General features: G+C 40.5%; 2 protein-coding genes across 6 annotated transcripts; one reads left to right on the forward strand and one right to left on the reverse strand.

The window, feature by feature from the left end:
* Window positions 1-52,584: 52,584 nt before the first annotated feature.
* Window positions 52,585-95,180, forward strand: st6gal2a (ST6 beta-galactosamide alpha-2,6-sialyltranferase 2a). Of its 5 annotated transcripts, XM_006788268.3 has the most exons (9): window positions 52,585-52,780; window positions 63,628-63,692; window positions 75,760-75,853; window positions 79,740-79,796; window positions 79,877-80,956; window positions 84,790-84,887; window positions 85,398-85,499; window positions 88,686-88,860; window positions 94,156-95,180. In XM_006788268.3, the coding sequence occupies exons 5-9, from the start codon at window positions 79,921-79,923 to the stop codon at window positions 94,401-94,403; spliced, it is 1,659 nt and encodes a 552-aa protein (XP_006788331.2). In that variant the 5' UTR covers window positions 52,585-52,780; window positions 63,628-63,692; window positions 75,760-75,853; window positions 79,740-79,796; window positions 79,877-79,920; the 3' UTR covers window positions 94,404-95,180. The 5 variants fall into 5 exon arrangements, with proteins under 5 accessions (XP_006788331.2, XP_006788332.2, XP_035762650.2 ...); XM_006788269.3 differs by lacking the exon at window positions 75,760-75,853; XM_035906757.2 differs by lacking the exon at window positions 63,628-63,692.
* On the reverse strand, window positions 92,032-117,836 carry tmtops2b (teleost multiple tissue opsin 2b). The gene is made up of 4 exons (XM_006788267.3): window positions 117,351-117,836; window positions 101,909-102,234; window positions 98,300-98,533; window positions 92,032-92,247 (listed from the first exon to the last, which is right to left on the reverse strand). Exons 1-4 carry the CDS (start codon window positions 117,715-117,717, stop codon window positions 92,032-92,034), a joined length of 1,143 nt encoding a protein of 380 aa, XP_006788330.2. The 5' UTR covers window positions 117,718-117,836.
* Between the last annotated feature and the right edge of the window lie 6,797 nt (window positions 117,837-124,633).

Below are 124,633 nucleotides of genomic sequence, written 5' to 3' on the forward strand. Positions count from 1 at the left end.
CTTGTTGCTGGTTGAGGTGGAGCAAATCCTGATTCTGAAACAAAACAATAATTTTCCATCTATTGCCCCAATCTGATGATTTTTTCCCCCAGTTAATCAGTTATTTGTTTGGCTTGTAACAATTCAGACAAAACAAACCAGAGCCTGAAGCAACACAATCAGCTTGTATTGTAAAGTCAACAATCGATCAAGCTAATAATAAAAATGAATGGGAAACATTTGTAGTTGTAAATATTTGGAGTATATGACAGGAAAAAGATCTTGAATTAATTAAATTTTATCTGTCATTTTGAGGCTGTATTAGTTTATGTCGACTAGTTTAATTCCTCAACAGGATTTCTGCAGGATGTGACATTTAACTGTAGTGGCTAAACGAGAGGGAGTCAAGTGGACTTGGGAAGCTGCAAGGAGTAGAGGTAATGAAGGTAGATGAGTTTAAATACCTGGGGTCACCATCCAAGGAAATGGTCAGTGCACAGGAGAGGTGAAGAAGAGCGTGCAGACAGGGTGGAGTGGGTGGAGATGAGTGTCAGGGATAATTTGTGAGAGAAGGATGGCAGCCAGAGTGAAAGGGAAGGTTCACAGGATGGTGGTATGATGTATAGATTGGAGATGGTGACGCTAACAAGAAAGACAGACGTTAAGCTTTTAACTGGGAGCGACTCTGATGGACAAGATTAGAAATGAGCACATCAGAGGGACACAGAGCATAGAGCAATTTGGAGACAAAATTAGAGAGGCAAGCCTGAGGTGGTTTGGACATATGAGGAAAAGTAGTGAAGGAGGACATGTAGAGGGTTGGTGTGACAGAGTAAGATGGAGGCAGATGATCCGCTTAAGAAAAAGGAGGAGGAAAAAAGAAACTGCAATTGGAGCAAATTCATCACAGGCTACAGTATTTAATTTATATAATTTATTTTTATACTAGTAATATAATATAGCTGCATGACATACATGCAGAATTAATTATATTAGGGAACTTTACTAAATGTATTTTAGTTACATGGCACCACTAGTTAGGGTACAGTGGGTAAGCTGCCGGCTGGTGAGAGCGAATTAAAGTATGATCCATAATACAGTCGAGTATCTCTATTTTTAGCAGCTTTGAATTAGCATCAATTCCCATTGGCTGTTGACCAGGTGTCACAGATTTGACCAAAGAGGCAAATCGACGAGCAAGTCCAGGTGTCAGCGCTGGTGCAGACATGTCTGTAATAATTGGAGGAATGGGAGCACCGAGCAGAGATTATAAAAGAAAGGGGAGAACTATTTCAGACCACCAACTACCAACATAATTTCTCTTTAAAGCAATTGTACTTTGACTTCCTGAAAAGTTGCAAAGGTTTCAACATCAGATAGCAGGTTGCTGTAGAGGATGGCCATTTTCCTTTGAAGGTTGCAAGCAAACCCCAGGAACACGTTTCAAAAAGACAGATGAAAGAAAAGCAGAATCTGAGATTGCGTTGAGTTACAATACGTAGTGGAAGAGAGACCTGACACTGTGGCTTTGACTCAGGAAAAATGCTTTAAAATACGCCACTAATGGAACAAGAACTTAAATATAAAAAAGGATTTTTTTTAGCATAGTGTGTTTGCCGAATCTCTTTGAAAGCAGAACAGGACCAGATCTCATTAAAAAAGAAAGAAACAATTTAATCAGAGCTAATGAAAGAATGAAGGGACTGTAAATTAACACTCATTAGTTAATAATCTGCTGAGCTTTAATTAATAGCATAAACTCATAATAGGCTGATCATTTCCAAATAGAGGAAGACTTACATTAACAGCTATGGAGTCGGCAATGATTCATGCATCAACTAATGCATTTTGTGCATTTTGAAGTGTTACATCAAAAAAACATGTTCTCCAAAGATGAGCAACACCAGCTGATTCCTCTGCTTGGACAGTGATCTTTTTGCTAAAATAATCCTTTGGTGTTCACTGCATCAAAGAATACTTTTACCTCATCGCAGACCTTAACTACCTTCATAATCTATGAACGTAAGGGTAGAGAATAGATGTAAAAGCCCTCAAGCAGAGCGTTTGGCACTGTCTGAAAGAATATCAGTGAGAAGCGGTTCCTCTCTTCTGCTGTCCCTCCTGCTGATCACATTTTCAGACTTATGATTCCTTTGCAGCGCAGGCAGATATCCATCAATCCAAGGACAAACTCAGAGCCGCGCTCTGTGTCTACATACTGCGTTGCAGGTGGAAAGGAGAGCGAGAAAATTAATGTTTGCCCTGAGGAATTACATTCTCCCCCTCTTACTTTACCTGCTGTTCGTTGACAGAAGAAAAGAGAAAAAAAAACAAAGTAATGAGCACAGCGCTGAATCGCTGAATGTACGATATTATCAGTTGCACAATCTGCAAGCGGCTGATTAACTACGACTGACTGCTCATTTTATGACAAAAACAACAAGAACTCGTCCACAAAAATGTGTGAAATGGTATATTTTTCTAATCTATCAGGGCACAGTTATGAGGAAGAAGCTCAGGTAGTTTTTTTCTCTCTGTGTAATAGAGCAAATTTTTGTGTTTGAGAGAGATTTCATGTTATCATGCATATAGTTATGGGAGACATTAGAGTCAGCCACATTCACCATCATCTGGGCATCACAAATGTTCATGAATTTCACTGTTGGAGCTCGGCCATTTTATCATATTCTAAATTACACACAGGGTGTCCTCTTGGTTGGGCAACAGTGACAGGGTTTCCTGCCAGATGTGGCCACCTAGGGTGTCCAGATCTCTCTTATCTTCGAGTTAATCTGGGGTTACTTGAAAACAGTGAAATAACCTAAATACTCAAAGCTGACTTCTCTCTGTAAACTGTGCAAAGCAACGTCACATATAATGTTTTACAGACATAATGTATAAAACATTTACACAAAACTGAATCTGGATGATGCATTTTATGTTCCACACTGATCTGTGTTTGTAATATTGTATTTGTGGGGGTAATTCAACCGTCACAGCTGCTTTTAACAGATGGCTTACTTGCAGAAACCACCAGGGCTGGTTGAAGGACTTCCTCATTGTGATTAAACCTCTTGATTTGGAGGTTTTTTGGACTTTCTAGTTGTCTTCCTCTTTTCCCTAGTGTTCCACTCTTTTGTGCAAAGTCTTCCTCAGTGATGTTATTCCTGTTTTATTTCTGTAACCTGTGTCTAGCGTGTTTGTTATTTATTAAATGTCCCTTGTCAATTCTGTGATTAGTTTCAGCTTGCCTCATTATGTTGTGTATTTATTGTCATTGTTGCTGTCTCCCCTTGCCCTTTGTCTAATGTCTCACTAACTGTGCTGAGCCTAGTGTTTTCCCCTGTGCTTTCTCATGGCTTATGGACTTTAGTTACCTGTTTCTGGATTTCTTCTTACTTGTTATTTTCTTGGAATAAACGCTCAGCATTACATTCAAACTTTGTCTACCACATCCTGCATTTGGGTTGTCAATATTTCAACACAACTCACACAGCATAATACATATTTTCTTTAGGGATTAATAAAGCATTCCGATTCAGCTGGTAGAGCTCATAGGAGGACAAAAGTGAGATGGCCACAGAGGTTCAAAGCCACAGGGAAGCTCTGCTAAAGGAAGACTTGCTCCTACTATAAATGAAAGTCATTCATCATTCTTTCACTGCAGATGGGTCTAAGTTATCAAACTTTCTTCTTTTCCTCCTTTTTCCATCTGTCATATCCATCTCACTGCATCCATCATTCCCAGTTACCGCCTGTCTCCGACTCCACATTTTAATGATAGCTCTCTATTGTTATTAGCACTCTTCAGTGTTGTTTTCTTGTCCATTAGAAGCACTCAGCTGGCAGCACTTCTTAGCAAAAGTTACTTAAGCTCCATTTTTTCTCCTTTTTTTAATCAAGTCATGAATTGCTTAATGACTATTATAATCAGAAATCAGTGAACAGCTTAACCAGCTCTGAAATGCTAACAACAAGATAATAAACATAGAATAATGTTAACATCCTGATGTTCAGAAGTTCCACCTCTCCTAATAGTTAGTACAGTAATGTACAGATGAAGATGATGGGAGTGTCATGTATTTAGTCATATTCCTAAGCACTAGAAATAAAAATTAAAGACTGACCCTAATGATGAGGTTCAGCCTTTATTATGCTGATACACTCTTTATATGCACTGTTAGAAAAAACATCTTAAAAAAACAGTAATATTCCAGCAGCTGGGGCGCCAAAATAATACCGTAAAATAACAGAAAATAACTTACTCATAAAAATATGGTTGTTTCCAGTAATAAAAATACAGTTTGTTGCCCTAATTTTACATGGGATTTTGCCTTTTTCAAGTGCTTTTAAACATTAAATTAGAAACAATTTAATGTGATTAAACAATGAAATTACCTATAAACAAGGTCAATGAATGCGGCAATATGAATAATAATACTTAAATGTACAGAAATATACAGTTAACTTAAATAATAATGGATTGCATTCATATCGCGCTTTTTGAGACCCTCAAAGCGCTTTACAGTTCCACTTTATAATTCCCCTCTGGCCATCACCAGTAGGTGGTAGGTGAAGTGTCTTGCCCAAGGACACAACAACCGAGACTGTCCGAGCCGGGGCTCGAACTGGCAACCTTCTGATTACAAGGCGAACTGCCAACTCTGGAGCCACGATCGCCCTAAATAATAATAATTATTATTTGATGTAAAAAAAAGTTTATAAGAATCATTTTATATATTTTTCCATAGCATTACATTTTAATTTAACAGTTCAATCTTTCAAATAACGGACAAATATTTGTGGAATTATGATGTATTTGTGAATGTATTTTAACAATCTAAATATGCATATGTGCAGACAGATACATTTAAAAAACAAGAAAATTATGTTTTATTACATTACAGTGATTTTACGTTAATTTACATTTGAAATGTGAAATCACAGTCTATTGATGTAAATTTAATGATATTCTAGAAGAACAGTACAAAACTGTAAAATACTTTTATATTGGGATTTTTTTTACAGTGTGCATGAATCTTGACTCGGTGTGCCGTGCATTTCTATGTTTTATTACAAATGCAAAGTCTCTGACTCGCTGTTGCATTCTTAATCATTTTGTGGGCTGGCCATCACTAACCACTCAATGAAAACAGCACTAGTATATTTTCCTCTGTATCTACAGTTCTGAGGAATGTGAGGAAAACAGCCTTTTCTTACAATGCACATTGGACATGGACTGATTTATAGAATGGGTAAAATTTGAATATATCTTTATCGCTTGCTGAATTTAAAAGCACAGGAATGAATGTTTTTTTTTGAGAAGTCACTTGATGTTTTAATGTTTTATGTTATGGGCATTTTTATATTGTACATTTGTTGTGGATTTATGTTTTTTGTTGTATTTGTAGCATTTCTGTGATGTTTTTACGGTTGCTACTTGAGCTAGGTATCTATTGTGCAAAAGAATGTGATCTCAGTGGGAATTCCTGATAAAATAAAGGTAATAAATAAATAACAGTATATCTTGAATTAATTCAGCAAAATTCTAACTTCATAGCAATGCATGTAATGAATCATGAAAAAGCACACATTGTTAGGGGATGCTGTGTGGCAGGCAGGATGAAGACCTAAATGCAGGACTAGTATCGCAACAGCATAAACGAAGAGAGGCAGCTCAGCTGTGTGCTTAGAAACACAAAACAAACACAAACTAAATACAAATCTCAGAAACTAGATACAACAAACTTACATTTGTGACAAGGAGTGACGAGGGACCCGAGGCACAAAATGAAACACAGCCATGTGGGATGACCCAACAACAAGCCAAGGCAGACAGAGGACTTAAATACATGGAGGATAAAGAGAGGATAGAAAACAGGAGGGAACATAGCTGGAAGTAATCAGACACAATGAGACAGGGAGGAAGCAAATCTGAATACACTGAACACAGGACAAGAAACTATCAAAATAAAACAAGAAACACATAGACAGAAACTCAGACTCTAGACATGAAAGCTTAACACAGTGACTGGGGAGACATATGAATAACCATGGAGACAGAACTTAACATGCACGGGAGACAAGAAAGGGTACACACACACACACAGGCATGAAAAGGATGAATTTTCTCTTAGTTGGCACACCAATACAACACAACACACCAACAACAACATCATCTCCCAACTTCACAATATTTTCTTTACATCTTACATCGTTTGCGTGTATCTTTGACCTCTCGGTCGTTTTACTCGCGCATGCATCACCGGGGAAGCAGAAAGCTGTCTACCACTTTTTGGTTTCCCATCTGCTCGGTGGCCCTATTCTCCATCAACCCCACCAAGAACATGAAACCAGAGGTATGTAACCCTTGTCTCTGGATCTCTACTGAGTCAGGAAGCCACAGAGGAAGTAAATTTACAGCTGTTTCCAAAAGGAAACTGTAAAGAGGAAGTTTGGAGAGGCAGAGATGCCACATATGAGTTTTCATATACAAACATAACATGAGTGGTGGAGACAGCAGATAACGGATGCTAAATGCATTCTAAATGCTATGTAAAACTTCAATGGTTAAATCATATTAGAGAAGAATCTCAGTTAGTACTTTTTGAAAGAAAATATCTTAACGTGACCCTTCATGATAAACAATATTTTTGTGCTACTTTATTAATAAGCACATTGCTCATAAGTTTAAAAAAAAGACACTGTAATAAGATCCAAACCTGATCTATTCTGTTTGGAAAGAAATGAACAATACATCTGCACAGCTGTGCAAACACTGTGTGACATGATCAGGCTACACTGATCCAGTTATATGAGTAATTTAAGCTGTGGATTTTTGTGCCGTGGCTTAATCTTACTCATAAATACCTTATTATACCAATAAAAGTTAATTGTTTTATTGGGATGTGTAGATTTGTATTTCAGGAGTTGTTTCTGTCATTTTGTGTTTCTCCTTAAACCTTCTTGTTATAAAGTGTAATTGTCATATGAAAATGTCTGACTGTACTTTGTAGTGGTTTTATGGGTGGACAGATGCAGAGTTGCACACTTTATCAATTAAAATTTTTATTGCTGTCACTTGATGGCTCTAAACTGTGCAAACCGTCTGCTGATCCGTGTCCGTCTGAACAGGAAGTCTCTGGCTTCTGTTATGAAAAACATTTTTCTCTCTCAGATCAAGCACATGATATTGTAGAGAAATGTAAATAAAAATTCTCAAGGTGGTTTATCTTTTAAATTAACCGTGAATGAGTGTATGTATACATGCGAAGGCAGAAAAAAACCATCTGGAGGGAGGGAGAAAGACCAAAAGTAAATGTTTTAGAGTTAAAACACACATGAAGGCAGAAGCGCACAGCGCTGTGGTTGGGTGGGGTCACTGCTGCAGATGAGCTGGACCTTAGGGTCATGTTTTTCACTATGCTATAATGCTTATTCAGCCTTCTCCCTGCGGTGTGTCTGTAGGAGTATCTGAAGCAGCAGCCAGGCCTTGAGGGAATGTTCATTTCATCCAGCTGCTCTTTCATGTGACTGAACTCCTCTCAGCAGCTAGACTCTCTGAATCCCCATAGAGTTTGACTTTTTTTCTCCAAGGTTAAAGAACACAGACATAAAACACAGCTGAGTATCTAGGCTGAGTGAGTTGAATGTATCAGCCCAGGGAAACCCTGGGGAGCACTTTGCAGTCCGAGCCAAGAGACAGAGTCCAACATGAGTGATCTGATATGGCGTCAGATTAAGTTTACGATTACTTTATCACAACCAGAGAACATCATATTATGGCTGGCTGTGTGGTCTGTATGTTTTCTAAATGCATACCTGAGAAGCAATCTGAGGAGGAGCTACCTTAAGTCTAGCGATGGTTTTATCTCCTCATAACAACTTCAGGGAGTAAGATCCCTTTGCAGCCTTTGCAGTGTCACAAAGTTCACAAACCACAAGCTTCTTTTTGTAGAAATAAGTGATGTAAACACTGATTTGGGGCAAGTGTGCTTTAAAAAAAACTTATTTTTTAATGATGTCTTTTTGCTTCGCAGAGTCTAAAGTTAAAGTGACACTGGGTTAAATGAGAACTCATCTGAACGATCGCTAAGACAGATCACAGATGGCACTGCACAGTGTTTCCTTCCTGCTAAAGTGTAGCACTCACTTAAATTCATCTTTCTTTAATGTTGCCCTCATGAAGTCCCATAGTGCTCCTCTTGTTTGTGTTAACTTTAAATGACTGATTATGTAAGTGGCTTTCTACTGTGTCCTCAAAAGCGATAAGAGGGTAAAAGCAGCACTGACCAGTCTGCTGCCCATTTGCTCTTGATCCCTTATTTTTCTAAAATTCATGCATGAATTACTTATAGTTCACTTTACACTGCAGCTGAGGTAATTATTTTCTTCAACCATATCTATCTATCTATCTAGCTATCTAGCTATCTAGCTAGCAAGCACAGGGCTGTTGTTTTGGTCCATATTGACAGGAGATCATCACACAGTTGCTTCAGATTTGTCAGCTCAACATTAAAAGTGTGCACCGTCCTGTTCCTCTACTGGCTTGAGATCTGGCTTGAGATGGACATGATCGACAGCAATACTCAGGTAGGGAAGTGTTTAAACGATCCTCAGTTCGTACCAAGAATCTCAAAGTTGGCTAAGGAAATACCGCCTATACTAGCCTGAACCACTGACATACGATGGAGCCATGCCTTCACGCTAAAATCTGACCGTACTATCAAAATGTTGCAGCAGAAATTGAGACTCATTAGACCAAAGAATATATTTCCAATCTTATGTAGTCCAATTTTGGTGAGCTTGCTCAAAATGCACCCTCAATTTCCTCTTCTTAGCTGCATGCCTTGGTTGTCACGAGTGTTTTGGTTTTCGTGAGTTGCTGTTGCCTTCCTATCAGCTCAAAGACACCTGGACATTCTCATCTGATCTCTGACATTAGCAGGGTATTTTCTCCCAGATAAATGCCACTCAGTGAATATTTTCTATTTTGTGGATCATTCCCTGTAAACCCTAGAAATGCTTGTGTGAAAAAAAATCTCAGTAGCTAAGCGATTTCTAAAGTGCTCAGATCAGCCCATCTGCCAGAAACAACCGTGCCACGTTTAAAGTCTGACCTTCAACCGGTCATCTTGACCATGTCTACATGTCTAATTGCATGGCGTTGCTGCCATGTAATCCACTGATATTTGTGATAATGAGGAGTTGAACAGCTGTACCTGATAAAGTGTAAATTAGTTCAAAAGAAATAAAAGAATAAAATAAAAAAAAAATCTAACTATAATGGTCTTAACTGAATATTGGACTGATTCTCCCGAAATGTTTTCTTTGGAAACCTGATTACTTCCACTGGAATTGTATGAAATTTGTTGTCTTTTAAAAGTGTTTAGCATAGAGTACCCTGTTTTGTTAAGACTGACCGTCAACTGGACTGCTGACTACTCATATTTATCAACCCTTTCTGTGATGTGCCTTAGATAGTATTACAGCCATCTTAGACTCATCTGTCATTGTCTTTTCGCTCCATCTCAGAAACCTCGCAGTGACAGAGAAGCCACTTCCTTTCTGAGCAATCCATTAATGTTTAAAGAAAACAGTAAATGTGGAGCATGCTGAATAAAAACAATATTCTGGGGAAATTCCAGAGAGGCACTTGGGTTCACTGCAGAAACTACACAGCAAAATAACCTTTGATCTGCAGGTAATGGCTTCAGCTCTTTTTCTGTCTTGTTCCTTCTTTGTTAAACCGTCGATATTTTTCATACAAGGACTGCAATGTGGAAAAAACAACAAATGCACAGATGTATATTATTGTATTTGCTTTAAATTGAGGGAACACCAATGTTCAGTCATGGGGTGAAAATAAAGTATTAAATGGTGCAATTATAATTTGATGTAATGTGCCAAATGCATCCAGAGAAAAACATGTCAAGAAAAAACAAAAACAAGTCAGCAGTAGTTGTTGTAAATATCTTCAAAAAAAAAAAGTGGAACTGCAACTTACATGTAAGCTAACACGACCTCTGTCTGTGATTTCACTTGTCTTTTCTTTACTTACTGCCAAAACACACCCCAGCTTTCTTCTTGCCGTCACCCTGCTACTAAAGTAGTCCAGCCAAGCATGAGATGGTTGTAAAAATGTTATCTCACACACGGGGTAACCTTTTAGGGGCATCATGCCAGGAAAACACTCCTACTGAAAGCCCTGAATAGATCAGTGGTGACCCATGCATGCCCCACCCGAACTGGTCGTCACACTTGGATGAATGCACAGAAAGAGCTTCTCATTCCAGGCTTATAATGGCCGCCGCAGGGCAGCCTGAAGCAGGAAGTCGCATAGATTCAAAAAGGAAAACGCAGCGTTCATTCTGATGATTCGTGATTTAGTGAATACACCTCCTGTCACTGCACATCTGAAATCAATCCTGAGAAGGATAATAACAATGTAGGAGGTTGCGAGTCCCTTGTGACACAATATTGGATTTTGTCAAGCTGTAAAGTCTAATAATTTGATAGAAAATTGTGAATTAAATTACCAGTTCCACAGACTTCTAAAGATAACACATTATAGTTTCTCATCGTCAACAAATTGTTGAAATTAGCTGAAAAAAACCCTGCTTTTTGTGTGCCTAGTATAGCTTATGTCCACTGTGACACACAACACAAATACAATTCCAGTCCCGGCCCCTTGATTTGTCTCTTAAAGAAAGCAATGGTAAGTCAGTTGCACAGGCGGTGAGGTCTCTTTGTTACCATGAACAGCGTAGTTTGTTTTGAATCCAGCATACACCCTCCAAAAGCACATAATTTCCACATAAAGATATTACACACCAGTTGCACTACTGACTTGTGGCTTGTTCAGAATTACTGTGAGATTTCCCAGCAGACATGACTGAAAAAGTGACATCATTTCCCCGTTCACAACTGGTTGTGGTAAAAACTGTACCGGAGACAGGAAGATGATGTTTTTTAGCTTCATTTTGTTGTACCTGTTAAAATGGATGATAGAAAATAGAGACATTTCAAGAGGAATGTCTAAGTGATGGACGTTCAAGAAAGACATTCAGCCGAGACTTGATGCTGAGGGAAGACATTCAGCTGGCAGTTATACTTCAATTCTGTGTTTCATGTGTTTGTTGTGAAGTGTGGAGTGAAGACCCAAACTTATGACTTGAAGGCAGAAAAAAAAACCTAGGTGGGGAGCAGAAGTCCAACAGTGCAAAAAGAAAACGTCAAAGAGAAAAAAAGCCAAAACTGCCGGGACCACACAAGGAGGGTAAAGAGGGAGCGAAACAGACACTAATACAGGGGACAGAGGAGACGGGACTATTTATACACACAGGCAGCTAGACACAGATCTAGACATTAACAACAATCAGACAGTAAGGAGGAAGTGAAACTAAACCCGGCACCAGAGACACGTAATTAGCAATAACAATAACTGAAAACAGGAAACACGGAAACGTGAATGAATTTAACAGAGGGGGTTCACACAGAGGAAGCACCGAGGGGACCAATCAAAGTCTATAAATACAAGCAATAAGCAGTCAAGACTAAAGGCTCAGGAAACTGAGGGAACCTACGCAATAAATAAAACTAATAATAAAAAAACAATAATCATAAAGTAACCAAGCACAGCAACTCAAAACTCCAGACAAATAAAAACCCAGGGATCATAATAGGATTGGCTCAGCACAGCAGCTCACAGTAAATTAAATTACCTTTATTGTCTTTATTGTATTAAACATTATAAAAGTGATATATTAGATATATTAATGTGTTTTAGTTCCATACCTACTTCAAAAGATAGCAGTTTATTGTTTATTACCATCAACAAATTGTCAAACTCCCCAACACCCCCATTGGTATGGTTTTTCAAACATTTCCAGATATTGTGCTACATATCAGCATTTTGCGTGGATTTTTGCTTCCTTGGTGACATATTTTGCAAAAGAATTTAACAGGTGAATTCAGGTAAATAATTTGGAAACTGTAAAAAATTAAAAACGCTCCTCATGCAAAGTAAAGTACCTATTCGTGATCAGTTTCTGAGAATCATCATCAGAGCCGAGCACTCCAGGTTCACTCAGACGTCTAGTAAGACTCCTGCTGCAATGTACTGCTGTCTTTGGTCTCGATATGTTAATTTATGTCATTTAAACCTTTGAATATAAAAAAAAATGATCACACACTGTCAGCTCTATCATTTACTTTATTACTGCTCTTGTGGAAAAGCCATAATGTTTAAAACATTAGACATCTCAGCACAGAAAACTAACTTGTCAGGCTAACCATTGTTCAGTACAATTCTGTGTTATAATACAATGGATTATTCATAGTCACTCAGGTATTCAGGCTACTTTCTCTTAATGTGCACACACTGTCAAACGATGAGCTGCCCTACATATTCATCCTTCACATTCAAACAACCCAGTAGCCATGTTCATGCAGACATATTAATGAAAACAGTATTATCTTTGCTCATAATTTCTTTATCTTTGCTCATAAATGCTTCTCCTGCTGCTTTTTTTGGCTCCTAACATATTACTGCTCGGTCTGCTTTGCCAGCCTAGCCTCCTCCTGTCCTAGTTTTTTGTTGTCATACCTCCCTGGATTGTCTTCTGTACATTTCATGCATTCCACTTCAGTGTCAGGAATCTGCTGAGTATTGTTTAGAGGGGTTGTTAGAGAGTCACTGTGCTCCCAGCTGAATCGTCTTTCTGCTGCACTTCACTACAAAGTTTGACAAAAAATTATAGCCTGAAACAATGCAAGTGTCTAATTTTTGCATGTGTTTTGAAAAACTTCATCTAATGAAAGACTCATGCTCTACCTCTCATAAATGACATTTATATGTGGATTGTTTCCCCCTGAAGATGCACTGTTGTGAGATAATTGGAAGGAGAAACAGAGACGTCAGGTGAGCGAGGTGCCTATTAGCGCGTACCTCCTTTTCAAAATGACAAATATTATCCTCCAGTGCTTTTATCAGGACTGAAGTATCCCAGTGTGCACTGAAAAAAATGAACATGAACATTTCCACAATAATTCAAGGTCACCAGAGTATGAATGTGGCTGACAGCCATGATCCTCTTGATTTCTTACGAAACGCTACCAGCAGGCCAAATTTCTTGACATATGCTGGTGGAATTGGCGCAGACATCCATGGCTGGCAGAGTGTACTCTAAAGTTGATGGGTTTTTTTTATAGTTATTGGATAGGTTTTTGTAAAAACTCAAAATATAGCCCTAACATATCAAAGATTCTTGTTAAGTGAAAGTTGTGTGATGCTAGTTAGCGGACATTAGCATGCTAAACCAAACCGTATTCAACATCATAAAACCGTGAAACCAACTTCCCCAACACTATAGTTGTACGCTTGCTCACACATACAACAACCATGCTTTTTGCAGGCATATATAAATAATGTGTTAGAAAAACTGCCACAGAAAGTTGGCGCTAATTAGAATGCAGCAAAGTAGACACTTAGCCGATGTAAATTGTGCCTTCACATGAGCTGAAAGGCATCTTGAGATCTCAACATGCAGTAAGGGTGACTAATGATAGCAGAAGTAGCATGAAATTTGGGAAGAAGCAATATGTCAGTTAATAGTGTTTTTTAATGTCTTTTAAATTTCACCTCCATTTAGCTTCTTCTTCATTGCTCATTATAGACACCACGAACATTTGTTTTTGCACATGGTTAGTTTAGTCTGAAATGGATGAAACAAAATGATATCTTTTGCACAGCAATCTTGCAAAGTTGCAGATTTCTCTAGTGATGAACAAAGTTTAAGCTGCGCTAGTATGGCCTTCTGGTATAAATAGATGTAATGGAGCTAAAATCTGATTTTACTTCATTTCTGCTCCTGGGCACCACAGCTAAATATACGACTGCCATCCAAACGTGTCCTATTACTGTCTTCCAATCTCTAATTCTGCTGTGCTAAATCAGTCCTTGTGTCTCTTATAGTCGCAGGGAGTCTTACTAATTACCATTTCAAACCTCCACTTTGGCTTCCATGTTCCCTCATTATATCTGATGGGGAGTCTGGCCTGTTTGGGAAAAAGGAAACAAGCCTTCAAAGCCTAAACAGAGCTCAAGTGAAATTACATAGTGCTGCTCAGAACCACACACCGATAAAGAAACAATAGTGGGTTTGGTGGTTAAAGAAAAAAAAAAAGCAGACAGGCAGACATGCACCATCTTGTTGTGTATATACTTCATAATGTTGCATATATGCAGTCAATGCAAAACAAATCGGCTCACAGCAAAATAATTACGACCACGCTCTCTAGTAAACCACAGAGGGAATGAATTATGTATAACTAACACTGACTACCAATCACGCCGCACATGTCTGCTGCCTACCTGTTGTGCTTTTTAGTGTAACAAGATGAACTCGCGCTGTGAAATTATTCAGGAGGCCAAGGCAATTTCATTTAGTCCTCTGCATCTTAATAGCATTTCACTAGTTTGGTTTGTCAAACAAATCCTGCTTGCCCAAAACTTCTTGATGGATTAGACAGGCTCTTTTCACTGAGGCTTGCAGCACGTTAGTCTACATAGGCTACCTGTATTATACTATAGCTAAACCTGTAAGAGGATTTGCATAATAGAGAAAAAACAAGGTGTTTACCTTGTCTACAAAAGAGAAGCACATCAGGAGAGTGAAATGTGTGCTAGAGGAAGTGACATCTTTACTGGTTAATTTGCATTTAGCAAGTCTACGGTGAGCTAGCATTTGAAAATGATTATATTGCATAAAAACGAGAATCTTCTTAGAACTGTGTGGGCTGTGGGAGTCCTGCTCTTCTTGTGAACTACTTACCAAGCCATATGGTGTCTCTGACCTGCAGGTGTTGAGCTGCAAACCTGCTGGAGTGAAATCACGCTGTCACTGCAGATAATTACACTTGGCTCAGCAGCAGTCTCCTCTGATGATGCTGTTGTTGTATTTTTCCTTAAGTGAATTGTTATTAGCTCTCCCTTAACAACCCGAGTAGAAAACCAGTGATAGTAACAATATGGGTTTCATGCACTGTGCAGCTAAAGAGGGAGGATATAGGGAAAATAAGTGAGAAATCTCATCCTACTCACCCAGTAATCCTTTAAAGAGGGCTTTACTGCCTCTCACTGCCAAACACTTTGATACATCCCTTTTGAAAATAACTGGGAAAGAGGCCGGAACAGAGTCATTTTAAAGGGATTTTGGAATAGAGATTTATGGTTATTTCACATCCATTTTCAGGATAAAAAACTTAAACTGATCTATATTAGAGGTAATGAAACTTGTTTGGGAAAATGAGATTGCTGAGCAACATCTAATGGCACTTCTTGAAAGTTTCTTTATGCCGTGTTACTCTTTCTTCACTGTGCTCGGTCACTTATAATCTGGACATAATCATCAATCTCTAGTGCTAATCTAAGTGCTCAGATTTGACTGTATTCAGATTTTTTTTTAGGTTTTAATACTTTGTCAATACTGCATTATGAGTAGAAATGTTGCACATTTCTTGTAGTGGAAGCATATATCTTTTAAATAAGACTATTAATACTTAAATGACTACTCACTAATACAGAAATATGATGCAGGCTTTACCATTATGGCTGATATTATTGGATTATTTTTGCCATTTTTATTAAAGTGGCCTTATTATGTTTTACATAAGTACAGGGCTTACAGGGCTTATTTCAAAAATTAATCTAAGTACCCCAGAAACTAAAAGGAAGCCTACAGGCTGAGAGTGATCTGTTGGGGTGATTGGATTGTCCTGTTAAAAAGACAAATCTTTGCCACAGTCCATGATCTAGAGTGATCTGGAACTGTGACTCTGTACATTGCTGTATTCATCTTTCCCTCAATCTTGAGTAGTCTGCCAGTTCCTGTTAGTGAAAACATCCCCAAGGCACAATGCTCCCACCAACATGCTTCACTGTAGAGATGGTATTGGCCAAATGATGAGCAGTGCCTGGTTCCCTTAAGACATGATGCTTGACATTTAACCTCCTAGGACCTGGACCTCGTGGTCCTTTAGGTGCCTTTTGGCAAACTTCAGTTGGGCCAAAATGTGCTTTTTACTGAGTCTGCTGCTCTACCACACAGGCCTGATTGGTGGAGTGCTGTAGATTGTGTTGGCCATCTGGAAGGTTCTCTCTCCACAGAGCAACATTGGAGCTGGAGTGACCATCAGGTTCTTTGTTACATGGCTGATTAAAATCTGAACCTTTTACCCTGATTGCCCAGATTGGTCAGGCGACAGGCTCTAAAGGAGTTTTGGTGGTTCCAAATTTCCTTCATTGACAGATGATAGAGGCTGCTGTGCTCATAGGAACCTTTAATGCTGTGCCTCTGTATTTTTCCTCTGTAAAGACAATTCCTTGGACTTCATGGCATGGTTTGTGCTCTGATATGCAGTTGTCAGAGCACAAACCATGCTGGTGCCTTTCCAAATCATGTCCAATCAACTGAATTTGCCAAAGGCGGACTCCAGTTTCAAGCAAACTTTTTCACTTTATAATTATGGGGTATACGTGGAATATGGACTAAGTGAAGTGCTGTGAATTGTTTCTGTAAATAGTCCTGTCCTTCCTCATGAATAATGGGTTTCCTTCTCGTGGTTCTGATTTGACTTGTGTCATTTTTCAATTTCACTTTGCTCATCTGTTTTTTGTGTTTTTGTTTTTGTTTGTTTGCTTTTCTTCAACAAGAAAAATCATTAAGGTCGGCCTCTCTACATACTTGCATTTAGGTTGTCTCAACATCCCTCCACTCCTAAATGCTTGGTTTCCAGTGGTTTTTTTCCCACTCCTTTGTCTTATTGATGTCAACTGGAGTGGAATTCCTTGAACGGTCAACTCCACAGCTGAGCACAGCACGCCCACTGCCCTGATCCCTCTGATGGGAATGTTTTTCCCACAGCCGTGCTCAAGTGTACTCTTCAGGTTTTTGGAAGGTCAATAAGAAATGTTTGTGTGGTTGTGAAGGAAAGTTCAATTCTAAAGTGCAAGACAACAGTACAAGTTTACCTCTGGCTAATACGGTGGGTTCTGTGTTGGGCTCGTAGCTGAAAACTAGCTTTACTTTCTTGTCTGGGTCAACTTTGCTAGCAAGAGACAGAGAGGGGCGTCGAAAGGCTGCTCCAACTGAACTTATTGTTTCGGAGGAAAACATGAACACAGTGTACAGTTGAGTCTTAATAGCTTACCTACAACTGGGCTCATCAGGCACTCTTCTTGGCTGCAGTGGTTATTATTATATTTACATGCTTCCAGCTCCCGTTTCTGGTCGGTGACATCTCGTACTTTTCCACTCTCCTTTTTCTCCCTCTCTTGCGCTCACAGACACATCACTGGTATGGCGGTCCATTCTCCCTGCAGCACTGCCCATGAAGCTACATTCTTTAGGGCTATGTCTCTAACACACTGCCTATTGCCTTCATATTAAATCATTTTTTGAATAATAATTTAAAAAAATCTTTCTTCACGTCATCATGCGGGCCGCAAGCAGAGGTGACATGGGCCGCGAGATTGAGACAAAAAGCCTCGTAATGCGTGTTTTGTTTGGGTTTCCACCGGCGTGGAGTTACCAAAAATAGAGAGAGCATAGCCGAACATAAACAGGAAAAGAACGCCACGCAAACCCTTTATTTCAACAAAGTAACTGTTTTCTGAATACCACCTTTTTAAACAGTAACGGTAATGGAATACAGTTACTCATATTTTGTATTTTAAATACGTAACGGAGGTACATTTATTCCATTACTCCCCAACACTGCATGCCACTTAAATGGACCGAATTGCTTATAACTATAGTTTTAGTTTTAGTTTAGCACATGCTGGAGAATAAGATCAGACCAGTTTTCTGAGCAATAGTTGTTGTTGCCTCCTTTCCCCCACCTCTATGTTTTCATTAGTTAGTGTTTAGCTGTAGTTACGTTGGTGGTGGTTATGTCTCTTTCTATTCTGCTTGGTTTTTTTTGTTGCTGTTTTTTAACTCAGTCTCATCAAATTTTCTAGTTAGTTAGTTTATCTTTTAACCGATAAAACAATTAATTATTCCTGATGATTCTGTTTAATAAATAAAAAAACAGAGAAAGCATTTTAAACAGTTGCTCTAAATATTTGTCACCTTCATTTGGTCTTGAAATCTCTTCTTTGGTGCAGTTTCTAAAGTTTCTGTATTTTGATCTAAAAGCATGGCAATGTGGTAGTTTTGGGTCTGGAAAATTGTGTCTTTGACCTCATCTGGACAGCTAGCATAACTCTTTAATAATTATATTATATATATTTTAGTAGTGCACAATAAAGGCTTTTTATGGTTAGTTTTGGTCAACAATCAGCACCTGGAAACAAAATATCCATCAATAATTCACCAGCCAGAAATGAGCGTTTGTAAAATGTGTTTATTTGCTGACTGTACTGTGAGTGAAAGATGATGAAATGTTTTTTTCTTTAACAATGAAATTTCTTTACTTTCAGCAGGATTCAAGTTAGACCTTCAAAGAGGTTGTGCGTTGTTCAGTGTTGCTTGAGTTTAATTTGTCAGGTTTTACAAAAAATATTTTATTAGCACATGTTTGTCTCAAAGCAGAGCTTTTAAAAGGGCACTCATTTAACAAATGATGCAAAGCTGTAGTTCATGACTAGGTGGGAATCTCCAAAAATGCCCTTTTTGTAGGAAATCTCACTGTTGTCTGGAAGGATCACAAATAAACAGCATAAACACACAACACAAGTCAAAAGTCTGGACATACTTACCCACTGTGTGTCCAAACTATATATATATATGTATATATATATGTATATATATATATATATATATATATATATATATATATATATATATATATATATATATATATATATATATTGTGGGGATAGGTTAATTGGATAATCCAAATTGCCATCAGGTGTGAATGTGTGAGTGAATGTGAGCGCGAATGGTTGTCTGTCCCTGTGTGTTGGCCCTGCGACAGACTGGCGACCTGTCCAGGGTGTACCCCGCCTCTCGCCCTATGACAGCTGGGATAGGCTCCAGCACTCCCCGCGACCCTGAAAAGGAGAAGCGGAAGCGAATGGATGGATGGATGGATATATATATATATATATATATATATATATATATATATATATATATATATATATATATATATATACATACACACACACACACAGTATATATACAGTCACTTTAAAAGGTACACGTGTGTCACTTGTTCTGGGTTGGACCCTTTATGTTTTCAGAAATATCTTAAGTCATCATAACAGAGATTCAATATTGGGGTTGCTGCTTACACAAAATTTTGACCCTACCATCTGGATGTTGCAGCAGTAGCTGAAGCTCATCAGGCCAAGCAATATTTTTCCACTCTTCTGTTGTCCAGTTTGGAAGCTTGTGTGAACTGTAGCCTCAGTTCCCCAGTGTGGTCTTCCACTGCTGTAGCCCATCTGTTTCAAGGTTCAGTATGCTGTGCATCCAGAGATACTCTTCTACAGTATTCTAAGCTTCTGCATATTTTGTTTGTGCTTATTTGAAATCATCAAGGCATTTTCCCTCAGAGAACTGCCGGTCACTGGATAGTTCCTTGTTCAACCCTAGAGATGGTTGTGTTGAAAAGTCTCACTGATAATCATTGGGAAATCCCAGTAGTTTTCATAAATACTCAACCTACCACACTCAAGTCCCTTACATCAGCTTCCTTCCTCATTTCGATGTTTGAGTTTGTGGTTGAGGTTGTCATGACATGAGCACTCTCCAGTAGCTGCTTTTAAGCTTTTCCTAATATCACACACTCCATTTCATGGAGATTGGCCTGTTCACATAAAACATACAGACTAACATACAACTTTGATTTATAAATGGAATTACAAGTATAAAAAAATCTGCACTGCAGTACAGTACCTGAGTACATGTACTTTTTTCTGGCTACATTCAACCACTCTGCACAGCTAGTAACTTTGGGTGTACTTAGTTATGTCACCACATATTAAAAGCATTTAACGTCATGCAAAAGCATAATGTAGGAGGAGAGATAAAAGGTTGCAGCGTTTGAATCTGAAAGCTTTGTTTTGTTTATTGTTTTCTGTGTGATCAAGCAACACTAAGTCGGTATGGAAACCAAATTTCACATGTTGGGCACTCAAATTCTTTTGTCTGTATGTACTGTACTGTGAGTGGGAAGGACTGGCAGTAAGAAAATATGATGTGGGCGTTTGTTCCTAAAAGTAGACTTGCTGAGTGCAGGGTGTGAAGGCAACCATTTGATTCCTACAGCTGGCTGACAGTGAATGCATCACTGTACACAAACACACACACAGATATATAACCAAATATATTGAATCCTTATATGTAGACTTTGTGTTATGCACCGAATACATTAACAAGTAGACATGCCAAAACCTTAGCATCCAGTTTGGAAGACAGCAGAGGGTGGAAGCTCACACAGCAGACCGGCCATCATACACAGACCTGTCCATCACATACTTGGTCGTCATGGAAACAACCTAGTTCCAAAGTAGCGCAAGGCGGGTGCTGCAACATAATGGAAGACCATACAGAGCAGTGCCTGCCAGAGGATGTGTCTCTTTAAAAGCGACCACCCTCATCCTTGTCTTTTCCAGTTAGACAGAATGGAACTGGGGGGAGCGAGAGAGAGAGTATGACACAGTATCTGCCTGTGCACCCAAAATATACACAACTAGAAAACAAGCTGATGGATGCTCAGCTGCAAAAACACTGTAGCTCTGTATGTGGCTGTTTGTTTTTTTCTTTTTTAATTACTGAAATTCGTACTTAGGCCAAAGGCACCTGACCGTTTCTCTGGAGAAGGCTTAGAAAGGATTACACAATCATTTCATGAAGCTCAAGAAGACTTATCGTATCAACAATATCTTAATAACAGCAGCAACAACAACAACATGTGATAATGACAATTACATCCAGTTTATGCGAGTCAAATAACAGATTCCATGCAGAGCCAGGAGAACCAGATGTAGGACAGGAGAAACAGTAAGAAAGTCATAGATAGAAATAGCGGCTGTTAAAAATGTTTAGGATGTCATGGGATGATGGTGGAGTTTGTGAGGAATCGCAGGGATGTGACATCAAAATCTAAAATCTCATCAGCAAAGAGATGAGTGTGAGCTCTCCCCTGTAAGACGTGCAAAAGGACGACTAATTGCTATTTCCAAATGTGTGAAGCCTGTGCAGGAAATACTGTGAGGAGGAAATAAATAGCAGAACACGGTCCTGAAGCCCCGGAGACACAAAGAGTATTAAAAGTGACAAAAGGTGAAGTGAAGCAGTCTGCTATTGCCTTATGCTTAGGCTGTGGGAGCAGGGCTGACGTCTCCAAGGAAGTGACAGGTACAGTGTGAAGAGATCTCAGAGAAGCCTCATGGGGTCCAACAGTACTGTGAAAACAGCAGTGCAAATGAATATAGCAGCAAGTGAGAGGAAGTGGGAAGATCCAAATACTTTGTGGATCCACTGCAATAAAAACATAGGTTTACAGGCAGAGTTGTTGCCATCACACTGGCGTGTTTAAATATCTGTGGAAAAGTCAAGCAACTTTGAAAATGACATTTAAATGTGTCCATATTTTCAGGCACCACCTGTAAGGATCTATACCAGTATGGAAACATGTGAACAACAGAAAACATCTGCTTAACTGAAGCGATCAATTAGAAAACATAAATCTTGCTAATTGCTTAATGTTTCATGACACACGGGGGGAAAACTTTACTGGCACTAGATTCTTTCTTCTGCTTGTCTCTTTTGTACTATTTCAGCTCAGCAGCACAGCTATAAAGACTGAAAATGAATTCTCGACGTGAGCAGTCTCTGGTAGCTGCTCCTAAGCTTTTTTTCATCACATGGTCCCTTTCAGCTGATGGAGTTTGGTCTGCTCACATGCAATTACAGATGCTTATACTGCTATTTTCAGACCACTTTAGGAACATGCACACAGGCCAGCTGTCTGCCAGACTCAACAGGCGTGTCAGGTTGTTCTCTCCTGTTTAGTCCTGATAACCTGTGCTGTACGAGGAAAGTTTGCAATAATTCCTGTGTTGTGGGAAGTGCTGTCCTTTCACGCAAACACCCTTTTTCTCTGAAAGCTTCTTTTTTTTCTTGGAGTCAAAATACACAACTTTACCAGGAAGTGCCAAAAAAGTGCTTTGTTTTTTAAAATGTAGACCTGTTTGCGTAAATGTGCTCTGAGGTGACAACAAAAAGTATTTTCACCCCTCGTGCTTTCTAAGGTTTTTACATACCTTTTACAATCCTTTTGTTACACTTACATGTTTCAGGTCATGAAACAAATTTTAATAATGGACAGCAGCAGGGGTGTAATTTCCAGGGGGGTTAGGGGGGTTATGGACACCCCACCCGCCCCGCTCAGACCCTACCAATACAACCCCTCATTTCAGGTATTACCAGCAAAATAGTGGCATGTTTAATCAACTGGGAATTTACCCAGATTTATTTATTTATTAAGACAGAGATCCTTGAACTCTCCCATGGATGCCATTTTTCCCCAGTCTGTTTCTTATTGTTGAATCATGAACTCTGACCTTAACTGAGTCAAGTGAGACCTCCACGTCTTTAAATGTTGTTCTGGGGTTTTTTGTGACCTCCTGATGAGTCATTGATTCACTGTTGGAGTAATTTTGGTAGGCCGCCCAATCCTGGGAAGGTTCACCACTGACCAGATTGATTCACAATCATGTGATCAGCCATTTAGGAAGCTGTTCGCACTTTGTCCTCTCAGCTATGGGGTGCTGAAAATGTGTGAAGTGTGTTACTGGGGCAAATGTGATGAAGAGAGCAGACTTCAATTGATGTGTCATACAGTACAAAACCAACTGCCAAGATGACTCTAAAGGCGCCTGGATATAAAGTATAATTATGAAAGCCTGTTGCGACTTATCATTACTTTGCAGCACTTTCTCAGTTGTGCAGTAAGACAGTGGCTTGAGGATATCCTCATACTCCAGTCCAGCATTTTGGAAATGTTCCTTAGTTTTAACTTGAAAACTCAGTTTGTTTTAGTGTGGCTGGGCAGAGACTGACCTTTTACTCATATGCTTCCTGACTGGGCTGAGTCAGTCTCTATCCAGCCTTCCCAGCATCTCCACGTCTTACATGACCCTTTTCCAGAAAAGCCCCACACTGCAGCAACTCCCAGTCTATTTTCTACAAACACCTCATATGAACACCTCATCTCATATTTTATGATTAAAGTCCCAACTTATGTTTGTCAGAGCAAATACATTACGTCTTCTATTTTTTGCCAGTGCTGTTTTGTTTTTTTGCAGCATGTGCATTCCCAGTGTACATGACTGGTTGCACGATATGCTCCAATCACCACCTTAAATGCCTCTCCTGGGCCAGTGGGATTAACATAATGGTTTGCTGGAGTCCCAAAGCCCTAGAAATGGCTTTGTAAGCCTTTCCAGGCTGATACATGTTAGTGACTCTTTCTCATCTGTTCTTGAGTTTCTTTAGATCATGGCATGAGGTGTTGCTTTTTGAGATCTTTTCACTTTGTCAGAAAGGTTCTGTTTAAGTGATTTCTTGATTAAGTAGGTCTAGCAGTAATCAGGCCTGAGTGTGGCAAGTGAAATTGAGCTAAGCTTTTGAAAATAAATGTGATTAATCACATCTAATTACTGTTTTAACCAGTGACAGGGAGGTAAGTACTTTTTTTACATAACACCAAGTAGGTTTGGATAGATATTTTTCTATCTAAAACACGGTTATACTTTAAGCATTGCATCCCAGCACCTCTCTGATTTGTTAAAATGTGTTATCTTAGTGTTATTTCTGCTCATGCTTTCACACAATAAACTATTGTAAGGTGAAGTAAAAGTGTGAAAATAGCCATTACCACAACTTTTATTGTGATGTAGTCACATAACTGAGAGGAACTACATAGTCACAACAAGCCACAAACCAATTTACACACAATAAAAAGACAAGAAGTAAATAGTATCAACTAATAAAATACAGTGTAGATGTAAATGTGAAGGTTACCTGAGAGACTTGTTGTTTTTCGTCCACTGATGATGAAAAAAAATGTTTTTACTATTTCAGTATCATAGAGCTGGTGTAGAGGACTATGTATACTGAAGGACACATTGGATGTCTGTCTTACTCCACAGATGGAGGTTATGAAGACATCAACGGTTTCTGTTACGATGAGGGTCTGTTTCTACATTTCCCCGTCTTGGGTTGTTGAGTTCATGCTGTAGATGTTGAGCACTGGAGAAAATGTGGAAAAAAACAGGTGGAACTGGTATTACAACACATCCATCATCTGCTAGTCTCCCTAATGCACATGTAATATTTAGGTGGAACAAAGTAGATGGGGGAATGAAGCAAGCTAAAGGAAGAAAAGAGGGGCAGAAAGCTACTTGCAAACCTCACCTTTGGTTTGAACTATTTCAAAAAAAAAAATGCAGTTTGTCTTTATTTGCTCCTGCATGTTTGTTAGTGGCAAGAGCTTTAGCACATAACTGTACTCCTACAGTGACATGCTAGGTTAATCTTCTGTGAAAATTTTCTGAAAATAGAAAATAAAAGGAGAATGCAATCATAAACTGCAGCAAATGACTTTTTTGGGGTAATTCAGCTATGCTTGGCTCCTCATGGATTTTTCAGCCCTAGGATTTTGCTTACTTCATTTTCCGAGACTATTGAATGTCTTTGTGGAGTTTGGGGCACTTTAAGTGGTTCCTGTGGACTCGTTTGACCGTTATCTCCCTCTGTTTTGTGATTCTTTGATTCACCATCTACAGTGCTCCTGCAGCTCAGCTTTCTTTTCTGTTTGTCTTGAGCAGTAGTTTTGGAAAGAGATCAAAAAAGGAGCTACTGTAAAATATCACTTGTGTTATTTTGCACTTGCTCTAGAAAGACCTGCCCTTGTTCACAAAGATCTTTCCAAGCTTTGTGTTCATGAAACTTAAATTTGTAAGCCCATTCCAGTAGCTTGTAATTATGACTCTTACACCAAGATAATGTCATTTTATAAATTCAGATTAAAATAAATAAAAGAATTTAGTAATTTACGGTTGTTTTTAAAGTAGTAAAATTTCTGGTGATCTTATAATCCCTCTTTCTCAAATAGGGCTTGTACCAGTCAAATGTTTGGTGGTGTTGGTGGTCTTCTGTAAAATGGATAGCCTTAATAGAGTTGGGCAGAAATAAAATAAAAAAATTAAAAGCAAATAAATAAAAATGCATTTGGGGGATGATCAAAGGGGGATAAAAAATATCTTCCCTTTATGGCCCAAATTTGTTTCTAGTTTTCTAAGCTAATTACACAAGAAAACAGCAAAAAAAAAAGTCTAAATTGATTCTCTGTGCAAATGCTGAACTATCAGCAAACTCGTCCCACTAACTAAATGCATTTTATGACTAGACTAATTACACAGAGTTCACTATTCCCCAAACGATGGAAGCAAATGAGAGAATTAATAATAAAAAACCCATCACATTACTTGTTGTCACTGCTGTCTGACAGTTTATTATTCAAAAGTTCTAAGAAGAAGTCTTTTGCTAAATAAATAATTCCATACTTGCGTTATGTAACACAAGTATTTAACTTTTACAGCCTCATATGCTGGAGAAACATTTGCTATACTGGCTGTGCGTCCACCTATAACTACACAACCTATTAAATGAGAGTTTCTACACGTTTCTTTCTATCTTTCTTGTCGCCATCAGATTAGAAATGGGAGTTATAAATTAGTTCCAGATTCCAGATTAGCTCCAACTGATTTTAAAATTGCCCCCTCCATCAGAAGCTGCAGTATTGTGCAAAAGTCTTGAGTCACCCCTCATGTATTTATGTCATTCTAGGAATATTTGAAATAGAATCAGTCATTAATTCATAATAATTTATTCATTCCAGTGTGGTTCCGTGATAGGATGCTACTTGTGCAACGAGTCCAGTAATGAAATTTCATCGTACCTAAATATTCCACTGATAGTGGTATTATAACAAAGTGGGAAAAGAGAGCTTCACAGAATGCATTTCCAATGGTGAGCAGCTATATCCAAGTCTTGCATCAGCAAGCATGATGCAAAATGTTGGATGCTGTGGTGTATCTGTAGGATTTAAGTGTGGGGTTGTTTGTCAGGAGTCGGGCTTAGCCCCTTTGCACAGTGAAAGGGATTCTTACTAAGACATTATGACAAATTTCATGCTCCCAACTATAGGAACAGCAAGAGCACCATAGGAACAGTTTGGAGATGGCCCATTCCTGTTCATCTGCAAGGTCCATAAAGACATAGATGAGCAAAGTTAGTGTGGAAGAGTTCGACTGGCCTGCACAGAGTCATGACCTCAACCAGATAGACCATGTTTAGGATGAATTAGACTCAGGACTGTGAGCCAGGCCTTTTTGTTCAACATCAGTGTCTGAGCTCACAGATGTGCTTCGAATGATCAAAAATGTCCATAAACACCCCTAAACCTGTGGAGTGTGCTGCATTAGTTGCAGTAATGCAGTAGCTATTCTGTGGTCGCAGGGAGTAAGGATTAAAAAAAGGAAGTCACTCCAGTGCATATGCGTGTGAAGGCAGATGAGCAAATACGTTTGGCAATATAGTTCACATGGAAACACAGAAAATTAGGCAAAACAGAGTTTGCACAATTCTAACAACCCTTAAAGTTAATATTTGGTGAGGTCATATATTAACTTTAAGGGTGTGTTTAAGGATGTTTGTTCTTCAACACATCCTGAACTCTCAAGTAAGCCGTCTTGTAATTTATTTAAGGAGTGTTCGGGAATAGTTCTCCAGGGATCTTCAAGGACATTCAAAGCTCTTCTTTGGATGTTGGCTGCTTTTTGTTCTGTTTCTGTCAAGATGATCCCACACGGCTTCAACAATTGCAATACCAGTTTTAATGTTGAAGTCCAATCACTATCAGTCCATTGTGTTTTTTTCTATCCATGTATGCTTTTACTGCATTGGCTGTGTGCTTGGGCTTGAAAAATGATGCCAATCAGAAATTCACCAGATGGTATTGCATGGTTAATCAAAATCTAATGTTCATAATTCCATCGAATTTGACAAGATTCCTCACACCACTGGCTGAAATGCAGAACCTTCGCCATGTTCTACAGATGGCTGTAGGCAGTCACTGTTGTAATTCTCTCCTGCATGACCTGTTCCACATATATTGATGAGAATCCAAAAAGCTCACATTTGGATTCATCACTCCATAAGACCTGTTGCCATTGATTTTTAGTCCAGGTTTTGTGTATATTGGCATATACGGCCATTTCTCCCAGTTTCCCTTCTTTAGGAATAGCTTCTTGACAGCCACACTCTCACTGAGACCATTTCTAATGAGGCTTCAGTGAACAGCAGATGGATCAACTGAGGCACAGATGCACCTTTTAGGACCTGTGTAAGGTGTTTGCTTGACTCATTACATGTTTCTTAAGGGGGTGACTTTCAGATACCATCCATGGTCTGTACATACATTATGGGAATCATCTTTTTGGTTCAAAAATGCTATTTTCTGCATGTCAAATAGTGTTGTCTTTGGCATTTTTCATAGATTCAACAAAAGAAATGAGAAAAAGTAGCCATAGAAACCATTTAAAATTGGTTCTTTGATAAGATGTAGACACAACACTGGTTAATCTCTTAAGTTAAGAGTTGTTTTCTGTATGAGTAATTCATAGGCCAGTGTTAGGTTGCTTCACAAACAAACAAAGAGAACATTCCTCGGAAAATGCTCAGGAACAAGGCCTATAGTGAAAACTGAACAAAAGACCAAAGCACGACTTTGATAGGCCTCGAGAAAGCCTGGAACACTATTGCTCAAGTCTGCCTCTTTGGAAACAACATAAAAAAGTGAAACTTTTCCACAGTATGCCTTGGCCTGATCAATTCATTTCATGAGTTCTGAAATGTTTTTCTAAAATTTCTGCAATACAGTGACATCAGACTCAGTGGATCTCTTGAACACCGGAGTAACAAACACAACTTTTTTTCTGCTGAGTCTACATAGTGGTCAGACCACAGACTGCATATAAAATATGGATGTACCCATATTGAGTTCACCCACCAGCTTGTGGACTCCTGCTTCAAAGCTTCAAGTCTGGCAATTTTCTCCACTTCGCTATATTTGTAACACTGAGTAGCATGAGGACCAATCAGGTAAGCATAGCCCTGGCAAGCTATTTTATTTGGAAAGGTGAAACTGTATTTCAAGAACTGCAGCTTTGGCATTCTGTTCTTATGAACAAAGATGATCAGAATTTAACAAGGGAATCAATACAGCCTTTCTCTACTGACTGTTAAGCAGCAAGACATCGACACGTTTTCCACTACTGCTGCTGTTTAGTGATCACTTTGTTGTGTGTGAGGCGTGAATATTATGAACCTGAATGTAAAGCATCCGTATGTCTCATCTTCATTCTGTCAACCTCTCATCAAACACTAACAGGCAGCAGTTCGTCGATTCAAGCGAGCACATAAAGGCTTTCATGATTTTGTGACGCACATAATTTCCAAATCAGTTGAGATATTTCGATCAGGAGAAACAGATGGCGTGAAATGACCAGGATATGGCAGGCTTGAAACACCCTAGCACATCAGTGTATCACCATGGAAACCGTCACGCTCTTGCAGGTTCCTAATGTCCACAATTAGTTGAAAGGGACCACAAAGTGGGTTAGATTAGAGAGATGGGCAGATGTTAAGATATGAATTTAGCAGTGGCAGGAAGCTTTGACTGCACTCTGATTCATCTTAATCACAGTTATGAGTCTCGGCGATGATTACGCAGGTAGCGAAGATAAGCCTGGTGCTGGTGGCAAATGCATGCACAGAGACGAAAGCTGAAGAGATGGCAGTGCTCACTCTACCCGACTTCATGCATTTATTTTAGTGTTTTAACCTAAAACATTAGATTGAAGAGATAATACCATGTCTTTGTTAGTCAGTTGATTGTCCTTTTAAACAGAATCAACAGTATAATGAATTAAAGGACTGTTTATCTAGTATTAGAATAAGCTTTGACTAACTAGATTGCAACTTACAATACTAACCTTGAAAAATCTTAGTAGCTCTTTTCCTTAATTTGGGGGTTTAGTGGTTATGTCAAAAGATCATCAGTTGTAACACATATGCTGCAAATGTGATTATAACCAGCATTAATCGACTGCAAACATATTCAGTGCATCACATTAGCTTTAGATAAGCATCTTGGAAAGAAGCTTTTTAAGTTTCATGAAGACTTTTCATGCCTTTTCATGCAAGGGTGGAAAGTCCCAGGTATTTAAACCTTAGTGGGGGTTTTGGTAAATATTTACCAAAACCCCCACTAAGGTTTAAATACCTGGGACTCTCCACCATTTGGTTTCAGACCTGAAGAACCCTCTTGGATGAGAGGTGAAAAGTCTCCACAAACCTAAACATGTACAGTTTCTGTATTTCCAAGCTCCTTAGACTATAATGACCTGGATGACTAGGAACCTATACAGACATTACATTTAAACTACTGCTCCACTACTAACAATCTGTTAAACTTGATCAGAATTTTATATTTAGTCAAAGTTTGCTAACTAGCACTAGTATTGCTTTGACAATCCAGAAGTACATCCAGTCTGTGGGCTACTTTTGCAGGGTGTTGATCATGGTGTAATGCTATGGAGGATATTTGTTTGAGATAATCTGATTTGTTTGAGATAATCTCAAATTATCTCAAACTGGTTTCTTGAACAGTGCACTCAAATGGTCTTCGCTGTGACCAGATCTCAGTTTAGTAGAGCACCTTTCCAATGCGGTGAAATGGGAAATTTGCATCATGGATGTACAGCCAGTATTTTGCATCAGCTGGTTACTCGCATCCCTCACTCATTCCTTTCTGGTTTGCCACTACAAAGACTGTGGTGTTATGAACTGTTGCTGACTGACACACACCTGGAGGAACATGATAAGCACCTGAGTCAGGTTTCCAACAAAGAGCTGCTTACTGGCTGTGGGACTTTTGAGATGACTGTAAGGCAAGGCAAGGCAATTTTATTTGTAAAGCACACTTTCAGCACAAGGCAATTCAAGGTGCTTTACATGATTAAAATAAAACACAAAAAATAAAACATAAAACACTATAAAAGTAAAATACAAGAAAACATTTACAAGAAAGCATTTACAATAAAACAATAAGACAATAATTTATATGAAAAAATTAAAACAAACAGGTAGAGAGCCATAATAGGATCAGTTACTCATAAGCAAGTCTAAATAAGTAAGTTTTAATATTAGACTTAAAAGAGTTCCGTGTCTCTGCAGCTTTGCATTCTCCCGATAGTGTGTTCCAGATGTGAGGAGCATAGAAACTAAAAGCTGCTTCTCCATGTTTAGTTCTGGTTCTAGGGACGGTCAATAAACGAGAGCTGGAGGACCTGACTGATCTAGATGGTTTGTACCATGATAGCAGATCCCTAATGTACTCTGGTGCTAACCCATTCAAAGATTTATAAACTAATAACAGCACTTTAAAGTCTCTTCTCTGAGCTACAGGGAGCCAGTGTAATGACTTTAGAACTGGAGTAATGTGCTCTATTTTCTTGGTTCTAGTGAGAACACGAGCAGCAGCGTTCTGAATCAGCTGCAGTTGTCTAATTGATTTTTTTTGGGTAAACCTGTGAAGATACTGTTACAGTAATCAAGGCGGCTAGAGATAAATGCATGGATGAATTTTTCTAGGTCTCCTTGTATCATCAGTTCTTTAATCCTAATGTTCCTCAGGTGATAGAAGGTTGACTTTGTTATAACCTTTATGTGGCCCTGGAGGTTCAGGTCTGAGTCCATTATTACACCTAAATTTCTGGCCTGATTGGTAGTTTCTAGTTGGACCAGTTTGAGCTGATTACTGATATTTAATCGATCTTTTTTGGCTCCAAAGATAAGTACTTCAGTTTTGTTGTTGTTCAGTTGAAGGAAATTATGAGACATCCAATTATTAATTTGCTCAATGCATTTATTAAGAGTTTGGATAGGTTCAATATCTCCTGGTGACATTGAGATATAAAGTAGTTAAAGTCGTCTGCATAATTGTGGTAGTTAATATTATTGGTGGTTATAATCTGGCTTAACGGGAGCATGTAAATGCTAAATAAAAGGGGCCCTAGGATGGAACCCTGGGGAATCCCGCATGTGATTTCTATATTTTGTGATGAAAATTGGCAAATTGACACATAGAAGTTCCTGTTCTTAAGGTAGGACTTGAACCAGTCAAGTGCTATACCAGAGAGTCTGGCCCAGCTCTCTAGACGTTCCACTAATATATCATGATCAACGGTGTCAAACGCCGCACTAAGGTCCAGTAGTACCAATACTGTGGACTTCCCACGGTCAGTATTTATACGGATGTCATTAAACACTTTGACAAGGGCTGTCTCGGTGCTGTGGTGCCTACAAAAACCAGACTGATAAATATCAAAGCGGTTGTTCATTGTGAGAAAGCTGTTTAACTGCTGGAAAACAGCTTTTTCAATAATTTTACAGATAAATGGAAGATTAGAGATTGGTCTGTAGTTTTGCATTAATGTGCTGTCTAGGTTCTTCTTCTTTAATATTGGTTTGATAACTGCTGTTTTTAAGGCTTTGGGAAAGACACCTGATAGGAGGGATGCTTTAACTATTTGGATCCGATCCTCCCTGATGGCTGGGAGGACCTTTTTAAGAAAACCTGTCGGTAATATATCCAAGCAGCTGGTGGCAGAACTTAGATTCTCAATAATTTTATCGAGGCTTGATTGATTTATTGTTTGAAAGTGAGTCATTTTCTCTGCATAAGTGCTAATTGGGCTTAACGTCCGTAATGGGGTTGAAACTAATGCGCCAATCGATCTTCTGATTTTCAAGATCTTTTCAATAAAGAAGCTGGCAAATTCATTGCAGGCCCTGGTGGAGCTTAGTTCAGGGGCTATTGCCACTGGAGGAGGAGTTAATCTCGCCACTGTAGCAAATAATGTCCTAGCATTATTGTTGTTTCTATGAATAATCTCACAGAAAAATGATTCCCTTGCATCCTTCAGGGCTAGTTGATACGTATTCAGCCTCTCTTTATATATCTCGCAGTGAACCTGGAGTTGTGTTTTCCGCCATTTTCTCTCAGCACGCCGGCACTCTCTTTTTTCATTACATACCAGTGGATCACTTCTCCACGGAGACTTGTTTTTACTAGAGACAGTTTTAACCTTGAATGGTGTAATCTTATCCATCATGTCTAAGATTTTGGATAGAAAATCATCTGTCAGTTTGTTTACTGAATGTGCGTTGGTGGATGTTGGTAATTCAAACAAGGTGGAAGTGTACATCAGTTTAAAATATTCAGCTGAGTTTTCTTTAAGGAAGCGTTTTTTAACAGTGATCTTACTCTGATTAGGTATATTGGCTAAGATGTTGCTATCAAATGAAATGCAGAAATGATCAGATAATGCAATATCAGTAACGGCAATGTTAGAGATATTTAGATCTTTGCTAATACATAGGTCCAGAGTGTGTCCTCGATTATGCGTTGGCTCACTAATGTGCTGGATTAGATCAAAGTTATGGAGGACATAATTTAATGCTTTTGTTCCGCTATCTTGAGGCTTGTCAGTATGAATGTTAAAATCTCCTACAATTGCTATCTGGTCATTGTCAAGACCAGAGGTGTCAAACTCTGGCCTGCAGGCCAAATTTGGTATTACACAGCTAATATATATATTGTTTAGTATTAAGCTTTGCTTGTTCCATATTCAGTTTTTCAGCAAAACTTGTTTGAGTCATTCTTAAATCTGGAGGAAGATTTTTTTTTTTTCAATAAATATTAATGTTAGCCCGCGACCTTGTTCCAGTTTTGAATTTTGGCCCACTGTGTATTTGAGTTTGACACCCCTGGTCTAGACATATTGCAGAGCAAAGGTCATTGAAATCATTAAAAAAGTTTGTATTAGATTTTGGTGGTCTATATATGTTTAGAAATAAAACTTTGTTTGGTTCATTTATTTCAGTAGCGAAATATTCAAAGGTGCTGAACTCACCTAGCGATACCTTTTTAAAGTTTAGTGATTGGTGAAAGATTACAGCAAGACCACCACCTCTTTTGTTTTTTCTGGTCTCACCAATGAAGTGATAATTAGTTGGGCAAGTCTCTATTAATACAGCTTGTTCTGAATTTCCATCTAACCAAGTTTCTGAAAGAAAGAGAACATGTATATCATGTGAAATGATGTAATCATTGATTAGGAGAGACTTCCCTGATAGAGATCTAATATTTAGTGCAGCTGCTTTAATATTTCTTTCAGTGATTGAGAGATTATTTTTGCACAGTATTATATTCAGATTCTGTACTGTTCAATTATAAGTACTTTTTGTGTGTAAGGATCTGTTGCCTATAATAACTGGTATTTTGCTTTCAGTATATGAATGAGAGTGACCGGACACATTTTTGTGGGAATGATGCAATCTGGTAACGGCGTCCGGTCGGTATCAGATATCAAACTCGGTTAGGTGGAGTGCAGAGCCATATTGTTTATAATTAGTAGGTGGGTGTGGTCCCACTTTTGGTGTCAGACAAATCCCTCTGTTTATTTGGGTTTGAAGGGGTTCGGGAAACGACTTAAATGGTGATATGATTACTGATGAGGATGATGATGATGAAGGTGTACAGGCATCAGCTGGTGAGTTTCTGCACAGAGTTGAACCTGCATATTTGGCTGGAGTCGCTGTAATCTCTGCTGGAAGTGAAGTTGTTGGGGGCTGGCATAGTAACTCAGCTGCTTGAGCTATGTCAACTGTTTCTGCGCAGTGTCGCTGAAACTGTGTTTCTTTCGAGAGTCGTCAGGTGCCGTTGTTTTTGGGTCGGCTGATACGTCTCTGGCAGGCTTATCACTGAAAGGTGCAAGAATGTCATGGTCTCTGTGTGATACAGCTGGTTGGCGTCTACTGTGTGTCTCAGCTGAACAGGGCGATGAGTTCATGTGAGACAACAAGTTCAGAAGATAAAGCCTCTGACCTTTCTTATTAATGTTACGTTCATTTCTTGTAAACAGGCGCTTCCTTCCACAAAAAATCTTAACATTATTTAGATATTGAATTGACTATTCAGCACAGACAGTTTTAACAAACCTGCTGAACGATTTCATCCTGCTATATTCTTCATCGTAGGGCGTTGCTGGAATCGGTCCAGATACGTGGAGTTGCACCTTGTGGTTGTCAAAGTTCTGAAGTAAATCCAAAAAGTCTTTCTTTAAAATTTCGGATTTTTTCAAAAGGATGTCAGCAGCTCCAGCATGAACAACAACTGTCATTTGTGGACAATTAAAGACACTAGTATTGATGCAAAGCTGTACAATGATCCGTCATGAATAATAGCAAGTGCTCTCCCTCGCTTGCTCTCCCCCGTCTAAGTGGGGGCCAAAGGTCTGATGAATGGGGAGTTCCTCCCGACAAACGTCCTCCACTCGGAGGGGTCCCACTCTGTGTTGATGGTATTGATCCGCCCGGTTGTTGCTTGCCGTAAGCCACCGGCAGAGTTTTATTGCTTTTGCTTTTGGCGTTCTCCTCAAGGCGTTGGACTTCAGTTCCATGTCGTGGATTCTTTGTAATAGTTTCTGAAAAGCCTCGTCCGAGCAGAGGGCCATCCTCTGATCCTTGATTCCGTGCGCGGCCTCCTCGCTGTCTCCCACGCACACCCACAAACGCCACAGCTAATTGTCAGTAGCGCCAGCAGCAGGGCCGGTGTTCTGGGAATCCATCCTACCTGACAAACCAGCCTACCCGTTGTTTCTGTGCATGCGCACAACACGAAATTAAGTGGCGAACCATCCTACCTTTGTGAATGTATGGGTATCGTTTAGGTTTTATCCGATACCGGTGCCAAACTGGTACTTTTGAAACGGTGCCGGTGCTTAGACGGTGCTCAAACCGGTGCTTAAAGAATGGAGAACACAAAATTGGTCCAAAAACCTCTCATGTTCAGCTGTTTTTTTGGAAAAAGATAACAATGTTAGCCTTTTCTGCAGCTATGGTGCATATATGGCATCACTCTTGGCTGGAAGCAGTGCTTAAACAATGGAAAAAACACAAACATTGTCCAAAAACCTCTCATGTTTAACTGTTTCCCACTTTTTCTATGGTCATTTTAGCCTTTTTGGCCAGGGTGAAGGGAGTATCTGCCATCAAACAAGAAGACAGCCGCATGTAACTATGATGATGTTTGCTAGTTCACCTTACATGCATTAATGTAATAACATGGTTAGCCTACTCAACGTAAATTACACACGAACAACATTAAGCTACTCACGCAGAGAAGAACGGCTGCTGCTACCATCATCATCCGTCATCATTTCTGCTACACTGGCAGGGCTAGGGGTCAGGACTCTCCTCTTCGGGTTTTTGGGGGATGTTGCTAACTCCAGGTCTGATAACAAGCACCACACCCGCAGTAGATGTGCTCGGTGTGAGGTCTCGCAGCAAGCTATCAAATACGGCGCATTTCTCAACTTTTAAAAAAACACAATGCGTCGCCAGGTGTTTCATCGGATTTGAGGTGTTACCTCCTTTGACGGTATCACAGTATCAGCTTAAAGCACTTGTTGCAGGCTGCTGAGTTTGCATATTTTGCTGTGAAGTACAGCCAGACTTTTGACCGCTCCGCCTTGGGTATCTTTAATCTGTAGCTCTGCTCTAAAACAGGGGTGTCAAACTCAAAAACACAGTGGGCCAAAATTCTAAACTGGAACAAAGTCGCGGGCTAACGTTAATATTTATTGAAATTTATTTATTCTTCCAGATATAATAATAAATCTTTTCTTATGGACTCAAACACGTTTTGCTGAAAAACTGAATATGGAACAAGCAAAGCTTAATACTAAACAATATATATATTAGCTATGTAATACCAGTAGGCCAGCTCTAACAGTAACTTGGTATGGCTTCGTGGGCCAAATGTAATTAGGCTGCGGGCCAAATTTGGCCCGCGGGCCAGAGTTTGACACCTATGCTCTAAAAGAACGTACGTACCTGGGCCCGCCTACTATCCTCGGAAACGTAAAATGATTGGCTAGAATCTAAAGTGTATCACAGCTCAGGAAAAAAAGCACCGAAATAAAGCACTGAAATGTGCGCTGCTTTTCAGTCTGGTTACTACCGTTTATGTCAGAACCAGTGCCATTATGGCACCGGATACCGGTACCCATCCCTACCTACAACCATACTTTAACAGCTAAATTTAGTGGAAAATTGTCCTACCTTTGTTAATCTGAGCTAGAAGCATACTTTAACAGCTAAAATTCAATGGCGAACCATCCTACCTTTGTGAATATGAGCCAGAAGCATACTTTAACGGCTAAAATTAAGTGGCAAATCATCCTACCTTTGTTAATAAGAGCTGGAAACATACTCTGATGGGTGAAATTAAGTGCCAAACCATGCTACCTTTGTGAATGTTACCTATAAGCATAATTTAACGGGTAAAATGAAGTGGCAAACCGTCCTGGCTTTAAGAATATAAGCTACAAGCATACTCTGATGGGCAACGTTAAGTGGCAAACCGTCAAACCTACTTAAATTTGTGCTGGAATTACTCTGTGACTGCAGAAATGTGTATAAACTCCTACTACTAGGACGTTTTGCCAAAGTAGGATGGTTTGTTAGAACACCGGCTCCGCGGCCGAAAACGGAGACCGCAGGCAGCTGGACCGATCAGAACTGGGGGCCGTCCCGGTCCCGACAGGCGAAAGGACGGAGGGTCCTGGCACTCGGAACCGGAGCGGCTAAACGTCGTAAGATTGTTACCTTTTGTTGTTACCTCTTAGCCTCAGCTGGCTTCGGCAGATGACAACCTGACAGCCTAAATCAGGGGTGTCAAACTCATTTTAGTTCAGGGGCCACATGGAGAAAAGTCTATTCTCAAGTGGGCCGGACTGGTAAAATCATTGTATATATAACTTAAAAACAACAACTTTAGATTGTTTTCAAGCTAGAGCCTGTGGACAGTATGTTCAAAATAGTACAGGCACAACATAGCTAATAATCATAAAACATCTCAAGTTATTTGAAAATTCTGAGGACAAAGAACACACAAACACACAGTGCCTCAGTGATTCACAGAAGTATATCACAGATCACAGAACTACATCAGGGTGTCTCATGCAGCACTTTCAGTGGGGTTGCATAGTTTATTTGACTCTTGATACCTGGCATCTTTTAGCTTTCACCAGTTCATCAATATCAGGCTTCACATCCTGAGTGACAGCTAACTTCAGGATGTGATTCAAGTGCCTGTGCGTGAGCCTTGAGTGCAGTTTTGTTTTATTTATGCTCATTACAGAGAAAACTTGCTCACAAAGATACGTGGTTCCGAACATGCACAACACTTTTGCAGCAAGGACTGTCAAGTTGGGGAAACCTGGCAAGAGATTCTGATAGAATGTGTTCAAGCCAGCTGCGGCAAATTTGCCCTTCAAATCCGAGTCACACTGCAAGTCTATTATTTCAAGTTGGATCCTGACGGGCAGATCAAACGGATCCACGGTGAACGGCGAGCAAAAAACTCTGAAGTCTTTCTCCAGTTCATCAAAAATCTGAAATTGTTGCTCAAACTCAAGTAACAGTCCCGTTATTTTATCTTTAAACCGCTTCATATCTGCCACACTTTGGATTGTGCACACATTTTTCAGACAGGGGAAGTGAGCTGCATCACCACCAGCGAGCTGCGTCTCCCACAACAACAGCTTCAACTTGAAAGAACGTATGCTGTCATAATACTGCGTGACAACTTTGTTGCATCCTTGAAGCTGTTTGTTCAAGTTATTCAGGTGCTCTGTAACATCCACCATAAATGCAAGGTCCTGCATCCATTCTGCGGAATGATATTCTAACACTGGTTTGCCCTTTTCTTCCATAATCTGTTCAATTTCTTCTCGTAAATCAAAGAAACGCCTCAGAACAGCACCTCGGCTCAACCATCTTACCTCAGTGTGGTATGGCAGGCCATAGATGTGGTCTTTCTCTCTGAGAAGACTGTCAAACTGACGGTGATTGAGGCTTCTGGATCGGATGAAATTAACAGTTTGGATGACCACCTTCATGACGTTATCCATTTTCAGTGACTTGCAACACAAAGCCTCCTGGTGCAAAATACAGTGAAAAGTCCAAAAATCACATCCTCCATTTGCAGATTGCACTTTATTTCTGAACTTTTTTACAACGCCTGCTTTCTTCCCGATCATTGAGGGTGCACCATCTGTAGCCAGGCTGACAGCGCGGGACCAGTCCACTCTGACCCTGTCCAGCGCGCCAACGAGTGCGGTGAAAATATCAGCTGCGGTCGTTGTATCTGTCATCTGTACCAACTCCACGAACTCCTCGGTGACGGTCAATGTGTCATCAACTCCGCGGATGAAAATTGCCAGTTGTGCAACATCTGTAATGTCCGTGCCTTCATCAATTGCAACTGAAAACACAATAAATTACTTTACTTTTTGCTTCAACTGGCTGTCCAAATCCGCTGAAAGATCAGCCTGTTTCTTGTCAGGTTGATATTTGCAAAGGCCTGGCGCTTTTCAGGGCACACAATCTCCGATGCCTTCATCATACATGTTTTTACAAATTCACCCTCACTAAATGGTTTTGAAGCTAGTGCAATTTCCTTAGCAATGAGGTAGCTAGCTTTCACTGCAGCATCACTGATGTCTCGGCTCTGAGTAAACACAGACTGCTGTTTCTTCAGACCCGCCAACAGTTCATTCACCTTCTCTCTTCTCCACTGTCCTTGAAAGTTGTCATATTTGTCGGCATGAAGACTCACATAGTGGCGACGGAGGTTATATTCTTTCAGCACTGCAACATGCTGGGAACACACCAAACATACAGCTTTCCCATTCACTTCCGTGAATAATCAGGAGGATGACCATTTTTCTTGGAACACTCTGCACTCTGCATCCACTTTTCTCTTTTTTGACAGAGACATATTGGGGCAATGAGGGTGCCAAAGCACATCAGGTTTAAATTTCGCGGGCAAAACAAAGTAGCTCACAATTGCTATTGCGCCATCCAATGGACACAATTGGAACAGCAGTTTCTTTATTGAAAAATTGCTGCTCATTTTTATACTTTACAAAATCATCTCACGGGCCGGATTAAACCCGTTTGTGGGCCTGATCCGGCCCGCAGGCCGTACGTTTGACACCCCTGGCCTAAATCCTCTGTGGAGACTTATGGAAGCGTCACACAGTTCAGCCGATCTGTAGGAGCCATTTCAGCACAGGGGTCTTAACATATTGCTCCGGGCCATAAACACACTTCCCACAACCCCCACACATTCTCCGTGTTTTGCAGACTCTGAGTACACCAGTAAGTTCATGTGAGTCATCTGCCTCCAAATAGCCTGTTATTGAGCCTCACTTTGAACAGAACCGCACATGTGCAATGCGGCTATTACCTTTGGCTGAAAATTGTGAAGACATTTTGCATATCTGTGTTCACTCCTGTGTACATAGCCATGTGTTTCTGATTCTTTGTGTACGTGTATTTGTCGTTGTTTGCAAGGAACATTTAACACCTTTTACACCACTTTATGTGTCCCTCCTCTATTTTACAAGAAGCCATCGCAGCACCCTTTCATTGTTAAGAGGATAGAGGAGCATAAACACCATCTACTACTGTGTTTACTTTCCAGTTAGTGTTACGGTTCACCGGCAGCTAGTTAGATTTCTTTGTGCTGTGATTTATTATTCATTGGCACATTTGGCCATGCAGCAATAATTGTAGCATGCAGCCGGAGCGCCTGCATCTGATGGGACACAAATGAATAAATAAATCTAGATGGTAGAGCCATTTGAACGTTTGACATTTACTGATGAGGCAATTAACAGAGCAGCACACAAAAGCACAACCTGCATTACACTAGCTCATCCCAGTGCTGCACAAGGGTGCCAAATACAAACTGTCTCTCTTTTTCTCACACACATACAACAGAAAATCATTCACACTTTGGCAAATATCTGTTAGACAGTTTCTCTGCTGAAGCCGAAGACCAATGAAGTGTTTAATCAAACAGTACAGAGTGGCAGCTTGTCAACAAAAGGCTACTCAAATGAGCCGCACTGTATCTAGCATATTTTGCCCTACCTTGTTTTAAGATAAGATAAGATAACCTTTATTAGTCCCACACGTGGGAAATTTGTTTTGTCACAGCAGGAAGTGGACAGTGCAAAAGTTATGAAGCAAAAATTAGAATACAATAAGATTAAATACAGTACACAACTGTACAGAATAGAATAAAATAAAATACTATATACAGTAGAATAAAATAGAATATAATATACAATAAGATAAAAATAGAATACAAATGCTTAACACAACTGAGTGAAAATACAACGATGCCAGAAAAGATTATTGCACATTGGTGTTATTGCACATTTGTGGATGTGTGTGTTTGATCAGGTAAAGTCTTTATTGTGGAGTCTGACAGCAGTAGGGAGGAAAGACCTGTGAAATCTCTCCATCCCACACCGTGGGTACCGCAGTCTCCCACTGAAGGAGCTGCTCGGTGCTGTCAGAGTGTCCTGCATGGGGTGGGAGATGTTGTCCAACAGGGATGACAGCTTAGCCGCCATTCTCCTGTCACTCACCACCTCCACTGGGTGTACCGCTCAGTTGCACACACAAAGCTACAATTCACAAATATATTAAAGCCTCATCCATCCATTCACTTGGGCTTATCCTTTTCAGGGTCGCTGGATCCTATCCCAGCCCTCATAGGGTGAGAGGTAGGATCCACCCTGGACAGGTCACCAGTCTGTTGCAGGGCTAACATATAGACACAGACAACCATTCGCACTCAAGGGGAATTTAGACTTTCCAATTGACCTATAGCCACACTAACCTCATATCTTTGGACTGTGGGAAGAAAGTACCCACGCAAACACTGGGAGAACATGCAAACTCCACACAGAAAGACTGATGGTGAAATTGAACTAAGGACCTTCTTGCTGTGAGGCAACAGTGCTAACCATCATGTTACCATAGTGCAATCTAAAAAAAAAACAACAACATACAAACAACCTGCTGTCACTTTCAAGACTGCTCTCTCAAGAAGAGAGAGTCAGTGAGTGCCTTAAAACAATATATTGTGGAGGTAGGGGTGGATAGATGGGTCAAGAGAATGTCAGTGTTTTGATCTCTTTTCTCTGAACTTTGTCATTTTGTCTTAAAGACCCACACCAATGACCTGTGCTGTTTATATAGATCTTTAGATGGGTTGATGCTAGCCCCCTTGAGTTAAGTTCAGTTTAGTTTAACTCAGTTTAGTTTTATTTATATAGCGCCAAATAACAACAACAGTCACCGCAAAGTGCTTTTTTTATAAAGACCCTACAGTAATACAATATTGTAAGGTCAATACAATACCAAATAGTTAACAATATTTACACAGTCACACAAAGCTTTGCTAAACAAATGTTTCAGAGCTACTGAATTCACCTTGTTTATTCAATTATCATGAAATTTCTCGTCTTTCAATTTAAAATGTTCTGATCACAATAAAATAAATCCCTAACTTAAACACCTCAAAGTCAATTCACGCCTCTAATAAGCCTCTAAGACCAGTGTGAGACGCCTTGTTTTGTCAGCTTCTGTCTAGGGTATAAAAAAGAGGTTTTAAAGGTTTGCTGCTGAAAATGTTTAGTTACATTTTTCTGGGTTTGGTGTAAAATCACATTACTCAGTAGGATTAGTTATTAAAAACATAAGATCCTGTAGCTACAAAATAAGCTGCTCTTCAAAATAAATGCTCATTTGTAAATCATATTAGGGTATTTTTAAGTATAATGCATATTAGGAAATTGAGGCTATGCACACACATTATTCCATATGTCTAACTAATAAATGTTCTGGCTGAAAAATAGTAGCTCAGCAGCGTAGTGGATTACATGTTTGCCTAACAAGTGAAATGTTCACAGTTTGGTCCCAGAACAAGACCCAATCTCTTTTGAGGTTGCAAGAGGAGCAATACAGTGGGGCAAAAAAGTATTTAGTCAGCCACCGATTGTGTAAGTTCCCCCACTTAAAATGATGACAGAGGTCAGTAATTTGCACCAGAGGTACACTTCAACTGTGAGAGACAGAATGTGAAAAAAAAATCCATGAATTCACATGGTAGGATTTGTAAAGAATTTATTCGTAAATCAGGGTGGAAAATAAGTATTTGGTCACCTCAAACAAGGAAAATCCCTGGCTCTCACAGACCTGTAACGTCTTCTGTAAGAAGCTTTTCTGTCCCCCACTCGTTACCTGTATGAATGGCACCTGTTTGACCTCATCATCTGTATAAAAGACACCTGTCCACAGCCTCAACCAGTCAGACTCCAAACTCCGCCATGGCCAAGACCAAAGAGCTTTCGAAGGACACCAGGAAAAGAATTGTAGACCTGCACCAGACTGGGAAGAGTGAATCTACAATAGGCAAGCAGCTTGGTGTGAAAAAATCAACTGTGGGAGCAATCATCAGAAAATGGAAGACATACAAGACCACTGATAATCTCCCTCGATCTGGGGCTCCACGCAAGATCTCATCCCGTGGGGTCAAAATGATCATGAGAACGGTGAGCAAAGATCCCAGAACCACACGGGGGGACCTGGTGAATGACCTGCAGAGAGCTGGGACCAAAGTAACAAAGGTCACCATCAGTAACACACTACAACGGCAGGGAATCAAATCCCGCAGTGCCAGACGTGTTCCGCTGCTGAAGCCAGTGCATGTCCAGGCCCGTCTGAAGTTTGCCAGAGAGCACATGGATGATACAGCAGAGGATTGGGAGAATGTCATGTGGTCAGATGAAACCAAAGTAGAACTTTTTGGTATAAACTCAACTCGTCGTGTTTGGAGGAAGAAGAATACTGAGTTGCATCCCAACAACACCATACCTACTGTGAAGCATGGGGGTGGAAACATCATGCTATGGGGCTGTTTTTCTGCCAAGGGGACAGGACGACTGATCCGTGTTAAGGACAGAATGAATGGGGCCAAGTATCGTGAGATTTTGAGCCAAAACCTCCTTCCATCAGTGAGAACTTTGAAGATGAAACGAGGCTGGGTCTTCCAACATGACAATGATCCACCCTGATTTACGAATAAATTCTTTACAAATCCTACCATGTGAATTCATGGATTTTTTTTTTCACATTCTGTCTCTGACAGTTGAAGTGTACCTCTGGCGCAAATTACTGACCTCTGTCATCATTTTAAGTGGGGGAACTTGCACAATCGGTGGCTGACCAAATACTTTTTTGCCCCACTGTATGTAGTGTGAACGATCTGTAATCAAACATGTAGAGAACTGTACATGCTGAAGCGACCCTTTCTGAATAAGGGGACAGGGGAAAGTATCTTTTTCTGGCAGATAAATGATGAGATCATGTGGTTTAAAACAACATTTAACCACAGCACAGCCACCATATTACCTTGCTGTTCTCTCAGTTAGAGAGCCCACTATCAAAGAAATTTGCAGTTTTTCTGCGTTCATGTGACGCTGCAAGAGTCCTGAGATCCTCTGAAACTCGATCACTGTGTGGTGATGCATGGTTCGGTTTTAAACTAGATTCTGTGGAACTGTTATGCAATGCCCTCCATCTGTTTATTGTTCAGTGAAGTCATTTCACTGATGTCAGAAACAACACTAAAAACACATCTAGCACCAGATTTGTATTAATTTGGTTTAATTGCATTCATGTTGGGAGTGTGACAGTGGGTGTTTTGTGAGTAATGTTTCAGACTCTATTTTTGTTCATCAGTAGAGTCTGGGGAAGTAGTCATTGTTTAAAGCAATAGCTCTTGCCAAAGAAGAAATAAAAGATTCCCTCAAAAGGATTAATGACTTGATTGTAAAACAACAGGCTTTATATGCGTATTTATACACGTATAAACTAACATACAGGAAGAAATGTAATGATTTTGTCTTTGATTCCTCCCCAGATACACCTAGCACTGAGTGAAATGGGAGAATCACTGTTTGAATTCAATTCAGTTCAATTCAGTTTTATCTATAAAGGGCAACAGTCAACTCAAGGTGGTTTATATCATATCGTAAACCGTATGATAATTAGTGTTGATCAAGTTACTTGAAGAAAGTAATCAGTAACTAATTACTGATTACTTCCCCCAAAAGTAATCCCATTACTTTACTGATTACTTATTTTCAAAAGTAATTTGTTACTTACTTACTTTTTAAAAAAGGATTTACAACCTGAATATGTTTTCAGCCCAATTCTATTTTTTCTGCATAATCCATCATATAAAATGTAATCAAATGAAAAAGTCTCTTTTTGAAACTAGTTTTATTAGTTTTAATCTTTTAACTTTACACATGAAACAAACATTAAATTATATGCAATATTCTCTGACTGGAAGAAATTTGTTTAACATTTAAACCTATTTTCTGCATATTCCAGCATATAAAATAAAATAGTTTTTTGTGTTTACACTCACTCTTTCAAATAAATGCACATAAAACACAGCAGAAAATAAATAAATTCAAAGACTCAGCGGTCCTGTTGCTATATTTTCACCTGTATAGCAGGAGTGGGGCAGGCGGAGGTTTGCCCTGGTGCAGGTGTGTCGTAGCGGTCAGTGGAAGGATTCCCGTGGTAGCATACTGTCGGTGCTTGCTTGGAAGTTTATGGGTTTTTTCACTGTAAAAAGAAGTTTTCTTCCCACGCAGTGAAGAGTGGACACTAATGTTTTTATCACTTTTTATGGAATCAAACTCAAAGTAAGGTCAGTATTTCCACTCTTTAAACGCTGCACGGTCATACTCTCTGCCACACTCCTTATATTATCCATTGTTGATCTGCACACAGCTGTTCCCACGAACGTCGCACTTGCTTACGTCATTGTCATGAGACACTCTCGCAAAAAAATCACAGTTTTAGTAACGCAGTATCGCAGCGTGCTTATGGGAAAGTAACAGTAATCAAATGACCTTCTTTGCAATAGTAATCCCTTACTTTACTCGTTACTTGAAAAAAGGTCATCGGATTACAGTAACGCCCATCTCTGATCAGAATCAGAATCAGAATCGTGTTTATTGGCCAAGTATATGTGCAGACACATACAGGGAATTTGGTTCCGGTAGATGGTGGCTCTCAAGCACAGCAATGTAAAACACACACACACACACACACACACACACACACACACGTCTATATACACACATTACACATACATACACAAAGCTGTGTAAACCAACTATAAATAACTAATCTAAACTTATATACATAAAATACAGAAATGAAATGAGGTGGAATGAATACTAGAGAATTTACATAAGGTGCAGTTGCAGTCTGGCATTGGGAGCAGTGTGACAGGTCAACTGTTAAGAAGGGAGATGGCGAGGGGAAAGAAACTGTTCCTATGATGGGTGGTCCTGGTCTGCAGGCTTCTGTACCGTCTGCCAGAGGGCAGCAGATCAAAAAGTCTGTGTCCAGGGTGTGAGGGGTCCTTGATGATTTTCCCGGCCCGTTTCCTGGTTCTTGAGAGGTACAGATCCTGGATGGAGGGCAGGGGGGCGCCGATGATCCTTTCTGCTGCCCGTACAGTCCGCTGCAGTCTGCTCCTGTCCTGTTTAGTGGCTGCTCCATACCAGACTGTGATGGAGGAGCACAGGACAGACTCAATGACTGCAGTGTAGAACTGGATCAGCAGTTCCTGTGGAAGACTGTACTTCCTCAGTTGTCTCAGGAAGTACATCCTCTGCTGGGTCTTTTTGAGGATGGAGTTAGTGTTGGTCTCCCACTTCAGGTCCTGGGAGATGGTGGTACCCAGGAACTTGAAGGTCTTCACAGTCGACACAGGGCTGTCTGATATGGTGAGGGGGAGCAGAGTTGAGGGATGTCTCCTGAAGTCCACTGTCATCTCTACAGTTTTAAAAGTGTTCAGCTCCAGATTGTGCTGACTGCACCAGAGTACCAGCCGCTCAACTTCCTGCCGGTATGCAGACTCATCACCATCCTGAATGAGGCCAATGACGGTGGTGTCATCTGCAAACTTTAGAAGTTTAACAGCCGAGTTCTTGGAGGTGCAGTCATTAGTGTAGAGGGAGAACAGTAGTGGAGAGAGGACACATCCTTGAGGGGCACCAATACTGAGGGACCGAGTTTCAGAGGTGATCTCCCCCAGCCTCACTTGTTGCTTTCTGTCTGTCAGGAAGCTGGTGATCCACTGACAGGTAGCTGGTGACACGCTGAGCTGGGAGAGTTTGGAGGAGAGAAGTTCAGGCACAATGGTGTTAAAAGCCGAACTAAAGTCCACAAACAGGACCCTGGCATAAGTTCCCGGGCGGTCGAGGTGTTGCAGGATGTAATGCAGCCCCATGTTCACTGCATCATCCACCGACCTGTTTGCCCGGTAGGCAAACTGCAGAGGGTCCAGCTGGTGGCCTGTAATGTCTTTCAGATGGGCTAACACCAGTCGTTCGAAGGATTTCATGACCACAGACGTCAAGGCGACAGGTCTGTAGTCATTCAGTCATGTGATGGTGGGTTTCTTGGGAACAGGGATGATGGTGGAGCGTTTGAAGCAGGAGGGAACTTCACACAGCTCCAGGGATCTGTTGAAGATGCGGGTAAAGATGGGAGCCAGCTGTTTCGCACAGGTTTTGAGGCAGGAGGGTGAGACACCGTCTGGTCCGGGAGCTTTCCTGGGCTTCTGTTTCTGGAATAGTCGGTTCACATCCTCAGTGTGTATTCTGAGTTTCAGGGAGGAGGAAAGGGGGGTGAGAGGTGTGGTGGAGGTCATTGAGTATGAATTGGAGAGGGTGGTGGTGGTCGTTGGGTCTGGATTGGGGAGGGTGGGGGTGGTTGTTGAGACTGGATTGGGGAGGGGGAGGGTGAAGGGGGGAGAGGTGGAAGGTGTGTTGGGGGTCAATGGCTCAAGCAATGTCCCTGGGGGGGGGAGGGTGGGGCGTGGGAGTCTGTCCATCTCAAACCTGCAGTAGAAAGTGTTTAACTCGTTGGCCAGGTCTTTGTTTGCTTCAATAGTGGGTGGGGGGCGTCTGTAGCTGGTGATTTCCTGCAGGCCCCTCCACACTGATGCTGGGTCGTTGGCTGAGAGCCGTTCTTCCAGCTCCTGGGAGTAGATCCTTTTAGCTGCTTTGATCTCCTTGGTCAGTGTGTTCCTGGCTTGCTTGTACGGGCCCTGTCACCACTTCTATAGGTGTCCTCCTTGGCCTTACGAAGATGTTGGAGTTTAGGAGTGAACCATGGTTTATTGTTGTTGTATGTGCAAAAGGTCTTTGTTGGCACACACACGTCTTCACAGAAACTGATGTATGATGTCACAGTGTCCGTGAGCTCATCTAGGTTCTCAGATGCAGCTTCAAAAACAGTCCAATCAGTGGAGTCAAAACAGTCCTGCAGTTCCTGCTTTGCTGCGTTAGTCCACTTCTTCACAGTTTTGACTACAGGCTTCGCACATTTGAGTTTTTGCCTATAAACTGGAATAAGATGGACCAGGCAGTGATCAGAATGTCCCAAAGCTGCCCGGGGCACAGAGCGATAGGCATCTTTTAGAGTGGTGTAGCAGTGATCCAGTATGATGTTGTCCCTGGTGGGGCAGTCTATATGCTGTCTGTATTTAGGGAGTTCGTAGTTTAGGTTTGCTCTGTTAAAATCCCCAAGAATAATTGTAAAGGAACCCGGGGATTTCCTCTCCAGGGTAGTAATCTGGTCAGCCAGCTCGCACAGTGCGTTGTTCGCGTTGGCCTGTGGAGGGATGTAAACTCCGACCAGCATGAAGGAAGAAAACTCCCGCGGTGAATAAAAAAGGTTTACAGTTGATGAAAAAACTTTCCAAGTTTGGGCTGCAGTGTTTCTGTAACACTGTGACATCAGTACACCAACCTTAATTAATGTAGAAGCAGACTCCACCACCCTTTGTTTTCCCTGAGAGCTCTGTTTCGCAGTCCGCCCGGTGAAGTTGGAAGCCCGGCAGATTTAAGACAGCGTCTGGGACTCGCTTGTAACACCCCTTTCAACACTTGGGATACAGATTTAAATGGTTACCTGTGTGTTGGGCCAATAGCTGAGGTTCGACTACTGGAGCAGAGTGGATGACTAATGAAACGCTCAGAGAACTTGGTTTGATCCTGTGGAATGCACTACACACAGGCACAGGACTTTGTTTTCAGACACCAGCTTTATTTTGTGTTGTACGTGATGACCGACCACAGTCTGACAGCTGTCGGACACAGCTGATCTCTCGGCCCCCTTCCGCTCCTCTCCCGTCTCACTATAAAGGGTAAGGAAAGCATCATCAGTCCAAAACGCCATCAGCTGTTTTCACTTGCGTTTCCAGCACCGCCCCGTTGAGCTCACTGCACCACCCCTCCCCTGCAGCCGCGCCCGGGACCACGCCTCCGCCACAGATCCGTTTGTATTCACAATTAAAGAATCTCAAATACATACAATGAAAACAATAACAGTACATGAAAGGAAAAATTGGGCCCAAGTCACGGAAAATAATAAACAAAACACACACAACCCCGGGGGATTTGACTCAGTCTCTCTCTCTCGTGTCAGCCGACACCCTTAAGTGTGAGTCCAGCAATGAGGATTCTCTTTGCAGGATGTGCAAATCTGTCCTACCACTTAAGTAGAGTTTGTACAGTTCATGGTTCATCCAAAGAATTTAGTTCTCTTCTTAAAACAATCATCTCAAGGATCTTGGAGGGGTGGCTCGCCATCTTTGGACTGGATCATCACTGAACTGTACTCCCAAGTAAAAAAAAACCTGAACAGTCAGAATAACATTCAAAAATCTATATTTAGTCATTTATACATATATCCTTTCTTACGTTTCGTTCATACATACTAACAAATTTGCATTTTACTTTCCAGTATACAGAAAGAACGACAGAATATTCCAAAACATAGACAATAATAACTTCTTACCAAAGTAACCAATAAAATGGGCTCTCCTGGAGCTTCAAAATGGCGATGGTGCAGCGTTGTAGCACAACTACAAAGAAACATAACCCCATTTTCTTTAAACTGTATTCATCTCACAATGAACACAATTAAGGATTGATATAGGAACATATCAACATCTACAGCATACATATAACTTACAATCTTTACATGCATCGTCATTAGAAGCTAACAAACTCTAACATACAGTTTAATCCTTACAATCACACATGTACAGCCACATGGCTAATAGCAATAGCCGCGATAGCCGCTAGCATGTCATCATTAGTTGCTTAAACTCACAATATTCTTGTTCACAACAAATTAACTCACCCAGAAGAATCCGAGCAGTAACAAACTCCTTTCTGGTTAACAAAAATTTCCAGATAGTTTATTTCCACCGTACAATCCGACTGAATAAAAGAAACCACGCTTACAACTTGGAAAAAACGGACTTTTCTTCCTCTCCCTCTTTCCTGATATCCGTAGCTGCTACGCAGTGAACGGCAGGAGGCGGTACTTCCCCCTGTATACTTCAAGGACCATCAGGACATTATAGACATCTTCTATTTTATTAATTCTCAACAAAATAATTTAACTTAATAAAACTTAACAGTGAACTCAAAATACTAACATCACTCATAACACACTAAAACCCTTAGTAACTCTCCAGGATTACACGCTCACTGAGCCAGGTTTCAGTGAAGCAGAGGGCAGCAGAGCGTGCAAAGTCCTTGTTAGTCCGGTTTAAGAGCAGTAATTTGTCGACTTTGTTTGGAAGAGAGCGGAGATTCGCGAGGTGAATGGAGGGGAGTGCCGTGCGGAATCCTCGCCGACGTAGTTTCACCAGCGCACCAGAGAGCGCAGTACCGAGGCAGTACCGAGGCAGCGGATGGCAGTACCGAGGCTGCCATCCGCGGCGCCATCTTGGATGGTTCTTATGATGGTTCTTATGGTGCTGATGATAATACATACAGAGAAAATCCCAACAATCATATGACATATGACTCCCTATGAGGAAGCACTTTGGTGACAGTGGAAAGAAAAACTCCCTTTCAACAGGAAGAAACCTCCAGCAGAACCAGCTGTGGTGAGAGGAAGAAGTTGGGACAAAGGACATGCTTTGTAAGAGAACCAGAGATTAATAACAAGTATGATTCGATGCAGAGAGGTCTATTAACACATAGTGGTTGAGAAAGGTGACTGAAGAAGAAATACTCAATGCATCATGGGAATCCCCCAGCGGCCCACACCTATTGCAGGGTGGATTCGGGGTCACATGATCCAGTCCTAACTTAAAAAATCTTAAAAGTAGAGAGAGTGTCTGTAAAAAGTCAGCACAACGAAAATAAACTACACCTAAACTTGGTTTATATCTGACCCAGATAGATAACTTCTTACCTAAAGTTCAGTTCACCTGACAGTTGGAACAGCGGCCGAGACCAGCGGCCATGACTCTCCTCCTGCCTCCCCTTTCTCTCATCCACCTGCTGGCCTCCACCACTTGCTAATTTTACTGAATCTGAGGAAGCACCGCCATAGCCACTACCAAACAACTGAGTTATTTTTACACAGTGACCAGCATCTGGCCAATCCACCACCTTTCATTGTTTATACCGTTACAAAGAAAAACAAAAAAGTCACCGGGCCACCAAGCAAATGCCCAGTATGCCCGATGGCCAGTCCAGCTATCAGTGTGTGTGTGTCAGCCATCAGTTAACGTGTCAACTGTGGCACGCGTGCCTAGGGTTGCCGACCCCTGGTCTAATTGAATCGAATTTGATGATCATATGACCATAAACTCAATTATCGCTTTATTAGGTGCATCTGTTCGATTGCTCTTTAACATAAATATCTAATTAGTCAATCATATGGCAGCCACATCCTACCCGAAGACAAAAACACACACTTCTTGGCCACATCAATAGGTATACCTGTTCATTTGCTGGTTACTGCAAATCACATGTGATCAAATCAATGCATTTAGGCATGTAGATATGGACTTTCTGAAATACAAGGTTCAAGCATCAGAATGGGGGAAGAAAAATGTAATTTAGGTTACTTTGAATGTGGCATGGTTGTTGTGACAGATGGGCTGCTCTATGTATTTCAGAAACTACTGATCTGCTGGGATTTTCCCACACAACCAGCTTTCGGCTTTAACAGAGAATGGTGTGAAAAAGAGAAAATGTCCAGAGAGGAGGAGGGCCAGAGGTCAGAGGAGAATGGCCAGGTTGCTTCAAGGTGATAGGAAGACAAGTTGGTGTGTTACAGCCAATGTATACAGAAGAGCATCTCTGAGCACAAAGCCAGCTGATCCTTGAAAGAGAAAATCACACCTGGTGCCATTCCCATCAGGTGAAAACAGGAAACTCAGGCTACCATTCACACAGGATCACCAAAATCTTTACAACAATTCAGACTGGTGGGGGTGTATTGATGTGGGAGATATTTTCTTTTCATGTTGGGCCCCATAGTACTGTCTGTAGGATAGTTCCAGCTGAGCATTGTTTAAATGCCACAGCCTACATGAAGAAAAAACATACGCACTTGCCAGCCACATCATTAGGCATACCTGTTCAACTGCAGATTAATGCAAATCACAAGGCATCAAATCACATGGGAACAAATCAGTGCACTTGGGCACACGGATATGGCCAAGAAGGCCAACTGAAGTTCAAACTGAACATCAGACTGCAGCTGCAAACTAATGTGTGTGCCACTCCTGTGGGTTAAGAAACTAAGACTACAAGTTGTACTGGCTCACAAACGTTTGATAACAGAAGACTGGATAAATATTGCCTTGTCTCAAAAGTCTAGATTTCTGCTGTGACATTCTGATGATAGGGGCAGAATTTGGCATCATATGACCTCAAAGCATGGGCCCATCTTGCCTTTTATCAGTGGTTTAGGCTGGTGGTGGTAGGGGACAACTACTTCTTTTCTTGCCGCTCTTTGGGCGCCATAGCACCAACTGACACCACAGCCACATTATTGCTGTTAACCATGCTCATCCTGTTGTGAGCACAGTCTACACATCTAATGATGTCAAACTGGTTTCTTGAACACGACATTGAGTTCTTTGTATTCATCTGGCTGACACAATCACCGGATCTCAATCCGGAGTTGAGAAAGTTGGGATGTGGTGGAATGGGAGATTGGCATCATGGATGTGCAGAAGAAGGTTGTGGCGATGAAGGTTTAACTCGTTGTGGCGAGTTAAACCTTCATCGGGCAATGAACTTGCAACATAACAATGAAAAGAACTTCATATTTTCCAGTAACAGTCTGTTGTTGAAATTTTGAATTTCCAAGTGTCAGTATGAAGGGCTAACCTGACTCCATAGGTTTGGAATCACTGTATCAATATTAGCCTTATTGCCTTATTGACATTTTGCACACCATGACCCCTCATCCAACTCACAGTCAAAATCAAACTTAATTTTAATATCAGTTTCCTTCCTTTATCCCTTCTTTCCTTCCTTCTGGCCAGCAAGCCTTATCCGTGGCGCACTAACAAAGGGGAAAAAAAAAAACCTCGCTGGCCCCGCCCCCTTTAAAAACGCAAAAAAAAAAAAAAAAAAAAAAGAGGAGGAGGGGGGGGGGGGGTGGTGGAAAAGGCCAGCAACAATGTGATAGACAACACAGCCGCTCTGCTCTCTCAGCGTAGTAGTGGATATCTTCACAGTGACCAGAGAGCAGAGGCGAGCCAAAGCGAGCCGCATGCTCGCTGTGCAACAAGGGGGACGGGAGCAAAATGAACCACCGGAAAGCCGCAGCAGCAGCATCCATTGAGGACCCGTAACAGTATTTGGGTAAGGCTTTGTTTGCTCTCCCTAGGATTTCGATACAGTTCTGCATTTTCTGATTACGAGCGCTTTGTGCACGAACGCGGAGCGGAACAAGGGGAGGATGTGTTCGCACGATGTTTGCTCAAAGCGCTGCAATATCGAGAATTGGAAGAAAAAAAAAACCTAAATAAATAGAAAAAACCTGCGGATGAGAATGTAGCCGACAGCGCTTTGTCTTCGTTACTTCTCCGGAGCAGCATAACCATCACAGGAAGCTCATTTTAACAGCGGCTCATTTTTATTAGTATCTGCGCTTCTGTGTTTGGTTAGATTGTTAAATAAAAACAGAGGCATTGTTGACACAGGCAGAGTTCACCGTTTCTGACGCGCTCCTATTACCCGGCGCTGTTTAGTGTTTTTCTTTTTTTCTGCTTCGCCCCACAATGGATTGATTTCATTCACAGCTCACTGTGAAGCCAGGCCCCCACTCCGCTCTACAACTTGGGAAGAACATGCGGAGGTTTCTCGCTGCCTTAGCGCTCAGTTATTGATGCACATGCTGGAGCAGCTCCACACAAAACAGCAAACCAAGGCCAACTAAGGAGCTCCAGGTTAAGACAACTGGAAGGAAAAATAATAATTTATTCAATTAAATTAAAAACAGTTGTATAGTATTACATTAATAGCGCTTATTTGACGCAAACAAAAATCAGTGTCACTTTAGTTAAGGTGGAAATAACCTGCTTTGTATACCAAAAGTTACATTTAGCAGTCATGATTTGGTGCTCACGTGCTCCTTATTGAAATGTCTTTTTCCTTTATAAACACCGCTGCTTCCCCTCAGTTCACTTCACTTCAATTCAGTTTTATTTATGTAGCGCCAAAACACAACAACAGTTGCTTCAAGGTTCGTTATTGTAAGGTAAAGAGCTTACAATAAAACAAAAAGAATTCCCATTAATCAGACAACCACCTATGAGGAAGCACTTGGGGAAAGTGGGGAGGAAGAACTCTCTTGTAACAGGAAGAAACCGCAGAACAGGCTCAGGGAGGGGGGAGACATCTGCCAAGACCGACCGGGGGTGATGGGAGGAAAAGAGGACAGAACACACACTGTTGAAGAGAGCCAGAGATGAATAATGACTAATGATTAAATGCAAGTGGTGTTTAAACACATTGTGACACAGTTATAGCCATTTGTTTTTAAAATTAGAAGCTAACCTATTCTACTTTACATAGCCATTCACTCACAGACTAACACCAGGTGATTGAAAGCAGTGAAAACAACAACAGGACCAACAACACACAGACACACACTGGTGTCAAGAGCAATTAGTGCGGAGGGTTTGGAACGTGATGCCTTTTGAAGTAGTGCGAGTTGTCTTTATATCAGCAACAGGAAATTTTATCACTGAGCTGTCGCCACTTTTAGCTGAATGTCACCGTAACACATTAAACCTGCCAAAGAAACGCACACAGCCTTCAAGAACCGCGGCGGAGTTTGGGAGTCGACTGAAACTCATTACAGTGAGAACACGCGCACACGCACAACCTCGCTGTTCTCCGTAGTCCGCCGGAATCAAAGGCACCGGTCTGTTCTTTTGTATTTTCCTTCTCTGTGCATCATAAACAGCTCAGGGAAGGAAATTCAAAGCTCCTCTCCAGGTTATAGTGACATTGCATCAGAAAAGTGTTATTACGTGTGCGCGTGTGTAGAGCTGCTGAATATTTATGTGCGCTGTGGTTTTCAAGGCTTCATGGAGTTTACAAGGACAAAAGTTGAATGTAATGGTCACTGTTTAAACTGTAGAGGTAAAGTTATTTTTGTTAAATTATTCATTTATATGTGATAAAATAAACCAGAGCAAAAACGCAGGATCGCTTTGTGTTCTACTTCTCAAACCATAGATGTTCTTACCCCCTCTCACAGTGCATTATAAATGTGCAAATGAATGCTTGATACACACAGATTTACACCCACGCTGTGTGAAAGCGTTGTGACTGTCACACAACTTCTGTATTACTGCTATTACACACAACTAGCTAATCGCATCCACGCGTTGGCTGGCACCTCTTTGTGTCTGCAGCTGGATGTTTATTGTCTCCAATGGGGCTCCCTCCCTCTGTGTGTGCAGACAAGGCAAAGGTGTTAAGGAGAGCTCCTTTCTTTGCACACACTAACACTAATACACCACATTTACTCCACCACAGCAAATACGTACACACAGAGTCTTTATTTCTTTATCGAACTGATAGATATTGACCAGCATGTAGTTCTTTGACACGCTGAGTGCAGCTCAAAGTCGTCATTGGAAAAATGTGTGTAAATACAAATCAGCAAGTCGCTGAAACTGCAACATTGTAAGAATGTGGGTCAGTATCGTGTGTTCACAATTCTCACAATCTCTTTCCTTTTCAACCTTTCTGGTCATGTGACCCAAAGTTGCATTCTGCCATGAAGGTAGTAAACATGTAAAATGGTAAGGGTGTAGAGGTTCTGTAAAACTAGTGAGAATTTACACTGCAAAGAAACACATTAGGTTGGAAGGAAGGTTTGGAGGTTAATTACACACACACACACACACACACATATGTAAAAGGGAGGGCGTGTTGTGTGAGTGTGTGCATTCATGAATATGGCTCTAAAAATACTAGGAGGTGAAAAAAATGCTAACAGATGAAATGCATAATTGAAGTCGGCTATGAACCAGTAACAGTGTTGGAGTCAAAGACTGACTGTTCTTATTAGCATCAGATGAGAGGACGTCTGAGAGGGGAAGTGATTCATACCAGCTTTAGTCTGGATTAGGCTGTAAAGAGATAGATAGATATGCAGCAGTCGATCTGTTCAGGAGCTGGGCTGTGAAGTGGATATTGCACCGCTGCAGCCTCGAAGGTGCTCGGAATAGTTGCATTGATTAAAGTATAAGATGGTACTGCTGATATTGAGGTTTTCAGAATGCTTTTTTCTTTTCAAAACCAGTTCATATTGATTTAATTTTTTAATTGCATTAAGCCTGCAGTAGCATGTTTTTCATCACCAGAGGGCAGTGCTATGAACAAAGTTCAACAGAGTCAGGTTTCTTTGCGTTAGCTGGCTCGACAACACCCAAAGCCTGAGTTGGAGGTAGTGGGCATCATGACAGTGTTTATCAGTTTTTTTCTGTCAAGTTGGGCTTTCTGCCTCAAGCTCTGCACACTCACATCAAAATGGGCATTTTTGTAGGTAATGTGACTCTTCTTCCACCAAAATATGATCCCTGTGTGTGCCACCTAGTCTAGCCAGAGACGTTATCAGATGGTGATAATAAATAGTGATTAAAATTCTCCAAAGAACAGAAAAAGTATCCGAGTAAAATGCAACACACTTGCAAGACAAAATTAATGCTGCAGAAAATTAATAATCTGGTGATTTAACGCGCAGAACGGTAAAATAAATATTTTAATTCAAGTTATGATGAGTGCACTTTCTGCGCTCAGGTTTTTTTCCAAGGTAACGGCTGCAGATTAGAAGCCCTGAAACTTTAAACTGGATTTATTGAACACTAAAGGTTTATTGTCCCAATAAATGAGATCGCTGAAAGCGGTTTAGTTTGTTGGCAGATTAACTCAAATTAATGTTACTGAGTAAACAGGTGTTTCACATATAAAACACATTTTCCCAGCAGAGATTTTAAAAGATTAGCACTTTAAACGTGCTGTAAATGATAGATTTAAATCAGATTTTAGATTTTAAACCAAAACTCTAAAACTGTCCTCAGGTTATATGCTTAACATATAACCTGTTACCATGGGGATTTAGGGTACTTTAAGCTCAAAGAAGCTCACTAAGCCATTAATCTCGCTGAGCAGCACATGCCCCAAGTGAAAACAAGTAACCCAAACTTTTTAACTTGACATGCCAGCCTTTGTATGTATCCTTAATTTGCACTTGTGTTTCTATCTAGCTGTTAGATTTATCACAGTTTTTCAACAATGAAAGGAAGAAGTTAAGTTAAGCAACTAGTAACTGTCAGAAAAGTTTCGAAACTTGTTTGCTTTCACAGAATCTTTTAATGTGGGCTCAAAAATTGCAGCACGTAAGAAATGTTAGGCTAATTTGTTTGTTTCATGTCTATGATAGAAAAAAACTATATGTCAGTGGAGTTTTAAAAAAACCAAATATCAGTATCCGTCCTAAAAACAAAATCCGGCATTGTTTGAGCTCTACTAGTGAATCTCTTGATGCATGCTTAATCATCCAGGTAAGTAAATGCTGAAAATTCTACGTCCAGATGAACAGAATCAACCTGGTGGATGTTTCAATGCTTTCATCTGTGTGTGTACTAGACTGTAAAACAACCTTTGTAAGACTCATGTCACACAACGTGAGATCAGATTGTGTGATTAAAGAACAGCGTAAAGCTGATGAATATGAGGGCAGAGACAAATCATCTGCTTGCGTCATCTGGTTTGTGCTGCTCTTATCTGTGGAAATTACAGTATCACATAAAAGTGCGCAAAACGTGTTTTGAAATATATATTTTTTCTTTTATGTTGCTTTCTGTTGCTTTTGCATGTGATGGTCCACTTATGGAGTCACCTCGAAGGGGAATCGGCATGATTTTATGTTTTTGGTTTGGTTTTTTTGGATGTTGGTGGGAGCGTGAGTCACACAGTCAGAACCTGGTTATAAATTAGTGAAGGTGTGAATTTCGCCACAGGGCAGCTGTCTTTGATTGGTGCGTTTGAGAGACAGCCACAGATTTTTGCCACCTTTCCCAAAGGTGTCCAAAATCAAACAGTGTAAAGAGGCCTTTAGTCTGTGATTGTGTCCATCTGCTGTGTGGTGTTCAATAGGTTTTCGAGGGTGACTTTTGAAAGCTTTTTTTTCTTCTTCTTCTTGTGAGTAAAAGCAACCACACAGTAATGTCACAGGCCGAAAAGCCCTGCAAAGCTGAGGGGAGCTGCAGAGTCAGGTAATAATTCTCCAAGTTTTGCTTTGAGTCGATACCCGAGCTCCTTTGTAATTGTTCCTAACATACTTGCAATTTTACTGTTGGCGATGGCTAGAGGTAGGGTTTCAATTTTATCCGCACCAGACTGTAAATGTTGAGATACAGTGCAAAGGAGTGGAGGGACTTGACGGGCAGGCCACTCCGGGAAGGTGGAGGTGTAATTTCAGATGCCCACTAACTGACCAGGCCAGCAGTTATCTGAGCTCAGGCTTCAAAAGCAGGAGAGCTGGAGTCATCAAGCCCAGCTGTGTCCCTCACTCCTGGCTGTAGTGCGTGAGGACTCGGAGGATGACCCCTCTGAACACAGCGGCGTCTTTGGTAATTAGCTGTCTTCACAGGATTGTAAAATTCCCGAGGAGGCGTTATTCAAACTTAGCTCATGTGCATCTCGATGTTCGATGCTGTAGTCCTTATGGTGTGTCTTCTTAAAAAGGGACACGGGATATTCGAGCAGCTTATTATGGCGTCACATTCTTATTTTTACTCTTAAGTCTCTAATCTCAGTTCATGAGGGGAGGCAAGTGTCCGGAGTTCAGACAGATTATAAAAAGGTTAGCTTTCTGTAAATGGTTCTTGAGCTGTCGATTAGTGGGTTTGGTCTCTGCACAGTTAAGTAAATAATATTTATTTATATAGAACTTTTTAAGCAAAGAATCTATTACAAAGTACTTTACAGGGAATTTAAAAATATATCGCACAAAAACAACATAATATGAAAGAACATCATCCAAATACCTGTCAAAAAAGATTAGTTTTCAGCTGTTTTTAAAAGAAAAACAGCGATCGTGGAGGCGCGGTGACGTGGGGAATGCTTACGCCCTTGCTCAGCATTCCTCTTCTCTGATTCTAAAATCCAGTGTTTCACGCTACCTGTCAGCATTGATTGTGGTCCCAACAGGCAGAAAGTCAACCAACAATTTTCGGTCCCCCTTTTCGGTCCCAAAACACAGTTGCACACTGCGTGCACTGTGCGTAAGCATTCTCCGTGACACAGCGCGTCCACATGTCGCCCTTAAAACTGTCGCTCTCCTTTTTTTTTTTTTTTTTTTTTTTTTTTTGCCTGTCCCATTTGGTTCTTTAGCCGTCAGAATTGTTGTCTGAAGACCAACAAGGATACCCAATGGATTTATTTTGCCAAATGGATCATCATGGCATTGCCGTATTGGTCCATTTGATCGACCTTTGTTTTTATTATTTATTTTATTTTATTTTCAGTTGTTACAGACGGGACAGACATGAGTGAGGGATAGGAAAGGGAGAAAGAAAGAGGAAGGAAAAGAAAAACAGAAGGGGAGAGGGACAGTGAGAAAGGGGGGAAAAAAAATATCTCCGGGATCACCTGTTGAGAGAAAAAGAATAGAAAACAAGCAAAAAAAACAAAAAAACAAAACAAAGCAACATACTATACACAACACCATCGCATTAATCTAGCTAAGTGTAAACAGCAGTAAATACTAAATATTGAATGTTGTTGTGCAGCACGCAGGACAGACAGCGCACAATGTGCTTTGAAGTAGCAGCCAAGAAAGGTGTTATTTAAGTCTACAAACAGTGAACACCTGTGTGCACACCTGTGTGGGTCGGCGCGCTTGTATTCAAATGGTTTCCCCATGTAATGGTCTGCAAGAGGATGTAGAGAGCCATAGCCCTGTCCCTCAGGGCATGAAGCAGGCATGGAGGAGATCCAGGCCCCAGACATCCAGAGGCCCCAGAGTGCAAGAGCCCAAGGAGGACCACCGGAGGGGCATCCGTGCCACCTTCATGGGAAGGGCTGAGGATACCCAGACGAGGGGTCACCCAGTAGCCACCGGGCAGAAACTAGAGGGGGCTGCACCGGCGTGCCCGCCGGCTCCGCCGGCAGCCAGCTGTGCCAGAGTGAACCGAGCCGCAGGCACAGAGGCCAGAGGCCCGAGGGCCCTCCGCGCCCCGGAAGAGGCCTGACTGAGCAGCAGGCGCCAGGCCCCGCCAAGTAGCCACCGGGAGTGAGCTGGCACATGACCTGAGCGCCCAGCCCCGGACACCAAGAACCAACAATGCACCGACCCCTGAGGGCATCAGTCACCGGCAGGGAGTGTGGTGAGGGGAGATAGGCCTCCACACTTGGAGGGCCTGGGAGTTCCCAGAGAGGTGGAGTCTAAGACCCGACCTGACATATAGACACAGACAAACAGGCACACACAGACACAGACATGCATTCCCACCCTCATGCACACATATACAAACACTCAGCACTCACCCAACGTAGGAATAAACGTAAATGGACATGTACACACAATCACACTCCCCAAACATACTCTATACCCCGGGTCCAGGTATCCTCGCCCCCAGAGGGGGAAACGGCACCCAGACCCAAGAGATGTTACCCTTCCCTCCGGGGTGGAGGCAAGCAGACCGCCCCAGGCTCCGCAGCAGCAGGGAGGCCAATCGGACAGCCAGCATCTCTTCCCAGCCCCCCCGCCTCGATGGCTAGCAGAGAACGGGGGTGTGTTAAGACCCCATACCCTCCTCCTCCCGCTCTAGTGTAGTGTTGCTGCGTGTTGCTCTAAAGTGTGTTTAAAACAAGGGAGAGCATGGTGCTGCTGCCAGAGAGCAGCAGGTGTTAGCACGGCCCCTCCCGAGAACCCTCAATGTCTACATGGATTTAAAATTGAGAGGTGGGCACCGGCGCCAGAGGTAGGTTTGAATACACAGACCGTCTACTGGACGCCGTTAACGTGCCCACCCTCAAGGCCCTATATATATATATATATGTGTGTGTGTGTGTTATGAGAGTGTAAGTAATGTGGATGTCTAAGTTGTGAGATAAAATTGAGGCACAGGTGGCCAGAAGAGGACAGAGGGGGGGGGGAATGTCTCCCCTGCACCCTGGTGACACACCCGCACCCCAAAGCCCTACCTGTGTGGGTGGGTGTGGTGGAGCGGGAAGAGGGAGGCAGCCGGGGATGGGGAGGAAAAGAAGGGAGGGGAGGGTGTCCCTCCCTAGGGCCAGCTCCCCCGCTGACCCCAATAGGCACCCCCGTCCTCTGGTATCCACCAAGGCAAGGGAGCCCAGGCCCATCCAGACCGGGGCCTACGGCAGCAGCACCGCCAAGCCCCACAGGACCCGGGGCAGCCCACCCCACCCCACCGCAGAGGAAACTGTACCCACCCCAACATTCAATCATCTCCCAGACTACACAAGACACAGACACCCAGGTTAAGTTTATTCTCCACCTCTCCTATGTCTCTCCCCCACCTGCAGAGTGGACTCCTGCAAAGATGGAACAACCTCCCTGCCAGTTGAAGAGCCCCCCGGTTAGGCCGATGCACAAGAGGCCCCCTGCGCCAGGGCTGAGCCCCCGTGCACCCACCCGCCCACAACCTCGGCGACACACCAACGAGGACCGAAGCCCCCAAGGCCCAGCCAGAGCCCCAGCACGGAGGCGAAGCACCCCCGAACCCCAAACCCCCACGCCCGCCCCGGATCCACTCAGGGGCAGCCAGGCCACCAGGCCAGTAACCTACGTCCGCCAGCACAGACCATCCTCCAGCCCCGCTGCACGCAGCCACGAGGAGAACACCCTCTGAGAGCGACCAGAGCCACTAACCAGGTTATGAACACAACCCCCGGGTTAAGCCCTCCAGGGATAACGTCTCTAGGGGTCCTCCAGGTGCCCTAAGCCCATCCCAACCTCCACATCAACCACAATAGCCAAGGCGGGACCAAACCACGACCCCCCAACCCCGCTAGGTGATGGAGCCGATCAAAGGAGCCCAGAGGGATTGATCTAATGTGGTGGCAGAGGCTATATCGAGACTAATGTGATCTATTAGATAGTTTCTATATTGGCTAGAATTAAGATTATTTTTATTTTTCCAGTTCATGAGGACCGTTTTCTTGGCGATGCATAGGGCAGTAAAAACCATGTGGACTGTATTAGTTTCTGTAGTGACATCATCCAAATTTCCCAACAAGCATACTAAAGGGGAGGTTGGAATTTTACATTTCAGACACTTTGATAAGTCTTCACATATCTCGTGCCAAAACTTCTGCACTGGTGGACAGAACCAAAGAGCGTGGATGTAATTGTCTGGTGTATTGCCTTGACAGTGTGAGCAGTTGTTGGCGGATGTAAAACTGTCGCTCTCCTGCAAAACTTTGGTTGGAACATCATCACCCAACCACTCTATAGTCCGAACTTTACACCCAGTGAGATAATCCATCCACAATACGAGGTTAGTCATTTATATACTGATGCATGGGCTGGGCTGTAGTTACATCGTAAGGTTTTAAAAACTGATCTTTAAAATGAACAGCGGTAATAAAAACCGAGAGAGGCCGACAGTGATCACTGACTGTTTTTAGGGGCTTTTTGAGATTAAATAGAACAAGATACAAAGCATGTTAAAAACACAAAAGCCTACGCCTACGCAGGGTAGTTTGGGCCCGGAAGCAAGATTTGTCATGTCATCACTTAAAGACTGGATCCCTTTTCTGTGTGTGGACCAGAGAAATATCGATACTGGCAGCAGTTTTCTGAGCCTGTTTGTCTCGTTTCCTAATCATCAGTAAGCATGCGAGGTGATGCGGTCTGGTATTACAAACATCGCCATGTACTTTCAGCCTACACAAGAAGGGCAACAGACAACGAAAGAGGTTTTAAGTGGACTTTCTCTACTTTTTTCCCCACGTCAAACGGCCGCCCGCTGTGGGCGTCAGCACTCCCGGCCGTATTTATGGGCCATAATGTGAGGTGTGGAACTGCATTTCCTTCATAGGACCTTGCCGCTGGCAGACTGTATTCAAGCGAGCACTATGCACCGTGAAAGCCTGTCATCAAGAAGCACTGCTCTGTGTGATTTATCAGAAGAGGATGTGGTTGGAAGGTCACAATGAGTCAACCCTTTCCAGCCATATAATTTCATCAGATTTGCCATTTTCTCCGGTGAAGAGAACTTTGTAAACTAAGCACTAGTTTCATTTCTCTTCCCCCCACTTTTTTGGAACCATGAATTGCCAAGTCCTCTAAGTATAGTGTCATTTTAGACTTTTTAAGTCTTCCACCTATTTAGACTCTAAACAGCTAGTGTGGTGGCTGATGAATAATAATTTTCTCTTGTCCAATGTCTGCTTTGAATAAGTCACAGGTTTGTTTTTTCCCATTGGCTGTGTCAGTAGCACTAGTCTCAAATAAAACACGTCCTCTCCTCTGGTAATTACAAGGTGCACAAACAGCTCTCCCAGCGTTCCGATAGAAAGGGGCTAATTGCCAGTGCAGTGACCTTGTCCACATATGTGTGTGTCCAGGTGTTGTCTCAGTATTATGGTTTCTTCTCTCCTTTCTGCAGAGTGAAGACTCTGTTGTTTCCTCTGTGCTAAAAATCAGTTGTGGGTTTTCTGTAACAGATGGACTGTGACAGGTGTGCTTGTGTCTGTGTGTGTGTTTTGTGTGTGAGAGACTTCCGCTCCCCTGCACCTCTTAGCCATTATTAGGTGTAGCTGCTTCTTCGAAGCAAGATTAATGAGTTTCTGAGCATGCCTTTGCAAAAATAGACATTTTTGCTCAAGTGATGTAATCAGCGCTGTAGTTGAAGGAGGATAGAAGGGGACAGGACAGACCTAATCTCCCTCAGTGGGATCGGTCTTTAATGGAGTTGGTGCTTTTTGCTCTGACCTTGCTGGACCTGATATTACAGCAGCATGAAGCCATCTCTCATGAGTCTGATCCTGTTACCACCAAGTGGGAATCCGGATGAAAGACGTCTCTTTCTCGGTATTTCCTATAATTGATGAGCCTGTCTGTAACTTATTTGTTTTGTGGGCTGTGTCATTGTATCAACACAAAAACGGACACGTTTTTACATGTAACTCATGATTACGTTTTCTTTTTACAGGAAAGTGGTGGTGCCAGGCAGCACAGGAAAACAAAACGACACACACTGTTGTTCTGGGTTAACCAGTAAGTCTATTAACTAGTCACATGGTGCTAGCATTCACCCATAATTTAGATCTTGTCAGTGCTGTTTAGTAGTTGTGTGTTGCATCGTTCACTTTGCTGTTTTGTTTTTATGGAAATGAGTTGTAGTGTTTTGGTTGATCCCTAAGCCACAGTTTGGTTAGAACGCCTAGATGTTACAGACAGATATTTGTTTGCGTTGAGACAGATGCGTACTTCAGGAGGTGAATGGAAATGTTGCACAGTCTGTGAAATAATGATAAAAGTCTGGTGGGACATTATCGTGAGAGGCCCTTTTATGATCCAGTATTATTTGAAGATTTGTATGTTTTTAGGAAATTAAGTCTTTTTTTTTTTTTTTTTAGAATTTTTTTTACATGTGTTGACCAGTTTTGGGTCATAGTTTTTGAAAAATTATTTGAGTTTTTTAAAATTAATTGTGTGCATTTAAAAAATAAAGACTACTAGGCGGGGGCTGTCTGTGCTGTTTCACTATCGTTGTTCTTGCATAAACTAGCCCTCTGTATACATAAAGGGCTGAGCAATGCAATTCAAGTAGTGCACCATAACTAATAAGTAAGTATTAATGACTCTGGTGTTTACTTTCTTAATGAATGGCTGACATTAAAGCAGTGATTCTCAATTGGGGTCTCTTGATTTTTGTCAGTCCAAAATCCAAAGCTGTTCCCTTTTAATTACTAGGAAGAAAAAGAAGACCAAAAACAAATCAAATCATCTGAGAAATCATTTGAGAATCTGAATTTCATTTGCTGTTTTATTATCGGTTATTGTGCTGACTAAAAAATACCAAGAAGAAATGGACACAACTCGGAGTGAAAACAAAGTGGAACAAAGAGGACTTGGACTCTAGTGTCAAAACAATACTCTTGCTGATACTCTTTTAGTTACTCTTGTAGTTAGCCTTCTGTGTATCTGTCTACATATTTTTTCCACCCTTTTTGTTGTAGAGTCCTTATTTAGCTTCTGAGATTTAAATCATTTCGTTGTTTGTGTAGCTGTTGGAAATGTGTTTTTAAAGTCAATAATACATTGACTTTAAAAACACATTATGCATGGCTGCAGCTAAGCACACAAAACCGTGCTTAGCTGCAGCCATGTGATTATTAGCGTATGTGACTGGCAGGCAGTTGATTGGCTGGAACTAGCTGTGTTGTGCATGTGAAAGGTGTCATTTGTGCGGAGCCGGTTTCTCTAATGCCAGTACAAATTCACATTTCCACAAAAAGACTTACAGTCAAAACAAGATTACAATAACTACAAGCAAGCAACGAGGAATATTCAGTCAGTTCTCTGTATGTGTACAGTACAATATTAACATGACCGACGTCAGAGCAAAGCCACGCAGGTGTGATCACAGCCAGCCAAGCGGTGTCTGCGCTTACATCTGCATGCACAGCACCACAACTGAATGTAGGTCACAGATGAAGGTAGTGGTGGTGGGGGTGGGCATTGGAAATGGAAGTGAAGGGAAGAGGAAGCCCTTCATTATGTCATTGTGTTGGAGTTTCAGTGACAGGACTAGAATAGGATGTACAGGGAGGTTTTAAGAATTAAAGTAATAATTCTTCTACATGTCCGCAAAAACAAAGATGCAATATGTCAGCAGGCCCGTCTTGTTCCTCTCTGACAGGGTCAGAAAACAACTACCTGCATTAGATAAATGACTTCTGCTCACTTGTTTTGCTCTTTTTTTGGAGGGTTTTTTTTTCCCAGCACAAGAAAACGTTTCAGCTTTGACATTATCCTGTCGCCACTTTCTCATTTATGTGGGCTTCAGTCTATTTGCTATTCTTATCAGCTGCTCTTTGAAGTTTGAAGATGTGATGAAGTGTAGCAGACCCTTTGGAGAGCTCAGATACTGCCAGTGTAATTACACAGGATGAAGTGTTCTGTACCACATGGTAATAACTCCATCGCCTCCTGAGGCTAAAAGTACGCTGGACTTTGCAGCAGGGCACTTATGAAGCGAGGAAGGAGAGACACTCTTCATTTAATCTTTGCATGCGCTTCGTCTTTATGTTCAATTTCTCACTTCAGCTCACGTATTCAAGTGACCTCTGATGTCTTGCTTCTCATTTTCGGTGTCTCATTTGTTCCTTGTCAGATCCAGAACCAACCAAGTTTCCCCAGATTAGATGAGAAAGTGCAGCATGTACAGTACAGTGAAATGTTATGCACTGGACGGGCTAAGTTTGAATAATATCCATTAACTTTGGACGATTGGACAAATGCACCACCCAACCCTGTTATTTAAAAAAAAGAAAAAGAAAAAAGAAGCCGTTCCAGTAATGGCCCCGGCTCTGGAAGTGTGTCTGTCTTAATGACACTTACAGCTTGAATCGTGTCGGCAGACCAAAAACATTGGACGCATTGATTTTGGTTTCCAGAGTCTGTATTTGGTATGTTGCTAACATGGCTAATTTCCATCTCTGTCTCATATAGAGCAGTTTAATTGGTGAGATCAAAGGCTGTGTAGCTGTTTCATCACTTTTACACTTTATTCTTTTGCCTCTTGGAGTAATTTATTCAATCTCTTCTTCTGGAAAAGTTCTGCTCATGTGAAGGGGAGTGATGCGTGAAATGTGAAATGCAGATTAGTTGGTGGAATTGCACCAAAACAACATTCTCCTTGACTTTGAACTAGGTGATGTGAATAAGCAATGAATAGGAAAGGGCTCTGTTCCAACAAGTTCTGACTTTAGCCATAAACATATCAGAGCAGATTAACTCAGAGATGTTCAACTTAGTTCCGTGAAGGCTGATCAGAATAAGTTCAGTCTGCTCTGAGTGCGTTCACCCCGAGTTAAGTGTGTGCATGAGTAGAGGGGGAAAAAGCGATCATCAGCAGAGCTTCGGGATGCACCATGGCAACTGGTAAATAGAGAGCAAAGCTTCCATTTGAATCCAGTTGACCGAGGAATATGAATGTGTGTCACCGTGGACCACGAGGTTGATCTCAAAGAACAGAACAGAGTCAGTTTAGTTAGCTTGAACCACGCTACCGGTATAATAAACACTGTTACATTTTTAAACAGAGGATATCATTTTTTTTGTAGTGTCTTTTTTATCTTTTGCTATGTGCTAACATGGCTAATTTCTTTTACCTAGTTTGAATTTTCAACAGGTAGAATCCACATCCTGTGTCATGTGACTGATTCAGGTGGTTTACATACATACATATTGCTGTCAAGCTTAAAGGTTAATATTTATTCCAAAGTGAAGAGATAAGGTTAACTTGGGTTGAAATATTTCTTTTCTGTCAGAAGCTTATAAAAATGTGTTTTAAATAAATAACAAAGGTGTAGAAAATCCTAAATCTAATCAGTCAAAAGCTACTAGTCCTACAAACAAAATGGAAAAGTTAATTCATTAGTCAGTTCCAAATAAATAATGTACACAATAATACAAAATATAATCTCAAATTATATCAGTTCTTCTGTATAGACTTAAAGTGTTAAAAGTGTTGTTTTATTTATAGCCTATAGCACATTTAAACAACAGAAGTTGTTGAAGACGGGCACGTTTACACTCCAGGTCTCCAAAAAACCCAGTTTCAAAATGGAAAAGCCGAAAGGCGTGTTTGATCGTGTTAAATCACTACTGTGAAAAGTAAAAGTGATTTATTGGTCTTTAAAATGTATTCAGAATTTGCATATTGATGATGATTTATCTCATAAATCATGACACGCTGCTCTGCCCTATATAAGCTTTATGTGGTAAAAGTATCTGTATATTGTAGCGGCAGAACAGACCCTGTATTTATTTCGTATCGGCTCTATACCGAAATCTGCAGTATTGCACGTTCTAATTTAGCATATGTGTTGCTGCTGCCAGCTGCTGCTTCTATGCTGTGTGCGTTTACCTAATCTGACATGACTCTAACTCACCATGATATTTGGTTCAACGCTGTGCTTTTGTGTCGTCTCCCTTTTAGTTTTATTGACTTTATGTGACCATGTCTTTGTCTTTTTATTTCCAAGCCCCAACTATAAATATAGTTAGGCGTGTCAACATATTTGAAAATGTCTGACTATCTCCAACTAGCTTTTAAAAACGTAGTTTAAACATTTAGTCATCTCAGGCTAATCTTTATTGGTATTACTCGCTTCATCTTCAGCTTCTCAAATGTCACAGCCAGTTTTTCTTCAGTGTGACTGACTGCAACGTGACAAATGATTGATTGTTGTGTTGTGTGTCTAAAGCTTTATGCAGATCAATTATATTTAAACAGCAATTGCAATCATGTCAAAGCAGCCATGTTACTAAAAAAAATGAACTAATGTCTAACTGTGATTTCAGTGTTTGTAGAAACATAAACTCCTGGAACCTAATTCGCTCCACTTGTGAAAGAGTGAAACTGAGTGAAAGAAGAACTGATTCAGATGCTGTCAGAAGAAACGAGTTGGAGAGAAACTCAGAGTTTGCAGCATGAATTGAAACCTGGCTTCTGAAACGGGGTCTGGGGCACCGGCAGGGTCTTCACCACTTTCTGTTTCGCCTCACGCTGCTGCACATTACGCAGAGCTTCATAGTAGCTGGACGTGTCTAAAGATGTTTGTACCCGTTAGAATAGTCTAAGCTGAAGGCAGATTAAAACACCCTCCGTTCTTGCACGCCACTTCATGCAGCTCTCATCTGCCTCCAGAAAGACATTCGGTCACATCCCAATAGACACAAATTCCTGGGATAAGACAAGCTGCCATTTATTATGAATAAACTCTATTTATTTATAATAAATGGCAGTTCCAAATGCACAGTTTTTGAACTCTGGAAAATGTGTATATGGGGCAGACTTTGGAAGCTCCCATGCACGCTGACAGGCACTTCAGTGTTAGGGGCCAGTGCGTAGTTTCTCTGAACTAGCTCTTCAGATATGCTGTCCAACCAAGTCAGACATCAAATGCGTTCATAGACATCCCCATCGGCCGCACACTCGGATTGGAATGCATCCCATCATCTTACACAGGCTTGTGTATGTGAAAAGGTCCACAGGAGAGGAGTACAATACCTCTCTGCTCGCTCACCTGCGGAGGGCCGGCCATTCACATGGTCAAGTGGGTGTGAATGTCAGATCTATTTTAAAAGATTATGGTTGGTGTTGGCATCAGATGTGGGGTGAGCAGCCTTGGGACCAGCTAAAATAAATTTTGGATGGAGCATAAATCCAAAGCATGCTTGAGATCAAAATACAATTTGGGTGTTAAAACTTCTCCAAAATACACTCTTTAAGTTCAAGTTCATAAATAACTCTGGGTCCCAGCAGTGAGGGTGCATTCACCCATCCAGCAGCCCCTCCTGCTTCAGCCTATTTCTAACAGTCTCCCTCATGTAATACATCACTGGAAAATCTATTTCCCACACTATGTGGAGCACATACTGCATTTGCATTTATACTACACTATGCTCTCTTCCCATAATCCTGGGAGACTTGGCTTGTAAAATTCTAACCTGTTCATAAATGAATTCGAGTATCTACAATAGCTGACCACACGGTTCACTCTTCGATTTGTTGGTCCACAAATTCTTAGTGAACCTCATCTTGTTGCCTTTTCCTTTTAGTTTTTTTCTTTTTACCTCGCGGTGATGTATTAGTTTACAGCTACTAGAGGCAGTTTGAACCATTGCAAGGCAAATATTAAAGAAATTCAGTGTTATTTATTTTTTTAAAAAACTCTTTCACATGGAAAAGAACTCCGCTCTTGAGTGCTCAATATTTTATTAGGAACAAGTCCTTTGGTTCGTGTAGTAGTTCAGAAAATGTGCAGCCGTCTATTGTAATGCAGTGCGGAAAAATTGGGACCGAAAGCAAGCACTGCTTCAGAGCAAGCCTGCGATAATTACTCTGTGTGCTTTCGGTTCAACCGTATCTTTTATAGAACTCTTTTATTGCTTCTCTTTTGTTTTCTGATGATGTGTTAAACATCGAATATTAATCTTTGTCGGCCCACTCACTGAATAACTCTTCTTAAATTCAGCGAGCCTCACAAACATGTTCCTATGATCCATCTTCAGCATTTCCATTTTTATTTTCTGTAAATGTTATGTGGCTCTTGCTTCTTAAGCCAAAGCCAGAACCTCTTCAGAGACTTATATTAACTTGCAGGAGAAATTTTTCAAGGCGTCCATGATAAAAGTATTTGTATCGAGGCTGCCCCTCACCAGTTCCTCAGCAGGGTGCTGTAAAGTGGATTCTCTGAGATGGTGTGCAGCTGGATCCCCCGAGGGCTATTCTTACCTGGCAGCCAGATACTGGCTGGAGTTCAGCGTGCTGAGAATATTACAGCAGGGAGCTGCAAGGCATGCTCAAGGAATGTGGTTATGTAAAAGAAATGGAAAAGAAATGTAACTATAAATATATTCTCTATATTGTACTCTTTCTTGCCTCTCTTGTGGAGTCACATTGCAGTTTTATGGCTCGACTGTGGTTCAGTGTTGGTGCTATGCAGAGCTTTGCAGAGCTGTCTTTAACTACCCAGGTGACAGTTTTAATAATAACTATAACTGGACATGTCTGCTACTGTTGTTCATGCTTTGCCCTTGCCTTGGAAAAAAGATGGTGCATGTGTAAGCAATGTGCTCGTTCTGTAGGCAGAATTTCCATAATCATATCTAATTTGGCGAAGAGCTACGCAAATCGACACCATCATCGGACCATATACAGACAACTACATCATATTGATCTCAGCAGGTTTAAATGCAATTCATGCAGGAGGAAATGACGTCGGCCCCGCTGTTTGAAAAGTCATCCTGATTTTGTTTTTTTTAACTAAGTGAAGATAAAAGATTGGTGTATGAAAAGCAGCCCAGTGGTTCTTATGAGTGTTTCCACCTACGTGCATGAGACCACAAACCAGGGACTCTTTGTCAAGGGAGACGTTAGGGGGCCTAACAGTGCTGCATTATGCTAATCACACAGTTGTAGCATAGTCGTTTGCTTTTTTTAAGCCAATCAGTGTGAATTAAAAAAATAATAATTGTAAAACATAACCATGGGTGTGTGCAGCTTTTATAACACTATGAGCAATTTTCTGTCTCTTCAGGAACAATTACACCTATAACACTTTGTCTGAACCACAACATTAGTCATACAAGTACCTTCTTGAACACTAATTTTCTCACAGTTCAGCTAATTTTAGGAGGGACTTCTTAAAAGTCTGTTAGTTTATGCAGGATTTGTGCACTTTGTTGCTTTTCAGTGTCATAGAGCATGTCATAAACTTTATAAACGTTATATAATAACGTGTAGTATAAATAAAACGGTAACCTCTTACATAATATACTGAAGACAGCTGATATTAATGTTAAATGCCCAACTAAACACTATCACAACATAAGTCAATACAAAAAAAAACAACCTTATCCTGATGTTATTATTTTATGGTATTTTGCCTCAAAAAACAAAACAAGGAAAGATGGCCCAAAGGTAACTATCTGGACACCCTGCTAAACGTCAGTTGCTATCTTCTTTTCCTTATCATAGATGATATACAGTTTATTTTGGTTTTGCAGTTTTTATATTGGTTGTTGAACCACTGTGTGCAGAGTAGTAAAAGTATTTTTTTTAATAAAAATGCTATATATATTTTTGTGATATTCTCTGTCAAGAAGACTAGAATGATAGACGTGGATGCTGGGCGTCTGAGCGTGTACGGCATTCAGGAAAGCAGGTTCAGAATAAGTGACCTTTTTGGAAAATAAAGCCTCACCTGGCATGCAAAGTAAAGAAGACTCTAGTGGAATACAGAATATTTAGAAAACAGCCACATAAAATTTCAGAATAAGATCCAGGTCCTGGTCCTCACATGTCCCCTATACCAGGATGCTCAGATGTACAAAAATGTGAGTTTGGATGGCAACGAAAAAGGCACTTAAAAGAATGACACTAAGATTATAGAGCCAAGGTAGGTACAGACAGCGACTTACTTTGATCATATTATTTTGATTTTAAAATGTTAAACAAAACATTGAAAAGATAAGAGAAAAATATTGCACTGGTAATAAAGTGAAATATTCAGTTGTAATTTTTGTGAATAGTTGTCCATAGTTAGGTTATGAGTAAGAGAAGATGGAGTGTTTACTCTTGGTTGTTGTGGAAGTGTTGGGACTTGATACCAAATGTTGACATATGCATGTTATATAGATCAGCGGTCCCCAACACCCGGGCCTCGGACCGGTACCGGTCTGTGAGTCGTTTGGTACCGGGCCGCGAGAGTTGAGGCTCAGGTGTGAAATGTATAGTTTTCAGGGTTTTTATCGGTTTTCAGCGTTATTTTGTTATCGTTTTTTATTGTTAACTCTGTTTTCCTGGATCTTTTCACATGTGTTATGAATAAATCTTATTTTTTTCGGTACCGGTACTAGTTTTATTTTGTTGTATTTATCAGCGACACCTTAAAGGCCGGTCTGTGAAAATATTGTCGGGCATAAACCGGTCCGTGGCGCAAAAAAGGTTGGGGACCGCTCATATACAGTGGGGCAAAAAAGTATTTAGTCAGCCACCGATTGTGCAAGTTCCCCCACTTAAAATGATGACAGAGGTCAGTAATTTGCACCAGAGGTACACTTCAACTGTGAGAGACAGAATGTGAAAAAAAAATCCATGAATTCACATGGTAGGATTTGTAAAGAATTTATTCGTAAATCAGGGTGGAAAATAAGTATTTGGTCAATAACAAAAATACAACTCAATACTTTGTAACATAACCTTTGTTGGCAATAACAGAGGTCAAACGTTTACTATAGGTCTTTACCAGGTTTGCACACACAGTAGCTGGTATTTTGGCCCATTCCTCCATGCAGATCTTCTCAAGAGCAGTGATGTTTTGGGGCTGTCGCCGAGCAACACGGACTTTCAACTCCCGCCACAGATTTTCTATGGGGTTGAGGTCTGGAGACTGGCTAGGCCACTCCAGGACTTTCAAATGCTTCTTACGGAGCCACTCCTTTGTTGCCCGGGCGGTGTGTTTTGGATCATTGTCATGTTGGAAGACCCAGCCTCATTTCATCTTCAAAGTTCTCACTGATGGAAGGAGGTTTTGGCTCAAAATCTCACGATACTTGGCCCCATTCATTCTGTCCTTAACACGGATCAGTCGTCCTGTCCCCTTGGCAGAAAAACAGCCCCATAGCATGATGTTTCCACCCCCATGCTTCACAGTAGGTATGGTGTTCTTGGGATGCAACTCAGTATTCTTCTTCCTCCAAACACGACGAGTTGAGTTTATACCAAAAAGTTCTACTTTGGTTTCATCTGACCACATGACATTCTCCCAATCCTCTGCTGTATCATCCATGTGCTCTCTGGCAAACTTCAGACGGGCCTGGACATGCACTGGCTTCAGCAGCGGAACACGTCTGGCACTGCGGGATTTGATTCCCTGCCGTTGTAGTGTGTTACTGATGGTGACCTTTGTTACTTTGGTCCCAGCTCTCTGCAGGTCATTCACCAGGTCCCCCCGTGTGGTTCTGGGATCTTTGCTCACCGTTCTCATGATAATTTTGACCCCACGGGATGAGATCTTGCGTGGAGCCCCAGATCGAGGGAGATTATCAGTGGTCTTGTATGTCTTCCATTTTCTGATGATTGCTCCCACAGTTGATTTTTTCACACCAAGCTGCTTGCCTATTGTAGATTCACTCTTCCCAGTCTGGTGCAGGTCTACAATTCTTTTCCTGGTGTCCTTCGAAAGCTCTTTGGTCTTGGCCATGGCGGAGTTTGGAGTCTGACTGGTTGAGGCTGTGGACAGGTGTCTTTTATACAGATGATGAGGTCAAACAGGTGCCATTCATACAGGTAACAAGTGGGGGACAGAAAAGCTTCTTACAGAAGACGTTACAGGTCTGTGAGAGCCAGGGATTTTCCTTGTTTGAGGTGACCAAATACTTATTTTCCACCCTGATTTACGAATAAATTCTTTACAAATCCTACCATGTGAATTCATGGATTTTTTTTTCACATTCTGTCTCTCACAGTTGAAGTGTACCTCTGGTGCAAATTACTGACCTCTGTCATCATTTTAAGTGGGGGAACTTGCACAATCGGTGGCTGACTAAATACTTTTTTGCCCCACTGTAGATGTCACAAATGTGAATGTTTCACGTGAATATGGCACTTACTTGTTCTTGTTCAGGAATTGTTTTTCACTCAAACTCTCTAACACAGGTAAATAATATGTTACTATAACTATCAAGTCAACAGGCCAGTTTGACTGCGGTTATGTGATGGTGGTTACCTGCATTTACATGCACTGTTGCACTTCTTGATCTGATAAGTAACTGAAGTTCAAGCTAATGGAAGATAAATAGAGAGAGGGTTAAACTGATATATGATTTTGTGAACTAATGAGGAAGCAACACAAGGGCTTTCTCTGACTGCTTTAGGACAATCAATCACTCCTCCCAGAAAATTTAAACACGAACGCCTGGCAGAGGACCGGCAGACAAGCTACAAAAATACTTTTTTACTCCCTTATGAGGTACCTGCAAAAGCTGAGCACATCAGCTTTTGAGCTCATCTTTCATCCAGCCGGGGGTGGGGGGTACATGGGTAGAACAAAATAAAGTAAAGAAATGGTTGATTCATTTTTGTGTTATTGCATTTAGAACTGTTTATAACTACAGGCGATATCTCTAACTGGGAAGCTGTGTATAACACTGAAACTGAAAATAGGATGTGATGATTTGCAAATGTCATGAACTCATATTGTATTCACAGTAGAGCAAAGCACACAAATCAAATATTTAAATCAAGAAAACAACATTTTAAGAAGGGCAAAAATGTCATTCTGAGAGTGATGGCAGCAACACATTTTTAAAAAGTCAGGACAGGGTCATGCGTACCTCTGTGTGGCATCCCCTCTTCTTTAAATAAGAGTCTGTAAATATCTGGGAAATAAGGAGACCAGCTTTTGGTGTCCCGTTCCTGTTATGAGACTCTGCCTGCTTAACAGTTCTACGTCTTTTTGTGTTTTTCATTTCATGATGCTCCAGATGTTTGGAGGGAGGCCTGTTCAGCACCCAGACTGGTCTTCTGTGAAGCTATGCTCCTTTGACGGATGCAGCATGCGGTTTAGCATTGTCCAAAAAAAAAGAAAAAGATGTTGTCTTGATAGGCGCATTTGTTGCTCTAAAGCCTGTGTATATCTTTCAAAAATGGTGATGCTTTTCCAGCTGTGCGAATTGCCAATCCCATAGGTGCTAATGCACCCCGATACCATCACCGATAACGAGTTAGATGGTCCCTCTCCTGTTGCAGTCGATCCATGGCATCTCTCTCACGGGTGTGTGATGACAGAATGAGACAAAGTGGGATTTTAAAATTGGTACAACAGGTTGTCCACTAAATATCTTGGCACACGTTCAAATCTCAGTGACCTTGACTTCGAGCTCGAGAATAAGTTAGAACAAAGCATTGTAAGACTTTTAGACTGATACTATGTGGTTCTGAGCCAAATGTCCAGTAATTCTGAAGGTTCAGTGGACTTTCAGAGGAAATTAAAAACACATTGAGGAAAAGGCCATGGCTAAACAGAAACATCGCACATATCTGCAATAATATATAAACCACAGAATGTTAAATAACTAAAAACATATTTTAGCTCATTCAATGGCTGTTTGACAGCAGTGTGACTCAGTTAAGTCAAACTGTAGCAACAGTGACAAGCCCTTTTCAGCATCCCCTGGGAGAACTCTTATCTGTTGTTGTCTGCGTTGCTTGAATGTTTGTTATTTTCATATTTGACTGTGTTAGATCTCTTAGAGACGTGCAGGTGTTTTCCGGTTTCTGAACATGTTTGCTTTGTCATTTGCATTCCATAACATTCAAGCAGCTAACCACTCTCCTCTTTCCTACTGCACAAGCTTCAGCTGCTTCACTTTCATACACCCACTTTCGATTTCGGTCTTATTCTTTACAAGATCCACGCTTTATATTCTGTTTGCCTCCTTTGTCCATCACAGCCTCCTGCCAAGTCATTTTGTCTTCTTTTGCTGTCTGGCAACGTCTCTCTTACATGTTTCCCGTTTTGTTGTTTCTTTGTGTATCCCTCAGAAGATAGCTCTCTACTCCGCCCCCGCCTCTCCATCTGTGCCACACACTTGTGTTGTTTCACAGTTACTGAAGCACACATCCTGATTGAAACCAGGTGAGGCAAACTACAAATGCACACACATGCTTGCATGACATGCGTTGGAGCACACACATACAGTCTGCAGTGGTTCAGTGGTGCATTTAGATGACATTTGCTTGGTGATAACATTGCCACTGGCTAGGTTTGTGTTTTGCACTTTGTCTTTGCTTTTTGTGTGTCGGGCATACTGCAGCTGTTGTTTTCAGGTGTTAAATGGCGCATTTTCCATTTAGGAACATTTGACCTCCAGTGTGGTAGACATGTCAAAACTCCTACAATGAAAATCCCACCTGACTGTGGATTTAAATGTTCTCAGAGGAATCAGATGTGTGTTTCCACAGTGTATTTCTTTCTCTCATGCCGTTCCTGCTCCCTCTAGCCTAGTTTCTCCCTGCTGCTTTCCTCCTGCTTGACTGGGGTCAGCAGATGAGCTTTGACCTCCTGTGTGGCCCCCGAGCGAACAGCTTGGAAGCTGCGTGAACGCATAGGGGCGGAAGGCCACAGGGGCACCCGAGATCAGTTGTGCTGTACTCTGCAGGACCCAGCAGCTGCAGAGACAGGAAGCTGTAATTAGGACTAGAAGAGGCTTAATACTCAGAGCTATTTCTTTTCCTTCCTGCCAGTCTTCCATTCTTGCTCTCTTTCTCTCTCTAGAGAGAGAAATGCTTCCACATTAGGAGACCAAAACTCACAATTACATGTGATTGTAATCCTCTGATGTGAGGCAATTTAATGCTTCATTTATTCACCTTCATTGCTGTATATTTCATGCCTTAATCCATCAGTGAGCCCAATGTTTTGTACACCAGAGTATCATCAAAGCTGCGCAGAGCCATTGCAGGGGGGGTGCGAAATGAAAGGGGGCCGGGGGGGGGACAAAACGTTAGGACACTGCTAGCACGGGGCGCCCACAGAAACTCAAAGCAGGAGATGAAGCATCGCTGAATATGTTTCCAAACCAACTTCATTCTAAGCCAAAGACTAGAAAATATGGTGAAGCACATCTTCCCTTTGGTTTCACCTGCACAAGTGCCGAGGTAGGTCTCTCTTGCAGAATTGGTTTTCCCTTCATCGGGAGCAGCGCTGGACTCTTCAAATCACGGACAAACTGTATCCCACATTCTTGATTTTTAGTTTACAAACACTTGTTGTAATGACTAACTACTCCTGACAGTTTGGAGATGTTAGCTCTTTATACAGTAAAGTTACAGTGGGATACAAATAATATCAGGCTCATCCTGCCACGATTTGTCCCCAGGTTCAAATCATGGACAAACAGTATCCCACAGCTGTTTATGTTTTTAAACCCACTTTGCACAAAGAAGCATTTTTTGAAAAATGTATTGATAGCAATGTTGAATATTATTACACAGAAAAAAACAACTACACGTAAAATAATCACACCGTGATGCCTTTGCCTTTGTAAATGGAGGGACAGTAACTGCGTGTAATACCTGCCAGTGAGGATGTGGAGGATGTGTTTGTGCGTGTGCCTGCACGGGGGGGGCGCAAACATTTTCCTTGTAAAAAAAGTTTGGGAATGACTGACTTAAGGTGTGTGTGTGTGTGTGTGTGTGTGTGTGTGGACAGAATTTGCACGCCACTATAGTTGTGAGGACCAACAGTCACTTATAGGGGCAAATTGCCCGACCGAGTTTGAAGGCATTTTTGCGGCTCAAAATGTGATTATAGTATCAGGGTTAGGATGAGGTTATGGTTACGTTTTAGGCCGAGAGTTAGGTATTCATTTGTGATTGTTGGGGTAAGTGGCTAGGGAAAGCATTATGTCAATTAGATGTCCTCACTAAGAAAAAAAAAAGTGTGTGGGTGTGTCATAAAAAAACAAGACTATACCACAATTTTTCTTTTTTTGAAAAATAAAAAAGAAGGAAATTAATCAAAATTAAACTATAATTTTAAGTAAATAGTAGGATAATGGCGAATTCTTGATTATAGTAACCATTGTTTCATCAATGTTCAGGTACAAGAACTGGACTTAATAAGGAATGAAAAAATAGCCAATGCATAAAGACAAATTTCAAAGAAATTCAAAAACCCTGCTCAAGGGTTTTTGAACTTTAGAAAAAAATGCAAAAGTGTAGCTCCTTTGAAGAAAAAATATAAACAACTGTGGGTCACTCAGGACTTACACAAGTATTTATTAATCTATTCCACTTCTAAAAATGTGTCATTTAGTTGCTACACATTTTTTATGAATAAACATAAAGAGTAAAAGCCATCATAATATGAAACAGATGCAAACTTCTTTAGAGGCGGAGTCATAAACTTTTAAAATGTCCTCATGCCTCCTTATGGGTTATATCATCTCATGAATCAATTAAATGTTCATTTAGCAGCAGGTAGCAGTGATGTAAAGCATTACTAATTGATCAGCCATGTGGTTCATCACTGTGTACATCTTGGGGAAAGTACTTTAACCCTTTAAAACCGGTGGGAGCGGGCACGCTCTGTTTTGCGTAACTATTGTTAAATCCCGGTAGCTCTGCAACCACGTAAGCTAGCGCAATAATTTTTTTTGCATATGAAACCGGAGGAGTTGTACTTACATCTTATGCCATCAGCTTGTCCTCGGTCACAGTTTCCTTCCACATATAGCTTTGCAAAAACTGCATAAAAAGCACTTGCAGCAACAAAAACACAATATTCCAGAAACACGCTTTGCCAATCCGATCAGCTGTTCGTAACACTTCCTACGTTCATCAGCGTGAACTATCGCATGTCCGCCATGACCTGCCCGAAACCAGAAGTGACGTCATTTTGCGGAAATGTAGTTTTTTTTACTATCAGAGCCTCATGAGCCTATACTAGTGTTTTTAAAAGTTATGTTTGACTTTATGACTTTCTGTGTCGTTTCTGGGATGCTTAGGACTCATATTGCACTGCTGGAAATAGTTTATTTTGATGCATATGCTGTTTTTTTGCAAATTTGCAGTATAATATTCATTTTCGTTTTTCCTGCAGTATATAAAAATTGGTGTATTTCAAAAATAAAACTATGAAGACACTCAAAATAAATTTCCTGTGGTGGGAAACTATTTTGTGCAACTTTTTTGTATTTACAGTTTTGCGGGATAAGCCTCTTAAATTTCTCTAACTAGAAATATATGTTAAAAAAAACAAAAGCGATTTTCAATTTTTTTGTAGTTTATTGCACTTTTTTTGCAATTTATGTAATTACTATGCACTTAATGCAGACATATTATTCAAATTTGGGCTATAATGGTTGTATTAATGTATAGCAACTTGAAATGCTCCCAAAAATGGCTCCACAGCATGTAAAAATATAATATAAGCTTTGGCGGACTTGGTTCTATGGTAGGTCTTAAAGGGTTAAAGACAAAATCACGATACTCCACTGCCGATCTGTGACACAGCAACAGAAAACCCCCACAACATTGTGGTTGCCGTTAAAGTCAGTTTGAAAGCTACTATTTAAACAAAGCTTCCACCTGAAAGGCTTCCTTTGAAGCTTTTGTGTGGAGGCTTAAAGTTTCCTTCAAATCCTGTTGTTCAAACCTTCAGACCTCACGTTAACAAGCTTCCATGGGAAAACTTGTTGAAAAGTTGTTTTTGTTTATTAAATTGGGGAATTCATCCAATGATCCAAATTGTATTTCATCTTTGTATGTTGCATTTAAACACAGCCGGAGCAGCTTTAGTTTTAAAGTCTGGAGCTTTCAATCTTACATAAGGGAAGTTTGATTACATCTAATAAATGGGGCCAGTCTTTAAAAATTCTCTTTAGTTGCAAATGGAAAGCGGCCAAGTTCTTGTGTTCAGACAGTGGTTTCCTGTGTGAGCCGTATGGTTTCATGCTCACATCCCCTCATGCATGCATGTGCACGCTGCCTCAACTAATTAGTACCTCTCTTTTTCACAGGGTTCTGTTATATCCTGGCAGACACATGGACAGGGAGAAATAAAACCGTCAGTTCAGGTGAGTATTTCCAACCTCTCGCTGCAAAGTACAAGATTTTTTGGGTTTCCTATCGGTCTTTAACTGTGCTTCCTTTACAGGCCCTCCACCTGACCTCTGGGGTAAGTCCTAGCTGTGGGACTTGATGTTGGTGGGCCCACAGAGCTGGCGTGCATGTGAGAAAGAGGTAATGAAGTCCAGTATGAGGCACTGGCGGAGGCTGATGCTGGTGGGAATACTGGCTTGGGCTCTCTTCTTTCTCGCCCTCCTGTCGTATTTCCTGGATGCTCGTGTGGATGAGCCCCTGACTTCTGCTGGTGCTTTACTCTCCCAGCACCCAGACACACGCCGTCTGGCCTCCATACAGGCCTCCCATCAACAGCATGCCATGGTAAAGCTGACTTTACCATTAACTACAACGTATCCCAGAGATAAACCAGAGCTGGAGCCTCTCGCCAAGTCCGGGACCCCAGAGACCAGCCTGGAGATGAGCCAGAACCCAAACAATCTTCCTTACGCTGTTTATGGCAGCCAGGAAGTAAGTCGCCAGGACTATCTTGACCCACAGAGCCTGGCAGCCTGGTCTTCCTTTGGTACAGAAAATGTGGGTTCTCACTCAGATCCTGTAGTCCAGAGTCGTGAGCGACAGTCACAGACTGCAGACTATCAGAACCACTTCAGCAACACTCAATACCAAGGTGGCAAGGAGGAAGATGATGAAAAAGAAAATGAAGATGAAGATCTGGGAAACAGAAGGAAGAACAGAGTACAGAGTGTGGCCGGTGATGACTTCTCTGATCTGGAGGAATTCTATTTCTCCAAATCCATCTCGCTAATAAAGCGGCTCTGGAAGGGTCGAGTGTCGGCGGGCATGCTGAGTCTTCGACTGCAGCGTGCCATGAAGGAATACGTCAACTCCAACAAACACCATGTTTCCTACAAGGGGAATCGCAAGCCCGCTCAGAGTGCCAAGGAGCTGCTTTGTGAATTGAAGAATCAGGCCCGGCTGAGGACAGTAGACGGGTTGGAGCAACCCTTCTCTTCACTTGGCTGGGCTCGTCTGGTGCCATCCCTTCCCCTGGAGCAGCTGTACAAAAAGGAGAACAAGAGAAGCTTCAAGACCTGTGCTGTGGTCACCTCTGCTGGGGCCATCCTTCGCTCACGGTTAGGCAAAGAGATTGGTAAGCACCAAATAAGTCACTTTCTGGCATTTTCCAGAAAAAGTCTACTGCAAACGTGTATTCTGTTGAAACTTGTGCAATTACAGATACTTTTTCCCGAATTTCTTAAATACAGCACTATAATAATTATATAATATAAATAATTTCCATGACATTCTTTATAACAAATTATGAGACAAAGTGGAGCCGGTGCTGCAATTAGAAGGCTTTGTGTGTCTCTGACAGTAAAGGCTAAAGTGGAATTCAATCCTATTCAACAGTAGTAAATTTTACAGAAATTAGTCTGTGAAGTCTTAGTGACTTCTTAGTCTTAGTCTTAGTCTCAGTCTTTGTCTCAGTTGACTGCAGGTGAGTGCATCTGACTGAAACTAGCATCAAGTCACAGGATGTAGAATTTCACTGAAGTGTTTTATGGAGAAACAGCAATACTCGGAATTAAGTAGGAACAATAATAAGTTGGACATGTTACTGCTGCCAAATAAAGGTGTTCCCCGTACCTAATAATAAATTACCATTAAATGATTCATTAGATTGTTTGATTGCTGCACAAAAGACTCGCCTGTTCTCTAAGTGTCCCACTCAGGAGTGGTAGTCTGAAGGTCAGCACATTTCCACTTTGTGCCTGCAGAGATTAGCATTTGCTCAGGTTTTTGTGTGGCTTTTGCTGATTAACTTGTCAAGCTGATTGTGCACAGCGTTGAGTGCGTGCCTAGTAAGCTAGATATCTTTGCATTTGAATGTGTGCGTTCTTGGTTTAGAGACTTTTGGCAGCTCTCTGGTAAGTGGGGAGAGTGTGAATTCAGTGACAGATGGCTCCGCAGAAAAAACAGAACCCCCTCTGGTAACCAATCAGGCCTCTTCACATCACACATAGCTTCCTTGGATTTCTCTCTGAGTTCAGCTGTTCAGGGCAAGCGCTAGAATTAATAAGAAGGTCTTCAGCTTACATCTCTATAGACTGATACGGGTATACAGATGTCACTGCCACAGAATACGTTTTACAAGAAAGACAAGAAAGTACACCACACAGAGAAATCACCACACAGACTTCTGCAGGTGACCCTTTGGTTATCAGTGAAAACATCGATGCCACAAGCCTTCAGTCTTTAGCGCGCTACTCTGTTGTGTGCTACTTGGAAATCAGCAGCGACATAATTTCCTACAATTTGAAAAACATACAAGCCACCTCCCATTGTTAGTGCATGAACACCCTTACACCTGACTTTTGGTATACGAGAAACAGTTGACTGAGATGGGAATGAGTTTTCAGTTTCAGGCACCAAATCTAAATCTTTCTGTATCATCATCTCCCGTGTTTGATTTTGATGCCTGGCCAGTCATGTGTCCCATATGCATGTTCTTGTATACAAAAAATAATAATAATAAATTCTACCAGTGTTATACGGTACTTTAGTCATGAATTAAATAAAGAGCTGTTCTAAACGGTATCCTGAGTTGGTGTGATTACACACATACCTTCCTATAGAAAGCCGCTGTTGATGATTTCTGAGGTCACCCACATCTCAGTGTAAAAACAGCTGCAGGATTAGGTTAAAAGATGTTTAAATGATGTGCTGTAGTGTCTTGATAAATGGGACCGTTGTTATGAAGCTGATTATTTATTGAACAGCGTCACAGTGCTTTAAAAGAAACAGCATGAATTTGCTACATTAATTCTCAGGCTTAGCTTCAGCAGGAAATCAGATGGCATTGATCTCACTCTGTCTACTCATTCTCACCCTGTTGGACCCCCTGAAAGGCTTCTCTGTGCCAAAGCCTGTATTTTGCAGGTATGAACAGTGAGTCATTCATTCATTCAGTTAACCTGTCCGGACTTGAATATGACGACCACATCGCTCTAAGTTTTGAGAATACCAGAGGCAGGTTGACTGACTTTTGGATTGTAATGTTCCTAAGTGTCTATACACCACTGAGGCCATGCTGTGAGAGTTTGTTGGTCAGAACTTGGTTCAAAGTGTGGTGATGTGTGCCTGCCATCATGTGGTGAACACGGCAAACTGCATCCTCATTCCAAACACGATATGGAGAAGATTCGTCTTTGGCAGGATTATTCAGTTTGATGCAAACATGCTGCAGTAAAACACTCAATTCAGAGGCTTGTTTTATTTATCAGTGTTTAGACACAACTCTAGTGTCATTTATATTTCAAATTTACCATGCGAGATAAGTAAATATGCTTGAATATCAGTGGTCTCTAGAAACTGTCTCATTTTTTTTGCAACTCTTAAGTATGGATTGTCTTGATGCATGCTCTATTATCCAGGTGAATTATGAGAGAGAAATAAGAGTTATGCGAATTTGCATATTAAGGATGAAGGAACTGACCTTCCGGCCCATTGTTCTTTCAGTGGGCTGGTTTCAGTCATTATGCAAATGGACTTTTTAAAAGATTGGGGAAACCTGCAGTGAGCTGTGACAGAAGAAGTCACTCCCACTGAAAACGCTACGTCCAAATGAACAGAATCAACTTTTGGGGAAGTCTGGATTGGCACCGTCCAATGGCAGTATTAAATATGTTGCTGAAATGCAAGAGGTTTTTCCTGAACTTGTTTTTCCAGAATAATACAGACAGTTTCTTAAACTTGAACCAAGTCATATATACCTGTCCCTGTTTGCATAAGGGGGATATTGGTCATTATAGTAACAAGAGACAAAATAATAAGCAGTTATTCATGTAACTCCATTTTACTTTAGTGAATAGTTATGGCAAAAAACTGAGAATTTATCTTCTTTTTCTTCTACTACTACTAGTACTACGGTACTGCAAGTACTTTAATCTCAGAATTCTGACTTTTTTCTCAGAAGTCTGATTTTTTTCTAAGAAGGAGTGAGCAATGAATTTTTTCCAGGAACCCCATGAGAAACTGGGCCGCACCACTCAGCTAGACTCAGTTCTGCTCTCATTAATTTTATTATTATGTGCTACGCTTTACTAAGTGATCCTTTTTTTATCCTTTCTTTCTTCTGAAGGTGTTAAATAGGCGTTTGGCCTCCATCAAGATAGAGGCTGATCGCTGCTTGAAGTACTCTTCTTTAAAGCCATCCTTCTGCTTGAGCTCTATAGAGAATGGACATGTTTACTGTGTTTTATTAGAGCCTTGTTTGCTGTTGTGAAGCTGCTCTGAGTTGTAAACCTGCTGGTGGCAGTGATGAAGGGGTATCAGATCACAAGCTGAGGGATCATCCATTTTGGTGTTAGTTCAATGCAGGAGGAGGACGCCTGAAACTGACAGATCGATCAGCAGACAGGCAGGAATTAATTTGTAATTGTTACAGCCGCCATCCATCAAGGTGAGGATTTCAAGTTGTTGAGGACCGTGAAGGACATGTGAACAAAAAAAACAGTAAACCCCTTATGTGAGCCATGGCTCTTTGTTTACCTGAGCCAACCACCGGTTACATCCCCGAGCCTGTCAGATATTGTTGTCAACAATTAGTGCAAGTGTGATTTTCATCCCAGTAGTCAGTGTGTCGTCACTGACTTTGGTTAAGGTGCTTGGTTATTGAGACGTTTGCGTGTGTTTTCTCCTCTAAATAAATTAGGACTAAGTAGAAATTCTGAAAGATGATGGTAATTGCTTTAAGACCTTTAAATACATGAGCTGGTAACATTTGGGAGAGACATCTGATATTTGTTTGTACATCTTCAAAGCCTGCTTCACCTTTTAAGTTTTTTTTTTATATTGCTATGTCTAATTTTCTAAAGAAGACTTGTTATGGAGGGAAATTGTCTGTATATTCCCATGATAACAGATGCAACTCAAAGCCAGTTTGTTACCTTGCTTTGAAAAACTCCATGGTTTCCCTTTCAGACGCTCATGATGCAGTTTTACGTTTCAATGCTGCACCTACAGAAGGCTATGAGAGAGACGTGGGAAACAAAACCACTATCCGCATCATCAACTCGCAGGTGAGTTAGGGTGAGGCCTTAAATGACAGTGAATCCTTAAAAGAAACAGATTTAAAAAATACAGTCATTTATATTTTCAACTCACTATTTATGTAGCAAAGTGATGCCTTTAGAAGTGTATAAAGTGTATAAATGGTCAAGTGTTTCATCCAAATGACAATGAGTTCATTGTACTCAAATAATCTGAACTCAATGGTATGAACTGTTATTAGCAGATAGGCTAGTTCTTTGGAAAAAAAACACCAACAGCTTCTTTAGTCTTTGTTTTGTGTAGTCTGTCTGGAGATGTTTAAACGTTTGCTTTGCTTGGCCAAAAAATCATATTTGTGTAATCATATTTACTGGACAGGTTTTATGTTGGTATCTGCCTCCTAGTCTAATTTATAGTAGGCACATAAAGAGGTTCTCTCTGTGTTTTTATTTGTATTTTGGCAAAATAGTGACCATGCATCTGAATGATTGTGCTTTACATTTGAAAGTAAGATTTACATTTCATGTGCTGTGTTACAGATTTTGGCAAATCCTAGGCATCGGTTCAATACGAGCTCTATCTACAAGAATATAACTCTGGTGGCCTGGGACCCCGCACCTTATGCTGTCAACTTACACAAGGTATATGTGTTTTCACTTTAGCAGTTTCAGCAGATCATTGTCACAAGGTCGCAGTGAACCGAGAGAAAAGGAGTATAGGAATATTAAAGCGGGTCGTCTTAGGAAAGTGAACACAGTTATTGTTGTGTATGTAGCCACAAACACATGTAGGAAAAGAACATGATGTCATCTCGTCTATCTCTGACTTCTACCTGCCCTTTAAAAGGTTTGATTCATGTTAGCAAATGTGTCCAAAACAAGATTTTATTCCGAGGCTCCTTTCCCCTTATCCTCCTCTCCATGCTTCCCGTTAATTGTTATTCGGTGAATGGCCTGATTGTTTGAGGTTAAAATATATTTGCATTTCAATGATTTCATTTATCTGGTGAATTACTTGGAATTTCTTTTTTTCATCATCATCATTATTATTATTATTATTTTTATTTTTTTTAACGCTTTAATTAATTTTCTGAAGGACATCACCAAAACAAACAAGATCAATTATATTCCTGCATTAACCTTTAGTCCTTTTAATCAGTGCTGTGCTGCTAGATTAGGTCTTTACGTCAGAATATATCAGATTAAGTAAAGATTAAAAAAAATGGCTGATTTGTTAGTTTATTACTATCCATGCAAATAGAGCCAGAGTTCAAGCCTGCATGCAGTACATTGCTATATAGCTGCAGTATTTGCCATACTGCTCACCCAACTGCTCACATAACCAGTAGACAGCACGGTAAAGAACAGGATTACTGGATGTGGACTGATGGGATTTTAATAAAGAACACGATGCTCCACTGACACTTGACCTTTGTCTCTACATCCATGTTTTCAATTCTATCCTCACTCATTGTCAGTAGTTAACCTTTGGAAATACTGGAAGGTGTTGTTGCTGCTGTGTAGTTTCTTGTAGCTTTTAGCACCTCGCAGTGTGTCTGTCATGTAGCTTTCCTTCTCGTTTGTTCAGTTTATTTTTACTTTGTATCCCATGATACTCGCCAAACGATTAAATGTGTTACAATTCTTAACTTTATTTAACTTAAATATAAGTAAACTGCTTGTTAATGCAAATATCTAACCAGCCAATCACATGGCAGCAGGTCAGTGCATTTATGCATGTAGACATGATCAACACGACCTACTTCAAAGTTCAAACTCAGTAAAAATGAGGGAGAAAGCTAGGGTTTTGAATATGTGGTTGTTGGTGGCAGATGGTCTGGTCTGACTATTTCAGAAATTGCTGAGCTACTGGGATTTCCGACACAACCCACAACCATCACTAGGGTTTGCAGAGAATGGTCAGGAAAAGAGCAAATATCCAGTTTGGCAGTTCTTTGGGTGAAAATGCCTTCAAATAGAGACTGTTTATAATCAAGGTATGCAGAAGAACACACAACATGTCAAGCCTTGCCCAGATGGGCTACATCTGGTTTTGTGAATGTGACAGTGAGTTCATTAGGGGTGGTAGTGGTGATATATATTTTCAGTGATATAGCAGCAAATTAACTAGGCATATAATTATTTTCTTTCTCCTTTTCCCCCTTATTTTTCAACTAACCTGCAGTTCACAAGAGCATAATAAACCTGCACATTCTGTTTTTGGTGTGCCACCCCAATATCTTTAGTGGCCCCCATATGGCCACCCCTATGAAAAAAATCTGGAGGCTCCCCTGATAGTATACCACAAAAACAGCATTATATTTACATATATTATAAGTTGAACTGCTTACTTAACATGCCAGTGCAGTTACTATTTATTATCCCATGCATGGATTGCAGTAATTTCCATTGTGTGTTATATAGTTTCTCAAAATATACATTCGCAGTAGTTGGGTCTTTATTTCAAAGCCCTTACAAAGATTTACATTAAAAGCCATTAATTCATAATATTCAGCTCTCATGAATTAGTGGAACAACTGTTATTTAATTTGGCTTTTAATGATAAACTGCAAATTATGAACAATGATTTCAGGCTCTCCTTTATTTCTGCTGTCAAACTGGAGATGGTACAACTGCTGAAAATGGACATGCACACTCTTCCACGAATCCATTATGAGTACTTGGCACACCGATTACATCAGTTTTCTTATAATTTCATTTGTCCAACTGTGATGTATCCCTACAGTGCACTTGCTGTCTTCAATCACAGTATTGTTCTCTATACAGCTGTGCTGCACCGTGCGTCTAAGACACTTAACATTTTCTGGGATGTTTTGACAGCTTAAAATTTCAGTCAAACCACCCGATTGACTCCAGAGCCCTTCAATTTCCTGACCGGAAATAGTCTCTTACATAGTTTCAATGACTCTAAAGTTTTAAGCATAACAGTCATGCTACTATAAGACAGCAGCTCACTGACTTTTCTGTTGAGAGGCGGACTTGTTGGTGGGAAATTATCAGTATGCACTAGGCTTACATCTGCAAAAGGTCCTCACCTAAACCAGGATTTGTTCTGCACATGTACACACTTCCTGTCCGAGCATTTAGTGTAGCTACATCGATTTGTTCTGCCGCTATGATGTTATTTCAGGAAATTACATTTAATATGCTTTAGTTCTATTTTGTTAAATGCATACCCTGTAAGCCATACATTATTTATGATAACAACACAAACCTCACATGAATAAAACATAATCATCTAAACCGTGAAAGAAAGCATAAATACAATTCAATTGTATTCCAGAGCCACTCAACATGATACAGCATAAAACAGCAGTGACGGATGTTTTATCTGTATGGGCGTTTTGTGTTTTTTTGCAATGTTCGCAGTCCGAAGATACATTTGACTAAACTTTAGCATCCATTCAGAGGAGTTTTTTGTCCAAATGTTAGAGACTGACAGATGTTTGCAAAGGGCTGCACTCTATCTTTAAACATCTTTTCCTTCTTATCTTTTGCTTAAGGGGGGCTTTTTTAGCCTTTGAAATAGGGTGGTGGAGAGAAGACAGGAAACACACAGCCATGAGTCGATTCAAACTCAGGCCTCTGAAATAGCCATATGGCATTTGGGCCACTTGCTCAACCCAGTGAGCGATACTACTGTTGCTATTTTTGTATTGACTGCAGTCTTCATTGCTTTGAATAGTAGAAAAATCCTCTATATATCAGAAACATTTTTAATTATTGGAAAAAAAAAATCACGTTGTCTTATTCTTATCTGACTCGTGATTTGAGATTAAATCTGTCTGCTGTGTTATCTCTCGTCAGTGGTACACTAGTCCGGACTACAACCTGTTCGGTCCGTACATGGAGCACCGCAAGCTGCATCCTGACCAGCCCTTCTACATCCTTCACCCTAGCTATGTGTGGCAGCTCTGGGACGTGATTCAGGGCAACACAGAGGAGGACATCCAACCCAACCCCCCATCATCTGGCTTCATAGGTGAGTGCACACTCACGCATGTCTTGCATGCGTGCAGTGGTTGCACATGTGATGCACGTCTGTCCCTTCAACTGCTTCTTTGTTGTTATCTTTGCAGATTGTTGCCCGCTCCTATAGCAGATATATATGTATATATGCACACAAACACACGCACTCTTGTTTGCTGATAGTGTCACTGAATGCACAGTGACACCATCAGCAAGTGGCAGGGTTATGCAAAATACCAACACACTCGAAACCATTATATTTAAACAGACAGGAGTGTAGATATGCACTTCACCTTCCTGTCCTGTTGCACTGTGCATTCTTATACATGATGCTAGGAAAATGGGAAATTGGTTCGGTTGTCTTATTCTTGAAAAGCTGCACACATCCTGAACTCGCTAGGGAAAACTTTCCTGAAATTTCTTTAAGTAGTCTTCATTGAATAGTTGTCCAGGCTTCTTGAAATATTTTCAAAGCTCTTCTTTGGATGTTGTATTTTTTTAGGCCTGCCAATTCTTGTTTTGTCCTCCACCTATCAATTTCCCTCATATTTCTCAAGGAAACACCGCACACCATGCTGAGATATTTTTCAGCTAAAAGCTCTTTGAGAATCACCTTGGTGGGAAACATACTATTTTATGCTTATCAAACTGGCATTTTCCAGATTCGTCTGAAAAGATTCTGCTAGAGAAAAAAACAACACATTTTTGAAACAGGAAAGCAACAAAGACTCCACAAGAACACGAAATCTAAGTAGCATTCACGCTAGTGAGCAGATATTTGCTGTACAAAGGGAAAAACTTGCAAAAGCATAAATAAAGCATCAGCTATAAAATATCTAAACAGCATATTAAAAAAAATAAGTCAATTCAACTTCAGCGGACTGCAGAGGGTTGCACATGAGCGCAGAGGAGAAACTGGTCACTCTTTAATCTAATTACACTTTTCTTTTAGTTTAATCTAGCAGCTCTGCTGCATCACAACCCAGGAATCTGCGCTTTGGTTTGCAGTGCATCGGGCGACCCACGTTACAGCTGGTTTTCATTGTGACTGCACTTGGTGATAATCTGTGAATCAGTCGCTGATTACACAGCTTAAATGGAAGGCAAAAGAGCTTTACACTGGAGAAACAAAACCCTGCTGAAGTGTTAGGCATGACTGCCTGTATTTAAAATGTCACAATATTCCTTGGAGGACTCTGTTGTTTATACTTGTCATGTTACTTTAAATTAGACTGTTTTCCACTGAGCTGAGATTTTGACCTTCAGGGGGAAATAAAAAGCCGTCACCCATCTGTTGCTGTTACAGGATGTGTGTCCATCCTTTTTGGTTTTAGACATTGGCGTTTTGTCAAAAGTGATTAAGAAAAACTTATTATTTTCTGTTTTGTCCTCATTTGCACCTCTTTAATTTAGGAAATACACGAGCACTGGGCTATTAAGAAAAAGTTCCTTTTGCTTTTTATAATATTCGCAATGTCACACCATCCTCCAACCTAATTTACAATGCATGATACAACGTTCCTTTTTCAGCAGCAGACATTTTTATTAAATCAATTGAATCCAGCAATAAAATACAATTAAACTGGTGACGATAATGTTATTTGTAATACCCAGCATTTCTGAACAGACTACTCTTAAAATGAATTTCATCCGAGTCACAATTACAAACACAATTTGACTTAACTAATAACACAGTGCTTTTCTTGTTTTTATTGAATACACTGAGCAGTCAGCTGCATCGCAGACTGGAAAAAGTAAGCAAAGCTTTTTTTGTGGCTTATTTTTTTTGCTTGCAGCCTCTTGAGAAACCACCAACCTCAATCACACATTTTCTGTAGGTCCTGAATGGCACTGCACAAAAGCGAGGAGATCATTTATCCAAGAAAATGACTCATCAATATTTTCTGCAACTCTATGTCAGTGGGTTGAGGTCTGAGCACTCTGACCTCACTTGTAACTTCCTTTATCTTGAGCAGGTCCTGGTCCATTATAGTTCTAGATCTACAAAAGCAGTAAGATACTGATATCTGCTTTATGTCTTGCAGTTGTCATTTAAGTAAGGCCAGCTAAATGTAATCAGTTTCCCTAAATTTGTGCATTGTGTTTCCGAGATATGCCCTTAATTTCCATCAGTCATCAGACTGGAATCCTTTTTCTGTGGCTGGCCATACTGGATAATCATTTTGAAACACTGGCCCTTTTATTCTGGAAAGAAGGTGAAATCATACCTGCAAAAACACCTGCAAAGAAACAACTTTGTAAGACCAACTAAATCATAACCAAAGAAAGCACAGCACAAACACAAAAACTAACACAATTCAAATAAATGCCTTCATGCAGAACAAAACTGAAGTACACGCATGATAAAAGTAATAAGGATAAGGTTCTGGGGCCTTAACCTTTCGTATTCTTCAACATCTAAAGCCAAAGCAGCAGGAGGAAAAGAGGAAAAGCAGAGTTAAATGATGATTACGTCAGTCTCCTTGCTGATCAAATCACAAGTTTGCGCAGTGATCTCCCCATTTACAGTGACACAGCGACTGAAAAGCACCAAGGAACAGGCGCTGTTTTATTGTTTTTTGTTTTTTTTTTTACTCTTTGTTTAAAATGTAAATTAAAAAAGATCCTGTAGTTCAAAAAATAAATTTGACCTTTTTAAACTGTAGGATGAAAACTAAGAATATGTAATATACTGAAATATATTATATATAATATATACTGAAATTAATGTAATGCATACACATCAGTTCAGAAACAGACTAAAACCTTGAACCCACCACAGTGACGGTGCCCTTTATTAAAAAATACATATTTTTAATAGACGCAAAAACTTTGAATGAAGTTCTTTTTTTGCATGTACTGAACAGGAGAAGGTGCGTGGTGGATGATAAAACTGATTGATACCAACATGTCTGGTTGCATCACACATGGGTGTTCATGTATGTGTGTGTTTGCATACTTTACATGCATTTCTGTGGTCGTTTAGCACTTTTGTGTTATGTATAGTAAAAAAAAAAAGTTTTAAAAGGGCACATTTATGGTCTACAAATACAAGTTTACACATAACACGAAAAAGCACATCTACTTTCTGAAAGCTCTTGTCCACAGTCCACTGGAGTTCACATTGTGGGTTATTCGTGCTTCATTGTGATGGCGGTGATTTCTGTCTGATTAATGCTCATGTTCAGGGGGTGACCTCTGGAGGGTTTGTGTGCTTGGTGTCTGCGGTGCTGTAGCACTGGTTGAGAGCTTCGGTGGAGATCTGGGCAGTGCAGGCCACCGTGTTGCTGTAGACGCGCCGGTTAAGGTGGATTACCGTAGTCTTGGACGGCATCGAGGTGTCGCCTTTCTCCGATGACCAGCGATCGCAGTGAAACAGAATCAGGAAACACCTGTAAAACTGAGAGGGAGAGGAAAATAGTGGAATCACTGCACACTCACAAGCAGGCGAAGGTGTTTTACAAACAGTAAACTGAACTGAAGCATTTCTCACATATAGTAAAGAAAAAATTATTTGCATAGGGAAATGGTGCTGTCTGGATAAGTATGCAGGGTGGTGTATACAAAAGTTCACTTGGTGGCTGTAAATTTATTGGCCACAGTATTCTGTCAGGGGTGAAATCGAACAGTCTGTTAGATATCTGTGTTCTCCATTGTTTTAAGGTCTTGACCAGTTCAAGACTGGAGTGCATATGCAAATGAAAATGGCCTAATGGTATGTTCAGACTGACTGAAATTGTTGGTTTGCTTTTTGGAGACCACAAATATTTTTTAGCCAACACCAGAAGCAAAACTGCAAATAAAAGAAGGCACTTTTAGCTGCTCTCTTATTTCCCAAAGAATCTCCATGGCGACTGGATCTGCATATTTTGATTTGGCAAAGATTTTATATCCTTTCATACTCTTCCTGACAACAACCGCCTTATTTATCCAGGCGGGGGACTGACAGCAGGAGTACACTAGTTGTAACCCCCTTTGGACCTTTTCTAAAACACTATACCACAGATCCGCTAGAAGGAGAACTTGAGTATGATTGAGAACTCATTTATGATTTTGCCAAATTTTCTCCAAACATTCTCCTTCTTTTTTTTGCTGCACAAATATGCCTTTACATAAACTCTATGTATAATCTAACTGTAAATAATTCTTTTAATGTTCCCAAATTGAAAACGAAGTGATGGTTGGTAAAAGAAAAGGATCTGTTGTCATGGTAAAGCAGGTTACCTCCAGCACTTGGCGCTTCATTTCTTTGAAGGTCTATAGCACAGACATCCTTATGACATCCTTAGGATCTTGTGGAAGTGACTCATCCATCCAAATTACAACTCTGTCATCAGTAACTCATGTTTTTCAGCTTTGCCTTCATATTAATGGGGTACAGTTGTTAGGGGGAATATAGAATTCTAATAATGCCACTGTTGGAGGTCTTGCTGCAGCTCTCCCCACTTCAGGTTTTGCACAATGGGGGAGTGGAGAGGTCTCAGAACATATCACCAGCCATACCACCAAATATAATTACTGCGGAAGGAATAATTATTCTCTCTGACTAAATAGTCCTTGCTAAAATATATGTGTGAGGTCACTGTTCTTTGTTTTAGTTGCATTTCACAGCATAAAAAAAATCCAGAACTTGCTAAAGCAGGCAAAGTCGAAGACTTCATATATTATTCGCAGTGTTATAGTTTTCTCCTCCCCTCTTTCAGCACAGTTGAGCTTCACTTTTAGTCTCTGCTTGTCCTTTGCACATTTTCGGATCTAATAGAAATTTGTCAAGTTTGTGCTAAATTCCTTTTCCGAAGACGTATCAAATGCCCGAAAGGCTCGCACACCTTTGATAATCAGATGTTTCCCACCAGGCCGTGTATTTGTTATCGGCCCACGCTGATAGCGACCTTTACGAAAACTGAAAGGATTTACCTTATCTCCCGGCTTTAAGAGTTTCCGTTTTGTGAATGTCACGACGGGTTTGTAACGTCTCTACTTTGATCCCTGGAGCAGATGAAATAAAATGGATGTCATTAATTTCTCTTTGGCCATAAGATTAGATTTTGGTTTTACCAGATTGCTTCCAGGTGTGAATGTGTGTTTTGACAGGGATCCTGGGGGACTATTGCCTTAAAAGAAGAGAGAATAAAAGACAGGAACAGAAGGTTTTAGCGTTGTATTTTATAAGTATATATGTTATTTTTATGTTCTAATAATTTTGTAATGTTTGGACCTCAAATGTTTGGCTAAAAAGTTGAACTCTAATTTAGTTGGCAAGTGTTGTGTAAAAATATTTATTTTCTCCTGTATGCTGACATTGCAGGTATCCTCCTGATGATGGCGCTGTGCGAGCAGGTGCACGTGTACGAGTACATTCCCTCCATGAGGCAGACGGACCTGTGCCACTACCACGAGACCTACTATGACGCTGCGTGCACACTGGGTGCCTACCATCCTCTCCTCTATGAGAAAAGCCTGATCCAGCGAATCAACATGGGCCCTGTGAGTGACCTCGAGAGGAAAGGACGCGTCACTCTTCCAGGCTTCAGCACCGTGAACTGTGACATCTGATATATGAAGCCTGGCCTCATGAGCCCGGACGTCACACACACGAACACGCACACACTTCTGGCCTTTTCAGGCTAACCATGGGAGAGGTGCAATAATGCCCCTATGGACAAGGAGGTTGAAGCTTGCAAGTTTCAAATAAAACACGTGAAGAGCATAAGCCATAGCCCTCCAGGGACGGATAAACATAGAGGTTTCTGAAAGACCTTGTCTTTATTACGATGGTATACTTGACCAGAGGCTGGAAATTAGAGTCTCCAGGGTGGAGCTGAAAAAAATAAATAAATAAAATAATATCAAATTTCTCTCTGCTTTAGCTGAGCCACGTTAGCTGTGGAGCTGACTAGGGTAGCAACTGATCTTGTTTTAGGTAGGCAAGTGAGTTTTTAATAACTGGGTGTGTTTCCAGTGATGTAAAATCTGTGTTTCTCAGTACTATGGATGGTTTTCCACTTTAAGGAACTGTCACTCTTTATAACGGCGAATTGTATAATTATTTTTTTTATATATATATATACTGGTCCAAAGGGTTGTGAATAAACAAATCATCCATGTTGAATGTCATAGGTACACAAACTCGACGCAAAAGTACATGCAGAAGAATGCAAACTAAAAGAAAGATGAGAGGAGCTGTCAAAGCTATCACGTTACTGTACATATTCCTGCAAAATCATTGTAATGAGGGGTTGATTTCATACTACTGAGCTTATTACTGAATTATTGTTCTGTGCACGCTGACTGATAACCACCAGTTTGTCACGTTTTGTTTTGTTTTGTTTTGTTTTGTTTTGTTTTTGTTTTTTTTTGGGGGGGGGGGGGGGGGGGGGGCATTTCTGTACTTAAATCAGAGTAAACGGGGCCAAAATAGAACAAACAGGTACTCAGAACAGCCGTGACCCTGTGCCTAGCAGTCAGCTGAACACTTTCCTCGGGTTGCCTTGTGACTGTTCAGACACATGCAGTACACACTCTAGCAGGACTGCAGTACCAATCAGTTCGATGTGTGGAGCAGTAGACTTTCCGAAGTGATGCCTCAGCAATCACCAGCCCCTGTTTTTGACGGTCAGTTCACTCTCTAATGAATGTAATTTTAACACTGCGTGTTGTGGCCAAACCCTTGCTGGAGCTCATCTCTGCGGGGTTATTTCTTTATTGCGTAACAGCATGAAGTGCATTCCCTACAACTATAAATGTCTCATATTTTCTGAATCCTCTGGTATTAGTCTGTGCCTACCCGCAGCTCAGAGTAGAGACAATTATGAAAGAGGAATTTGGACCTGTACTAACCTCGGATTTACTTTGTCTCCAAGGTAGGGTGGATTTTATGTTTACAGAGTGCCGTGTCTTCAGCGAGCTCGAGGTATTCGGTCTGTGGGAATGAGAGCATCTTTTTTTCTTTGTAACAGATTGATCTTGTGCCATTCGTTGTGGTTTGTTGAAAGATATGAAAACATAATAGAAATGTTGCTTTAAATAGAATGATGTCGCTCTTCAGTAGAAACACTAGAGCATAGTATCACTTAGATAATAGCTGGTGTTAACAGGAGCTGGATAATATCTGGAATTTGTCAGTATTTACCAAAGGACATAAGCTTTTTTTTTTAAACCCCCCCCCCCCCCCCCCCCCCGAAAAAAACCCCATCTTGTACGACTTAGACAGCTAAAGACAGTTACTACCACTGGTGTTTTTTTTAAATTAAAGTATTTATGTACTGTAAATTTTGATATTATGCATTTGTTTACCAGATTTAATAATCAGGTGGCAATTCAGTAAATTACATGGATGACAAACGTACTGCTTCACATAAAGGGAATTTCTCTAAATCAAGAATTTGCTCATTCTCACAAGAGCTTTTTCTTGCACTCGTGTAGCTGACTCAGTTGAAGTTTTATAAAAATATTTTGATGTTTTGTTGTGGACACATTTCTTTTCCAAACCCCCTTAAACACTTGCTTTATGTCCAGACAAGTCATTCAACTTTTCAATTAATTAAATTAGTCGCTGTAGCAGGTGTATGACAAATATTTGGGTCATTTTGCAAAAATGTTATGTATTTTATTTTTTTCAAATCTCCCACTTTAATTTTGAGTTGATGCACAATATCCCCCTAATTTCTAGTTAACAATGTAACATAAAATCTTACGCCCACATACCTAACAACTCCACGTGATTACTATATGGAGGACATGATCTTTCTCTTGGAGCCCCAAAGCTGACAGAGTTGGTGAATATCAACCGACAGAGCACAAATAAATGAGGCGCCAGTGATTGTTCTGTAGAAACAAGCAACATTTCTTTGTGCGATGCTAAGAGTGTGTTCATCTGTGCCTGCTAGAAATCGAGTCTTAGTTGCTCCGTCCAGGTCGCCATTTACACTCCGGAAGCACCGTTCACTGTTATCTTTGTGTTAGCATGTTTGCCTTTGCAGGTGCTTGTTGGGGTTTGATTCCATGTTTGCAGCAGTGGATATCGGTCTCTAGCCTGGCCACAGTTTGCACTTCACCATCACATCCATGTCCCTTTGTGCAATAATTTGGGAAATCTGCGCACACCTCTACACTCTGCCGTTTTTGTTCCCACACATGAGCACATTGAAAAGGCATTTTTGTCATTTTTGTTGGGTTTTCTCCCCCCTATTTGCTCAAAAAAATGAAGAACGTTTGTAATGTGATTAACAACTTGTTTTATTTGTAATGTTGTTACTGAATTAGCTCAGTAATGCCAAACATTACAGCAATAGTGACAAATGTAATGCGATTGCAGTAACGCATAACTTGTATAGAGGAGGTAGTTTAGATGCTTAATTAAGGACTTATGATTCATTTTAAACAATGCAGGTTTTTTCGCTCTGCTGTACGTCTTATAGTTGCGATAAACGATAAAATGTGCTTGTGATTGTAGCACACTGAAGGTGTGAAAGCCCTGAACGTATTGTACGTGTGCATTGTAGTAACAGGTTACTTTCCAATGCACAGAGCATGCAATTCAGGAGCAGGGCTAGGTCTTAAACTGTCTGTGCTGTACTGTGATGCAAGTAGGCACCATTGTCTTTAATGTTGTGAAAGGCATTCGTGCTTGCAAGGTTTTCTTTTACTGAAGTGATGTTTTGCAGATTTTATTGCATGCTTGTGGATCACATTCATCTGCAGTGCGGCTATCAGCCGCTCCATGGGAAGTGCTTGATCAGGTGCAATGCCTTCTGGCTACTTCATCTTTGCATCTTTAATATTGTGCCAAATCTCATCTTTAATTGTGTTCCAGTTTGGGTGGGTTATTCATGGGATGAGGACTCAGAGTAACAGTAGGACTTCTTAGGTGCTTCTTTCTGCAAAAGTCGAGCTTAACTGAATTTTGTATTCTTTTTAAGATGGGACATTGTAGTCAAACTTGACATTAATGTTCTTTGGTAGTGAAGTAGTGAGTTGAAAAATATGTTTGAAGACATGCGTGTAACATTTACCACTTCGAGCCTCTTTCTGTCTGCTCTTTACTCTCGAGGCCTATTTTTCATGTCGAGTTTTTAACAAGTGTTGTGGGGATTTCTGTACCACACTGCCTCTGAAGAATTGTTTAACATTTGTTCTTTCTATAGCAACCTTTTTGCAGTATTCTTCAGATGAGGAAGAGGAAAGGAGTGAGTAATGAGAGGGATTGTTCTGTTTCCCTTTTAAGAGCCTTAGGGCATTCTTCTTGATTTTTTTTTATTTCTCTTTGGTCAGTGAAATCTCTTGGTATTACACTTGAATTGATATTTAAATCAAGCAGTTCTATGATTTCAGCTGTTGTTTGTCTTTTTCTACTGTGTAAATAAAGCTGTTGTACATGTTCAAATCTGTTTTTCAAAATTATAACTCTTGATTTTAGGTAAGACACGCACATGCACATAATAGCGACTTACCTGTTTGTTCATAAGTATATAGATGAGGGGGTTGATGACGGTACTGCTCTTGGCGAGCAGTGAGGGAACTACACTGGCCACAGGGCTAATGATGTTGGGTGGGCCAAATGTTGCCATCATTGCCACAACACCATAAGGCATCCAGCACAGCAGGTAGCAGGCTGCAGTGGTCAGCACCATGGACAGAATGTGGTATTCTCTCCTCCGGGCTGCAGTCTTTCGGATCTTACCCACCTGTGAATAACGGAACAGGAGAGAGAGGAAAAAAAATATTTCTGGAAAATTTTGATTTGAATTTCCTGAAGTGTGTCTTATATCTAGGAAACATTAAAATTACTTCTTTTTCACTGCTCTCATGTAGTAATTGCAAACAAAATGCAGCAGTAGCTCACCTGGCTCACGAGTCATCACAAATCTTACACTGACAAAAAGGGATTGGCCATCTCTTGGGTTTATGTAAGCATCTTGCGTGTATTTAACACAATTGCCTCATGCTTTAAAGTTAAGTGTAACTATATAGTGTAGAAACTACATGATATGCAGAGAGGGTAGATTAAATTGTTCATATCATGTTCGAGTTAAGTAAGTCAATGATATATCAATGTTAAATCTCGTGACACCGCACGGGATTTCAGTCTCGTGCGCTTTGGATTGTGGTTTGAGGAAGGCATCCATCTCAGTCAAGTCGAGCAGCCGCCTCTAAATTGGGTGGTTGTTACATTAATAAAGTCTACCTTGTAATTTGAACACAAAAATTTCATGTTTCTATCTTGAATGTAATTAAATCATGTAGGATCTGTATGAAATTTAACAGCTTAATTTGTATCATGTCATCTCAACAAGAACAATCTAGTAAGAGTGGTTAGTTGCTGGACTCATGAAATTCACAAGATCGCACAAGATTTCAAACTGCAGTAAAATCACTGGAGTTATAAGAGGCAGACAACTACACACACACCACGTGTATGCTTTTGCTATTTATTGTGGTTTAACCTGTCAAGCACAAAAACATACAGAAAATTTTGCATCAAGCCTTAGAAATCATAGCTTTCCTACTTTTGTTAACCCTGGATTGGTGGCATGGTGATTAGTGCTGTTGCCTCACAGCAAGAAGGGCCTGGGTTCAAATCCACAATCTGGCTAGTTTGTAGTGGTTTCTCTCTGGGTATTCTGGTTTCCTCCCACAGTTAAAAGTCATGTAGTCATTAGAGTTCGGTTAGGTTAATTGGTGATTCTAAATTACCTGTGAGTGCAAATGGTTGTTTGTCTCTATGTGATAGTCTGGTGAATTATCCCGACATATTTTTAGATATATTGGCAAGTGTTTGAAAATGTCTCTTTTATAATTATAGTTTTCTGGGTGCAACCATTTATTTTCAATCCCATGAGAGCCTACTGATTAAAATTAATAGCAAGGGTGAGTACTCATATACCTCTTTTCCACCAACACAATGTCAGTACTGGTGTGGACCTAGTTCCTCCTTATTGAGTGGTGAGAACCATGCAAACTTTGACAGGTTTGACAACTGAGGATTGTTGCTCAACTTTAGAGATAAATTGAACAGCTTGGTCATTCAGGAGGGCACAGAGTAGAGCTGCCACTCCTCCACAACAGAAGAAGCTAAGTGAGGTGTTTGGGACATCTGACTAGGAGCAAGCTCGGGGGCAGACAGAAACAAGTTTACATCTCTTAGCTTAGATGGATAGACAGAGGGGAGGTCTGGGCATCTCTTCTTAGACTGCTGCTCTCTTTACACAAACTCAGATAAGTGGCAGAAAATTAATGGATGGATATGTTACATGTCACAACTTTTTATGAGTATGTATTGTAAAACTACATAATTTTCTTTTTAAACCGTATGCATGGAGATCCCATTGCATCACCTTATCTGCACCAACACAGAGTGGCCTGCTTTAGTTCAGCAGTAAAGCATCAGCCAAACTGTATAAAGTTAGATGCACTCTTTGATTTAACCTGAACTTATTAGGCTGGAAACTGGTGTCCTGACAAAGGAAGGTCAATGTGTAAAATGTTATGAACTTAATAGCTCATTTAAAGTTAAACAAAAGTAATGAAACTGAAATAAAACCAGTTTATCTCATATGATCCAAACATAGATAATTATACTTGGAGGGGATTTGAAAAAAAGCTGCTTATTGATACCAGGGGATCAGTCTGAGTTCCTGAAGTGCTTTAAAACCACTATATTAAAGCAACCTAAAACAAACCCAAGAAGATGGTTGAGTAGCTTAGGCTTTGTCTGAGTCATAATGCTGTGATAATCCTCTGCTACCCTCCTGTTGCTCTCAGGAATAAATCTAAAGCAACAGGAGTAGAACAGCTTTTATTTATTTACCCAAGACAAGTGAAGTCACTCGCTTAAAAATAGAAAAACAAAATACCCATGAACCAATCACCAAAGAAACTGTGATTGGTTGACTGATTCCCCACAAACCATGTGTCACGTTTCTTTGCTTTTATTTTTATGTAAATGAGCAGAAGGCATGAATATATTGCAACTCATCAGTAAACTCATCATAAACATCTGCGTTCTATGAATATGACTGTGGTGGGAACGTATCTTCTAGCAGCACTGCTCTGTTCCATTAGCTGAGTGGAGTAGCTTGAACTTTGATGGGATAGATATCGCCTTGATTTATAGACTGTCAACCAAATCTGACATGTACTGTTGATGTATTTAGCCAGAAACTTCTTCAATCAAACTTCATTGTAGCTTTGCAGAAAATCTCATTGATGTCAGATCCTGTCATCTGTCAGATTTTATAACTTCTGTCTGAGACATATCTCAGATGGATGTGGAACATGTCAGGGTTTTAAATAGGACTGACAGAAAAATGTTTACCTTTCCAATGTGATACCACATGAACAGAACAAATGGGAAAGGCTAAATTTTTTTCTGTCAGGTGTATTCTAGATTTTCAGCAAGTTTCATGCAAATAGATCAGTGTGCAGTAAAAATCAGAAGACTTTTGTTTGCAGTGCTGCTCTATTTTAAATTGACTTGGAATTTATACTGTTCAGAAAAACTAAACAGTTTTGTTGATGGGTAAATACATCAGCTAGCTTTTATTTTCTTTCTTTAAGTCAGCAAAAATAAAAGAATGGGCAGATCTGAATATTTGATGGTTGATTACAACAACTTTATTGACCTTACATGCATTTCACGCTGGGGACATTTATTTCTGAAAATAGCCCTCCTGGGACACGACAGATTAGGTGACCCAGTGGGTCCTCAGAGAAAAGTTGATAACCCTACAAAGACTTATGATAATGAAAATCTATCCAGTTGTCCAGTGCACAAAACCTACCCCTTCCTCTGTCTTACATGTTAGTTTTATCTTAGCAGAGATCTGTTCATATGAAGCTCTGAAGTTTTATCACCTTTGTCAGTTATTAAAAAGCAAAAAAGCTCTCTCGGCCATGTTTGACATCTGCAGTGTTTGGTGTTCAAAGGTGCAAAATCACACTCAGCAACTTGTAGCTTTATTTTTGACACCTTATTCCTAAAGTAAAAAACAGCATAGACATTCACATGTATGCAGTTAATGTGTGACTAAGTGTCAGTGTCTGACAGCTAGTGTGTGTACCTGTTTGACTGCCCAAAGCAATCTGCTGTAGCAGTAGATCATCACTATGACAGGCAGACCCAAGCAGAAAATGAAGAGGCAGATGATGTAGGCGTGCGATTGGGCACTGTTAGCAGTCCAGGACACAGAACAGCTTGTTCCTGCCCCCTCTATGCCATAGCTACTCCAGCCCAGTAGGGGGGGCACTGTCCAGAACAAGGAGTACAGCCAAGAGCCCCCAACGGCTATTAGGGGCTTACGGTAGTCTGGCCCACGCTTGTTGTAAACAGTAAGGGTGCTGTAGCGGTCGTAGGAGAGGATCACCAGAGAGATCAGCGAAACTATACCTGAGAAAGACAGAGATGTGGAGGCGTGAGGCAGTGGGGGTAGGATGTAACTGGCTCAAGAGGGCAATAAACATTTATACAGTTTATAATACAATAAATTGCAACAACAGGCAGTCATAAAAGTACAGAAAACAATATTATATGATCTTAGTCTTTAATGCTGGTTGTTCTTGAAAAAACACTCACTTTAAAGTGAGGAAATCTTAAAGGTGACTGCAAGGTACATGAATTTTTGAGCTAATAAACTTCCACCAGAATCACAAAAGCCAACAGCATGGTCCTCGTGGGAAATTCACGAGAGTACCAAATCAATAGCTTTAATCGATTTAGGGTCAGGTCTTTACAAAATATTGTGCCGCTGTATAAAAGAAATAAAGATTGAAAGATTTAATTAAAAACAAACAAAATGTTCACTACAATCAGTGAGAAACACTTGTTCACCTTAGCTTCAAAATGCACCTCAGTCAAACTGAAATATCTGTGAGAATGAATCTCAATCACAGTGACTCATTGTGTCTGATCTTACCTGCAGTCAGTTGGGATTTAGACACTGTGCTAAGGGATTGTCACAACAAGTGATTCAACAAACAGCCACCTTCATTGTGCTAATTAATTAAAAACATTTCTTTGAGGTGTACCAAAGACTGTGCACCTCTTCATTTAATATCATTCACGGAGTAATTAATTACATTTGGATAATCACTGTCAAATATAAAGCCTTGTGTTCTTATAAACCTTGCCATTTTATAATAATCTTAATAATTATAATATTTTTTGTGACGACACTGACTTGTCTCTAGAGACAACGGAATTTTAAGAAGTGACTGCTTAGCCATTGAGTCTTCATCTGTCCATGTGTACAGCACAGTATAATCAATGCTTAATTACTAAATAACTTTTTTTTCCTATGTATTATCTGCTTAGAATGGTTGTACCAGAAGGAGAGAGTAGCCTGAGGCTATGACTATTGATACTGTTTACAAGTCCTATCTCTGCCCTACGCATGACCAGCACCCAGTGCTTCCAAGACATAAGAAAAAAAACCCTCAAGAATCCATCGGAAATGCTACCAGGTCATTTAATTTGACCTTTATGAGAAAAAAGCATAACCGAGAACACAAGAGGATCCAAAGCTGTCTGCAGCCACAGAGGACAAAATATTTCATGTAGAGCTTGGTGGTAAAATTGGTGTCTTTCCCAAAAAGCCAAGCATTACACTGTATACAGAGGGATGACCCTCTGTATACAGTGTAATGCTTTCCAGCATCATGATGTTTTTTTCTGTCTAGCAAAGTCACCATCCCATAACTATTAATTTCAGCTCAATCTGTCAGTGCTTTTTGTGGTGCAGTATTTTTCCTCTAAATTCATGCATCTACCTCCTTGAACTATGGCTGATTGGATTTACCCTGGTAAATGGCCTGTGTTTGTATAGCACTTTACCAGTCCCTAAGGACCCCAAAGTGCTTTACACATTCAGTCATCCACACATTCACACACTGGTGATGGCAAGCTACATTGTAGCCACAGCCACCCTGGGGTGCACTGACAGAGGCGAGGATGCCGGACACTGGCGCCACCTCGCCCTCTGACCACCACCAGTAGGCAACGGGTGAAGTGTCTTGCCCAAGGACACAACGACCGAGACTGTCGGAGCCGGGGCTCCTTCCGATTACAAGACGAACTGCTAACTCTTGAGCCACGATCGCCCTGATCGCCCTACCATCCCACATACTGCACTTTACTGCTTTACACACAGCGCACACATGAAGCATCAGACATGAAAGAAATAGATATTTGCATGGGATGTTTGATGTGTTTGTAAATTACAAAGTAGTTAGATTAAGTGAATGTTACTGCATTTTGCAGAGCATCTATATGCTTCAAACTGCTCTGACCATCAAATTGTCTCATTTTTCAAATCCGGCCCTAGGACTCATGACCCACGGTATTTTTTTCTCTACAGTTCATTACCTTTCTCATTTACACAGTTTGCACAGTGTTACTATGTTATTAACACATGCCAAATTAAAGATATATCATGTGGCAGCAGTCAGAAGTGTATCATTGATGAGATTTCCCATGTTATTTCTCTAAACATACTGGTGAACCTAGATAGCTGATGGCAAAAACACAACAATAGAACTCAAAGCACACAGCTAATACATCTAATCTAATAACTCCTATTATATGCCAGCCACAGACTGTTTTAGGTAATGCTTCTACTAAACTAAATTTAGCTTTATTCAAGGTCCAGTCTGGCTGGCAAGCTCATCCTGTTTAATGATTTTATTTCCAAAAATTATCTTGATTTTATGTTCCTAAATAAAACCTCGTGAAACAAAAACAATGGTTATTATTGAAACAGCCCCTCCAAATTTCAGTTTTATAGACCCTCAAAATAAAGTGCAAAGGATTGACTAGATTGCCATTAGGCATGACTTTAACATTGTTTAGTTGGTGTTTTTAATATGCATATTGATCAACACAGCAATAGCATTGCCAAAGAACTTTTGTGTATTCTTGATCATTTCAGACTCGTATCATATCCTACACCTAGTTATTTCCAAAGGCCTGTGGCCGATACTGCTCTCTTTGACCATTACATTGTCTACCCATTTTTGTCTACCCATTTTTTAATGGGTAACACTCTTTTTAATACCTTTCCCAATAAACACTGGGCATCTGATAGACATGCAGCTCATGTCTATATTGGGTCTGTCGGTCCATGAGCTATTCTGGACATCTATTCGACATTCATGGTTGGACATCCAAATTGTGGACCTAGTTTGAATGTCGACATGTAGACGTCTAGGACAGGTACAGGAAATTTATATGATTAATATATGTAATATTATAAAATTTGGAATTCATACTACAACATGTTTAATAAGATTCAAAGAGCATTTGCATTATATATGGTTCATTTTGTAAGTATCCTGTTTTATTGTGAAGAGCTGATTGTAAGAGCAAATAAATGTGGTTGTGATCGGTAGCTGGACTGAGAGAAGTTGCAACAGAAAGTACGAGAAGTTTGTACAAGTATGCATGTATGAACTGGACTACCTGCTTGACATCTTTGTTGATGCACACATTTTGCAAATTAGCTGTGAGAAGCTGGGGACATCCACTGATCACTCAGCATTCCCTCATGCATTACTGTTTCTGTACAGAACACATGCCCACCAGCCTCTTAAAAAATGGGACTACAGCCTCCAGAAGCAGTATTAAATTGATGTTAAAAATTAGTAGGTTTGACATTGAAAAGACAACGACAACGACCACATTTGGACTATAAATAGCCTGTACGCAGAGGGACGGATATCAACACTAGATGTTAAGCAGACGTCAGAAAAAGACGTAACCTGGCATTACAAAACAACCTCTTCATTGGACCAAAATTGTACACCGGAAAAACGACACACCAACAACACATCATTCCGATGTCACTTTGCGCAGTATGTTCAGTTTAGATGTCTTTAAAATAATAAACAATATTCATCTAAATAGTGACAGGTCAAAAAGTCCTAACATCCAATGACACACAACTATCAGTGCTACCTCAGGACTATGGTCCCCTACACTTTCACAAAAGTTGCAGTAAACAAATTATTGAGTAGATATGCCAAAACTTCCTGAAAATGAACTCAGAAAAGACTGAAATTGTTTTTATTGAAAAAGAAAAAAGGAAAAAAAAAAGAATGAAAGTCTATAAAAGCCTGTTTATAGAAGATGCTTAAGTCTTAAATCCAGACCAGAAATCTTAGCATAATTCTGGACTATGACCTAGATTTTCACAGCTAGATAAAAACAATTAAAAAATATTTTTAAAAAATGGATGCATGTTTGAAGTAGATACATAGAATATTATAAGAGTATCTTTATTGATCTTGAGCACATTACTCTATTTTCAAATCTCTGCACTGTTTTGTTTTTTTTTTGTGTGTCAAAGGACAGATCCTAAAAATACTGGTACTAGTTTACGAAGCATTTAATCTACTTGTGCCTTACAAAACACCCAGAACTCTCAGGTTAAAGGGAACATACCATTTATGTACATTCCCATATTTAGAACGAAACAAAAGTGAAGCAGTTTTTATGGTACTCACCTGTGGAACAAGCTTCCTGGACAGCTGTGCCAAGATGAGACACATCTGTTATTTCCTTTAAATTACAGTGCTTAAAACTTTTTATTATCAACAAACAATGTCTGCAGGATCCTCTTAACCTTTTGTTTGTTTATATTGCAAGTGGGTTGTTCCCTGGTTTAACATATTGTCTAAAGATTAGTCATTGTAGAACAGAATAAAAGAGTTCACTCCCACAGTTTTACCTCTGTTTTGACAAAGTTTTTACCGATGTTGTAGCAGAAACAACCTGGATTCATGCACCAGATATACAGTGGCTTGCAAAAGTATTCGGCTCCCTTGAACTTTTCCACATTTTGTCACATTACAGCCACAAACATGAATCAATTTTATTGGAATTCCACATGAAAGACCAAAACAAAGTGGTGTACACGTGAGAAGTGGACGAAAATCATACATGATTCCAAACATTTTTTACAAATAAATAACTGAAAAGTGGGGTGTGCGTAATTATTCAGTCCCCTGAGTCAATACTTTGTAGAACCACCTTTTGCTGCAATTACAGCTGCCACTCTTCCATAAAGGCCAACTTTGTGCAGTGCATGACTCATAGTAGTCCTATGGACAGATTCCCCCACCTGAGCTGTAGATCTCTGCAGCTCGTCCAGAGTCACCATGGGCCTCTTGGCTGCATTTCTGATCAGCGCTCTCCTTGTTCGGCCTGTGAGTTTAGGTGGACGGCCTTGTCTTGGTAGGTTTACAGTTGTGCCATACTCCTTCCATTTCTGAATGATTGCTTGAACAGTGCTCCGTGGGATGTTCAAGGCTTGGGAAATCTTTTTGTAGCCTAAGCCTGCTTTAAATTTCTCAATAACTTTATCCCTGACCTGTCTGGTGTCTAAATCCAATCAACCAAAACTAAAAACTGCTGTTCACAAGCGCTGTCCATCTAATCTGACTGAGCTGGAGCTATTTTGGAAAGAAGAATGGGCAAGAATTTCAGTCTCTAAATGTGCAAAGGGTAGAGACATACCCTAAAAGACTGGCAGCTGTAATTGCAGCAAAAGGTGGTTCTACAAAGCATTGACTCGGGGGGCTGAATAATTACGCACACCCCACTTTTCAGTTATTTATTTGTAAAAAATGTTTGGAATCATGTATGATTTTCGTTCCACTTCTCACGTGTGCACCACTTTGTGTTGGACTTTCACGTGGAATTCCAATAAAATTGATTCATGTTTGTGGCTGTAATGTGACAAAATGTGGAAATGTTCAAGGGAGTCAAATACTTTTGCAAGTCACTGTATACCAACAAGACAGCTGTGAATGTGAACATGGGAAACAACTCTTCTCATGTTTGTTTTTTGTTTCTAAATGTTGTTTGTTCCATTTCCATAATAATTATGTGTAAATGCCATACATAATGATATGTATTCATATGTTTTACTTGTTCTATCTCTCTCTATCTTTCTATCCCTCTGCATAGCTTCGGCTTATGTATTTGTATAGTGCTATACAAATACATAAACACATTTTGGTTGAATTTTAAAAGCAAGCAACATCAGGGAAGTAACGCAACTACATCCACTTAATAAAGTTTATGTAGCTAGCTGAATAAAGCTACCATGCAAGACCTCATTGCTCAAAGAAACCTGGCATTTAAGAAATGAACTGTTAGGAGACATATTCTCTTGAAATTCCAGAAATGCAAAATATGCAGCACTGAAACCAGAAAGACATACCAGTTGATAAATCAAATATTTGAAACCTTTTTTTCAGTCAAACCATTCCATTTTTGAATAAATGGTGCAGATGTTTATCAATCTACCATTACAGATTTAAACGTGGTCAAACAAAGCTTCAGTCTGGCAGATTTATTTATCACATATTATGATTTTCTTGAGTTTCTCAACTGCCACTTTATCTCAGTACCTTCTACTATTGTGTGTGTCAAAAATTATAGAGTGGCAGGTTTGTGGAAATTCCTTTTAAAGTACAATATGTTAATATTTCTATTCATATCAGTCCTTTAATGCTTAAACCATTATGAAGCTGCAAGTTACAGGACTGCTACTGAAGTCTCCAACATGCACCCCAAGGCTGTGTTTATGTCATGTCAGAGATAATGTAATTATAAGTGTCTGGTGTAATTAGAATTCATGTCAGCCTCTTACTTGTATATTGAACATGACACTTAATATTATCGAGTGCCCAAAAACTGAACAAATTAGGAGATGTCATCTCATCCTCTGCCTGGGCAAACTATTCTCTGTAATTACACTCATAAACCCATATTAAATGCATGTGTTATATTTTCAGTACACTGTATTTTAATCCTAACACATCCAAATTTATACTAATGCAATTGCAACACTTGCAAGTCGGTAACATGGGAAATGCTTTTCTGACTGTTTTTTTTTTCCACCAGTTTTTGCAATTGTGAAAGAGCAAAGATGAGAGAGAGCAAGATGCTGATTAATTACACCATTATTCGAATAAGTCAAGGAAATACTAAAATAAAAGAAAATAAAAATAAAAATAAAAATAATAAAAGATGTCAAAGGGTCTAGAAGAACCGTGGAGAACATTATGCTGCCTGTAACATCATTCAACATGTTTAATGGAGGCATATCCATGGATGGTCCTCGACAGGCTAGGCAACGACACCCTTACTGCCGTTAGGTAAGGGGAAAAGATCCTAGCCAGACCTTATGCTTAAAAACCAATGAAGTCCACTTATTAGTACCAGACTGACAAAATGAGCATCTGTAATCTCATATTAAAGAAACGGGATAGGACTTTACATTGCTTGCACAGAAACACAATTAGTTCCAATTTCTTTAGCTGAATATATGAAAAAATGCCAAAGATAACATGGCTTGAAAAAAAATAGCATTTCTGCAACAACAAGGCGATTCCCAAGGAGTATAGCTCAGCATTTTGTGCAGCGTATCGTTCAAAAACTGGCAAAACTGAACAAGTGGAGGACAAAAGAAGTGTAAGGACTACAAATCTACAGCTGTTGAACAATATCTGAAAGTCCTGTTCTTAAACAGGAAAACAACTAGCAAAGACCTGACATAGGACCTGGGAGATGCATATGGCTTTTCAATTATCCACTGAAGCCTCAACAGATATGTTCTGGTAGAAAGATGGATGTCAAGATGCCATTATTAAGGAAGGGAAACAGCCTGAGTTATGGCAAATTACACAAGAATTGCACTGAAATTCAGTGGCAAGGGGTCTTGTGGAATGATGAATCCAAACCATTTGTGTGTTTGGAGGAACAGTGAACATGTATAGACATCAGTAAAAAACAGTGGAGGCTCTTCATGATTTGGGACATCATTTCAGCCAGTGATGTTTGTGATCTTGTCAAAATTAAGGGAATTATAAACACATAAAAGTACTGTAAGATTTTGATTATTATCCTTTCTTCATCTATTGAGATTTAAATCTCATTTCCCAGAGAGACCTGCAATTATCTGTCATAGACTCACCTCCCCACACCTCAGCGAAGTCAGATCATCTTGGCAGAAAACAGAACAAAAGGCAGTCAAAATCTAAAGAAGAGTTTTGATATTTGTCCTTGGATAAAGTCTCTCTGAAGGCTAAGAAGAAGAAGAAGAAATCAGTCAGCTTGCCTAAGAGGGTTCAGGCTGTGTTGAAGAATAAGTGTCATATCAAATATTGACATCCAAGCTTGTACAATTGAATTCAATTTGATTAACATAGTGCCAAATCACAATTAGAGTTGTCTCAAGGCGCATAAGGTACTGACCCTACAATAATACAGTTGCACTCTTTCTGCCTTATATACTGTATTCCATGTATATTTGGATGTCTCATTTTCCTGGGAAAATACAAATATTTTCAATTGCCAGTGCAATTAAAACAACGTTAAGACATCCATTACGCAACCCCACATTCTATTGTGTTGTTTTTAGCTTTTTTTGTGGCTAAACCAACACCTTCAGACGAAAACCCCAAATATAACAGATGCACTGCCACCCTCCAACTGTGGCTTTTTTCCCTGCCTTTTTGTGTCACTCTCGCTAAAGCTAAGTAAAAAAGAAATACAACAGACATGCAATCAATCTGTTGTTCTGACCTCACCCTCACTGATATCTTCTGTTATTAAGGTTCTGCAGCTTACAGGCTTTAGCTACTATAAAGTATAAGACAGCCATAGCCCCTTCTGTTATGAGGACATCAAATAATGTTTGGGTCAGTGTCAGTCCTTGTAAAACTTGCTAACATCCACAAAAGTAACACAGAAAGACAGCGCTGCGGTGGTTAAGTGTCTCCTTTAGGCATAGTAGATGGTTGCAAAAAATAAATACCATATTTAATGATTAATATTTCAGGTTTATTTGATTATTTGGGAATAAAAATTATGTGTGGTGGCAGATTTATTTTCTCATGTATTAATCACATATTTTAGTCATATCACATAGTAATAGTAATATCACTTTCTCTCTTTAGTATAGTAAGAGTACTGTCGACAGTTTGCTTGTGATAACATTCTACATGCATGTAGAATGTTATCACAAGTCAGCCCCAAGTTTTATTGCACCTTCACAGAGGACCCATTGTAGACTGGAAGATCTCCAGACATCTTGCTTTAAGGGAGGTGATGGGTGGTCGTAACTTTTCTTAGGGTGGGAAAGGGTCCAGGTTGATCTGGACTGAAGCTGTAGGGAGACGTGATGTGCTGTGGAATGTTCTTTGGTTGAGAGTGTCTGTGATGGTGTATATAAGACGTCAAATTTTAGAGATGATGCTAGTGTTTTGGCTGGGAGGTTTCTCTCCATATTGAAATATGTTATTAAACCATTTCAAAACGCTCACTGGCTGTGTTGCAGGATACTGTTAAAATTTCCATAACATATGTCAACTTAGTTCCTGCCAGTCACTGTTTTGAATGTGAATGTTAACCAAACATATACAGAAAAACTAATAGAACCAAATCAGTGGTACAGTGTTTGTACATTTTAGCATTTTAGAGTTTCAACAATTTGCAGGATAATTAATAAAATCTGATATTCAGATATTCAAAAGTACATATTGCCCTTAGGTATTAACATTCCTTTTAAAATGAATTATTTTTAGTATTTCATGAATATTAACAGTGCAATGTGTTATTGCTGGAATCCAAGAAAACACTTTTAAACTGAAAAAATGTACTTAAGCTGTTAAATATTTCATTAGAGAATGCAAGCGAGGCATAACTTTCTCAAGTATGGAATTTGATAAAGTCCAGTTGTTGGCTTTTGTTTAATTAAAAAGGATTACAAAGGTGAACGATAAATTGTGAGTTTTGCTAAACTGAAAATGTGATTTTGTTGTAAGTTATATCAGTTTATTCCCAAGAAAGACATAATTGGAAAGTAACAGACAATGTTTTCATTTAAGTATCCGACATGTTGGTTTTTATTGTAGGAAAAAGTTAAATGTCAAATATAATCAGAATATTAAACTTCTAATGAACTTTTAAGTTCGGCTAACTTTTATGTGTTTACCGTGATTAGTACGGTGGCCCTGAGAAGGAAAACAGACTGCAACTTAAGAAAACACCAACAATAAGAAAAACGCTGCAAAAGCACACAAAACACAACGGAAATAGGAAAACCAACAATGGAAATAGGAAAAACAAAAACAGAAATAGGAAAAAACTGATTTCCAAAAGCACAAGGGAAGTGTTACTGAGGAGACAATAACCCGACGGACCAGTTGCAGAAACCAAAATATGCTAAGAATTGCACTGGGAGACACTTAAAAGTGGAGGATTTATCGGTTTTGTGAGGAAAGAAAAGATGAGAAGTGTGTTAGTCTAACTATTAGCCTTAAAATCCGTCATCAGTATTATATGAATCATGATAAAACACGACTACCATGTTTTGGGTTCCTGCAACTGGTCCGTCAGGTTATTGTCTCCCCAGAAACACTTCCCTTGTGCTTTTGGAAATCTGTTTCTTCCTATTTCTGTTGTCTTTTTTCCTATTTCAGTTGTTGTTTTTCCCATTTCTGCTTTGTTTTTTCCTATTTCTGTTCCCTCCCTGGCATCTACAAGGATATCTACCACCAGGGTTTTGAGATAATAGTCTCGTTTTTTAAAAAAAATCTTCCTTTCATCATGAAAGAAAGGTCTTGCAATTAATAGAGCTACTTTCAGCTGCTCTCTTATTGACAGCAGGTCACCACATGTTTAATTTGGCAGATTTGTACACTGGATGCCCTTCCCGAAAGGGATTTGTGTCTCCTCTTTATATCAGAGCAGGGATCTTTCACTTGTTAAACAAATATGTAAATCCCCACACTCTGGAGACACATACTGTGGCCTACAGTTAATAATTAATTAATGATCATCCAAAACATGCTGTTTTCTGTCATAAATGTATTTATTTTTCCGGAAAATTCTGTTCACATGTGATTAAAATCAAAGAAAATGCAGTAGTTTTGAGGTAAAACTGTTAGTAAGTTATATGACTTTGTTAGCTACTTTACAATGTGTAGAGAGAAGGAAACACCAATCCCCACTTACTGCTTTTAAGCTAAAAAGAAAACAATGATAACAAAAAGCAAAACTCCTTTAACTCTTGATTTAACTCTAAAACTCAGAGTACTCAGAATAAAACTCAGAATAAAACTCAGAATAAAACTTTTATTCTCTGGCTTTTAAATCCAAATTAGTTTTGACTATTTTTCTTAGTGTTACGTCTTCTTCGGGTTTTCTCTTCTTCTTTTTTTCCTTTATTAAATTCTGTCATTTTGTCCTACATTTTTGTGTCATTTGATTATTTTATATATAGAGCTTGTCTTTAAATGTGCCATAGAAATAAATTTGACTTTGACTATCAAAATCTTTATGTTTGGGTGTCTCTTGACACAAGTTGCTTTATCTTCATTCTGGGATGTAGATCGTTGATCTTCATTACAGCCATTGTTTTCTTAAACCTACACTGCCTCATTTACTCCCATGCGATGCATTTTCACACACACACATGCAGCATATACGTAATCATGATATACAGCACTTACAGCTTGCAACAAAAGCATCAGTAACATCATTATTCTTACAAGGTTCTTACTCAAGTGGTGTAAGCCAGTGATTTGTAGGGTCGCTTAAAAGCTTTGAGAAGTTAGGTTAAGTGAATGTCAGGCCCTTGAACAATAAACAGACTACACCCTGTGTATTGTCCTTTCTTCTTATCAGCTGTTTACTTGAGTGTGTGCAGATCACTGGACTTTTAAGTAAAGTAAGTAAAACATTCTTCCTGCTCTTTGTTGTCACCCACCTTCCCACTCGTGTAGCGTAAGTACAAGACAGGAGACAGAACACTGAAACAACTATATTTCAAAAGTCTTTAGGAATACTGTAAGTTCTTGTAATGTGGCCATAATGATGCTTTGGAAAAAATAATAAAATGTATTATTTCAACATTTCTGTTTTCTTTATACTTTCTGTACAAAAAGACAGCATGACTGTCTATGTCTTGATTGCTTTCTCTATCTGTATATGATGGTTTGCCTAGCCCTGTTTTTAATTTTACCCGTGTTTGAGCCTCAGGCCAAGAAAAACTGTGATCTGTTATGATGTGCGACTCTCTGGCAGTTATATATATTGAATCAGCCCTTATGCTGTCTCATATGATGGAGGAATAACAGGGAGATGATAACGGCAATAATATATATAGAAAGAGAGAAATGAACAATCAGTGTATTATGGTTGCTGACACTCAAAGCGCTCTGCCATCTTCAAGCGCACGCTATGTGACACTGGCGCTAATGTTCTTTTAACAAAACAGTTACTTGGGAGAACAGGATGTACTGGACGAGGTAAGAGTGCTTGATCATTGGTACAAACATATTAACATCCTGCACACATGTCATATAACAAAGAAGCATAAGACCCACATCAGAGACTTTATTAGGTACAACGTACCAGGTTGGACCTAATTTTGCCTTCACAAATACCCTATTTATTTATGGCATAGATTTTAACAAGGTGGTGGAAACATTCCTGGGATGTTGGTTCATTGTGACATGACTGCATCACACAGTTGCTGCAAATTTGCTAGCTGCACCTTCATGATATGAATCTTCTGTTACACCTCATCCCAGAGGGGCTCTATTGGATTGGGATCTGATGACTGTGGAAGCCATTTGAGTACAGTGAACTCGCTGTTATGTTCAAGAAACCTGTTGGAGATAACTTGAACTTTGTGACATGGTGCATTAACCTGCTGGAAGCAGCCATCAGAAGATGGATACACTTTAGTCATAAAGGAATGACCACGGTCAGCAACAATGCTCAGGCAGACTGTGGGGTTTAAACCATCAGTTGGTATTAAAGGACCCAAGTGTGCTAAGAAAATAGCATTACCCTACCAGGCTGAACCACTGATAGAAGTCAGGATGGATCCACGCTTTCATATTGTTTATACAAATTTTTGGCCCCACTATCTGAACGCTGCAGGAGAAATGCTTAGAACAGGCAATGTTTTTCAATCATCTATTGCCCCCTTTTGCTGAATCCATGTGAACTGTAGCCTCAGTTTAGGATAGGAGTGAGACGTGTGTTTTTCTGCTATAGCCCACCTGCTTCAAAGTTTGATGTGTTCTGCATTCTTTGGTTGCAACAAGTGGTTATTTGATTTAATGGTGCCTTCCTGACAGCTCGGAGCAGTCAGTAAGTTCTCGTCTGACCACAATGCATTTTCACTGGACATCTTCTTTGTTTCAGTTCATCTCTGCATAGAAATGGTTTTGTGGGAAACTCCCAGTAGATCAGAAATACTCCAAGTCATCTCGAACCAACAACCATGCCATGTTTAAAGTCATTTAAACCAACTTTCTCTATGCTCCCCGTGTTAAAATGTGTTTACAAAATTGTAATTCCTCTATCTGTGCGTGCTTGCATGCATGCATGTGTCTGTGTAGAGCTGAGTGGGTGGGTGGGTGGGGTGGGGGGTGGGGGTGCTGCGAGTACCCGCTTTAATGTTTGACTAATATATGGCTGCTCTTTGCATTCATATTGGCAAACTTTATGTGGCAAATATTTTGTATCTACCGACTTCTGTCAGCTTTCCAGCACCTTCTCTCTTGACACCAGTAAATAAGCAGTGAGCTGTTACCATGCTGGTTCAAGTTTTAAAAATGCAACACCGCGAGAAGCCCAGGGGAGAATAAAGTCAAAGCACGCTGCTGACTTTAAAACATAATGTGAAGGAAAATGAAAATTCACCGCCTCAACATATCCTGCTGACATATCCGGTTTTACAATACACAGAAGGTAAATGAACAGATGTAAACCAGCACACAAGCACCGGCAGAAGGAAAACACCACAGTCAGAGGATATGGAAACAGAGATAAGTTAAAATAATACATATTTCTGTATTCATGATAAGAGTCTAAATATCATTTGTGAGGTCAGATGAAAATCTGTAAAAGTATAATAAAAAAAAATGGAACTGAAATGAAAAGTAATTTTACTAGTATGAGAACAACTCAGTGTATATAATTTTATGCATTCAACTACTGCGTGAATGTGTAATGAAATCACATAGCAGGAACTCCAGCAACACTTGAGGGAAGATGAACAACTTTAATAATTGACCAACGCATTTCGGCTTGTGGCCTTCACTTGCACTTTAATTTGAGTTTATTGACCACACTGTAAAAGACTAAAGTGGGTGAGTTACGTTCCAGCAATTGTGTCAGAATTAACTTTCCTTCCCGAACTGTGGCAAATATGAGCCTGACCCCAAAAAACAATCAACACTGAGCAAGCCAAATGTAGGAAAAACGTTTCACCTCCTAACATGAAAACACGAGATTGCCCTAAATCTGTCAGACGTAAATAAATAGAAATCGCTACAGTTCCAGAGTTCATATCATCTGATAAATGCGATGAGGGTCAGTGCATCCAGGTTGTGACACTACCACCTCCTGGTGGATGAACTACATAGTCAAAGTGCAAAAAAACAAAAAAAAAAGGCGTATAATTCCGTGTGGGGGCACGGACTTATACGTCCGTGTGGGGGCACGGACTTATACGTCATTAAATAAATCAGTATGCTATGCATTGTGTGACAAACTGTAAAATACAAACTCGTTTTTTCACTCTTCCTTTTGCTCAAACCAGCCAGATGTTAAGAAACGCTGAAAAGCTCATGATGTTTTAGTTTAATAAGAGAGGGGATGGAGGGCTCATGAACAATGTAGTACAATAATACTCATATCTGACTGCAATCCCCGTTCCCTCTGGAGACAGAGGAAGAGAAGGTCAGAGTGAAGCGCTGGACCAACTGGCCAGTGTGATTGCAGATACGGTGCGGGCAGTGTCTGTTGATAAGCAGACTTAAAAGGAAACGGGCTGTACAGACATGAAACCCGCAGGTCTGAGGTCAGAACCAGTGTCACCGTTACATAATTTGTTTACCGAAAGACATCCATGTGATCAACCGTCAAATGTACTTCTCTTTGTGCAGTGGACAGACTTTGGGTCACAATTCTTTGAAAAAAAAAAGAAGAAGAATCTGGATCCATCCAAAGAGCGCTTGTTTGATTATCTATCAGGCTCAGCTATCATTATATGTACAGATTCTTATTATTATGCGTTATTATTGTGAAAGCTGCTACTTGGAATAATGACAGAAACTAACCATTGTGCAAACAATCCAAGTTAATGAATACCAATGGCTTCAATAAAGCGAAGTAATTTAAAGAGGGAGTCTCATGGTCTACTGAAAATATTATTAATCCATCCAATCCCCATCAGCCCCGATGACTCTTACGCAGAAAAACACAACAGAGCGGACTAATAACTAATTACATTTGACGATGTGAAATAAAGCATATTTGCCACAGCTTTGACTTCAGTGTCTCAGTGACTTTTTATAATAAATTTTGCAAAACCAGCGGATATTTCGCACAGTTTTATTTCCAGAAATGTAAAACGGTGCATGAGTTGACAAATACCACAACATCCCAAACTTTGACCTGTTCAAAAAAGCAGAACTTACCAAAGCAAGAGTTGATGAAGCCGTACCAGCTGCAGCCGCTGCGCCCCAGCAGCCACTTTCCGCGGATGCTGGAGGCGAAGCTGAGAGTGGTGCCGAACAAACACACCAGCATGTCGCTCACGCTGATGTTCAGCAGCAGCATGTTCACCGGTGTCCGCAGCTTTTTGAATTTGCAAAACAGCAGCAACACAATGAAGTTGTTCAGGAAGCCGAAAGTCATGATGAAGCCCAGCACCACGGACAGCACCACAAAGCCCGCCGGGGAGAGCTTCGCCGAGCCCGCCTGCGCGTCCAGCAACTCTCGGTCATCGCTCAGGTTGAAGCTGTAATTCAGACCAGCCTGACCAGAAAACATGCCGTCGTCCATTCAGTCCATCAGTTTCTCTTCACTCTGGAGCTTGCTTCACTCGGCAGCGCTGGTCACATTGCGCATCTGTAAAGTTTGCGCGTGTAGCTTCCATCTTACTCCATGCTCATGTGCAACAAACGCGCATTCCTCCACTGATCCTGAGAGCGATCACCTGGCTGCCGACTCTTAGAGAACTGGCAGGAATGTTAAAAAATGCATTGTAACCAAAAAGTGTCACCTTAACGTCACTTTAACGCAACGCCTCCTCCGCTTTCACCGCGTCTCTCCGCGAACCAGCTTGAGAGTATAATTTAATTTACATATAATTTACATATAATCTAACAAAATTCATCCCAGTTATCAAGTTACTTTCCACAGCAGTTTATTTTATTGCGTGGGAGACGCCTCTCGTCTTCAAGTTGTCACTTTTGGACTGGCTGTAATCTGCGCTCGTAGCGGAGATTCTTGTGCCACCAGTGGGGTTATGCGATTTGGGCTCTGCGCCAGGACTTTTAAAGGCAGGGCATCTCTTACATCACAGGGTAGTGGGATGCTTGGGCCCACGGGTGGTGGTGGGGGGTGAGGGGGGCTTTATATGCGTGTCTGTTGTACACATATCTTTCTGAGGACCTATTTAAGTTTAAATAGGGTGTGCGAAAATGTTTGGAAATTTAACACAGCTGCTGCTTTTCCGCTGTGGGGCTTAATGTTGAAATTAAGTCTGGCGGTATACCCCCAAACCTAATTTCAACATAAGTGTAAGGCTTTTATTTATGTCTGTGATGGTCACGTTGAGGGTAAGGGTCTTGGGCAGGGATGACAAACTCATTTTACATCGTGGGCCACATACAGCCCCCTATCTTAAGTGGCCCTGGCTTGTGGAAGACCCCTAGCTGCACATTTTACCCCCGAGATATCTCAATATAAGAAGTGCAATTTCAACATTACATCTCAGTTTTCCTACATCATAAAGATTTTGCTGTAGTAAATGAGCTACAGCTGTCAGTGTGATTCTTTGGGTTTAAATCATAGGAAATGTGTAAACTTACAGAAAAAGATTTGGTGGTTCATTGCTTACACTGTAGTTATAAAGTGGAAAGTTTGTGTTAATTCATGAAAAATCCCCCTTTTTGTTTATTACGTTTTAAATTTATTTTTACCCTGGACATTTTATAAACAGAAAAACACACATTTCTATAGCACGTAGTGGGCGGAAAACAGGAACCACTCTGCCATTTAATTGTTTATCTTTGACTTTATTACTATACTATGAACAACTGTGGGGGAAGGATTTATCAGTAGGACATGGGGCCTTATGTTTGAGACCCCTGATCTAGGGAATTTTTTATTTACAATTAAATGTCATCTTTGGATGGACAACAACTAAGATTGTCATGGTCCTGAGTCTGCCGACTCAATGTTTTGTGTTTCTTTGTACTTTTGTTATTCTGAGTATGTATTCTGTTATTATTTGCCATTTGTTAGGGTTCTGTTCTGTGCTTGCCCTGGTCCCACTTCTGTGTTCCGTCTGTCTATGGTGTCACACTGTCTGCGTGTGAATCTGTCTAAGTTCAGTGTCTCATCTAGTTCTCTGTGTCTGTGAGTTTCCTGTCTTATTCTGAAGGTCCCCTCTCATGTGAGTGTGTTCATTTTACGTTTCCCCTGTCCCGTCGGCTCTGATTTCTCCCAGGTGTGTTGCCCTCCTGTCTCTCATCTCCTAATTACCTGGTGTGTATTTATACTGCGTGTCTGCCTGCCTTGGTGTGTATTTATACTGCGTGTCTGCCTGTGCTCTGGGTCGCGTAGTCTGTGTTTCTCTGTGAATCGTCTGTGTACTCAGCATTATTCCGTGTTTCACCGTGTCTCTCTGCTCCTCGCCCCGTGTCCTCCTTTTGTGTTAGTTTTCCCAGTTTAGGTTTATGTTTCGGTTCTGCCCGCTTCTTGGTTATTACTCACTGTAAATAAATCTCACTTGCACCTCCACCACTGGCTGCTATTTGGATCCTCCTTCTCACCTCCACACGACTGTCGCCCCAGCCGTGACAAAGATGTTGCCCTTCATAATTAGTGCAGCAGGCTATTTAAGGGAGGACATAGTTTAGGAATCCAGTTTTTGTAGCTAAGCCTGAGACCACTGCCAAGTCAAGTGCTCTAAATGTTTGCGTTTGATTTTATGAGGGGCATTTGAAGGTTGTGTTGAGAAAGAAAAGAAAAAATGAAGCAAAATTTTCTGTTTGGTTCTCACAGTATCTCACAGAATGAAATGCCCAGAGTCAGGCAGCAGTTCGGGTGTGATGAACATCTGTATTTTGGAACTTGAATACATGTATTTAAAGGGGACAGAGCTATGTCTCAATGTAAATATGCTAGATTTAGCCAGAAGGCTACTTTTCATCTGAAGCCCCTGACAGGTCAGACAAAAATGATAAATAAGCAATTTAGCACACAATCAGACAATGTACAACAATGTAGTCCAAACAACAAATACATACAATTACAACACATAATAATACAATAACAAACAACAACATTAAACATTAATAATAACATTCCTGTAAGCCTATGTACAGTGTTTAATCCCAGGATAATGTGCTGATGATCAATGTGAGAGCTAGAAGCTAAATGCTGTAACTCACTTTCTACAGAATCCTTTGTAGAGATTGAAGATTTGCTGATTTGGACCCAGAATAAGGTTTTAAAAAAGCTGTTCCCCCCACTGAAAGTTAGACTTCCATCTCCATCTTTGCTCATGTGGAACTCTCAGAATTATTAATTCATGGCTGTCTGAAACAACAACGACAACAACAAAAAGGGGGAAAAAAACATCAAAGGTAGAAAGAACTGTCTCAGTCTATATTTATCATAGCTTCCTCCTCCAGCAGCCCTACACCCAGCCTTCATAAGCGGATCTAGATTGCCCACGAGTTAATATATAGTTAAATCAGCCATCAAGCGGGATGAAGTGTGTTATTTGGATGTCACTGTTGAAAATTTGCCTGCAAATCAAATGAATAAGAGTAAAGTAAATCCTCTAAAGTTTTAAGGCCATGATAAAAAAAGAAAAGAAAAAAGATCTGGTCATTTATTTGACAAAACCTAAGCCAAAATGCATGTAAGAAATTGAGGTATTACCCTTGCTGTTTCCATATGAATTAAGAGGTTAAGTAGCAGCAAGATATTGCTAACAAAATGCACTTGATTTACCTGTATGAAAGCAGAAGTTTTGACAGTTTGCAGGTCTGGAGCATTCAGGTGTTCGTGAACACAATGCCAAGGAAGGAGGGGATCAGCAGTAACCTTAGAGTAATCCTTCTCGCAACTGTTTTTTTCCCTCATCAGTATGGGAAAGGTTATAAGGTTGCTTCCCAACAATTTGAAGACAATTTTTTAAGAGAATTAACAAGAGGAAAATGTTCAAGACAATGTCACAATCACGCTATGATTGGACCTTTTAGCAAATTTACCCTAAGGTCAGACCATGCAATGTTCAGAGAAACTGCAAAAAACTCAAAAGCTAGGTCTGAGACTCATGAAAGCACAATCAAGACAAGAGCAAACCACAAGATTTTTAGAACAATGTCTGTTGGATAAACAAGGCCAAAGTGAAGCTGGCCACAAAGCACAGCACCACATTTGGAGAAAACCATATACAGCATATCATTACAAACACCTCATCCCCTGTGTGAAGCACAGTGGTAGAGGGGGGTTGATTTGGGTTTGTGTGCAGCCACAGGACCTGGGCACCTTGTACTCTTTGAGTGGACCATAAACTCCTCTCCATACCAGAGTATTTTAGAGTCAAATGTGAAACCATCTGTCTGACAGCTAAAGTTTTGTTGAAACTTCTTCATGCATCAGGACAATGAACCCAAGAACAGCAGCAATGTTACAACAGAATGGTATGAAAAGAAAATTCATCAAGGTGTTGCCATAACCCAGCCAAAGTCCAGACTTCCACTTGACTGAAATGCTGTGCTGGGAGAGCTGTAGATAAATGAAATCCTACAAACCACAAAGAATTGAGGGAACACTGGAAAGAAGAGTGAGACAAAATTCATCATGTGAGAGACCGATGAAGCCACACCAAAAAAGCTGCACGGGGAGCATTTTGGCTTAATTTTCGTTAAATATGTAATGACAGTGTTTTGTTGTTCATAATGAGACATTTAATCTGAAACAGCAAATGTCAGCTTCTTTGTAGTGGTAATGGAAATCAATATAATAACTGTTGGGGTATGAAGATATATCACAGACTAGACAATTTATGCCATTATTGCCACTTTAAGTACCTGCAGCGTCTTTCTGGAAAAAAACATGTGACCTGTAGTTTTGATTGTTTGCTGCACAGCCTTGTGCTTACAGTCTCACTGAAAAAATTAACACGACATTTCCAGTAGCAAATTGATAAAGTGACTCTCTCATCACTCTGTTTACCCTCTTGTTACAAGGTTTCCTCTGTCGATCATGAGTTATGTCTGAAGAACACAGGGAAATGTCACAGTAGATTGTAGGGCTATGCAGTCTTTGTGTCAAATAAATGATGAAACAGGAAAAGCCCCAAAATGAAAACTTTATATTTTTTATTCTAATTTCTAATACTGTTCATAATGTACAAATCATGTATTGCATGCAGCAGGATCAAGCTCTATGGTAAATGGCCTGCATTTGTATAGCGCTTTTCTAGTCCTTAAGGACCCCAAAGCACTTTACACTACATTCAGTCATTCACACATTGGCGATGGCAAGCTACATTGTAGCCACAGCTGCCCTGGGGCGCACTGACAGAGGCGAGGCTGCCGGACACAGGCGCCACCGGGCCCTCTGAGGTTGGGGTTAGTATCTTGCCCAAGGATATTTGGCATGCAGCCAGGAGGCAGCCTGGGATCGAACCACCGACCTTCTGATTAGTGGTTGACCTGCTCTGCCACCTGAGCTACAGCCACCCTAAGCATACATTTATTATTGCCCTTAAAATAAATTAAATGTAAAAATAAATCACACAAACAAACTAAAGGAAATTGCTAAAGGTATTAAAAGCCCAACCTTTGCCTGTCACTAGGTTATTTATGAGCCATTTGAATGGTCAATTCCCATGACAAATAAAGGTTAGCATCTGGGAGGCTCAGCACAATCCAATAAAAACCACATGTCGATACTGGATTATATAACCAGTTAAAAGAAAAAAAAAAAATCAATTTGGTAACCTTATCCCTGTGTGTCTTACAGTCAGAGGTTTGGGTGCAAGAAGTATTTCTGATGAGCTCTATTTAGGTGTTGTGGGATTATGATATTATTTTATGCCATGTTAGACCCCTAATTAAAGATTGTGAATTATTATGTAGTTTCAGTTTGCATTATGCTCCTGAACTAGAAGAAGGTGATAATTATTACATTTGGTAAACTGATTTGCATTACATTAGACTGTTGATTTATTGTGAATGAATGATATTGTTTTATGATGCATTATACTGCTGAGTTATAAGAAATACTGTTCACAGAAAGTCATCGTCTCATTTGTCTGATTAGAAGAGAACAGAGCATACTGCCCCATTTCATCAGGAGCAGATAAACAGGGAGCCAAGGTCGTAGCTTAGGCGCTGTGTGAGAAAGAATGTTTAGGCTCTGATGATTAGGTGGGGGCCACTAGAGGCTATAAGAGTTTGATCAAGGCTCCACCATTTTGAGATCTGATGCTGTCTGTTGTATGGTGTCCATCTCCCACGCGTGTGTTCATTAAATCATCGTTTGACTTGACCCGGCCGGACCAGTGTTGTTATTTTGGTTTTCCTCTTGTATCCATTCCCAATATTTGAATCCGTAACAGTTTTGGGGGCTCGTCCTGTGGTATTGGGATGGAAGTTTTGGAGGTTTGGACGGTCCGAGGTGGTTGAACGGGCAGGCACGAGCCAGTGGTCTGACGTGAGTGGGCAAGCCGGCACATTTAAAGGTGAGGCACAACCTGTTGAATGTAAATCCAAACTGTGCCAAATTGGACTGTATAAATTAAAAGTCTACTCACTGAAATTACTGGTGAAGGCCTGTTTTGATTTTGATGAAAAAATCTCATGAGTTTTGAAACTTGAAATAAGCTTAAAAGGAAAATAATACTGAGTTAGAGGCTCAGGTAGTTTGATAGGGAATTGGTCATTTTGTGAGTTAGAGGCTCCATTGGTCTAAAGGATTGCATCTGTGTTGGCCATGTTGAGAGTTAGAGGCTCCATTGTCCATAACGTTGCATCTGCGTCAGTCATACTCTTGTTTTAGAGGGTTGACGGCGGTTTAAAAGTATTATAAATTTTGTTAGAACGGTGGTTAGAGGCCACTAGGAGGCGCATAGCCCGGAGGTTACGCTCCCTCCTGGCCGCGGACGCGCGACCTTGACCTGTCGGCGAACAGGGTTAGTTCAGTTGGCTTGACTGTGGGGTACAGGGCATCCTGGAACAAGCTAGGAGTTAGAGGCTCCTTATCTGCGCTTTTTTGGACACTTTAAATTGACTTAGGGACTTTAGAGATCAGGCCAGATACAGTTAGAGGCTGATACTGGTTAATTGATTACAAAAAAGTTGGACTTTCTTCGGTTGGACCCGTTATCTTAAATTTGTCAAAATTGTGTAGGCGCTAAAACTTTCAGGCCTGAGAGTGAGTGTAAATATAAGACGTCTGTGTAAAATAAGATAGAGAGTTGAGTGTGAAACGAGGCTGTGTGTGACGACAGTGCGCTGCAGCGCTGCAAGCTATTTTTAGATAGTGTGTGAACATGCAAATGAGGTGGCTGCTGTGAAGCCCACAGAGGACTTCCTGTTTAGCGTGTTATTGAGTTTTATAAGTATGATTTGCAAACAATGATACATGCCTGTAATTAAAACGCTGATTTTGCTGATTACAATATTACAAATAAAGTTTTGAATGACTACGGTGAATGTTTAATGTTTGG

The sequence above is a fragment of the Neolamprologus brichardi genome, chromosome 16, assembly GCF_056152115.1.
Source record: "Neolamprologus brichardi isolate AB-2024 chromosome 16, ASM5615211v1, whole genome shotgun sequence".
Taxonomy (NCBI): domain Eukaryota; kingdom Metazoa; phylum Chordata; class Actinopteri; order Cichliformes; family Cichlidae; genus Neolamprologus; species Neolamprologus brichardi.

Excerpts from the sequence above, each read along its gene's own strand:
- st6gal2a (XM_006788268.3), top strand. The coding sequence starts at position 79,921 with ATGTTGGTGGGCCCACAGAGCTGGCGTGCATGTGAGAAAGAGGTAATG. Across the intron at positions 84,888-85,397 it reads TCCGCATCATCAACTCGCAG|ATTTTGGCAAATCCTAGGCA; the intron begins GTGAGTTAGGGT and ends GCTGTGTTACAG. Across the intron at positions 85,500-88,685 it reads ATGCTGTCAACTTACACAAG|TGGTACACTAGTCCGGACTA; the intron begins GTATATGTGTTT and ends ATCTCTCGTCAG.
- tmtops2b (XM_006788267.3), bottom strand. The coding sequence starts at position 117,717 with ATGGACGACGGCATGTTTTCTGGTCAGGCTGGTCTGAATTACAGCTTC. Across the intron at positions 102,235-117,350 it reads CTTCATCAACTCTTGCTTTG|GTATAGTTTCGCTGATCTCT; the intron begins GTAAGTTCTGCT and ends TGTCTTTCTCAG. Across the intron at positions 92,248-98,299 it reads ATATACTTATGAACAAACAG|TTTTACAGGTGTTTCCTGAT; the intron begins GTAAGTCGCTAT and ends TCTCCCTCTCAG.